The following is a 144,179-nucleotide window of genomic DNA, read 5'->3' on the forward strand; positions in this document are numbered from 1 at the left end:
AATTAAAAGCATGCTTAACGCTAGAGGTCAACGCAATAAATAAAGGGATGTGAAATAATTACTTAGAACTTTTGGTCAAGGAAGTACAACACAAGCTCTAATGAAAAGGGACTGTTTGGGCTCCTAAAAAGTGAATATGTTAATTATATTCAGTGCTTGAGTTGATGCTAGGGAGTCTCTCCCCCATTCTCTGATTAAGAGTCATTAATCATTCCTGTGAGGTCACTATTATTCCCAAGGTTCCACAGTAACAGAATCAAGGATGTTGCTAATAGCATTAGAGATAGGAGTGGGAGGGGGGTGGGAATCAACAGGAGGCCCAGATGGAAATAATTACATTAAAACCACCCCCCAAAATTACAAGACTATTTTTCTCAAGGCCAAGATGTATAATTTTCTTTGTGCACAAACACATAACCAAATAATTTAGCATTCATCATAAGCAAGCCCAGATCCATGCTATTCATTCATTAATTGATAATAAACTAATCAGCTCTGTTCATGGCTTTTTTTTTTTTGTCAGTTGACTGCTAAGTCATTCACAGTCGTCTACTCTTTCAAAGAACACTAATGTATGATCAGAGGCAAAGAATATTCAACCAAATATTGCCAAGCTTACCATACTCAGGCACCTTTTATATCATGGACATGAAATCAGTTGTGATAACGGAAGATGGTAGGCCAATAAACATTTTAGATTTCCAAAGAAGGTTATTTAAGCAACGTTTTACATCCTATCATTTTGATGAGGCTTGAAACTTCTTCAAAGAGTTATAGTTTTAGAAACTCACAGGGGTAATTTTACCCTGTCCTCTAGAGTCACTTTTAGTCAGAATGGACTCAATGGTAGTGTTTGTTTTGGACTTTATTATTTGGAGATTATTAAAATGAATGTTTGAAGGGGGAGAAAATGGCGACCAGATAGGACTCATTCCTTCGGAGCTCCTGCTGCCAGACCAGAGAATCGGGAAGTAAGGCGAAGGAAACAGGGAGGTAGAGTCCTGAAATTAGAACTAGGGTACCAGGGTTTCTCCTGAACCCCTTTTTGTGTGGGATTTCCACTCACAAAACAAACAAAGAATGCTTTAAAGTGCTCTAGCTTTGGCGAGCCCGCAGGCGCCTGCTGTGCCCTTACCTGAAATAGCAATTTCTGCAGGTAGATACCCAAGATGGGACAGAATCCCAGACACGAGGGGAACCCCACTCTGGAGCTCTCCACGAGGTTGGCTGCCTGGAGCCCACGGACAGGGGAGTGGTGGTGGGTAGCCATAATTTAGAGTAAAAGAAAAAATATTGTATTACCTTAGGAAGATCGCAGTGTGGGAGAAAATAAACGGAAAGTTGGGAGTCCAGGGAGTAAATGTAGTTCCAATTGGCTGAGAAGGAAATAACCCTCATAATAAGCTGGATTTCCCCCTCTGGGGGCCAGCCTGACAGCCCCCAAATCGGAGCACATCACAAGCAACAAAAGGGGTGTGTGTGAAATATATATTATTGGTTTAAAACTCAAACCCAAGTCTGGTTGCTCAGCTCCAAGGAGCACATAGGTGGAGGCCCTTAACATAAATCAGCACAAGAAGCAACCTAGCTAAGGAATGCCAGAACTCAGCCAGAGCCCAGCAGCTTTTAGCATAGCAAAGACCCGCTGTAGCAAGAGTCAGCTTTAAAGAGCAAGGAGCTGCAGCCAAGTGACTAGGGGAGACAATTACATTTGAGTATACTCTAGCTGGCCAGGGAGATAAAAAAAAAATAAAATCCTCAGGCTCTATGGGCTTGATTTTTAACTTTTTTGTCTCCTCTTTTCCTCTTTCTTGGTCTCTTACATTCTACTGCTAACCTCCAGACCACTCCCCTTAGCCTAGGGCATTTACGGCTGCACCGCACACAGCTAGGTCAGCTCCACCTTGTCTAGCTAGATAGGCTAGAAAAGCCCTGCTGACTCCCACCAGGGGATACTCTGCTCAATTTCTTACTGGGCAATTCCTACCTGTGTGCCTGGGGGCATAAGGCAGCTGGGACAACACTCCTCAAATCTCCAAGCTGCTGCAGGAACCTCTGCCAAACCTCCGCAACACCAAAGCAGTCAACCCTTCTGGGTCACTCCCCTGAGAGGGAAGCCACAGGAGGATAATGTGGTAGGTTAATTCCATAGTGAAATAAGCTATAGGCAGTTCGAAGAAGCACTCCTACAAGTCTCCCAGAGAGAGCCAGTGCTCTTCAACTCCCAGGAAAATGGCACCTGGCTCATCTAAAACAACACCATGCAAACAGCCATCAGCCCCAATGACCTCAACAGAAAAACGGGAGGAACAAAAGGCAATGCCAGAAGATGTCCTGAACATAATGACATGCATAGAAGAAGCAGACATTGAGCTGCCACAGAAAGAAATTTTCAAAATGCTACTTGGAGTCGTAGAGGATATGAGGGAAACAATGCTGAAAAAGGATGAAATGATAGAAGAGACAAAAGTCATAAATCAAAGAGAAACACAGGAGCTTAGGGAGGAGATAACAAAAACCAGTAGCAGACTCATGGACCTCGAGAAGCAACTTGAGGAATCAGAGAACCACATCAGTGACTTAGAGGACAGCCAAGCAGACTTTAACAAACACAAACAAAAATCTAATAAGATCATCAGAGAAGCTGAAGAAAACTTAAGAGCTATGTCTGATGCTATGAAGCGGAACAGCATTAGAATTATTGGCTTACCGGAGGAAGACACAACAAAGAAGTCATCTGCAACAATAGTGAGAGAATTCTTGGAGGAAAACTTCCCCAGCTTAGTGAATGAAAACCAGACAAACATTCAGGAGGCTGAAAGAACCCAAGCAAGACTGAATCCCAAGAAGAAATCACCAAGGCACATAATAGTTAAATTATCCAACTTTGAGGAAAAGGAGAATATCATTAGAGCAGCTAGGGAAAAACAAGCAATTACATATAAAGGTTCCCAAATAAGAATATGTTCAGACCTATCAGCAGAAACTCTGAAGAAGAGGAGAGAGTGGAGTAACATATTCTAAAAATTTAAGGAAAACAATGCAAACCCAAGAATACTCTACCCAGCCAAATTATCAATTAAGATAGAGAAGTAAGAGACTTCCCAGACAAGGAAAAATTCAAAGAATACGTTAGAAGAAACCCAGTCCTACAAAAGATCCTTCCCGAACCCAGTCTGGGCAGAAGAACAATACTCATACCAAACATAAATGAGAGACCACCACATAGAACAACCTCACCCAGAGGGAAAAAAAGAGAAAACAGACCTAAAGATAGCATTGAATTACATATAGAAAGACTTCAAAGGCTGCTGAGGCAAATGGGGCATAGGGGAAAAGCTACGGTATACAAATACTCCTGGGGTGAGGACCAGACCAAATACAGGGATACACACGGTAGACAACTCAAAAGGAGGCAGGGAAAGGAAAAATAATAATAATAATAATAATAATAATAATAATAATAAAGAAAAGGGTAGTGGGGACACAGGGCACTAACCCACCCAAGGGGAGGGTATTGTTTGTGTCTCCACAGGAAAAGAGGGACCAGACTTGAACCCGATGCTCCAAGATGTGAATGCAACATGCCAACATGGAGTGGGGAACCAGTGGAGAGGACGTGGGACAGAGCAAGATATGACAAAATAATAATTTATAAATTATCAGGGGTTCATGAGGGAGGAGGGAAGGAAGGGAAACAAATGAGAACCTGATGCCAGGGGCTTGGTTGGAGAGCAAAGGTTTTGAGAATGATGAGGGTAATGAATGTACAAATGTGCTTTACACAATTGATGTATGTATGGATTGTGATGGGAGGTGTATGAGTCCCTAATAAAATAATTTAAATGAAATAAAATAAAATGAATGCTTACTGATTTATTCTCTCTGTTTTTCTCTTTCTGAAAGGCATGCTAAGATGTAGTGTAATCATCAAAGAAGGTATTTGAAGAGACGAATAGATACAAGGACAGTTATCCAGAAATTGTTATGAGATCTGAAACTACTTAAGTCAGATATTTCAAAAGTAGTATAATTAAGATATATTTCTATATATTTAAGCAATGTACATATACACATTTATTTATGCTCGTCATTTTTATATTATTTATATGTATAAATTCCAGCAAGCTAAGAAGCTTTGTAGTCTGTATTCATTAGGTAGGTCCACCCAATTCCATCTTCCAAACCTTGCTGATCTTCTGGGTCTCAGCTCCCTTATTGGTAACCTGCAAATAGCAATACCTGTGGAGTTATCAGAAGAGGCCTTGCAAAGACACAGCTTCAACTGTAGCTTGGAACCTGGTAGTTGCCCTTGTCACGTGTTGCTGATTTGGTTCAGATACATGGCAGCCCTGTGTGCTGAGGAGGAGCCTTGTAAGCTGGTGACCTTTCCCAAGCAGCTCATTGTGCTTGTTTTCGGCGGTACCTCCAAGTAGGTTTTACTCACTAATCGTCTCACTCCTAGCAGTTGAGGACCGTGTCACCATTTGTACTCCCCACGAACTCCGGAACGCAGTGAACAAGTGATTGCATGATAGCTATTATTGTTGGGTATAAAACATTTGAGAGAAGTCATTGCCTGGGTTCTGTTCATGTATCACCATGTCTGCTGGGCCTGGACTCCTTCCTGACAGAGGGGTCCTGAACATGCCTCCTCACTTCCATCCATCCCTTTCTGTCATAAAGTGTCCACCACCAAAGCTGCCGCCCGCTGGGAAGCTCTCCCTCTGTCGTCATCTTCAACTGGATATGAACTGCAGAGCCTCTGTTTCCCAGGGGCTGCCAAGGGTGCCCTAGTCTCACACTGGAAAGGTTCTGGGAGCAGACAATGGAAAGCTATGGCGGGTCCTCTCTTCCTGTTAGAAAGGGCTCAGCAGCTATATGCCGCCTCTCAGAAGGCGGCCCTCGAGGCAAGCAGTCAGCTGTGCCACGTGACAAGTTGGGGGAGGCTGGTGATACACCATGTCCTTCTTCTCTCTCTGGTTTGATTTTCCTCTCTCCTGAGTTCTTAGAATAATGTCCTGTCAATAAACCAAAGCGCACTGCCATCCAGTCGACTCTGGCTCATAGGAACCCATAGGACAGAGTAGTAGGACAGAGAACTGCCCCTTTGAGTTTCCAAGACTTCAAATCTCACAGGAGTGGACAGTCTTGTCTTCTCCTGGGGAGAAGGTAATAGGTCTGAACTGCTGATCTTATGGGTAGCAGCTCAATTTGGAGCCCACTATGCCCCGGAACTCTTATCAATTAAGGATTAATAGATAGACCTTTTGCTTCAGCTTCCACACGTGGTAAAACAAGTATTCTCTTTTTTTTCTTTCTCATTTGCCTGCTTTCTCTGTATCTTGTTCCGTGTCGCGCTCTCAGACACACTCATCTACATACACCCACATCTCCCACAAGTAGAGACCCAGAAACCGGCTGCACTGCCTGCCCCCTGCCCTTCTGGGTCTTTCTGCAGATTCTTTCTTATTACAAGTGGTCACATTGCAAACGTGGTTATAAAATGAAGAAGATTTCATGTACTCATCATTGTAGCTATAGGTAGCAGCTATTTCTCTGGAACTTTGCAGTATTTGATAATTTGATTTTCATAGTCTTATCTTAATCATTCCTCTTTTTATACTTTTACTTCTCTTACTGGAAGCCCAAATATAATCCAATGCAGAATCAATTGCACTCTTAAATAGGTTGGGGCTGAGCGTTTGTTAAATAGATGATACTTTAAACATTTCCTTTATTCTCCTATAATTTAGACATTAGCCTAGGCTAAGGCACAGAGTATGGGGAGGAGGGCCCACTTCATACATGCACAGCTTTCTCGGGGGAACTGTGTCTGACTGGTTCTGTGACCAACGGATGGCTGCAGGCAAGTTCGCTCAGTAATCCAACTGTCTGAGTGTCCTCAGGGAGCCTCAGCAGGAGGACCCATCCAAATAGCAGTTTCTGAGGGCACCTGCCAGGCCACTTAGATTCAAGGCAGTGGTCAGTTCAGAAGGTTTTGGTGACAGCTTTTCAGGGATTCAAAGAAGTCAGGTCATGTTGATCGATTTTATTAAAGAACACAGGACTACGCTGGGAGCTTGGTTGGTATAAAGAAGTTTTAGGAAAATATACAACTGCCCTGATGAGAAAGATGCCAGGAAAACTGGGCTGAGAAATCATTTTCCATCCCAATGCGCCTGCTCATTCCTCCAGGGTGACAAAGCCCACCCTGTGAGAATTTCGGTGAGAAACCTTACACCATCCACCCTGCAGCCCTGATTTTGTGCATCCCACCCAGACTTCCTTTTGTCTTCAACTTGTGAAGAATATCGAAAAGAAGTATTATGTGCATTCCTGGAGAACGCAAAAACTGCCATTCTGGCATGGTATAAATCAAAGAGTGAAGAAATTTTTCAAGGCAGGAGCTTGAAAGAAGGTCTAAAGAGATGGAAACATAACCTCCAGAAGGGCTCCGACCCATAGCGCCCCTCCCCAGTCACAGCAGAAGGAAACACTGCGCAGGCCTGTGCCATGCTCACAATTGTTCCTGTGCTGAGCTCACTGATTCAGCCACGGTGTCAGTGCATCGCCTTCAGGGTCCTCCTCTTTTCTCATGCCCCTCCACGTTACCAAACACGGTCCTTTCAGCGGCCCATCGTACTTCCAGAACTCTTCTCCAGCACCTCAATTCACATGTTTTTATTCTTCTGTGGCCGTCCTCATTCAGGGCCCAGTGTCACCACTGTTCTGTCAGTGTGTCGCACTGCGGTGGCTTGTGCGTTGCTGCGATGCCGGAAGCTATGTAACGGTATTTCAAATGCCAGCAGCGTCGCCCAAAGTGACCAGGATTCGATGGAGCTTCCGGGTGAATAACATTCCGGATGAATGCCTCCCTACTTTGGAGGAAGAAGCCACTGAGAACCTTATGCACAGAGTAGGGTGGAAGATATGTTGAGAAACAGAAGCTTCATGTTTTGGTAATAAAGGTTTCTATGTTTAATAAAGGTTTCTATAATTTTAGTAGTGACATTTTCTTACCTCTGCTCATATATTTAGTTGACAGAGTAAATCATGATAATTACAAATATTTATATAGAAATAGAAATGCCAAGCAGAAAGTTGCCTTTGCCGGGTAAATAAATGCAAATACCCTCTTTCTCTCATTACCCTCCCTCCATTGTGTTCAATGAAGATCTGGCCTATGTTAGTCTTCTCAACCAACAAAAATATGCTTCCTATAAACACTAAGCTGACAAAAAAAATTCCTCGTCTCACAAATACACTTTACACAGGAAATTTGCTAGGAAGTCTATGTAGAATTTGGAATGCATGTACTTATGTACATTTTTTATCAGATATTAAATAAGCTGAAGACATATTTAGTTTATGTGTGCCTAGAATAAGATCACAGAATTATAATTTCTGGGGATTGTGGCTGTCATGCACACCATTGTACCCAAAAGTATGAAAAATTCTGCTATTTTAATAACCGTGCAACAATTTGATTAAAAAATGAATATATATACACACCCAGACACAAACTTATGTGTGTATTTTATGTCAATGACCATATTTATAAGCTATTTGTGTCACAGTACTATTCTTAGCTCACAAAATTAAAAATTAGAACGTAATTTCTATAGAAGTAAAAACTAATGCACCAGCTTGGGATACGAGGAAACCATTGCCTCAGATCCAGCCAGCAGAACCAGACAGGCCCTTTTCAAGCCCAGGAGTAGCACTGAAAGTTTGGGCCCGTGAATGAGGTAGAAACTTCCTGACTCTCTGAGGCTGCGTAGTTGTACAAAACAGGTATCTTCTTTGTGAATCATCCATAAGTATATCTATTTCTTTTTCTGATAAAGACATAAAGGTTTTTTTTAAACCTTAAATGTTATATAAAAATATGGAAACAACAACCTTATCCTAGAGGGATTGGAAATAGGTCAAGTGATTATCCTTTTCTACAAAACATTTCTGCAAATGTGTATTAATCTGTACCCAATCTTTGTTCTTAAGATGGTTTAAAGCAAGTCATAGATTTAGTTAACATACAGCAAGATAAGCCATGTCTTTAACAATAAGAAAACTTACAGACAAATATAGTTAGGAAAGCTTAGTAGGACTGGGAATTACTTTAATGTTAATTACCTAATGCCATAAAGACTCTTATCCTTATTAGTGTTAGGCCATGTGTTAGGCCAGGTTGACTAGTGAAAAAAATCCAGTGATATTCATATATGTTTAAGACAAAGTTTTATATCAAGAAGTAATTATATGTCAAGAAAACATCTCAGCATAGTCCAGATCAAGTCAATAGGTACAATACCAGTCCATAAATCCAATACTAGTCCATCAGTTCCTCTTAGGACTCATGCAGCCACATACAATAATGCAGAATGCAGGAAGAGCACTGATGGGTGGATGCAAAGTCATGTGAATCCAATGGCGTTGTTCATCACAGGCTCTGACAGGTCCCAGAATGGCTTACAGCAGGAAGCTGAAGGCAGGAATAGAGGGGAGGTTCCCAGGATCCTCCATATGCGAAGGCTACATCCACAGGGAGGTACCCTCAGGCTGTGACCTGATTGACAAGCTAGACTCCACCCCTACACTTTTATATATCAAGTTGACGTGCAAGTATGTAACTACCACAGGTCACTTTATATATACTTGCTTGCAGCATAAGAAAGATAGCAGATTATTTAAATGATTCATGGTCTTCACAATGAAGGACAATGAGAAGACAACTAACCCTGACATTGAAGACAGAGATAAAATCTTTATCTGATATAGAGAGTGTAGACTTTGTATAATGTAATAATCATTCTCATTTTGTTACAAGGAATTTTAAAAAATCATTTTATTAAGGGATCATACAACCCTTATCACAATCCAGCCATACATACACCAATTGTGTACAGCACATTGTACATTCATTGCCCTCATCATTCTCAAAACATTTGCTCTCCACTTAAGCCCTTGGCATCAGCTCCTCATTTTTTCTCCTTTATCCCTGCTTCCTCTCCCTCATTAAAACCCTTGATAATTTATAAGTTATTATTTGTCATATCTTATACTGTCTGACATCTCCCTTCATCTACTTTTCTGTTGTCCATCCCCCAGGGAGAAGGTTATATGTGGATCCTTGTAATTGGTTCTCCTTTCCCACCCCACTTTCCCTCCACCCTCCCGATATTGCCACTATCAGCATTGGTCCTGAAGGGATCATCTGTCCCAGATTCCCTGTGTTTCCAGTTTCTATCTGTAACCAGTGTACATCCTCTGGTCTAGCCAGATTTGTAAGGTAGAATTGGGATCATGATAGTGAGGTAAGGTGCGGGGAGGAAGCATTTAGGAACTAGAAGAAAGTTGTATGTTTCATCATTGCTACACTGCACCCTGACTGGCTCATCCTTTCCCTCCCTCCCCCCCCACCCGCCACCCATGACCCTTCTGTAAGGGAATGTTCAGTTGCCTACAGATGAGCTTTGGGTCTCCACTCCGCACTCCCCCTCATTCACAAAGATAAGATTGTTTTATTCTTTGATGCCTGATACCTGATCCCTTCGACATCTCTTGATTGCACATGCTGGTGTGCTTCTTCCATGTGGGCTTTGTTGCTTCTGAACTAGATGGCCGCTTGTTTACCTTCAGACTTTTCAGACCCCAGATGCTATATCTTTTGATAGCCGGGCACCATCAGCTTTTGTTTCCTATGATAAGAATAGCTGTCAGAGTCCAATGTAATGTATTCTAGAACACATAATTTCAAATAGTTTGGCTTTACCTAGGAGGAAATTTGAGTTTCTAGATGATAAAAAGTCATAATAAAGTCATTTTGGAATTGATTCTGACTGATGATCACCTTGTGTGTTCTCAGAGTGGAACTGTACCACAGAAGATTTTCAATTGCTGATCTTTAGAGATTTAGGCCTTTCTTCTGAGGTCTGTCTGAGTGGACTCAAAATCCCAATCTTTTGTTTAGCAGCTAAACATATTAGTCATTTACATGACTCAGGGTAATAGAATATGATGGGTTTTTTTGTTGTTATTCGGTGTTATTGAGTTGGTTCTGACTCATAACCACCCTATGTACAAGCAGGGTGTTTTGTAGGAAGTCCTTTGTATAGTATAGAAATATCAAATGGATTATAGTGCCTTGACCAAAGCTAGCCCATACCTATATTCTGTGGTTAAGTTCGGAACTGTGGGTGGAGCTGACATTCTTCTATAAAGACTGAGGAAACAAACCAATCTAATTCCTGACTAGAAGGCGACCACAGAGCCACTTTAAAGTGAGTGAAGGGAGGAAAGGACATCCCGAGGCAGGCAAGATCGCTTTCAGGAAGTCATGGTTGGGCCATTCTGACAGTGACAAATGAGCTAACAAGAATGCATACTTAACACCATAAAGTACTGCTGCAAAACATTTAGTTAAGAAATATGTAAAAATGAGATATTCCCATAAGTTAGTCTTCAAATTTTTATATGTAGACAGTGGGAAGTTGCCTTTGACAGTTCTTCCTAAATTTGTATGAAAATATTTATGGAATGGGCAACACCTGCTAAGATTATTCGATATAATATATAGAATGTATTTTAAATATTTAACTTATCAAGACACTTGTAAAGAAAACTTACAGTGATTAAATTGATCTCAAAGATACTAAGATGCCTTTTCCATCTAACAAGTCAGAAACAAACAACCCTAATATCAAATTTTTTAACCAATATATTTTTACCTCTTCCCGGAAAAGAAAAATCTAGAAATTGTCATGTGTGGTAGAAATTCTCCATCAGAGAGTTAGTTTTCCAGTACAAACCGGCAAATAATCTAGGACTAGGTCGAGGAGTCTGAATGGTGCACTGGTTAAGAGTGTAGCTGCTAAGCCAAATGTCTGCAGTTCAAGCTCACCCACTGCTTCACAGGAAAAAGATCTGGCAGCATGCTTTTATAAACATTGCCACAAATCCCCAAATCATTACCATTGAGCCAGTTCTGACTCATAGAGACCCTATAGGACATGGTGAAGCTACCCTTGCGGGTTTCTGAGACAGTAGCTCGTCAAGAGAGGAGAGAGCCCCATCCTTCTCGTTAGCAGTCCAATGCAGAACCACTCTTTAGCCAGGGCTTTGGGCAGTTCTATGGGGGCAGTTCACGCTTCCTGTATGATCTCTGTGAGTTGGAATCCACTTGAGGGTATTGGGTTTTTGGAGGCCTACATCCATAAGCTTATCCAAAAGCTTATCCAAAAACATGAATAGTGAACTTTAAAACAAAACCATTTGAGGGCAAATGGCAGCATCTCTCCTGGATAATGCTAGCCGCTTAATCCAGGGCTGCTCATGTGGATGGCTGAGAACGAAAGGAGCCTTCAACGGCAATCTGTTTCCAAAAATTCAGCCATTGAGAACACTAGAAAGCAAAGTTCTACTTTCCTGTGCGAGAGGTCATCCTGAGTCGGAATCCACTGGACAACAACTAGACCTGGATGCTCATGTCAGTGCTATTTCAACCAGAAATGCTTACATTCACAAAAGCTAGTTGGTGAATTTGACAGAAGCCTGTAAGTTACATCCATAACAAGAAGACTAACAAATTCCCGTCTTTCATATTTTGAGTATATTAACTCTTAAATAATCTTATTCCTATAAAATGAATTATATTTATTCATACAGATCAACATATAAACTCAGGTGGAGACCCAGTAGCTACTCTACTTGTCTATCTTATTCTCTTATTCAAATAGAGAGGTTGTCAATAGTTGAAAATGTACTGGTTTGTATAATAATGCTATAATATGAACATTTTGGCCTCATTACATCTCTCTTCATTTCAAAACACTCGGGACAGACAAGGAGGCATGGTGATGTAGTGGTTACACGGCAGGCTACTAACAGCAAGGTCAGCAGTTTGAAACCACCAACCACTTCATCTTCAATTAAGGAGCCCTTTTGGTACAGTGGGTAAGTGCTCAACTGCTAACCAAAAGGTTGTGGTTGAAACTCACTCCATGAAAGGAAACATGCCAGTCTGCGTCCTAAAAGATCTGCAGCGCTGGGAATCTTTGGCAGCCCCCTTCCTTCTCCTTTAAGGGTTACTTTGAGTTGGAATCGACTCAACAGCAACTGGTTTGGTTTTGGTCTTTTTAGCCTTCCATGTGGAGGAGAGGGCTGAAAACATCTACTTCAAAAAACTAAGCATGATGCTTCAGTCATCTATATCAACAAAATTGAAGAATTATCCAAATGAGTAAGCTTTTCAGCACAAGTCAATTAACCATCATATACATTCATTGTTTTTTTCTACACTCATGTACTTTATTCTTAACACGTCTAATCATTTCCATAACTAACCATTCATTTGCTTCTGATTTTGTGGAAGAACTTCAGATTCAGCACATTGCGTGTGTTCCTCCTCCCAGCTGCCCTGTATGCAGATGGTATGCTCGTTACAGAGGGAGGGTCAGCACTGTTTGCTCTCCTCACTTCCTACAGCGAGTCAGATTCCACGGCCCGAGAGTCCCATCTCTGAAGTCAATAGCTCCTAAGCTTGCTTAAGAAAATCAAGAAGAGGAGATGCTACTGTTGGTTTGTTTTTTAATGCTTATTCTAGGAAGTAGAGCCTGAAGATTCAGTGGACATTAAGTCTGCATTTTGTTCAACGCTCCCTAGAGAATTTTGATTCACAGTCAAACTTGAAAAGCACTGCCTTACTTCTATGTCCAATTTCTTCATCCTACTGGAATATTAGTGAAAATTCCTACCTTCTTCTAGAGAAGAGTCCATGAGTGGCGTAAACAGATAACGAGACTGCTAAGTAAAAACTTGGAGATCAAGTCCACCCAAAGTCACCTCGGAAAAAAAAGGCCTAGTGACCCACTTCCGAAAACCTTAGGGAGCACAGTCCTCCACAGGAGCTCCTCACGAGTCAAGGTCACCTTCACAGCAGCTGTTGTTGCTGCTGCTGCTTCTGCGGACGATTCCATTAGCTTTCTCCTTTTTCTTCTCCTTCTCCACTACTCTCTTTCATGCGGGTCTGCTCTCTACACTGTACACTGCTCTTTCTACACTTTTGATAGGCCCGGGTTGACTTTTTCATAGGGTCTTCTCTGGAAGGGCCAAGGAGTGCTCTGGAATGGCGGCGATGATCTGTTTCTCTCAGTGTGCTAGCTACAGGACCTCTGCTCTTTCTGAGCTGCCATCCAGACCTACTCTTCGATGTATGTTCTGTTCAACATGTGTCACATTTTAATGAAAAAGTTAAAACCGAGCAAAATTGATAGCTCATTTCCCTTTACCCATTCGTAGTGCAATTATATGCTTTTGAAATTGTTTGTTTTGAACTTCATATTCCAGACTGTAGAATATTTGTTTGCTCATTGTTGTAGCCCCGTGCAGGGACCAACTGCAGACCACGGCAATGGGTATAGAGGATGGGTTCAACAATGCCATTTGATTACAAGAAGTGAATGCTTCCTGTGATGTCATGAAAAGATAGGGAATTAGAGACTCAAGCAGTAGACACGAACCCTTGCTGTAAGAGGTGAGGCTATGATGCTTGATATTTCTAGGTGTTATCTGAGTCACAGAGGCCCCTTGAACATCAGCTCAAACAATGACCGGTCCTACGATAGCCTCATAGTTGTTGCTGTGGTTAAGCCCATTGTTGCAGCCTCTGCATCAATCCATCTCACTGTGGGCCTTCCTCTCTTTTTTTGCTGACTATGCACCGAGAATGGTGTCCTTTTCCAGGGGCTGGCCCCTCTTGAAGCCATGTCCAAAGATCATGAGATAGAATCTCACCATGGTATTCTGGCTGGACTTCTTCCCAACAAAGCAGTTTGCTCTTTCCATGGTGTATTCAATATTCTTTGCCCACTCTGTAATTCAAATGCATCAGTTCTTCCGTATTCAGTGTCCAGCTTTTATATGCACACTGAAGCTACTGAAAATATCATGACCCGGATCAGACACACCTTAACCTTTCAAGTAACAGCTCTGTTTCCAACACTCTAAAGAGGTCTTTTACAACAGATTTGCTGCCTGCAATGTTCCAGGGGGGTTCTGACTGCTACTCCGTGGGTATTGATTATGGAGCCAAGTCAGAGGAAACCCTGGACAAATCAACCTTTTCTCTTTCTAACACGATGGTGTCCTTAGACACAGGTGTTTCTAATTTGGATAACTGCAATTGAAAATAAATAATAAGATATTGCAGGTGACATATGATTATAATAAGAACCTGATGAAGAAACGTCAGGCAAGGAAACAAAATACCAAGGGTGAGCCTCCAGTACCATGGAACTTCAGACAAGTTGCTTCATTTCACATCAAGTCAAGTAATCTAGAAAATCGTTGTTCCGAGATGCCGTCAAGTCAGTGCTGACTCATAGTGACGCTATACACAAGGGAAGGACACACTGCCCAGTCCTGTGCCGTCCTCACAATCATTGTCATGCTTAAACTGAGATCCTGGACAGCAAGCAGCTTGGGTTTTTGTTACTCTTGCCTTCTTTTAGTTTGAGGTCCCTGCTTCTTTAGCACTCACCATTGTGTGTGAATAATCCACAAAGAAAGAAGGCAGCAGTATCTCATAATTCATCATGTGAACTACCAACGAAGAAGATAAGTATGGTTCCTTTGATCCCGGATTCTCCTCATCTTTACTCCACTACAGTTTATCAATCTTAAGATAAAGAAGTTCGATCAATCTGTGTTCAAGGGAGAATGAAAGCCACACCATTAAAAAAAATGGAATGTGTGTTCTTACAGCTAGCTTTCCTAAGACATTTAAAACAGATTATAAAGAGAGAACTCACCTGCCACATAATTCACCCGCTAACGTGCACAATTCACGTCATTTTAGTATGTTCACAGAGTCGTGCAATGATTGCCATATTCAAATTCAGAAAAATGTATCATTCCCCAAAGGAACCCCACTCTTAGCAGTCAACCTCCTTTCCCCCCGCTACACTATTCTCTCCCTACACCCCCACTTCCCTGCTGAGTCAGTAATTCTTAGTCAAAGCAACCTTATAGGAGAGAGTAGAACTATGCTCTCCTGTAGATCTTTACAGGAGCAGAAAGCCTCGTCTTTCTTCCCCAGTGTGCCCTGGGGATTCAAACTGCCGACCTTGTGGCTAGCAGCCCAATGCAAGCTCCACTATGCCACCAGGGCTCCTTTTCCCAGGCCTAGCTGCCCAAGGAAAGAAAGGGGGTTTCTACTCTTGTAAAGGGTTATGATCTCAGAAACCCAAAGAGGAACTTCTCCCCTATCCTATATGGCACTTGGCCTTAATATCAATTTGATGGCAACGAGAGTGACAGGTACCCACTCTCACAACTTAAAAATGAGTTGTTTTTACATTAAGGCTTTTGAAAATCCTTTGATTTTTTTTTCAGGTTAAGGCATCTAAATATTTCATAATGAGAATCACGCAATCGAGAGGAATGACATTACATTCATTGTCAAAAAGAACCTTTCAAAATTCACCTTGAAGTACAAAGCTGTCTGTGATATGTGTATCCATATACAAGGGTTAGGTAATCGTTTAAGAGGAAAGATGAGGGTTAGACACAAGGAAAATTTTGCAATAGCATTCTCTTACTGATGCAAAACTGCATCTGCAGGCAAAGACAGAGTGATATGCTTTTCTTGATAGATGTTTTCGAGCGAGCATTCTTACCGAATAAGGGGTTATTTTTCTCATTAATCTCAAGGGCAGAGACTGGCACCCTGTAGCCAAGACAGCCACCCCCCCAGGGTCCCTATATGCTTTTATCCATATGCGACATCATCCTTACGGCAGTTCTTTCTTCTCCATGCGGATCCCGCATGGTTCCAGGATGAATGCTGTCTCTCTAAGCTCATGTCTGCACCGCAGGGCATTTCAAAGGGAAGGAGTCGGCAGAACAGAACAGCCGGTGTCTGTATAACAAATGACAAAAATTTAGACATCTCCAACCGATTTTGATTACGCTTCCTGGGCCAGAACTGAGTCACGTAGTCACCTCTCAGTATAGAAAGAGGCCTGGAAATATACTTTTTGAAGTTGAACACATTACCCCAGGAAACAAAGAATAAAACTCTATTTGGGAAAATAAAAGAGAGGCAGACTATTAGATAAGCAACTAGCAGTGTCTGCCCCAGCAAAGGTGCACCAAAATGACAATACGAATGCATTATTACTAGAGAGTAGGCTGTACCAATGATATTGTTGAGCAATTTAGCTACAATGCTCAAAGTTGGTGGAGACTAGCTGGGCCAGGGCTGCTAATATGAACAAAGACAAATATGGAAAAAAATCAAGTTCCAGAATTATATAGGGTGTATGATCATTTTAATGTAGACTTTTATTTAAAAGGTGTGAAATTGACTGCACACCTCCATGATAGGATCGCTGAAGACAAATGGGTGCATAAGCAAATGTGGTGAAGAAAGCTGATGGTGCCCGGCTATCAAAAGAGATAGTGTCTGGGGTCTTAAAGGCTTGAAGATAAACAAGCGGCCATCTAGCTCAGAAGCAAATAAGCCCACATAGAAGAAGCACACCAGCCAGTGCGATCACGAGGTGCCAAGGGACCAGGTATAAGGCATCATGCAAAAAAAACGATATAAGTATGTGTATATATATGTGTATATGTATATGTATATATATATACCATATTAAATGAAGGGGGAAGTGCAGAGTGGAGACCCAAGGCCCAAGTGTCGGCCAATGGAGATCCCCTCATAGAGGGGTTTAGGAGAGGAGATGGGTTAATTAGGGTGCGAGGTAGTACCGATGAAGAACACAGCTTTCCCCCAGATCCTGGATGCTTCCTCCCCCCAACTACCATGATCCGAATTCTACCTTGCAGGACTGGATAGGGCAGAGGCTGTACACTGGTACATATGAGGGCTGGAGGTACAGGGAATCCAGGGTGGATGATACCTTCAGGACCAAGGGTGTGAGGGACGATGCTGGGAGAGTGGAGGGTGAGTGGGTTGGAAGGGGGGAACTGATTACAAGGATCCACATGTGACCTCTTCCCTGGGAGAGGGACAGCAGAGAAGGGGGGGAGGGAGACTCTGGATAGGGCAAGATATGACAAAATAACGAGGTATAAATTACCAAGGGCACATGAGGGAGGGGGGAAAGGGGAGGGAGGGGAAAAAAAAAGAGGACCTGATGCAAGGGGCTTAAGTGGAGAGCAAATGCTTTGAGAATGATTGGGGCAGGGAATGTATGGATGTGCTTTATACAATTGATGTATGTATATGTATGGATGGTGATAAGAGTTGTATGGGTCCCTAATAAAATGTAAAAAAAGAAAAGAGGAGAAAAAAATGATTAGGGCAGGGACTGTACAGATGTGCTTTATACAATTGATGTATGTATATGTATGAACTGTGATAAGAATTGTATGAGCCCCTAATAAATTGTTAAAAGTAAAAAAAAAAAAGGTGTGAACAAAGAAAAGACGTTAAAGTGTCATTCGAGTTTCTGGAAAATGACACCAGATATTGCAATTGTTTTAAAAATATATTCTAGAAATTATATCACAAAAATCATTAAAATGAGTTCCATTAAAACGCAGTCTGCCAGAGGAACACCTGTGTGAATCACAAAGAGGCTACACAGTGGGATGACAAGAAAGCCAGCAGACCAAGCTTGCAACTCCCGCTGTGCAATCAGGAGCATCTTCTGCACCACCTTCAGGAATGGTCTGCGCCCAACACAAGATTTCCAGTGGCTAATTCCTCCGAAGTGGACTTCCTTCTAGTCTGTGTTCAGTCTGGCCATTTTGCAGTAACAAGTTCAGCATAGTGACACTGCTGGTGTTTGAAGTACCTGTGGCATACCTTCCAGCATCACAGCAACGCATGAGCCACAGGTGAAAGGCTGGTAGACAAGCGCAGAAAATGTACATAGTAAATGACAGTGAAGTGTTTGAGGTGGGGGGTTCGTGTGATGATCTATTCTGGAACATAACAGATACCACTCCCCAAAGAGAATTTTTTTCATAGCTATGTATTTAATTTTTTTTACAAAGCAACTTATTACTTTCAAAGCACTCTCTATCTCACTTAAGATATTTGTCAAAGCTGCGATTCCGTTCTTGGAAACATTTTTCAAACATATCTGTTTGGATCGCTGACAGCACCTCCCTTGTTTTTTTCTTCACCTCTTCTAGTTGTCAAATTGCTGTCCTTTCCTGTCCCTCTGCATTCACAGAAACAAAAAGAAGTCGCATGGAGCAAGGTCAGGTGAGTAAGGTGCACGAGACAAGAGAGGCATGTGGATTGTTTTTGTTTTTTTGCCAAAACCACACTGCGATGGCTTGATACATTGTCGTGGTGGCAAAACCAGTCCCCCGTCTACCACAAACCATGCCCTTTTGGTAGCACACTGTTATGCAGTCTTTTCAGAACCTCTAAATAGAAAGCTTGATTGACAGTCTGACCTGGTGGAATGGACTCCAAAGGCACTGCGAGTTGACATTTTCATCCATTCGGAAAGATGACATTGAGAACAAGGTTTGTCATCAGTTGATATTTCACCTTTTTTTGAAATGAGACAAACCACTCATACACTTCAGTTTCCCCGTACAACATCCTTGTGAGCTGGGTTCAACATCACAACAGTGTCTGCAAAATTTTTCTGAGCAGGAACCAAAATTTCAAAGGGACACTCTGTTCTGTTAAATAGGCCATCACACACACACACACACACACACACACACACACACACACACACACACACACTAAGAAAGAAGATCACTGTGAGAACCTTCCCAGGTGACTCCACTTGGTGCACTAACTCAGAGTGAGTTGCTCAGTGCTCACCTATCAGGAAAAATGCGCATGCTGGGCAGCGCTTTTTCCCATTTTTCCCAGATGGGTGGGTGGGGGGCACTGGGGAGATGCAACCCCTCACAAACTAGTTTCTCAATGATTGTGTTCTGAATGATGTCATATACAAACAGTGGTGTCATCGGAACTGCTATTGAAAACATTGAGGTTTTTTTTGTTTTGTTTTGTTTTAGCCCAGCTTTTGGGGAGTGGGCAAGGTTTGAATGGAACAAATGAATTTATGAAAGGGAATACTTTAAGAAAGCGATACAAAGGGCCCTTAGCTAGCCTAAGAGGCCTCACCTAGCTTTTCCTGTCACCATCGCCCTAAACACTAGACTCATCCTTGTCAAGGACACATCCAGTGTAAAATAAAACTGAAAGTGAAAACTGAGCAGTTTGTTTAAGAAATTTAAATCCATAGAGCAGTGATTCTGAAGGTATTTTAAAAGCAGTTACGAAGTGGCTGCATTTCCAAGAGAGATAAAATATTAGACATGTTTAAATATCTAGATAGCTTTTATGTATTATGTAGCTCATATGTAGTTTATGGTCATAAAATTATAAAATGTTATGTAAATCTAAGATTATTACTAAGTTACAGGGGAAAAACATGTTCTTATTCTGTATTGTGTAATGTTATTGTGCTTGATAGCTCTTTTAGAAGATGCTAAGAGAAAAGATATGGTGAGAGATCAGTTTATTTTTTAAAGAAATCAAAATGAGGTGCCAATATAAGCACAAGTTGGACAAGGGCCACTTGGACTAAAAGTTCATGTTGACATCTTATCTGTTCCAAAATAAAAGACCCTCTTTTACACCGAATTCCCTTTTAATGTAACAGCATTCTTGTATGCTTACTTTAGGGTCATTCTTTAAACCAAAAGGTTTTACCTTTTGTGAAGACAAAAGAAATATGTATTTGGGGGCATTAATAGATGCAATCAGATAATATATATTTTTAATGGATTTGACTTCTGCTCTAAAAGAAAAAAAAGAGTAAGATTCTAGCGCAGAAGCATCTCCCACATTGATGAGTACATTGTACATATTTTGAGTACACTGCACTTTTAAAGGAGAGGCCAACTTTATCTCCTAAAAGAAAAGATCTTTGGGGACCTGGCGTGTTTGAGCAGTAGGACTAACACATGATGGTCAGAGCAGTCGGTTATCGCCTGAGACAAAGACACGAATTTTTAAATGTCCTGCTGCTTCTTAGTAGATGCTTCTCTTTGCCCTGTGAGAGCGTATCCAGACCTCAGCTCATGTACTTCCTTACGATTAAACAATTTTAATGTGTTATTGCTACCAAGCATCAATAATCTGTCTCCAAGCATTTTATAAATGAATTAGCCTTGGACTTGAGAGAATGACTACTGCCCACCAGCATCTGACGGTATTCAAAGTCCCCAAAAGGTTGTCAGATGGGGACACTTTGGATGAAGGGTGCACAGGAGGGAAGCAAGGCCACAGATAGAAAAAAGCCAGAGCTGGCAACAGACGCGCCTTCTCTTCAGTCACACGGAGGAGGAGGAGTACGAACAGTGGGGAGAACATTGAGAGGCTCTGGAGTGTGCGGGGCCTGGTGTAGGGGCCTCTCAGCCTGAGCGCTGTCTCGGGCCAGTGGGCTGGAGGCCAAAAATGCAAACGCACAGGAAAGAGGAAGAAATGATATTCTTGAGAAGGCTACAAAAGAAAAGATGCCCCCTGAGTGTCCTCATACTGCTGTGATGAAAACACTTTGGTGAGTGGCTTTCAAGAACACAAAGGTATTTTCTCACCGTTCCAGAGGCTGGAAGTGTGAGTTCAAGGCATCTGCTCTTGGGGAAGGCTCTCTCTGTGAGGTCTGGGGAAATTTTTTTTCTTCCAGTGTGCCTTCGATCCTCGGGGATCTTCAAATGGCCTGGCACCTATCTTCTCTGCTTTGGGCCAGCTTGTTCTGTGTTCCTGCTGCTCTTTCTATTAGCAGGAAGTGATTCGCTTTGGGACAACCTACACATTGATATGGCCTCAGTAGCAAAACAGGGAAAACTCTGTTTCAAATAGAATTACATCCACAGATGTTGGAGTCAGAATTCCCAACTATATTTACAGAGACATATTTTAATCCATAATGCCATTTATCCTGTCATCTTATATGGGATCTAAACCTTTTACTAAGGCTCTGAATTTGGTCGGTGCTTTTCAGTAAAAGCATGTAGAGAAGGACCAAATGTAGGAAAGAGAAAGAAATAACTTTAGGAAAGTCAGAAAAAGTTAGAAATGCAGGGGGATGGACAATAGAAGAGTGGGTGAAGGGGCCAGTGGTTGGTGTAAGATATAAAAATAATAAAAGAAGAATTTAGAAATTATCAAGGGTTCATGGGGAAGGGAGAGAGAAAAAATGAGGAGCTGATACCAAGAGCTCAAGTAGAAAGAAAATGTTTTGGAAAACATAATGACAACATTGTACAGATGTGTTTGACACAATGGATATATGTATGGATTGTGCTAAAAGCTGTAAGAGCCCCAAATACAATATTTTTTTTAAGTTAGAAATAGACAGAAGTAAGTTGCAAATCAATCTTTAGTTAACATACTGGAGGAATAATTCACGGGTAGGTTAACAAATTGATTTTCACATCTTTTTGAAGCTCTTTATTCAAACATTTAGAACACTGAAATATCTGCTCAAAACTGGAACTATGCCAAGTAACATGTAAAGACAGTGGAGTCACTTTCCTCTCTTCAACGCATTTGTTTTCAACAAATTTATAAGCAACCCAAGGTGCAATGCCTACTGCTGTTGATCTCTTTTTCTCTAAACCAAAATCTCACCAGGCTGCCATTTTCTTGGTCTGTTTGATAGAATACCCTCCTCATTCTTCCACTCATTCCTCTTAGAATGAGCATCGCGCTGTTGCCATAATCACAAAAATCTAGCATTTAACCACTTTACCTTTCCAGGCAGCGAGGAAGCCTGACACCCTGAATGCCGCTATTCAGTCTCTCTAGAAAGGGAAATGTCTCCACGCCAAAGGCCACGGGCATGTCTAACCACAGACAGAACAGACACCTTCCAAGACAACAGAAGGAGAGACAGGGTTCTCTCTCTCAACTCCGTCTAAAACAGCTCAAATCAAGAGGCATTTTTGATGTATTTCAGAGTGTTTTACCGATTTCCTCCCCCACACCCCCAGCAATCCCAAATCAGAAGATTCCAATGTATTAAATTGATTTTTTTAAAGTACTAGCAAATTTTGGCCACATTTTCTGAGACCATATAGTCATTAAAATTTAAACATTGTTCAATGAAGAGGGAAAAGTCTACTTTAGCCTTAAATAGAGGTTCACTCATTTATTTGGGTACATTCCACTGAACTGTTAAAGGATAAGAAGGATTTGAAGTCTGAGTGAGGTTCAAACCCCATCTCTGTGAGTATTGTTTAAACATGAGCAAACTATTGCACATCGCTGACAATTACTTCTCATCTGTGAAGTGGATCTGTTCGTCTAGGTAGACAAGGGAAATAAAAGCATGGACACGCGTCTGTGTCTAAGAAAGAGCTTCAGATACAAGAGCAGTTGAATACTGAGGAAACATCCCAGCCCAGTCCAGATCAAGTCCATCAGGCCGATATTAGCCCATATGTCCAATACCAATCTATAAAATCATCTTCAGACTCACAAAACACATTCAATGATGCCAAATTCAGGAAGATCACAGGTCAGTGGGTGGGAAGCATCTCAGCGGGGGCAGGGGTCTCCACATGCCTGCTCCAGTTCCCAGGGCTCAGGGTCTATCAGCATAGTGCCATGTGTCTTGTCACTAGAGCATCTCTTAGGGAGTGAGTTGAGAAAGAAAGTGTCTCCCACCTCCAAGGAGGAAAATACAGGAATTCCCAGAATCCTCATGGGAAAGCCATGCCCACAAAGAGGCCTCATTGGCTATACAATGATTGACAGGCTAGGCTCCACCCCTTCACTCATTATCCTCTCAAATTGACAACCGATTATATAACTAGCACAGTGGGGGTCATAAAACTGACTTCGTGCAGTTGTTACATGAGTTAGATTCCAAGGTGCAGCACTGGGTTTAGTTCCTATATATAGCTCATTCATCTGGGGGCTGCTTACTTATGCTCATCGATTTGTGTTGCTTTAGATATTTTTATACTTGGTAAACTATGGATGATTGCTGTACAAAATAATGCCAAATCCCAATGATGAACATTATTTTGTATAGTCAAAAGTTTTTTTCCAACTTTGTGATTGGTTGAAACCTGTGACGTAAAATGCCCTCTGTACAACAGGACAGAACGTGCTAGGGATGGAGAATTATAGCAGGCAGTATTTATTGTGTTACCGCAGGTTAGGTCTGCACTATGTCCCGGTGCCCGAATGATAAATAAGGAGTTTTTCATCTCCTCCTAATCTACTGACTAGAGTCATTAGGAGTAGAGAGTTTATGGGACGTGATAACATACCGGGCCCTACATCACTAGGTCACTGACCTTTTTCCAAGGGTCCCTGGGTGGTAATTTGTGCTCAGCTACTCAAGGTTGACAGTTCAAATGACTCAGTGTCCTGAGGTGCAAAAGGCCAAGTGATCTGCTTCTGAAATATTACAGCCAAGACTATCTTGTGGAGTGGTTTGAATCAGAAGCAACATGTCAGCCAATGAGCTTTTGATTTTATTTTGTTCTCTCTCTTTCTCCAAATCTTGTGGCTATTGAGGTGATTCCAATTTACATCAACCATTATAGGATTGATCAGAATCCCCTTGTTCCTGAGGACTTAAATTGTTACCAGAGCAGAAAACCTCATCTTTCTCCCATGGAGCAAATAAAGAACTCACCCCTGGGGTCTTCTGAGATGTAAATGTTTCAGGAGTAGAAAGCCCTATCATTCTGCTGAGCTTGGCTGGTGGTTTTGCATTGTTGGCCTTGTCGTTAGTAATACAACAAAAAACCCTACACCGCTGAATCTCGCAGGAGAAAGAAGAGGCTTTCTACTCCCATAAAAATTCAGTCTCAGAAATCCAGGGGAGCACATAGACCCTATGCTATAGGGTTGTCATGAATCAGAATAAGAACTAACTGTGACAGTGAGTCTCTCTCCAGCCCTGCCAATCTCTTAGCACTCTTGCCTGACCCTTAATTTCAACACATCAAATGCTTATTTTCTGGGTTTTTGTTCATGTTGATTTTAGTGTCTGGTTAGTTCCTAGTTGTGTTCTTCCAGGTTGTCTAGAGAAATAAACCCAGTGACATGCATCACCCATCTATGAATAAAAAAGATCTTTATATCAAGACATAATTTTATATCAAGAAGGCATCCGAGCCCAGTCCAACTCAGGCCCCATAAGTCTGAAGCTAGCCCATAACTCCTTCTTTAGACTCATGTAGCTGCAGGCCAGGGATGAGAAAGATGAACCTGGATTCAGGAAGATCACAGACCAGTGAGTTCATAGTCAGGTGTCTCCAAGGTCACGAGAATATGACAGGGCACCAGACAGCTCTCAGGATCAGATGGGCCACGTGGGGTAACCTGTGGAAGCAAGCAGAGGCCCAACAAACAGGAAATCCTAAGGAAGAAGGAGGGTCCCAGTTTCTTATTTTACAAAGTCCACATCTCCAAGGAGGCATCATCAGGCTGTGAGCTGATTGAAAGCTTAGCAACCACCCGTACACTTTCATAAAAATTCAAGTTGACATCAAACCATCTAACTACCACACTAGTTATCCTTGAAGATTCCGCACAGGCATGATCATTTCCTCGATTTCTCATCTCAATCCTTTGGGCCCTTACTAAAATGAATTTGGTTCCAATCCTTGGAATTTGCATCGTATTCTTGTATATTCCTATCACTTTATATCCAACTAGTTTGAGAACTATAATCTCTATGGACTATGACTTATTCATCTCTGAATTTCTTATTCATAGCACTGGGCCTGGCAGCTAATATAAACGTTTTAGGAATTGTGTTGTTGTTGTTGTTAAGTGGCATCGAGTTGGTTTCTACTCCAGCAATACGATGCACAACAGAACAAAACCCTGCTCGGTCCTGTGACATTCTCACAATTGCTCTAACGTCTGTACCCATTAATGCAGTCACTTGTCAATACATCTTGTTGAAGGTCTTCCTCTTGTTCACTGCCCCTCCAGTGTAGCCAGTATAATGGCCTTCTCCATGGATTGGTGTCTCCTGACAGCATGTCAATATATGTGAGACTTCATCTCACCCCCCTTCTTCTATGGAGCTTTCTGGCTGTACTTCCCCCAAGCCTGATTTGTTTGTTCTTTTTGAATCCCTAAAATTCAATAATCTTCACCAGCATGATAATTCAAATGCATCAATCTTTCCTTGGTCTCCTTTATTCCATGTTCAATTTTAATATGTATATATGGTGGTTGAAAATACCAAGGATTGGGTCAGGTTACCTTAATCCTCAAAGTAGCATCCTTGCTTTTCTACTCCTTTCAGAGGTCTTGTGCTCAGATTTCCCAATGAGGGCATTCATGACCTCCTATTAGAAAACAATGTAATAGCAGAGGGATGAACACAAGGTCATTAACTTTGGGTTAAGATCTCTATTCCACAGACCACTCACCATTGACCATTCTTCGGACCATTTTGGACATTGATAATCTATTATCTTCATTTTTCAAGGTAAAGGTGTAGGGACACAATGCATTTTTCTACCCCAAGACTTGAATTTGGCCTGAACTATTGTCCTTATTGCTGATTCTGCTACTTGGGCGTCTGCACTATGCATCCTTCCCTAGATTGCCTTTGTAAGTGTTCTTTGGCAGTGTTATTCACTCATAGGAAATGATGACATGATATCTTACAATAAATGACTCCAAATGCACTAGGTTAGTGCGACCTTCCAGGTTTAAGCTGAGCCTGGATGTGCAACACCAACAGCAAGATTCCAACTATTATATTTGACCTTCCAACTACCTTAAGTCTAGTGACATATGTGTCTAGGTTTGACAGGGTAGTTTATAAGTTCATATGATTGTATTGATGGCAGGATGGAAAAAATGTAGTATTGGACTTACTTTGTCATTTGCATTAGTGCATCTGAGAGTTTCTGTTTGATCCGCATTCAAGCTTTTCAGAAACTTGGAAATTGCAGACTGAAATGATTCAAATTTATGCAGAGTTTGACAGTGAGTTAATTACCAGAACTATGCAAACTTGAATTTTGGGGAAACAATTCTGGCATTTTTAAATAGTTGCATGTTATGAATGTACTTTTACATAAGCATATGCAAGCTATCTGTCAACGAACTGGCTCGTTTTGAAGACATGTCCACTTAAGAGAAAATATTATATTTCAAAGAGTCTTATGAAGCATAGAGAAAAGACTACAAGTACTTTGCCCTTTACCCTCGAAATGTATGCGGAATCCCAAACTGGAGTTGAACTCATCACAACTGGACTCCCAGGCACCATACTTGCTAAAACAGATACAGACACTAATCCAAATAGGCAGGGTGGTCTCTTCTCAAAGATTCACATACCACATGTTTTCACTACCTCAAATCAGAGCAAGCCTTAACAGGGAAGCAAAGGACACAATCACTTTGGCAATGCAATTTGTTCAGGTTTCCTCGTCCCCCAAATACGTGCCCTTGTACATGCTGAAATCTCTCTAATTTTGCATCTTAGCATATTGAAAACAGTTACACTATTAATTCTCTGGCATATAGACATAGATAGTGAGAGAGGGAGATAGCTTTAAACGTGTTTTCTCTGTGTACAAATGCATTTAAAGGATGCTTTTCTGAACAGAGAGAGAGATGAGCACATGAATCCCTAAGTAGCAAAAGGCAAAGATAATATGTCTGAGACTGGAAGAAAGCAGAGACTGAGGGAATCAAAAGCAAATGTCTGACTTGGACATCTGTTTCCTATGGGACGTGGGCCCTATAATGTAGAAGGTAAAATATCTAAGTGTGGAAGTTGGTGCAAGGGATGCACCTCTAGTTCTTTAACTTTTCTCTTCAACGAGTCACATTTTTTTTACATCTGAGTTTACTAATTTGTTTTCAAATTCTCAATGTGGCACGAAGAGTGAGCTAGAAATCATCTGGTTGCAGGAAACACACAAACACTTAGACTATATAAATTGTCAAGTTTATTGAAAAGATATTAGCGAATCTGAAGAAGTAAAATGCTGGCAGGGTACCTGGTTTTCAAGTGACCCGAAAGCTATCAGGCAATTGCTTTGTCTCTTTGTAGTCACACCTTAGCTCTGCCTCTCTCTCTGGAGGTCTGTCTTACTTCCCCCTACTTATTAAAGGTTCACGAGTTTTAGGCCTTCATAGAGCTGGCTTTCAGTGGCCTTGCTACAATTCAGACTCCAGCTCTAGGTAACTGTTGGGTTCCATATTATTGACACACTGACTAACCTTCATTCCCTCTTCCTAAGAGAAAGAGCACCGCTCCAAGGAGGTTTGCACTTCAGATGCTACACATGTGGATTACGAAAGGGAGAGAAGGGAAGAAAGTCGATTTAGTTGATATCTGAATATTAGGTGTAAGTTTTTCAACAGAAATTATGTAGTAGAGAAATTACCTTCTAGCAATAGGTAAGGATGGAAGCACTGACTAGGAATTTTTAGTTAATTAATATTGAGGGAAATGTGTAATTATTGTTAGACTTTCAGAAAAGTAAGTAAATGAGAACAGCATTTTTGAACGGTCACACCAAAGAGGAAAGAATGAACTGGGGTTAGGCAAGACCAGTTGGAAACTGTGGCAAACAATCCAATGGCCCAACACTCAAAATTGGCTGAAAAAAAATGCATGAAACCTTAATTAACCTAAAACCAGAAATAATTGATAAAATTGTCAAAGAAGTGCATGCTCCACCTAAAATGACCCAAAGCTCAAATGGCTTCACAGGAATGTTATTTGCAAAAATTCACATACTATCCAAATCACTCCCAAGTATTGTAAAAGGTTTTTAAATGTTTTAGATGATTTTACATGCTTATTGTAACTTTGGTAATGATATATCTGACATTTACTTATACCAAATAAATCCAAATAAATGAACAAGTGTTTTTTTAAAAACACTTAAAAATGTGTATTACAATATTCACAAATTTCCTGTTGGAAACTAATTAACTGAAAATATCAGAAAAGGAAAATATACACAAGTGAGATTTACTCTTGGAATGAAAGAAGAGTTTGGTATTAGAAAAGGTGCTGACAAAGTGTCTCACCTTCATGAATACAAGAAGAAAACAGATGTCTGTAGGGACTCTAATAAAATTCTATATTTGTTCCTAATTTAATAAAAGTTTGCTTCATATAACAAATGTTTAAAATTATCATTAACATTTTAGTCATAATTAATATTTTAAGTACTTACTATAATGTCCTACAAAGAACTGGAATTAAAACATGCTCAACAGTCCTCAAATTCAATGAACTAACAAAATACTTCAAGCCTCAAGTTTGCAATATTGAAGGATTCCATGGTCAAAATATAGGATAAAGCAGGAGGTATCAAAAGAAGATGGAAGGAATGCAGTCCTGGTACCAGAATGGGGTCAACGCGAGACTATTAGCAGTGAAAGGGGCAGAGTTTAGCCTGTCAATCAGGTCACATCTCAGTGACCTCGTTTCGAGGCATGAAGGAGATAAATAGCTCACTAGACGCCAGACTGAGACACTCTCTGCTAGACATTCCTGTCGAAAAGTCACATGGAGCTACACTAATGGCAGCCAAAGTCCTGGAGTTGGAGAAGCCACGTGGAGACCCACACCAGTGCTGAGATGCTTTCACCACCACTGGATCCACAAGACCTTCCACCCACTAGTCTGTGATCTTCCTACATTCAGAATCGTTGCATGGCTGTGTGAGTCTAAACAAGAATTTATAGACCAGCATCCACATAAGGACTAATATTGGACTTAGGGACTTGATCTGGACTGGACTGGAATATTTTCTTAATGTACAATTGCTCATTTATATAAAACTATTGTACATATGTGTGTCTCTGGATTTGTTTCTCTAGACAACTCAGGTTAACACACCCACCACGGCTTAGAATCAACTTCTGGATGGTGTGGTGGCGTAATGAGTGATTCATTTGGCTGCAAACCCTAGGTCAGTAATTTGATTCCATCAGGAATCCATGGAAGACAGATAAAGTTTTCTGTTCCCTAAAAGATATACAGCCTCAGAATCCCTAAGGGGTTGTTATGAGTGGCAATCCACTTGATGGCCATGAGTTTTTGAGAGCCTCTTCTCCACAACTGTGTCTGACCCATGCCACAAGTTATAGTTAGATGACACTGTCTTTGTAGTGATGTGTTTAACGCTTTATCTCACCATATGCTTTAATTTCAGAAATTGTGTCAACTGTTTCACCACTATGTAATCAATGTCAAACACAATGACTGCACATACCAGGAGATCGATCAATATTTGGAAGGTAAGCAAACCTAGTCCAGTCCAGGAGCTATCTCACAAAGGAAAATAGCAAGAAGAAGATGATTTCTCCTACCTTTTTATCATGATTCAGTAATCTTAGCTACGGAGTTGAAGAAGAAAAAGCATGAGAAGCTAACATTTGAGAAGGAGGAATGAATTTGTCTTTATAGAAAAAAGTTTTTGTTGACTTTGTTTTGTTTTAAGCCTGAACTGTTCAATATATTAGGTGAGCAAACTACTAGAAGCAATAAGTTATTTCAGTATGTTCTTGTTAGGTGCCATTGAGTCTGCTCCAGCCGACAAGTTAGAAAATATAACTTCATAGAAAGAAAAATACAAAATAACTAAGAATAAGCTAATGAGAAGTATAGAAATATATATATATATACATAACCTATGCACAAATAGAATGAAACACTGCATGGTCTGTACCATCTTTACCATCATTGCTATATATTGAGGCAGTCATGTAGCAATCTATCTTCATTGAGAGCCTTCCTGTTTTTCAATGCCCTTTCACTTCACCAAACATGATGTCCCTCTCCAGAGACTGGTCTCTCCGGATGATATGCCCAAAGTATGTAAGATGATGTTTTGCCCCCTTGCCTCTAAGGAGCACTCTGGTCTGGCTTCTTCTAAGACAGATTGGTTGGTCCTTCGAGAAGCCCCTGGTGCTTTTGAGATTCGTCTCTAGCGCCACAATTCAAATGCATCTATTCACCTACAGGTTTCCTTACTCAATGTCCAACTTTCACATGCAGAAGATGTAATGGAGAATACCATGACTTGGGCCGGCTCACCTTAGTCCTCAAAGCAACCAACTTGCTCTTCAATATTCTAGAGGGTCTTATACAGCAGGTCTACCTAATGCAATCTTTTGATCTCTTGACTGCAAAAGAAAAACGTGAAATGGATTCATTTTACATCGGCAAAAAATTAGTTAGAAAATATCATTTAAAATTCCTCACAGAAAGAACAATATAAAATAACTAAGACTAAGCTCATGACAGGTATAGAAAGATATACACACCAAGAAGTAAAAGTAGGGAGGAAAGAGGAAGGGGCTACAGTGCTGCACTCAGGCCCTCCACAGTGTCCACAGGCCGTATGCTTTCTTGGGCTAGAGCTCACACAGCTTCCGGTCTATATTTCAGAGGGTCCAGCAGTTCTCAGACCTCTCCTTTCTTCAGCTGATAAGCTTGACTATTACTTCTCTTAGTGAAAATAGAAGCCATCACTTTGGAACTCGCCTAAGTCCCTACCACCTAAAAAATGAACAAAGAGGAGAACGGGGGGAGGGGGAAGTAACTGCTTCTGTGTCTTTTCTTTCTTCTTTCCTATTACAATGAATTAGATGACTATACACTTTCTTTATCTCCTCCCCTTCTGCACGCTTCCTATTTCTAGTTTCTAGTTTCTTCACCAACAGCCCTTTAGCTGCTTCTTCTTCATGCCACAGGGAATATTTGCAGGTATGTTTAGTCTTTGTTTTATTTGACGCTTCAGCAACATTTAACCTCATTATTCTCTTCAACTGGAAATTCTTCCTTTGGTTTTGCTGTTTTGTTATTCGGTGCCTCCCAGTCAGTTCCAAATGCAATGGCTCTTCGTGCAACAGAACAAAACACTGCCCAGTCCCGTGGCATCTCTACAGTTGCTGTACTTGAGCCCATGGTTGAAGGCGCTTGTTGAGGGTGTTCCTGCTTTTCAATGCCTCCCTGCTTTACCAAGCACGATGTCCTTTCCCAGGGACCACTCTCACCTAATAACATGTCCAAACTTTATGGAATGAAGTCTCTAAGGAGCATTCTGACTGTGCTTCCCAGGACAGTTTGTTTGTTCTTTTGGAGGTCTGTGGTGCTTTCACAATGCTATGTCGGCACCTCAATCCAAGTGTGTCTATTGTTCTTTGGTCTTCCTTATTCAATGTCCAACTTTCATATGCATATGAGATCAATGAAAATGCCATGGCTTTGGCCAGGCTCATCTTAGTCCTCGAAGTGCTCTTCAACAATTCAGTTCTTGCTCTTTGGCACCCTAAAGAGGTCTGGGCAGCAGATTTGCCCACTGCAATATGTTCTTTGATTTCTTGATTGTTGCTTCTCCACGAGCACTGACTGTGAATCCAAGCAAAACAAAATCCGTAAACACTTCAATTTTTTTCTCTATTTATCAAGATGACCCAGTCATGAGGATTTTGGCTTTCTTCACATTGAGTTGTGACCCAGACTGAAGGCTGCAATCCTTTATTTTCATCAGCAAGTGCTTCAGGTCCTCCTCACTTTCAGCAAGAAAAGTTGTGTCATCTCTATAAAGCAGGTTATTAATAAGCCTTGCACCACTCCTGATACCTAGTTCTTCATATTTCCACAATTCTCCAATTATTTGCTCAATATACAGATTAAATAAATATTGCAAGAGGATACAATCCTAACACACACCTTTCTTGGCTTTAAACCATGTCCTGTTCAAATGAGGGCTTCTTGGTCCATTGCGCAGGTTCTGCATGAGCACAATGAAGGGCACTGCAACTCCACTCTCCTCAGCGCTTTCCATGGTTTGCTATGATCCACAACATCAAGTGCCTTTGCATAGTCTACAGAACTTCTTACTGACATTCTCTCATCAAAGACCCATCTGATGTCGGAAATGGCATCATGTTCCATGCTCTCTTCTGCCTGTAGGTGGAATTTTCTGGAAGCTCCCTGTCGATGTACTGCGGAAACTATTACTAAATGAGCATCAGCAATATTTTACTTGTGTGTGAAATGAATAACGTTCTTCATTGATTTCTGCTCTCTGTTGCATCACCTTCCTTAGAATGGGTATAAGTGATGATATCTTCTAATCCTTTGGTCAGGTAGATCTTGACATAGGGAGGAGAGTGCTCTTGGTGCTTCATCGGCTTGTTGAAACATTTCAACTGGCATTGGATCAATTCCTGGAGTCCTGTTTTCGGCCTTTCCTAACTTTAAGTCTTCATTGGCTTTTCTTTCTTTTTTTCTTCTCTACATTTAAATTGTTTCTTGGTTGCATAATTCTAGACGTTATTCTCTGCCTATTCTGCATAGATAAAATCTCCAGGGGGAAACTATTAACTTCAATTATTTCAGTTACTAGTTACATGCTAGCAGCTAACACATATACACATTAGACTAGACATATTTACTATGATTCAAACTGAGGATCCAACTTTCTAATAGCATCTCTTTTTTCATTCCTTCTATACCTAACTATAGTTCAACAAAATCAAATTACTCATTTATCTCCTCTGTGTAATCAGTATTTGATTATCTCCATGTCATCTATTCTTCATCCTATTCTCCTTTTGCTAAGAATTATATCACAACCCACCCTATCACTTCAATTCAGTTACTGACTTGGACCCCTGACTCTTAGTCAGCTCTGTTTCTCCTCAATTAACAAATCCCACTGAGGCCGCATTAAATATCTGCAAGTGCCACTTCCCCATGTCACTGACATCATTTTTATCTGGCTTTTTATAGCCAGTTCAAAGCTCATTATCTACAGATATGAAAATAAAAATGTTGAGTGGAAACTTTCAATAGATGCTTAATGGATCTTCAGTGAAGGTTGCCTAAAGATTAGTGGTCAATATGGGAGTATATTTTTGTTTTGTTTTTTTTGCCAATTCTCCCTTCTTCCTTCAGCAGGGAATTGGCCATCTTAACCCATGAATTAATGTCAAGGGTAGAAACCACGAACTAACAATGCAGTGGAAATATAGAATATCAAGTGTTCCTCTTGAAACCCTCTGACTTGACAAAAAGAAGAAATGGAGGTGAAGAGAAAAGCACTAGATAAATTAAGTTACAATAATATAGTGATTAAGCATACGGATCCTGGAGCCAGATCAATCAGCCTGGAATTTTGATCTTTCTCTTGTTAAGTCTGTAAGACTCTGGGGAAATGGGTTCTCTTCACTGTGCCTGTCTTCATGAATGGTTTTGGGAATTGAATGAGTTATTCAGGAATCGTAAGTACTTCATAAATATTCACCAGACTTTTGACTTGGGTTTCTGGTCTTCCAGGCCCATGCTTCTCCACAGCCACCCTGAGCACTAGCCTCCCAGAGTGTGAGTGAGAAGCACAGTTAGAGTGAATGAGCAGCAACATGGAGAAGGCTTGGGGGCTGTAGATTAAAAGTGAGAGTGCTGTTCGAAGAGGAATATCTAGATTTAGTGCACAAGACAGTTGTTTAGAACAATCCAGAAAGGATGCTGAAGCCCTCAGGACTTAGAAGATGGGCACTGGAAGAGACGTGGGGGAGTGTGGTAGACAAATTCCTCCTGCTTCACAGGTTTTCTTAGGAATGATCACCACACCTGGATCATAACAAAAGGAAATAATTTTATTTTGTTTGTTTGTTTTTAATGAGTAATTATAAGATAATGGAAGATTGTATGATTTTCTGAATTCTAAAAGCAAATGAATGTAGGATTTTTTTCCTCAGCATTTTGGAAACAATTTGGAAAACAACATTCAGAAGTCAAGGTATCAAAGGTGAGGAAAGGACCCAAAAGTCTAATACTTTGAGAAGTTAAATATAAATAGAATTTAGGCATGCAAATTGCTTGCAAGGTCCTGAGTCCATGTTTCATGCTGTCCATAAACATCCCATAAGCCATACATAACTAGGACTTTTACATCATTGAGGGTTTGTTTAAAGATTCAGAGCTGCACCTAATCCATTTCCACATAATAACTTTGAGGTGTATGTTTCTTGTTTTTGTGAGGAATTTGCAAGACTGAGAGAGATTTGTATGAGCCCGAATCAGACAAAGGATGACAATGCCATGTTATTGTAGAATGGTAATGCTTAGAACATTCTATTATACTTCTGTCACTCACAATAAGCTGAGGCACCAAGTGCTTTCAGATGTGGATTATCTTTCCATCATCACAGATAAAAGAGTGTTGGTGCTATTACTTTCACTAAACCTTGCACACAGAGGCCTTTCGATCATTCTTGTGGATAAGCAATGCACACAGGACAAAAAGCAGATTGCTGACATGAGAAAACAAATACTCCTTTTCTAAGCTCAGTTTAAAATATGAATACATGAGCATGCAATGACTCAAACGATAGCATTGAAGAACATACTCTTTTATTTAAAATAAAATCCTAAGAGACAATAACATTTGCTACAGTTGAAGCATTACTATGAACTTATTCAGAGAATGTCTATTAAATCCTAAGTAGAAGTGTTCAGCCTTTGTTCACTCCATAAATCAAACAATACATCTATGCCTGATCTTGTCTTCAAATTTAAATTGATTATCATTCTGCTTAGAGAATGTCCTGTAACTTTTCTTTTAAAAAGGGATATATTTTGTTTTGGAGATTATTTTTATCAGAGAGGGGCTTCTCCAATCTTCCTGTAGTATTGGATTCCATCACTAGCTCAGGTGATGTTTGATTAAGAAGAGCAAATAGAAGCATAATGGCAAACTTATAGAGTTTCCAGGGATTCTTCGTGAACAACAGCAACAAAATAACAATAACTGAGCTCTGGTGGTGGAATGTTTAAACATTCAGACATGGTTTGAACCTACAGGTGGCTTCTCAGGTATAATGAGTGGCTCCTCCGCTTCTATGAAGATTACAGCCTCTGGGACAGTTTTATAGGAGGACTATAAATTGGAACTTACTGTAGGGTACACACCACCATTATATGGAAGATCCCTTGTAAGAATGACTACATTTAATTCAATAATAATCCGGAGTCAATATGATTGTCTCTTTTGACACTTGAGATGTCTGCTACTCAACCAATGGTTTTGAGCTCAGATCTGCCCAAAGATCTTAAGGATAAGCATGTCCTGCTAGGTGTTCCACAGACCTCGTCCCATTTTCCTTTTCGTTACTGCCAAGACGCAAGTGACCATGACCTCCCAATCCAATGTCTACTGCTTTCCTTTCCTTTTCACGCAATGCTGTCTACTTCAGAAGACAGAGCAGATTCAATAAACTAGTAACCAGTGGGTACATGTCTCGTGCTTCTTATGTGATTATTAGTTGTCCTTGAGCTGTGTTCCGACTCATCTCACACACTCTTTCACTCCCGTCAGTCGATGCTGGCTCATAGCAATCCTCTGGGACAGAGTAGAACTGCCCCCTGTGAGTTTCCAAGACTGTCTATCTTTACAGGAACAGAAAGCCTCCTTTCTCTCCCCGAGAGAGCAATTGGTGGTTTCAAACTGCTGGTCCAGTGGTCAGCAGGTCAACATGATGCAGTAACCAGCAACCCAGCACGGCTTCACACTCAGGGTGACGCTGTGTGCAGCAGGCCGGGATGCGGTCAGGTTTTGCGCCGTCTTCACAGTCTTCGGTGTCTTTGGGACCACTGTCGAGGTCATTTCATCAGTCCATCTCCTTGAAAGTTTGCTTCTTTTTTGCTGACTCCCTACTTTACCAAATATAACAGTCCCTTTTCCAGGGACTGTCCTGACGGATAATGTGTCCAAAGTATGTGAGACAAAAAGAAATAAGACAATGTCTGGGCTTAGTCTAGTATTCCCATAAAAATGTGGACAGTTCTCAGGAATGTTTCTAGATTTATGGGACACATGTTACTAATTCATGGAAGCATCCACAGCTAAATAATTTGATTTCAAGACTTCTTGACCAAAAGATGAGGGAAAACAAAAAAAATTTAAATGATGATTTAGTACTTGGGTTTTCCCTAAATAACATAACTTCATTAGTAATTAAATATAATAAGTGTCCAGAGAGATTTCCTTAGAGTTAAGAATATGTATGAGGAGAATGTGTATTATAGTAACCAAACTAGATATTATATGTAAAATTACTTAAAATCTTATGCATCTATTACTTTATTAGGAATATCCCCACACTGTTGTTATGGTTGGGGACTATCGAGGTGGCTTTGGGTCATAGTCCCTCTATGTAGAAAAAAAAGAAACACTGCTCAGTCCTACATGCTCATAATCTTTTCAATTAGGATCTCATTAATAGGAAATGACTAAATACTATTCATAGTAGAGGGGAAAATTGGTTGTTCAAATTTGTCGGTTTTATTATTAATTTACTTCCAAAATTACCTTGCAAAGGGATCCCTTTTGTAAAACTCATTTAAACAGAATTCCTGTATGAAAAAGGATGGCAGTAAAACTTGAACAAAAAGGCAGCTACCGAGAAGCCTAGAAGCCTGAGCATCACTGCATTACAGGCATCTGGGAGGGTCTATGGATGGTCTACCTATGAGGCTGCACTACTGGAGCCTGATTTAAAATGTCATCGATAATCCTCAGTCTCACAAATTAGCCTCTCACAAAGGGGCCCAATGGCATCAGACTCTCACTGGTGAAAGCTCTCTTTCCTTATGAAGCTATTTGCTCCCCTGGAAGGCCCCATTTAAATGGACGTTTGCACGGTTGTACATTCCTATGTTTGTCCACTCTTATACATAAACATATCCACATGAATTAGTTTCAAATTGTAGTGAGCTCTTACCTGTTGAGACTAGGCATTCTAAGAGTTATGAGTCACTGAACTAAGGGGAAATAATCAAGCAGGGGTGGAGTCCGGTTGAGTGGTGGAGTGAGAGGTGAAGGTTGGGGTGGGTGGCATTTTAAGCAGTTTTGAATGTGAGACATGCTTTCCAAACAAATGTTCTTTAAGAAGCCAACAATTCTCATACTTGAACTATGAAAAAGATTGCTCTTACAAGGATTGACTCTTCTTTATTAGAGAGTGCAGGCCAATACATAGAACATGGTATGAACGACTGGATGTTGACAGCATGAGAGCAAAGGGGTATTAGGAAAAAACAGTTTAGCACTATAAAAACATCCTCATCATGCCAGACTCCTAGCTCTCTCGCTCTCTCTCTTTTAATCAGGTATTTAAGACACATCCTTAACACTTTATCTTTTAATTGCAGAAGCATTTTGTCCCTTGTACTCTGCCCAGAGGCTGGAAAAAATAGAAGTGGGGCATGAATAAGATAGTCTCCTAACAAGACTTCAATCATAATTGAAATAGATATCTCTATTTTTTTTAATTTCATAAATACCTGGAGCACACATTTATTCAAATTAGAAAAATGCAAGCAAATTCATGAATTTTTAAAAATAATGCTGTCCGGATCCTTTATTTATAACTTAGGTGTGATGTCATTTTCCAGAATCCCAGACACAGTCGTGGCTAATTTCCAGAAGACAATAGCTTATGATGGCTCTGCGTTTCTTTAGCTGCTCAGTCATTTGATTTCTTAGCAAATAGGTTCACATGGGGGGCGGGGGTGGGGGAAGTGGGGCGGGGAGGATGTTGACAGCGCAAGCAACATTTCCAAGTCAGATATGCTAAGTTTACTCTGGCTGAGGAAATGAAATGAAAGATATCTGGGTTTCAGGAACAATAGGGTTGATTGAGTGATGGTGTGCTGTAACGGTTCTAAATGGGTCTGTAATCAATGCTTTTCTTTACAGGGCTTTCACAAGCAGCCACTGTTTTCTTCCGTTTCAGTTCATACTCTCTGCTTAAGCCAGGAAGCCCAGTACTCCTTCACCTGCCTGCCATTTGTGCTTCAAGAAAAGGGAGTTCCCTCCTCACCACAGTCCTTCAGCTCTGGACAGATTCCTTTTCACAGAGCGTTCATAAAACAGACATTTGTCTTTAGACTCGTGCATGGGTTCAGAATAGACTTTAAATGACTTGATGCTGGAAACACTAAGCGATGTCATTGTTGTTTTTAGGTGCCATCAGATTGATTCCAAAGGATGTGAACAACAGCGGGAAACACTGCCCCGTCCTGCGCTGGCCACACAACCGTGATGCCGAAGCCCATTGCTGCAGCCACTGTGCCAACATGTCTCCTTGACAGTCTTCTTCTTTACTAAGCATGATGTCCTTTTCCAGTGACTAATCTCTCCTGATAACATGTCCAAAGCATGTGAGACGAAGGCTGGCCATTCTTGTTTCTTCTTGACTTCTTCCAAGATGTTTGTTCTTCTGCCAACCCACTGTCCTTCCAGTGTTGTACACCCACACTGTAGTATAACTGAATCAGCTTGGGGGTCATAGGCACCTTAGCCCCCACAGAAGCCTTGTGGAGCAGATTTGTCCAATCAATACTTAATTTGATTTATTGATTACTGCTTCCATGATTGTGGATCCAAGCAAGATGAGAGCCTTCACCATTTCAATCATTTCTGTTTTTACTATGATGTTACCCATTAGTCCAGTGACGAGGAGTTTGGTCTTCTTTAAACTGAATGGCACTGCATACTGAAGGCCACAATTCTTGGTCTTCATTAGCAAGTGCTTCAAGTCCTCCTCGCTTTCAGCAGGATTAATTGTGTCATCTGCATATAGAAGGTTGTCAGTAAGCTGTTATCTAATCCTGATGCCATTTCTCCTTCATATAGTCCAGCTTCTTGAATTATTATTCAGCATCCAGATTGTGACTAGATTATTCCAAAGTGACACTTGCCGAGTATAACGTTTATGTTACAGCATTTATTTTTACTTATAGCAGTTATAAAGGAAGAACAATTTTTTTCTGTACGTGTGAAGTAGATTGGGAATGACAGTGGCCTAAGGGCCATGAAGGACCCTAAGCTCAATGCGAGCATTCATTCTTTCCCAAGCTTCATTTTTCTCTAAGCCTACAATTTTCAAGTCTGCACTTCTATCCCAAAACTCTCTTTCAAACTGAACATCCAAATTCCAACACCATGGAGTTGTCTGTAAGCTAACTTCTTAAAACTCAGCTCCTAATGTATTTTAACTACCTCTCATTCCCTAAATATGTACCTCCTCTGATGTTTGTTTCAAGGTGTGCTGGTAGCCTACTGGGTTAAGTGTCGGACTATTAACTGCAAGGTCATTGATTCAAGTCCACCAACTGTTTCACTGGAGAAAGGTGAGCCTGCCTATGCCCGAAGAGATAGATTGCCTCAGAAGCCCAAGGGAGACATTCTACTATGTTCTACCAGGTCACTTTGAGTTGGAATTGACTACAATAGTTGTATGTTTGTTTCATTTTCGCTTCTCTATTGGGGGGGGGGGAGACAATAAGGGTATGCATATTCTATTCTATTGCTCTCACCAATAACCTCCAACTGCTAATCACATTAGAATATTTTTATGCCACAAAATAGTTCTCAAATATAGGACTTCCACTCTTTCCTTGATCTTGTTGAGCCCATTTTGATGGGTAGCAGCCCCATGGGAGAGAGGAGAACAGCCAGCCCTACAGTGTTTGGTAAGATGCCATCTGTACAGCAGCAGACTGCCAGGGTTTTCTGCCATGGAGCTACTGGGTGGGTTTGAACTGCCAACCATCTGCTTTGACTAGTACCAGAGTGTTTCACCATTGTGCATGCAGCATTTAATTCCTCTATTCTTTCAGAACTCCATCATCCCTGAACCACTTCAAATACAGCTGCTCTCTCTACCATTAGGCTCTGCTTATTCCACTACATCTGTGACACCGTTACCAATTATATTACTAAATGCATGCATGCACACACAGAGCCCAAGATCTCTTAAAACCTCATTCTCCTCATCGAAGCCTCCCGGTGTCTCCATCACCTAAAAGGTACACTTGGTCGACATCTCCAGACCTGTCCCCTGTGATTTCTGCCATCCAGTCCTTCCATTAAAGTTGCACCTGGCTTCTCACTGTTTCTTAACCTGATATGTGACAGATTTCCTTGCATTTCAATGCCGCTGCCAATGCTCCTTCATTTTTACAGTGTCCTTCTCCACAATTTCCATCCAGCACGTATCTACCTGTTTCCAATTACACTGTTTAAGCATTACTTCGGACATGAAGTTTGCTAGTCTCTCCAACTAGCTTCAGCTGGACATGTTGTTTATAGTATTTTAAAATTTATAATATTACTTATAATAGTGTATTATAAAAATTATCTTTCCTGTTTATTTTCTTTATTCTTATATCTGCTGATTCCATCAATATGTATAATTATCTGCAACATGTGAAGCTCTGGACAAAATCACCCGCTGCTCTAGTTCAAATTTCACATCTATTTTTTATGTAAATTTGGCCCCACCCTGTAAGATCAGTGAGAATCTCTAGTAGTGTATTGGTCACGTATTGGCTGCTAACTGCAAAGTCAGCAGATCAAAACTATCAGACACTCGTCAAGAGAGAGATGGCTTTCTACTCCGGTTAAGAGAAATCATTGGACTATACAGTGAAAATCTTACTGTCTATAATTTATATTGGCCGTGATATGAAAGGTTGGCAGTTCGAAACCACCAGTGGTTTCACAGGAGAAATGCAAGGCTTTTGAATTCCTTAAACAATCACAGTCTCGAAAACTAACAGGAGCAGTTCTACCCTGTCCTGTAGGGTTGTGATTGATTTTTCAATATTGACTCGGTGATAGTAAATTTTAGAAGCTATATCCCAATAAAATTTGTACAATAAAAAGAATAAACTTTGTTCCATCAGTTAAGATTCACCCAACAGGCCAAAATGAGAAAATATATCTGTCCCTAAAATTAAAGTCGAGAGTACGGTGCCTTCAGAAATGGTTGCAGAGGGGCTCAACAACACCCTCCAAAACCAGGATCTAATGAGACACAGGTCGGCAAGTCTACAGGAACTAGACTAAGGGTTCCCAAGGGGGTGGGGGGTGGCGGGGTATGGCAGGGCAGAGCAGGGGTGTAATTGGAGCTGATATTAAGGAGTACAAAAAGGAAGAAAATGTTTGTGGGAGCAATTGAACAACGCTCCTTTATATGACCAAACTAGTGAATGATATATTTGGATGATGTTCTAATTAAGAAAGAAAAAAAAAGGGCCCCCACAGGGGCAGTTCTTCCCTGTCCTATAGGGTCACTATGCATCTACATTGACTTGATGGCAGTGAGGTTGTTTGTTTTTTAGTATGAGATCAATATCCTTATTTTCAACATAATATTAGAATTTGGAGAAGGTAAGGTGAATCTCACTTGGTAAATGACAAAGCTGAAATTTCAATACAGATCCAGATTTCACAGCCATCAAATGCATTCTGACTCACCTCCAGCCTGTAGGTTAGGGTAGAAACGCTCCATGGGTTTACACAGCTGTTAATCATCCTGGAAGCTAACTGCCACATCTTTCTCCAAACAAGCAGTTGGTTCCATTAAGAGCTGAGTGTTTAACTACTGTACCGCCAAGGCAGAGATCAATAGAGATCTCAATTATGCTAAAGTCCAAACCATTTCCACACTATCCCTCTGGACTACATACTCTTCAAGACAGCCAGCCAAGGGAAGCAAGGTAAGATGTCCACTTTGATATCCCTGGAGATGATCAGAATATGCTGAATATTTGAAAAGATTAATTGAACAATTAAAAATGAGTGTCCTAACCAATAGATAGTATGAACTTTACCTCACTTGACAGCTGTTCTCTGAAAAGCATGCTTATAAGTAGATTTGGGGAGAAAAACACTATTTTAAATACACTACTACATTTTAAATTGTGGTTTAATTCCATTTGAAATACAATGCTTTTCTTAAAGTTCTTAAATGGTAGATCTTCTTGCAAGTCTCTTTGTACTAGAGTCTGATATTTTCACAAAGTAGAATCGTATGAAATGAGCTGTGTTGTTGCTGTCTCTGTGATGCGGGGATTCCCTGTACAACAGACCAAACCACTACCCAGTGTTGTGTCACCACCCCCACTCTGTTGTGGATTGCTTCATTGGAGTCAGCAACCTGATGGATTGGTTTTCCATCACCCACACTCTGGTGTGGATTGCTCCATCAGAGTCAGCAATCTAACGGGTTGGTTTTCAGGAGCAAACACCAGGCATTACTTTTTAACCTACCTTGTTCAGCAAGCACTGCTGAAGCCATCCACAGAAACATCCAAGCCTCCGCTGGCAGATACATGGTGATTGGACATAAATTGTATCACCTGGGAACCGAAACCTAGTCTATTTTAAGGAAGGTAAGAATTCTACCACTTGACCCGTCATGACCTGAAATGAGGTCTAGCCGCATGGAAAGAGTGACGTTAAGCTTGTGCTATGTGTGTGCAATGAAGCAACTTCCTATACTAGTCAGCACTGCTTAGGAATCTGTATCACGCTACTATGACCACTTGGGGCCCACCCAAGGAAAGGGAAGTTGGAGTAGGTCCAAAGAGGTACAATAAAAACAATTAAATGGATGGGAAATTGTCTCTCTGTAGAAAGGATGAAAAACCAAAACCAACTACCAACGTGGCCACTTAGTGTGGAAGGGGGAAAGGACAAACCTATTAGCATGCCTCAAGGCTGTGGAAAGGAACAAACAGAAATAAAAATGTCTTTCTCTGGTTATTTGCGATGGTAAAAGCATAGGACAATGAATTTCAAATGAAGCATCAGAGGTTTCTATTAGTCCTCATAAATCACTTATAAAATAAGAGTTTTATTAAGTATCCCAAAGAGTTATGACACTTCTTTCTTTACACGCTTTAGGAAAAGCGCCAGCTTCGTAGAGGAGAAAACCCTTATTCTCAGACTCCACAAGAAGCAGGGAATGGACATTTAGGACTATGGTTAGAAAGAGGAGGCCTAACTAGAATCCATTTCATCTGACATTTGACCATAAAAGTATATCCAGTAATCATGGCCTATAGAACCTTATCTTTTTTGTTTAATCCTTTATTTTCCCCCTTCTTTGGAAAATGTGAAATCTAAATATCTTAAAGTAATCATTTTGTGAAATACTATTTGGCAAGGAAGATTATGGGGTCATACAATCGGAACAATAGTTTATGAACAATTAACTAAAGGATGACAAAGCAACAACGCACGAGGGGAAGCTATTCAGAGCTTTAAAACGTGTAGAGCCCAACAAATCTGAGTTTCTGCGCTGCTTATCTCTGGACGGCAGCACTGATGTTGATAACAAGATCGCGTGTACCACTCAAAGGCACCCCAGACAGCCTTGTGTGCTGTTTCGCTTTGCTCCCAGACATCAGGTCTGTGAGCTGGCCTTGACAGTAATGGCTTTCCTCCAGCTGAGCCATGTGAAAGTCTGATGGGGTTAGCGATGTTTCTATTGTATCGTGTTACTCTTCCAGTGCTCTAATGTAGGATTAATGCGATACAGATGTATTAATTTATTATGGCATCACAGATAAAGAAAGATATTGGCACACAGAAGTGTGTGGGGAGAGTAATCTAGCTCCGCTATGAATTCTTCAATGATCCAAACGAAGCCGGTTCCCAGAAAGAAGTCATTTACCAGAAAGCAACCACACTGTCTAGACTGTCTAAATTGATGGTATGAGAAAAATTCTGAGAGCAGATAATTGAATCAGAATGGCATATGCCTGCCATTTTGGTGACCAGAAAAAATAAAACTCACGTGAATGGTCAATGCCAGCAACCCAAAGGGTGGCTAATATTTTAACTCTTTTTTTCCCAAAGACTATTTTTTTCAATGTGCTTCTTCAACGGAAAAATAAATGCAAAGAGGTCTTTACCTTACAAGGAATTCTCTGTTCAGCCTGGCTGCTGACATTCCAAACAAACGTGCACTGCAGATAAGGTTGTCCTCTCAGAGAACTCGGCCGCTGAGCTCCTGCCCATCATCAACTTGCCCACATTAAAGGCCGTCTTCACGTTTAGACACAACGTGTTTTATGCGAATGCAGCTTAAAGACTATTATACTCTAAGGGCCAGCCTGGCTGGTCTCGCATTACATCTGATTATGTATGTGCTGTCAGATGCGGGTGGGAGCCACCGAGTCAGGAGCTGTGCTTGGTGACAATTGAAATCTGAGGCTTTAGTATGAAGTATCCAGTAAGAGGCCTGGTGAAACGCAGTGCTCTGAAAGGGAACTGCTGAAAAGTGCGAACTATCTGGACCTTCCACCAAAATAAAGCAAAAGCATTTCTGCTGGACATTTTAAGTCCCGCATTTGGTAATTGCTACTTAAAGTGTGAAACCCAGAGCATCTCTGCCCTGACCTTGAGTCCAAGGCAGGCTCCCACCGAAGGCTCTCTAAACACCGCACTCTCATTAACAGTAGATATTGCATTTAGGCTCATGCCTGAGGGGCCATTTGTGAAACTATTGCATTATTAAAAGCATGTCCTTTTTCATCGAGCCTCAAATTAAGACTTGAATTTGAAGCTGTTTTCACTAAATTGGCTGCAGGAGAAAAAAGAAAAATAAGAGACTTCTTGTAGAAACTACTTCCCAGACAGTTGATTTCTAATGACAGTTTTGGTCAACTCAAACACACAGAGTTCCAAATCTCCAGGAAGAAAAACTTCTCTTGAGCTATCTTTCCTTCAAAGGTTGTCATTCGACTTCCCCCACCTCTTCCCCCGACAAAAGCCTAGATAACTTCACAGTACATTCTGAATAGCCACATCATTCTGTGGGCAAGACTTTGAGGACAGGCTTTGATGAATTCTTTAAATGGATGACATGGAGGTTACTTGCAAAATCAAACGCACTATCATCAAGTCAATTCTGACTCACAGCCACCCCGTAAGACAGGGTAGAACTGCCGCCATGAGTTTACCAGATTGTAAATCTCTACAGGAGTAGGAAGTTAGTCTCCCTCTAAATGGCTGTTGATTTTGAACTGGTGACCTTGCTGTTTTCAGCCCGACGTGTAACCACTACACCATCACGAGGCCACCTACATAGTAGATATTTGGCAATGTCGACATTAAAAAAAAAAAGCCCAAACTCTCTGATTCTTAAAGAGAGAAAAGATTCCACATCTGTCATGTTACGTCTTATCACCTTATGATAGATGCTAGTCACCCGTTACCAAAGACGGCACCCTCGATCCATGGTCCTCTATTTGCCAGTTTTCATAATGTGGTGCCTTGAATGTTGCTCTAACGTTGGAAGTGATTTCCAAGAAACTTGCACAGGATGTGCAGACTCGAAAGAAGGAATAGGCTGTCCATTTTTGGAGAAATAACCCCTGAAAACATTATGACTAGTAGTGTCACGCCATTCTCTGTTTTGCTCACTGCACTGCACTGCTCTCGTTTCTCACCATATCTCATTGATTCAGACTTGTCCTTCCCTCTGGCCTGTAGCATGCACGTTTCCATTCTTTGTGTGGCATGCTATGTTCAGACCTTCAGCTCTGAGCTTGAACATCATCCTTTTGGGGAGTTGGCACTGACCACACAATTGACATTTTAGAATTCTTTCTCCTAACCCCTGCTTTTTGCCTATACAATCCATGTCCAAACTGTTCTTTATAGCATTTGTTTCCTTGTTTGTTGCATGTTTACCCCAACAAACAACAGACTATAAAAGCTGGCGTTGTGTCTGTTTTATTTCCTATATATCTTCATGGAATGAACAAAGACCTCCCATGTAATTTGGTAATTCTGGAAGGTAAAATAAAATAAGGTATGGTAGGAGGTGATGTTCAAAATCTCAAGGGGTGTCAGATCATGAAGAGTCTTTAAGTATGCAAAGAAGCGTATGTTGAGCCAATAAACAATGGCAAACTATGGGCAGGTTACATGCAGAAACGTGACCTGGCCAGATTTGTGCTCTAGACATAGCACACAGTGTGCTTGGTGGGCAATGAAATACAGACGAGCCAGCCATCAATCAGGAGGAGTGGTGATTTGGTTAGTAAACTATGCCAGGTGTGCAATTACGATAAACTGAACAGAGAGTAAAATAAGAGCCTCGGAAATGATCATGAGGTCAAATGGATGGCACTGGCTGGTTTACTGCATGTGGGGGATGAGAGAGAGGAAGTGGTTCAGGATGACTCCAAGCTCCTGGCTCAGGTAGCTGGGTGAATAGCATTGCAATTAGCCGAAATAGGAAATGTCGGAAGGAAGAGTGGGTTGGGAAGAGATGGGAAAGGCAAATCCAATCTGAACATTCTGTATTTGAACCTGATGAGTAAGATTAGATTAGATTTCACGAGAAGATCATCAAATATGGATCTGAGGGTCAAAGGAGGTGCCAGAATTGTACACTTGGTTTATCAATCAACAGGCTATGCAGGCAGTAAAAATAAAGGAAGTGAATGCATTTGCCCGCAGAAAGTGAAGACAGAGAGAGTGGCAGAGGGCCAAAGACAGGATCCAATGGAACAATATTTAAGAGTGAAGGAATCATAGTGGCACATAAAAAAATTAATGAAAACAGGTCAAAGAAGTACAGGAAAAATCAGAAAAGAGTGATCTCATTAACTTATTGATGCCAACTTACCCCAGTGATGTAGCAAGCCTCTAAGACAAAGCAGAACTGCCGCACAGGGTTTTCAAGTTTGTCCTCACAGCAGCTGGTGGATTCCAACACTCTTTAGGTTATGAGCCAAGTTCATAAACATCACTCAAGTCATTTCATAGATTAAAAAAAACAGACAGTTTAAATATCTGATGTCTGGTCAATAGTGTCAATGCTGCAGCACGTTAAGAACTATACAAAGACAGAAATCAGGTTAGTAATTTAGTAGTCACATCTCTGTGACTACCCTCGGAGCCCATGTTGTCTGTCAGTCAGTTAAATGACATTTTCTCCATAGAGTTTCCATGTCACAGTCCCTGCAACTAGATGGCTGCTTTGATCATCAATGTCTACATAGTTTGCTTGACTTTATTTTTATGGTTCCAGGACTCTATCCTTAACAGCAACTGTTAGCTGCATACAATATGCCTTCCATATCTCATGGTGATCCCTTTCATTAAACTTATATTTTCCATACCTCCATACCATGAATTGAGACTTCGATGCCTATAAAGAGCTATATACATTTTCTTTCTCTCCCTGAAGTCCCTTGTACCATGTCTCTAATATTTTGGACCTACTGGTTTGCTATCACCTGAAACACATTAGAAAGGGCCACATCTATTTGGCATAAGCCTTAGGGCATTTCTCCCGATCTTTCTGAGGCTAACTCTAAGCAAAGATTACCTCACTTTCCTCTTGTCCCAGACTTAGGCTGGCCTCTTCATCCCACCTAGAGCTCCTGATAATCCCCAATCAAAAATGTCCCAGATCTATATCCTAGTTGTGGCCATGTGAAATTGAGTGTGATTAGGTATTGAAGTAGAACCATTGGATAAGCCATGTGAAATATGGACCGTGGACCTAGGAAAGCATAGTTCTGATATCACTTGAGGACATGGACATGGGTTGATAGTGAGAAAAATAATTGATTCATTTTCTCTCTGATCGAATGACTAAAAAGAAAATAGTTTAAGGTTCATGATAACCAGTGTAACGTATGTGCCAAGATTCATTTTTCTAACGATACAGATAGAGAGGTCAGCTAAACGAGGGGAGAAGCTTTAAAAAGGAAAATAGATCAGTGAGAGGAGCACAGCTAAAGAAGACACATGGCTGAAGAGGCATAATTTTTCTTCCCACTACAAAAGAAAACACTATCAACAGAGACAAAATATAATCCATAAGAGATGTTTGAAAGAAATATTGGAATAAAAGTAAAGGTGCCAAATCCAGAATCACATTAGAAAGGTGAGCCATCAGAAGGCAAGAAGAGCTCACAGATGACAAGTAGGGAAAGCAGCAAATACTCCCAAGCCTGTGTTTTCTGATTTCCATCTCCTCGTGCCCCAGTACGTGTAGGAGTGCCTATACACAGTAGATATTCAGCAACTATTTTTTCAATGAACTATATTTGTTTGTGCTCCAGGTTTTATTTAAAATATGTCTACAGATGGGACTAAAGCTAAGGTCATGGACATTAGCATATGCATATGTAAAATTTTGTAAATACTTCTAAAGTTTGGAATACTGAAAGAGGCATGGAGTTTAAAAATCAAGCAATATAGCAAAGAATGGTGTGGTGAGATAAAGATAGGGCATGAGAAAATGTGCAAACCTTATGGTCTTTTCTCCCTAAAATAGTAAGGTATCATGATGGAGAGATGAAAGGAAGGCAGTAATGTGAAGCTGGTTGATGGGTTGAATGATGACAAGCATTTTCAAGATTGGGGATCAGTAAGAATGAGAACAGAATGTCTTCAACGGTCAGGCAAGTCTTCAAATTTTTTAATTTTCCTTCTTCCAAAAACATTGCATGACTTAAAATAATAACAGGATATCTAGCTGGTGGACATTACTCAAGGTGAAGATTTGATTTATTGGGCAGAAAGAAGAATTAGAGAGGCCAACTGAAAGAGCTGGCCATAGACACAAGCTGAGGCAGGGAGGAGAGCCAGGTTAACTCATGGAGTATGCCAAGGTGCCAAAAAGGACAGGGAATGGATATAGGATAAATGGGGAGAGATGCAGGTAAAAACTTGCAGTTGAGGAAGTGACGCATTGAATTAAAGATCTCAGAAAGAAAAATACTGTATTGCCTTAAGATGATAAATCCCAAGCTGTGTGGCTCGGGAGAAAATGAGCTGCAAGGAATCTTAAGGGTCAAATGTGTGGCGGTTGAAGTTACCGTGGATGATTCCTGGGGACAGAATGAAAAGGAAAGAGCCATGCCGTGCCATTTATATAACCTGAAATAGTTTCCAGAGGGTGGGAGCCGGTAGCAGTGATGTTTTAAAGAAGGTCACATCAAGGAAGTCATGGTGTTAAAGTGATGAAAGTGGGAGGCTCTGCAGGAGATGAAATGTCTTCCATCTAAATGGTACCCAGGGAAAGCATAAAGTAATGGGGGCGACATGCTGGGCTGCTCACCACAAGGCCAGCAGTTTGAACTGTGAGGCCTGATTTGTGAGACAAACATAAGGCTTTCTTGCTCCTATAAAGACTTACAGCCTCTGAAATCCACGAGCCATTCTACTTTGACCTATAGGACCACTATAGTCAGACTCGAATCAATGGCAATAGATTTGGGTTTTGTCCGTGCCATAACTGCCCACACAGCTAGTTCCCTGATGAAGAAAACCAGCGGTCACTACAATCCCAATGAATCAGGGCCACTGGGAAGCAAGGCTTCCATGGGAAAGGACGAAGTGATCTAGACTCTTTGAGAGCCTTATTTTTATCACATGGAGAATAGATTTGGGAAAAAGATAACTTTTTATGAATAGAGAGCAGGGATTTTTCCCACAGATACAATCTTCCAAGTTAAGAAATGCTGAGTAAGCCCAGATGTACACATGAGAGCACATTGCACAAGGCCAAGCCCAAGCTGCACCCAACCATTGGAACGTCATTGTGTTGAGTTTCCACAAAGGATCTCATTTAGCCAAGGATGTGGACTAAGGTAGTGGTTGCTATTCATCCAGCACTGGCCCCTCTAAAGGCAATGAGGAATGGAGCCTGATGGAAAGAAATGGCTCTCACACAAGTACTTTTTTCAGCTTTGGAAGGTTCGTGTGACTCAAATTATACAAGAGTTAGAATAGCTAGTGTGTTTGGGAGCATCCTGCTATAAGGTATTTAGAAAAACTTCTAATAGCAATCAGAGTTATAAGATCAACTAAAACAACCCGGTAAGATATATTGTGATCTTAGCAGAAATTGTGTTGAATTTAGGTCCTTAATTTGGAAACTGTAAACATGAGCCCCCCAAATAATAATAATAATAATCTATTCCTCTTCAAATATTACTTTTTAATTTCAAACTGATTTATTAGAGAAGTCACACATGAATTTTTCACAAAGTGGTCAGAAAAGTTCTCCTCAGTATGTATTCGTATTCATCATGAACGTGTCACCTTGTTTGCTTGAATTAACCTGAATCATTAAATAGTCTCTTTGAAGAGAATAGAGCAGAGCTTTAACATGTCGCTTCCCCTTGGAGATGTGGCAGAGGTGCGCTTTGTGCGGACTGGGAAGGAAAGGAAATGAATAATGGGGCAGATGGGGACTGGAAGGTTTTCCATTCATGTTTCAAATACAATAGGAAGTGAACTATGAAATTAACCAGCCACAATTCTTTGCACAGGTCAGCTGGTCTCAACTGATTTCATGTTCTTGCCACAAAGCACTCTTGATCTAAAATGGATTATGTGGGAAAATCAGACGCCGCTCTATCCATTATTAATTCGCCCCAAATCTTTCCTTCACTTCCAGGATAATACACATGACCTTGACTGAGTAACTGTGTCCCAGCTGAAATGTATACGCTGGCGATCCGTGCTGGCCTTGTAAACGTGTTGTCTGCATGTTAGTTCATTTCACAAGTGTTCTGCTGGCTTTGTTTTCTTTTTTGTGTTTACATCTTTCAAACTTTGTTGTGCTTTTTCCTTTTTTTGTTTGGTGGAGGGCGGGTCTTTTTTGGGCATTTGATAGTGTTTTCCAGAGCAATGGAAAAAGGAGAGATCCACAATGTTGTGTTAGTGATGATTCTTATTCAGGGATAGGAATACGGAAGAACAGCCAACCTAAGCTAGGCACCACCAGAGGGAGAAGCGGTTGATGCCGACTTCCATTTAGAGAGTCACTAAGCTATCTATTGTCTTTGAAAGACACAATTACCTCATGGATTCAATATATCAACAGTGATTGAAGTATCCTATACATATTTTAGAGTTGCAGAACATAATAATCTGTACAAATGAATGCTCGATAATGGGGGAAATTATTTTCGAGAATTCTCTGATTCGAAGAGAATAAAAGTCATTATTTTGTTCAGACTTAGGAAACTAAATAGATATATGCAGAATGATACGTAGCAAGGTTTGCATACTGGGAGCTCTATGATGACTGATATACTTAATATCCCTTGTAACAAGTATTACGGATATTCAATGATTGGTGAGAGACACAGGACTGGGCTTTGTGACATTTCTGATTCTTTCCTTTGTGTTTGCATCCTCTTGCCTTGGCCAAAGGAGCGGCTCTGGTTCCAGTACAGATGTGGGAGGGCTGAGTTTGCACCTCCACGAGTTCCTCTGCCCATCAGGGTATCATTAAAATGATGGGCTGAGAGGAAAGGGAGGAACAGGCATCTGTCTCCTCTGTAGCTTTTGTTGCTCTTAGCAGGGTGCTACCAGGAGGCCTGGAGATGTACCACTTAAGATTTAAATACTACAGCTCATGCTACCGAGAGCAGTTTAAACACAAAAGCTGAAGTAGATTATGCTCTTTTACGAGGTGACTCATCTCCAATGATAAATATAGTGTGTCTCCCACACACAAAAACAGATGTGGCAAATATGTCGCCTATAGACTTAGGGCTTTGCAAGAGCCCCAAGGCAACAAAGATTTAGTTCCTAAAATAACGCTTTACATTTACGTAGTATTTTGCTCACAACATGGGGTGGGGGCGGAGTGGGGACAAGGAAGGGCATATCTTTCTATGTACATCATGCAAAGCTCAGGAGAAAGAAAAGGCTCTGCCAGTAAGTGTACAGTCAAAACGAACAGAAAGGGCGGTGGAAGAACGTGGGAACTCCTCGGTCTCCTGCAGAGCCGAGGGACTGATCCACCCAGGGTGGCTTCTCTGCAGTCAGCCAACAACCCGCAGGATGTATGCAGTGAGTTCTTGAAGCTCTTTCCATCCATTTGATGAAAGGAGATGTTTATAAGTATCCACAAACTAAACTGTTCACTAAATTTGTTTTACAAATCTTACAAAATCTCTATGTGCAAGAGGAAATAAAAAGTGTATTATCTTTTTCTATTCACATGCATGGACTGGAGTGTGTGTGTGTGTGTGTGTGTGTGTGTGTGTGTGTGATTTCATTGTAACCTGTGATCTGTGAATGTGACTGTGTGAATACAGAGTTTTTGAAGATTGCCTCGGTTAGGTTAATATGAAGTCATATTGGATGAGTCCTAATTCAATATGAGTCATGTCATTTAAAACGTGGAGAAAAAAAATACAAAGATAAGGATGACCCAAAAAGGGACTCATAATCTTGAAGTTCCTTGGAGCTACCAGAATCTCGGCGAAAGATGTGGAACCGACTCTCCGTCAAGATCTCAGATGGAATCAACACGAATCATACTCTGATCGCAGCCTCCATGCTCCAAGAAGCAGGAGGCATTTCTGTCCTTATGAACAGCCAGTTGGCAGTATGTGCTTGCAGCAGCCGCGAGAAAAGCAGCTGATCTGAGGGCTGGAGGCTTTGAGAAGGTGATTCCTCTCCACGTTGATCCGCTAGCCTGCCATATGACAGTAACTGGGTCTACTAGTTGATAAACTGCCATGGTTATGCCTACATACTTCTGGGTATCTAGCGAGGCTCTGGTTCCTAAGCCCACATTGTAAATTGAGGTCTAGGATCTTTGGTTGACCTATTCTATTCTCAAAATTCAGCCTGTACTTCAGTGTATGAAGCTCTCCAACGCAGATTTTACTGCACAACCGAGAGTTCAGAACAATGGCTTCTATTATTTACAAGCTTCTCAGGCATCTTTTCCAGACTACTCCATCCCCCAGCATCAAGTGTGATGCTCATTACCACGCTTTTCAAATAGATTAAGTCTAAACTAAAATGGAAAGAGCGCTTTGTAAATTCCATTTTAAAAGTTGCTTGTTGTGGTAATTACAGAATCTGTTGCCAATTTGAGACTTAGGAGTGAAAGGGTGGAGTTTAGCCTGTCAATCAGGTTGCCACTTGATGACCTCATTTGGAGGCGCTAAGGAGATAAACAGCTCATTGGAGGCAGGACAAAGGCTCACTCCCGGCAAATCATTCCTCCAGACAGGACACATGGAGCTACGCTAGAGCCCTGGACCTGAAGGAGCCACCTAGAGCCCCTTGCCAGTGCTGAGATGGTCCTACCGCCACTGGATTCACAAGACTTTCCAACCACTGGTCTTTGATCTTCCTGCATTTGGAATCATTGCATGGCTATGTGAGTCTAAAGAGGAATTTATGGATTGGTATTGGACGTATGGACTGGGCTGTTTTCTTAATGTATAATTATTCTTTATATAAAGCTCTTTCCTATACACATATAGGTGTCTATGAAGTTGTTTCTCTAGTCTACCTGGACTAACACACCTACAGAACTGCATAGTATAATTCCTACTGAGCAGTACACCAATAGTTGTGATTTTTGGAAATCATTTTAGAGAACAATCTCCAAACTGTTTTGCTTATGAACTTAGCAGATATGTATTAATTTTTTCAAAAAGTTCATGAAAATTTTTCCAAAATTCCTTTGCCTTTTAATTCCATTTACTCGTGAGCCCTTGAAGTCTTCATCTACTCACATGTCATATATAAAACTGGAACGCTTTTACATAGTAAGACAAAAAAGAAAGAAACAACATCACTATTTTGTTCCTGGGCACAGCAAATGGCTCAGATGCCAACCAAGTCCTTGAAGGTTAAGTTCCCCTAGCAATACCTCAGAAGAAAGGCCTGGCAATATACTTCCAAAACGTAAGCCATTGGAACCTTCTGGGCCATGGTTCTTCTCTGGCACACAGGGGTTGTTTTAAGTCGAAATCAACTTAATGTTTTGTTCCTGCTGTAATGTGTTGTCAAGCATGATGACTTAATGCTTAACTATCCCCAGGAAAAATCTATCATTAACAGAAGAGGATCTCGAGCTTTATTTTAAATGTCTTTCCTGATAATTTTACCTTTATTAAATTCACAGGTATCATCAAAATACACAAAATTGTTTTTGTCTACCTGAGGAAGTGCTCTTGTAGAAAAGTTATTACCTTACTGGTTTTCTTATAATTCAAAAGAATTGGAATTTTCTTGCACCTAAATTTGCTTTGCAAGAATATTTTTAACCCATTGGTTCATTTTGTAAAGATTAGTTTGGCTAAAAATGGAATACCTAATCATTAAATCCATTTCATCAGGAACATATTAAACTAGAATACACAGAAATATTTTGAAAACAAAGGGTCAAGTGAGAGCCCCATTTTTAAGGACCTCATCCAGCTTCATCATGCACAGTCCTCCATTGTGGTACAAGACCATCTGACATTCAAGTGGAGTGAGGGTGTCGATATTATAACATTTAAAAACTAGCAAAGTTTCACTCTTAACATCTCACACAATATTAAAAAGGCAAACCACCGAGAGAGAGAAGATATATGTAATTAATACAAGTGTCAGAGAGAAGATGTATGTAATTAATAAAAAGTGTCAGGTATTAAATAATAGAAGATTGGTATCAAAAAATCCTACAAATCCACAGGAAATGAGTGGAAACCTATTAGAAAAGTGCACAAGAGATTTGAACAAGGAGAAGATAGTCAAATTATTCTTAAGTATTGGGGGGGGCAGATTAATGCTACTTGTCATAAAAAGTTGTTTCTTAAACAAAGAAGAACTTACCACAGGTGTCTCTCCATGAGTTAGTGAAAATGTGGATCAACTATTCCCATACAATGACTGTTGTGAATATAAATTGGTACAACTATTTGGAAAACTATTTGTTATTTCTATTAAAATTTTAGACCCAGAAATTCCACCCTAAGGTATCCATCCAACAAAAAGCTCATAAGCGATAATTTTCATAGAAATGCTATTGTAAGAGCCAAATATGCCAATAACCAAACAACTTAAATAATCATCAAAAAGAAAATGGATAAATAGAATAATATACTAAACTAGGATAATATACAAAAATAAAATGAATGAACTACACCTTGATGCCACAATACAAATACATTTCAAAAATGAAAATAATTATTCATCATTATTGATATTTGTGAAATGTATTTGAATTAATAAAAACAGATACTAATAATACATTCAAACGTTCCACTTATATGAACTTATATAAACTACTCAGATAATTATTTATTGTGTCAACCAGGCCAATACACACATGTGGGGTTAATTGAAGGGCAGAGATATGAACGGCTCAGTGCGCCTCATCTTTCTAGTTTTCGGGTCTCTTGCTTTGTGATGGTCAGACGAGGGTGCAGCTGCCTTAGGCAGTTCCTTGCTTCAGCTTGCAAGGCTCATTTCCTGCAAGACGTCCCTTAGGAGAAGCCGAATGGTCCTACCCCGATGCAGCCCCGGGTGCTGGAGCAGCCGTGAGGAGACCCCTGCCCGCAATGAGATGCTTACACATTCACACTGACTCGGCTTTCCTCCTGCAGTCGGCGTCATTGCACGTGTTTGGTGAGATGGAGGAGGACTTTGTGGATTGGTGTCGGACATATAGGTTAATGGTGGACTGGTGGACTTGGGCAGCACTGGGTTGGGATGTGCACTTACCCTTTATATAAAACTCTCTCTTATACATATGAGTTTCTGTGGATTTGTTTCTCTAATGCACCCATAGTAACACAACTACTATGCAGTATCATTGTTGTTAGGGTTGATGAATAAGTTCCAACTCGTAGTGGCTCTGAAGTACAAAGGAAGCAAACACGGGTTTGTTTTGTGCCATCCTCACAATCTGACCTGTGTTTGAACTCAGTGTTCTGGCTGCTATGTGAATCCACTCAGTAAGGACCTATCTTTCCAAAGTCCGCTGGACGCATCCTTCCTGATAACTTGTCCGACATGTGAGAAGAGCCTCACCACCCTCACTTCTAAGGCGCATTCTGACTGTGCTGCCTTCAAGACGGGTCCCAGCCCCACCCCCTTTCTGACACTCCATAGAATTCAATATTTTTCATCAATACCATAATTCAAATTCACCAGTTATTCTCGGATCTTACTTATTCATTGTCCAATATGTACATGAGGCTATTGAGAATACCCTGGCTTGAGTCAGGCACACCACGTCTTCAAAGGGCCATATTTGCCCTTTAACTCGCGAAACAGGGCTTTTGCTGCAAATTTTCCAGGGCAATGCTCTATTTGATTCTTTACTGCTGGTTCCGTACACATTGATTGTGCATACAAGAAAAATGAAAACTTGGACATTTCAGTCTTTCATCCATTTATCACAATGCTGCTTAATGATTCAGTCGTGAGTATTTTTGTTTGTTTTTTACATTGAGTTGCAATCAATACTGAAGTCTGTCGTTTTTTATCTTCATCTGTAAGTCCTTCTTATTCCTTTGACTTTCAGGTCGAAAGGTTGTGTCATGTGGATCGGCAGCTTGCTAATTAGTCTTCCTCCAATCCTTATGCATCTTCTTCTTCATATAGTGCAGCTCCTCATATCATTTGCTCAGCAGCCTCATAGAGTAAATATGGTAACAGGAAACAACCCTGATACACACACACCTTTCATCATTAAAAAAAACAACAACCACTCAAGTAACCCCTTGCCCTGGTTGAATGGCTACCTCTGATCTATATATAGATTTTACAAGTACATAGAATTAGAAGCAGCACAATGATTTTCCTGGAGGGTGGGCATAGGAAGGATATAAAGGAAGAGGTTTCTGTGACAGTGATTTTTTTAAAGCTCTGACTCTTAGTTACACAAGTGTGCTTGCTTTGTGAAATTTTATCAAATTGTATACTTTTGATTTATGTACTTCTCTGTATGTGTGCTATAGTTAACAAATTTACACACACACACACACAAATTCAAACTGAGTTTTATATAAAGGGTAATTGTACATTAAGAAAGCATCCCAACCCGGTCCAGTCCAAGACCCTAAATTTGATATTAGTCCATATGTCCAATACCAATCTATAAAGTCCTCTTCAGACTCACAAAACACATACAATGACATGGAATGCAAGACACTCAGAAGGTAGACCATGTAGACCAATCAGTAGAAATTCTTTGTATCCAGTGGCATTGTAAGCATCTCAGCGCTAGCAGGGGTCTCCGCCATTTCCCAGGGCTGCATCAGGACAGGTCCATGTGGCTTCTCCTCAGGGGTGTCTCACCAGAGGAATACTGGATTTCCCAGAATTCTCAGGAGAGGGCCATGCCCACACAGAGCTTCATTGGCTATTATCTGATTGACAGGCTAGACTCTACCCCTACACTTTTAATCCTCAAATTGACAAATGATTATATAATGACCACACTGGTCCAAAGTGAGAACATGACAAGTAGAACAAACACCCTTCCAGTCAATCGTTCTGTTCTGGATAGTTTCAAAAGTGTAGTGCGGAGGAAAATGAATGCCGATCCAAGTTCAACCAGCTGTTATCCTTTCCCAACAAAAGCCAGAACCGCACTGCGTTGATTTTCTTCTGACTCATAATGATGCTTGAAGACAGAGTAGAACCGCCCCATTGGGTTTCCAAGGCTGTGCATCTGCACAGAAGCAAATTGCTCCCTTTCTCTGCTGATAGGTTCAAATTGCTCACCTCAGTGTCAGCAGCTGAGGGTTCAACCACTGCACCAGGGCTACTTGACCCTTCCCAGGAGACGGAAACTATGCTGGTCAGTTTCACAATCCTTAGAAAAGACAAGGCAGATAATTCTCAGAGTCTCCTCCCAACCATTCTCTAGTCCCAATACGGACTATTTTAATTAAAAACTCTTAATTTAATTAACCTGCTTTGTTCTATTCAACTCCTATCTTCTCTCTGCAATAGGATATATGTATTGAAAAAAATTAATTGAAAAAGAAAATATGTATTGAAAATGAATAATTCTTTCTCTCTCCCTAGGCCCTGCACAATAAATGAAAAGTTGTAAATGCCGCCAGTATGAAAATGACTGTTCCATTCTCCTCTAATTTAGTCTAAACAAAACGTTCTATTATGCGATGATATGGGTCGATAGTGTCATCCATGAATCCACATTCAATATTTCTTCAATTTTTTTATTTGTCCCAGGCATCCTTCTAGGGCCTGATAACCTAGGTAAGTACAAACCCCCATGGCTCCTGGTTTTTGAAAACTGCTTATGTTGCACATGTATGCTCTGTTTCATGTTATAAATGTTTGTTTATAAAACAACAATATAACTTGTCAAGCATAATCTATTAAGGGTCGTGAAGAAAAAAGTTTTCCATTTCACCAGTCAAAATTGATATTGAAGATGATTGGGCTCCCGTTAGATCAACTAATTGGTTAGCTGAATATCGGAGAGGGGAAAAATTTTTAGGAGGTTTTGCTCATGCCAACATGCAGGTCCTTTTTATCCATTGTCAACTATCTCCTTAATGACTCCAGTATAAATGAATGAAATGAAATAATTAAAGTCTTCTATTAATATAACAGCTAAGACCTAGGTAGAATGCATTTTTATTTCCCCCCAAAAGATTAACTTAATATCCAACAGGCCTTGCAGCTACCATTCTATGTCCTCACCACCACCGAGAGCTAATCTTAGTCTTTGAAAAGTGTACCATTTGCCAACCAGTCCACTCAGTCATCAAAATAAGCCCTCTATTTTTTTCTAAGAACAAATTCTAACTATATTTGTCAATATCGTGACGGCAAAATGTTAAACATTTGTGATTAAATTTTATATCACCCTTTAAAAGAAAAGGTAGATTTCAGCTAAACTGTAAAAGCACACATGCCGACTGCAAGACTGCAACTCTGCATAACTGACAACGATTTGAAGGCACTGGCACGTTCATTGCACTACTGCAATTGTTACAGGGAATCGTGCACTGAGGTCAGAAGACTGTGAAGCAGAAAAGATTTTCCAGAAAAGATTACCTGGCATCGAAGAAGTAATTAGATGAATGTTTCTTTTTGCACTCTATGATCTTATTTCCAAAGAAATCAGAGATGACAATACGTTACATTTGTTCACTAATCTTCTTCATCCTGCTCTTCCCTCCCGCCCCCCTCCACCCACCCTCCCTCTGGGCATTTACCATGTGCCAGATACCGCCAGGCTGTGGGTATACCAAGTAAATTAAATAAAACTCTATCTCATCCTTGAAGAGCTCACAGTCTGGAGAGGGAGACAGACATGTAAACAAATAATTACAATGCAATCTGAGAAGTGCTCTAAGACAGGAGGAACACACTGTGAGCAGAGATGTTAGCACGGAGGAAGGAGATGGTAATCCTACTGGAGTGGGAGGAAAAAGGGCAGGTTGAAGGACTGTCTGAAAAAGCTACAGAAAAAAATAATATGTTTGAACCTGAATCTTAGGACTTGAGGGAAGTTGAACCTAACCATTAAAATATCCTAAACAAACTAAAAGTAATACGATATAAGGAAGCAATATGGCATTTGTCTTTTTTGGAAGATGATCTAAAGCTGGGTAGGCAGAAAAGAAGACTAAAGACGAATTGATGCATTTGAATGGTGTTGTTGTTGAACAATATGGAAGGTCCCGTGGACTGCCAGGAGAACAGACAAGTCTTTCTTGGAAGCCCAGCTAGAGTGCCCTGTGGAAATGAGGATGGCGAGAGACTTCGTCTCACATGCTCTGGACATGTTGTCAGGAGATGCCAGTCCCTGGGAAAAGGACATCATGCTGCATAAAGTAGACCAGACTCACTGCCATCGAGTCAATGCTGACTCCCCCCGTGAGTTTCCACGACTACAGTTCTTTCCTGGCATAGAAAGGCCCATCTTTCTCACGGGAAACTGCTGGTGGTTTCAAACTGCTCATCTGGCATTAGCTGTCCAACTCGGAACCTCAAGGGCACTAGGGTTCCTTGGTAAAGCTAAAGGGAAGCCAAAAATAGGAAGACTCTCAAAGACAAGGACTGATACAGTGGCTGCAGCAATGGACTCAACGTAACAATTCTGAGGATGGCACAGAGTCGGGCAGTGTTTCATTCTGTGGTTCCTCTCTGGTTGCTATGAGTCAGAATTGAGTCCACGGCAACTAACAACAACCTGCAGCTGAGGATCCTAGATTATTCATTCCCCCACAGTTATTTCCAAAATAAAAACTGTTGAAATACTGTTATTGAATTAAATGGACTATTTCCAGCTTTTTTTTCTATGACCCAGAAAACTCTCTACTCCCATGTTACAGGCAGATAGAAATATGATTATCTTATAGACAGGAAAAAAACAACAACTGTAAACGCAATCCCAAAAGGGTCAACCCACTTATTTCATGCTAAAGTCTAATTTAGTCATGTAGGCCTGTGTCTGTCTGAGCTTCCTGGGATCTAGAAATCTTTTAGCACAAAACGCAACCAGGGATTACTGTTTTACCAATGCTATAGCATTGTGTAGTTTACAGTTATCACCAAGCAGATATTCTCATACCCTTTTTCTCTTCATGTTTGGAAGATCATTTTTACTTTCTGTATAAATGCTCCTTGGAGTCATCATCTTAAAGAGGTTATCAACCCCTTATTCTGCACCAAAAACACGATACCAAGGAAATCTTGGCAGTTAATCATCATCTAGCAGTTCATACTAAAAGAAACTCATGTGCTTATAATGTAACTTTAAATATGTAGTTAGTAATATATTTCTGTTTATTAAAATGGACTTCTAATAAATTAATCAGTGGGATTTTCTGAGAGTCCGTTGAATGTTGGGAACAATATCCACTACATTAGGGGGTACTTTGAAGTCCTTAAAATGAAATGAGACACTCACAATGCATAATATGCTTAAGAAAAATATTCAATGAAATAAATGTAAGCCCTTAGGATATACATGGCCTAATGATATAAATGCATGGTTCGTCCATTAACTAATTGGAAGAGAAGCTCTATCCAAATCTATCACTTAAATCAAATTTATAGATAACCTTCTGTGAACTGAAACATATTACTATTATCTCCAAGTCCCCCAAACCTTATTCCTGACCGTACCAAGTCAAAACAAACTAGATTTAATTTGCACGGTTTTGCCATTATAATTAAACCAAACTTGATTTAATTTACACGGATTTGCCATTATAATTAAACAAGAGTAGCACTGTGAAACTTTCCGATCAAATATGGGCTGGAGGGCGGTATTGAGAACAGGACTCAAAAACAATGAATAATGTGTTAAAAAAAAAAAAAGTATGACAGGCTCTGTGATGCAGGTGAAGTCTTGTTATAATTGAGCTTGTTAAAGTTCCAATTCCACTTCAATAAAACCTTTTGAGGCTGCAGCTGGCGGCCAGCTGCATTTCAGACCCCTTCCACTCACTGCCCCTCAAAACGCCCACAGGCATAAGGCCCTATACGTTCATTTTAACCACATTTCACTTGTCTCCATAATCCTAACAATGCCAAATATTGAGTTATCTTATTCAGAACTAATGACTTTCATAAGTGAGTGAATATACTTAGAACATTTTAGAAATATCTCACTGTATTCAGATGCACCAATAGGAAGGGGAACAGATGGTATGCTTTTAGACAACTCATTCCTGGAAAACCTGGGCATTATTCAAGGAAGACAACCTTTGAGAAGTGTTCGTTCCTTTGGATTAAAAAATTCTGACCAGAGGGTGCCCAAGCTTGTAAAGCTGCATGTCAGATGAGGAATTTAACAAGGCATTGGGAGAAGATGTTACCGACGTTATGGATGCACGCAGGAACACTCCAGAGAATTTACTTCAGCAAAGATCTGAGATTGCAATATGTTCTGACCAGCAATCCAAATCATTCCACTGCATAATGGAACATGTATTCATGTGAACGTTACTGTTATCTTGACCTATCAGTTAGTTCTCTATAGCTAACAAACGACTCACAGAAAATTTTAGCAAACCTCGATGGGGCGGTAAAAATAGAATTAACTGCAATCCAAGACTGAAGAGTAGATCGCAGAAAAAAAAGTGGAGTCAAAAAGTCACAAAGCAGAATCTTTTGTATAGTCTGTTTTCCTTACTGAAAGGATTGTGTACTTCCCATTGCTCTACAAAAGCCAAAGGATGAGTAAAGAGACCTTATGTGTATACTCCTTTGAAGGACACAGCCTATAGTCAAAGTAACCATTTTTCCCTAAAATATTTGAGAAAACGGTGAGGGCGATTTGGAAATCGGCTGAAAGAAGCAAATTTCAGTAAGAAATACTCATTCATGCATTCATGAAGTCCACCAGTCAATAAGTCAATATGGAACACATACTATGTTCCAGGCCTTATAGATAAAGCAGCTGTGCCCGGCTGCTTCCACACGGCTCTCACCTTGGGGAATGCAATGACAATGCATTCAACGACAATAAGAAAATGGAGATCAAGCAATCACAAGAATGCAACAGGGGGAGGAAAGGTAGGCTTGAGAGGGAGAACTGTCTGGAAAGTTTATTGCAACTGATGGCACTGTTGATGAAATATGAAGGGTGACTAAGAATTAATCCATCCAAATGGTGGCCAGAATGCCAACGGCAAAATTAGGGAACCCAAATAAATACAGATTCTGAGAAATTGTGTCAAAATTGAGGAACGGAAGGATGTTCTAATGTGTAGACGGTGAAGCAGTCAAGTGAGGAGACACAAGACTTTAGAAACGATGAGCATGAAGGGACACATAGGTCAGTGAAGACATAGTGTGACTCGATCGTGAGGTGTACACATAAAGAAATAACCCAAGTCCAAGACTTACACCTTATGAGGAATTCAAAAATTCCTTCCTAAATATTCTGAGCCTTTGTTTCCATGTTCAAACACTGATGATATCAATTCTCTCCTGCCTACTTCCCAGGGCTGTTGTGGAGATGAGATGAGACAATGCATGAGAAATGATACATACACCAATCTATTAGGAATATAGAAGCATGTGTTGGAGAAGATCAAAGGGAAACTAATGACAGAGGGACAAGAGGAGAGAGGGTGACTGATCCGGAGCCTTAAAGAGAGCATTTGATTTGAATGAACTCAATCTTTCCCCTTGCTCGCAATGATGTCAGAATTTATATCCTTCTCTCAATCTCTCCTTACAAACAGGAAATCCTCCCACAAAGATTTCTATACCCTGCTTCCTGAAATTATTGACCCCCGTATCCATGTCCCTTTGTCCCTAGTACTCTGTTCCCCTATGCACAAATATGGTGTGGGGACAGGTACCTGAGGGAGGGTGTAAGGAGTGCATAGTACTTTCCTGACAACCCTCTCTGGGTCACTCTTAAGGCAGACAACTCTGAGGAAACAACCCCTGGTCTATTTTCACTTTTTCCCTAAGACTTAAGTAGATCTCAATTTTCCTCCACCTAATTAGAAACTTAATCCTGAGGGTTAAATTTTTCTAGAGCATTTTAAAGGAAGCAAATTTGTTACTTTAAGTCTTATTCTAACATAACTAACACATGTTCTCACTAGGGACTGTAAAAGTAACATCCGTATGAGAAAAATGTGTTAAAGGATTTAAAATGAATCTGCGGATATGGATGCCCTGAAAAATAGCTATAGAACCTAAAATCTGCCATAAGCAGCCCTAGTGCTTTTTAAAAGAGACAGTTGATAAGCTCTTCAAGGCAATCCAGTGGGCCTTAACTAAAACTGCTGACATTGAGATCCTTGCACAAAGTGGGTGGCTTTGACCTTGGAAGGTATAAATGCATTATAATAATGTGCTCATAACAGGATAAAAATGCATTCACTTTCATTCAATGATTCAATTTAAGTATTTTTACCAACACCTTGGAGGCAGATTAATACATAATTCAATTTCATTAATTCTTACATTAAACAAACCTCTTATATCTTTAACTTTTATTTAATTAATATTTATTTAACTTTTTAATTTGCATTTAAGTTTTACTTAATTAAAAAACTCCATCTGCCAATCACCTCTGCCAACCCTTCTAATTAAGATGATACAATTTTTCAAATAGAGGAGAATAAGGTAGTGGTCTAAATCTAAGTTTATCAAGTGAGTGAGAAAGACGCTCTTTCCTGTGAGAATGACAAGCGAGTGAAGAGGTAGGCACGCATTAAATGATAGGCATCTTTGGCCAGGTAGAAAAGCCAAAGGGAGCTAGAAGTAGCAGGTTAGACGTGGAAGACAGATGTAGAAGAACTCCCTGTTGACTGTTTTATCAAGTCCGACTAGTTATCAAAAAAATAAGACCAAAATCATTGCCATTGAGTCAATGCTGACTCATAGTGAGCCTATAGAACAGGCTAGAACTGCCCTGGCTGTTTCCAAGAGGGTAACTCTACACGGATAGAGAACCCCCATCTTTCGCCCTCAGCACAGTTGGTGGTTTCGAGCGGTTGACCTTGCAGTTAGCAGCCACTTTGTCACTAGTGTCATTACCATAAAAACAAAACAAGATATTAGTAGTTTATCAAAAGAACTTGCTAGTCACACATATCGTCTAAAACCGATGTTGCTGGTCAGGAGCACACCTGAGTATCTTTCCTTGACCTTCTCTTTAGTCATGGAAATGAGAAGGGAGAGAAAAATCCCTGGTGGCCAGGTCTAGAAGTATGTTACCACCTTCTTCAAAGATGCCGTTAGCTTAAGCTTCATGATCCTATCTAGTCGTGTAGACACTGGGAAATGTGTGCCCAGGAAAGAGGAGAGGACTAGCTAGCAGTGAAATTAAATAGCAGTCTTTATCAGGACCGGAATAGGGGAAAGTAGGACCAAAGAGGGACAGAAAAGAAGTGGAACATAGCAACAAAGGCATCCCTGATTTCTTCTTTTCTCTGAGTCGCTTTCTTCGTCAAGTTTGAACATTGTTCCTTACAGTTTAGCAACCAATGAAACTAAAAACAAGTTCTCCACCACCTCATTTCAATGCAATGTTCCTGGCATATTTTGCCTATTAGACTATAAGGTCCAGATAAGATTTATAACTACATCTGCAGGTTACCATAGACTTACTTATGCACTTATCTTCTGGATATATAGCAGGTGCTGAGAAATGTGTATGTGTGTTCATGCTGTAAGAAATCTCCCAGTCCTAAGACTGTTTATTTGCTGAAGCAAATAGAGCTTCCTGGAAAGCCAGAGACTGGTTACACATCTGTCAATCTCTTCCCTGCTCCATAATGTTCTCTTTATATTTTCAGTGAATTTTCTTCCTTGTCCTGCTAGACCATAGATATGGCTATGGTGTCAATTTTGCTTATGAATAAAAATCCTCCCTTAAAAGTTGTTCCCATATAAATCTGTAAATTCAATGTACTTCTGTGTCTGATTTTACCTACTCACTCCATAACTCAAGGTTAAAATATAATATTCCAATGATTTGACCTATAGCCTTAATCTGAAACACAAAGTATGTCCTCATAGTTGTAAAACAGAAGCTAAATCAAACTCCCATTCCCTGAAAAAAAAAAAAAGTAAAACCTACCTACTTGTAGGTGTCCAACACAATTGCTATCATCTTCAGGAATATTAAAAAGACTCATCTTTCCCCCAAATTCATAGTTATTATTTGTGGTATTCTTTTTGTTATGATAACTTCTGATGATTTAACTTTTCACATAAGCAGTGATCATTGGGATGTTTCTTTGGAAGAAGATTTGAACATCACATATTCTCAAAGAAAAGGTGAAATGTGTTGGTGATGGATCAAGTTGGTTCAACAAAAAGGTGTAAGTTCCTAATAACCAAGCAAGCTAACAAAGATATCAGAAGACTTACTGTGTCTTATCTTAGATGAGGGGGGAATCCAGTTTGAGATTCCTTACAGAATTGTCATTAGGAAAAAAAATCAATATAAAAAGAATAAGAAAAAAAATAATAAGAACTGAAAATAATTTACCTACTCATTAATTCTACATATATAATTATACTATATGTTTTCTTTAAAACAAACAAACAAATACAAAGGAGTGGAAAGAATAGAGACAAATAAAAAAAGTTACAACAAACTTTATTATATCATCAAACATAATCACCTCCCCAAAGTTGATTTTGATTTTATGTTACTGTGAATTGCTTTAGAAACTTCAAATAGGAATGAGACTTTCTAAAGTTACCAAGCTAACCTTTAGTTCACTTATTAATACTGTTCACATAAGCACAAAAATCTTAAAAAGAAGAAAGATGATTCCAGTCTTATAGTTTCATCGTCAAAGTTTTGGGAATCAAAAGAATTGGTATAGATATTTCTACTCTGAGGTTAGAACTAGTCTAACCTCAGTCTAACTTGAGAAAAATTAATTTCTAAGCACTGTGCAAATCCAGTGAATAGTAAAATAAAACCAGATTTTTGTTTTAAAAATCTCTTTCTGGATATTGGATAAAGATGTGGAATGGGCTTAGACTTGTTGCTAGTGAGTCAATTAAGAGACTACTGTAAAAATCTAGACTAGTGTGAGATCTTGAAAATAGAAATATGTGTTCAACTTGAGAACAAAGAGAATAAATTTGAGAGGATTTGATGAATGGGTAAATATAGGGGAGTTGTGGTAGTTATACAATTTCATATCAACTTGATAAAAGAATGAAGAGATAGAGCCTAGCCTGCCAATCAGGTCACAGCCTGATTGATTTCTTCTTGTGGGCATGGCCTTCTCTTGAGGATTCTGGGAACTTCTCTGGATTCTGCCATCAAAAGAGGTGGGTCACTTTCTCTCTCTGCTTCCTGTTGACAAGCCACAGGGAGCCACGCTGATGGCAAACAGAGCCCTGAAGATGCTTCCACCACCACTGGATCCACGGGACCTTCCACCCAATGGCCTGTGTTCTTCCTGCATTCAGCATCATTACACATGCTTCGTGAGTTTGAAGAAGAATTTATGGACTAGTATCAGACATATGGGCTAATATCAGACTTATGGACTTGGTCTGGACTGGGGTGGGATGCTTTCTCAATATACTATTGCTCTTTGATATAAAGCTCTTTCTTTCTTGTAGACATATGAGTGTCTCTGGGTTTGTTTCTCTAGTCAACCCGGGCTAACACAGGAGTGAAGCTAAGTGTCAAGGATTAGTCATATTTTGCCTTTATCCAACTTACATTGCTGATACTGTTCAAAAAGACAGGGTAGAATATACAAATCAGATCAGATCTGGGGATGGGAATCAAACTGGTTTATTTCTGCATGCATTAGACTTGAGGTGCCTTTGAGGCTTCTAAGAAGGGATAAAAAGATATAACTGCGGATCTGGAACTCAAAGATGTGTAGACTGGTGGTAGAGAAGACAATAAGACCAGTGGTTGAGGATGAGCTTGCCTGAGGAAGGAACAAGAGGTAAAAGTAGAGGGCCCTTACAACTAAACCATGAGGAGCTCCAGCATTATACAGCCGGGTCAGCAAAGGAGACTACACAATAGCCGCAACCTCTAAAGAAGAGAAAGAGAAAGGACAGTTGACAGGAAAGCAGCGAAGTGAGGATTTCAAGAAGGGTGAAGTGGACAACAGTGTGCCAAACAGCAGGAAAGATGCTAATAGTCGGTTATTTCCGATTGTTCAAAATTACCAATGAGGTTGGATTATACGCATAATTGGGGGGTGGGGGAGGTTGCAAGTCTGTTTCCTTAAGTTAAATCCCCATGATGCATTTTCTGAATCAAAAAGAATAGATGTGTGCTCGTCCTAATTTTAAAAAGAAAAAGAGAACAGAATATCACTCTCTCAATCTCAGAGCAAAGTAAACATCAGTGCATGACAGCTAGTGTGTCGTTCAAAACAAATTATAAGCCCGACAGTTATTTTGTCTAATTTCATTTGTATAATTGTTTTTCCTTTTCCTACCTTCTTTCCTCCCCCCGCCCCTCCCCTTTCTATTCACTTGAGAATTCCTTTTGTTTTAATGTTTTGGAAGTTTCAGAGCATCTAAATAACAGTTTTGACATCTGAGGGTAATTAAAATAGCATTGCTATAAAATCACAAATACTTTTGTGAAACAAAAAGAGGAAAATGCAAAGCGATTGTTTCTGGACATGTCCTCCATTAGGTGGATACATTTCTGACTGTTTCTATCTTTCAATCCCTACCCCAAATATTTAACTCCTCGATTTCATGTCTAAACATCAGTCTGGGCGTCTTCAAGGGATTCATAACATTTTCCTGAAATGTCCTTTGAGGTTTGGGGGTAGGGGGAGGTTGAAGGTGAAATAACAGGGGTGTTGGTTGAGTGGAACTAGGTTACACAACAAAACTCTCAAGGAACAGCCTTTTGTACTATGGAAAAATGAGCTGGTGCATTGCCATGATGAGCGAAAACACCTCAGCACAACCTTCATGGACTTTTCGCACCAAAGGAGATTTCAAATTTCTTATAATTGTTTCATACTAAGTCCCCACAAGAACTCTTTATCCTTGGATAAAATGGATCAAGAATATCCCTTTGGAACACCCCCAAAACAGCCAGGAAAACCATCTGAGCTGACTGCTCTGCCTTACATTACACTGGCCCATCAGATGCCCTCAGAAGTTACTGTTTGGTTGTACCTTGAACTCTGGATCATATTGGTAAATCTAAAATTCACCTCTGGTTACAGTTTGTTCTATAAAATCACCTTAATTTTCTTAGATCTTCTGTAAAAAGTCGATGAAGACATCAGCAACTTGGTTTAGCGATGTTCATGCAGTTACTTCCACACCGATGTGGCTGGACGTTTGCTGAGGACAAATGCTTGCTTCAACATGAAAATGCCACACCACATGAAATCAGCTGTCAGCTGTCAGTAGTTATCTCCTCAATGGTATTTCTATGGTCTTCATCCACCAGTTTTGGGACTTCTGCCTCAGTTTGTTCACTAATCAGGGTTGTTGGCCTTCTCTTTCTTGGCTCATCTTTGTGGTCTTTCCCAGCCTTCCGTAAAAGGTTTGGTTTATTGAAAACCTATTGATTTGTGGGAGACAGCAATCTCATAAACTTGTTATAAAACTTCAGTGGTTTGGGAAGAGGTCCATTTGATTTTCTTAAAATTTTGATATTAGATCTATCTCAAAATTATGTTTCCCATGGAACAAAAGTATTCTTTTGGGTTTTTGTTTGCTTGTTTGTCATTTTTGTCCTTTTGAAGGTTCCCTAATGAGACTAAGACAAGTGTATACCCGAGCAAACTTGCCTACAGTCATCCACTGACTGCAGATACATATCTAAGCTTGTTTTTTTGTTTGTTTGGTTTTTTAAGAGTAAAACTGTGCATGGATGAACTGAAATTAGCAGCAATTTATTTTTTAACTCATACTCAGCTCCCGCATGGCATTTATCTTAGCCTTCATCTCATTAACCACCTTGCTTCAAACTCATAGGTACATATAATTATGGGCAGATGTGCTCAGGGTATAGAAGGTGTTAACTGACTGCCTCTAAACAGTAATTACTAGTCAAGAAACACAGTAAAATCAGTACAGGTCTCTCTTCTGCTTTTATTTAATTTTTTTTAAGAAACAAAGCTGCCTCCATATATTTGCAGTGTTAGAACTGCATCCTAATGCTTCATTGTTTCCACTGGTTCCTTAAGTGATTAGAAGTATGGAGGTAACCTAAGACTCATCAATGTCCAGTGATTTCTCAACAGAAACAATAGTAATAAACCATTTTCTTTGACACTTCTCAATGGCTTTTGACCGGAGTCTTCTCCATGTCATTCTCTTGGACAACTTCCCTTAACTCTGATTCTTATTACCTTGATTAATACTGTACAGGAATGCTAGGTAATTGGCCCAACAAGCAATACAGGAGCCTCGACTGGTGAACATACATAGAGGTCATTGATTTACCTCTACCCTCGGGATAATTAAATTGTGAGTTGGAGTGCCATCACCCAAATGCCACAGGTGTGGGCAAGGGCACCAAGTTAGGCCTGGGAAAAGACACGCATCGTAGGACAATGAGTATGGCTTGTATTGTCTGTGAGGCCAGATTTTAAAATTCAAGGATAGAAAAAAATCCCCACAATGAAATGCAAATAATCAAAGTCTAAAGATGACAAATGGCAATAACTTAATTTAAGCCTTAATTTCCTACTTGACAGCAAATAATGTGTGCTCCTGTTTTCTTCTTTGTCTTCCGGTCACATACCACCTTCTTGTCATGAATGTCATGATCTTCTGGTATGTAATATAAGTTCATACATGAAAGCATGTGTCACACAGTAGCAATTCTGTCTGTTAAGTGTTTTATTGCCTTGTTGCTCCTTATTCATGATCCTGCAGCCACTGGATAGGTATAGAATTGCATTTTCAGAATAGTTGAAATGCCATAGAAACCAACAGCTGACATCTACCATTCATTGTGTTAGTCTACCAGATTCATTCTTGCATTTCTTCTGTCTGCAGATTTTGTGGGCACCACCAATCATAATTTGTGAGCAAAGGTAGTGAGCAAAGGTAGTATGAGTCCTGCCCTTATAGAACTGTCATTTTTGTGAACCAGACCAAAGCTATGTCATTACCCTCGAGTCAATTTTGACTCATCACAACCCTCAGGGACAGGGTAAAACTACCTCTGTGGGTTTCCAAGATTATAGCTCTTTACAGGAGTAGAAAGCCTTATATTTCTCATGCAGAGTGACTGGTGGTTTTGAACTGCTGACTGTGGTTTACAAACAGACAAAGTAAATGAAACAATAGCTAAAGGAAAATGAGAGAAGACTAATTTTCTTAAACCGCTCAATTAAAGCCTTTTTAGGGAGGAGAGTCTTAGTACTACACACCACAGTCCAAACCCAACCCACTGCCATCGAGTCAATTCAGACTCATGACTCCACATAGAGTTTGCAAGGCTATAAATCTTTATGGAAACAAATAGCCTCATCTTTTCCCCTCAGAACTTCTGGTGGGTTTGAACTACCAACCTTGTGGTTAGCAGTCCAACACTTATCCAACTACCCCGCCAAGGCCCCAAACCCAAACCAAGTGCTATTGAGCCCATTCTGACTCACAATAAAGAAAGCCCCAACCCTCTGTCATCGAGCTTGTTCTGTTCATAGTGACCCTGTGGGCAGTGCCGAACTGAGTGCTAGTGTTCCTAAGGCTATACATCTTTGCAGGAGCAAAGTGCCAGCCTTCTCCTACAGAGCCACTGATAAGTCTAAATTACCAGCTTGGCAGTTAGCTGCGCAACACCTACTGCTTGGGGTGACTCGGGCCCCTGTTTTGATGATAATAAGCTGCAAAATAGAAGTGTAAACAAACTTCGTGGAAATTTATATGTAATTCAATCAAAATGGAAACACGGGTTATGCTCTAATTGTATATTAATGCAATTTTAGGGTTTAGTTGGACTAACTTATTGCATCCACAGTATATGAAGAAGAAATAGAAGGACCAGAATATGTCAGTACTGCTTGGTGAACAGTAAAGCATCTCTAATGATATTTGAATTTATAGAAAAACAAAGATTTATGTGTAGGAAAAGATGTGTGGTTGCTAAAAGTATACATGGCTCTAATAATATCAATATAATTTGTACTGATTGATACCACAAAAAATCAAAACAAAGACAATGTAAACACATTCTCTATGTTAGTACTTGAATACTCTAGCTATCGATGTCCATCCAGTACATTTTCCTGTTTGTCTTTCTTTTCTCGTGGTCATATGCCAGTGGTCAGGAGATTAACCTAATGCAAAACACCCTATCAAGATCAAGTAATTAGGTTTCTCTTCTTTGTGATAACAAATAATTTTAAATGTGATCACCTAATGAGAATAGGGAAAAAATGATGCTGAATCTCAATTGATAAATAGCCAAGATTACATCAAAGCACTGAAGATCATCAGCCCTGAATTTTGAGTGACTACGTGTTTTAAACAAATACTTGAATCTAATCAGTTCAGCCCATTTTTATTTATTATTTAAAGAACTCATTTCTACTCTCAGCCTAACCTATTGATTTCAGTTCTGTGAGCACACACTCTGCCAACAATCCAAATACTTTGATTACTTGATGATGTATTAATGTCCTTAGCACTGATCATTGTAATTGTTTTAATGTAGTAAATAACTAATAAGTTGATTCAAAATACATAAGACTGCACTTGATATAATTGATAGATGGGTTGTTATAAGAGCTATAAGATCCCCCAATAAAATGGTTTATTATTTTTTTAAATATACAAGACTAGTTTTAATAAGAACATAACAGAAATAATCCAAAATTTGGAATAGAACTGGAGTCCAGTCTTAGGACTAAAGCTTTTTTGGCCTTGGGAAAGTAACTTTTAAATCAGCTTTCTTTTTTGGAAAATAAGAAATAAACAAACTAACCTTTTAGATTTGTTGGGAGATTGAAATCATGTGATGAAATGTGTAGTTAATAGAAGTACTGGGGGCTTTAAAAAGTTTATGGGCAAATGAAACCAATAGATAATAGAAATTTCTCATGAGGTTTTTGAAGTTCACTTGTATCTCTCTTGATTGACCAGTTCTATCCTGGTATGTAATCTGTTCTGGTTCCGGAAGCCTGCATTAATAATATTGGCAGTTTCATCATTGAGCTTCAGCAGCATTTTGAGAAGAAAATGATTGGTATGACGTGTTCTTTGAGTGTCATTATTTTGTCGCTAGGTGCCATGGGGTTGGTTCCATCATAGCAAAACTAGGTATGACATGATAGAAGCCTGCGAAATCCTTCACTATTGTCAAAATTATTGCTATGCTTGCATCCATTGCTGCAGTCACTGTATCAATCCATTCCTTTGGGGTTTGGTAATCATTTTATCAGGAGCTCTTACAGCTCTTATAACAATCCATATATCAATTGTATCAAGCATATTTGTACATATGTTGCCATCATTGTTTACTAAACATTTACTTTCTATTTGAGCCCTTGGTACCAGCTAGTTTCCCTCCCTCACCCCCTCCCTAGTGACCCTTTGATAAATTATTACTGTTTTCATATCTTACACTGACCATTGTCTCCCTCCACCCACAGTTTATTTTTCCCCCTGGGGTGGGGGTGGGGCTGGGGATGGTTATATGTCAATCATTGTGAGTTTTCCTTCCTCCCCTCCTCTCCCCACCTTCCCCCTATACTCCTGGTATTGCTACTCCCATTTCTGTTCCTGAGGGGTTTATCAGACCTGGGCTCTGTGTATTGTGAGCTCTCATCTGTACCTGTGTACTTGCTCTGGTGTAGTCCAAAGTGAAAGGTAGGACTGGGGTCATGATAATGGGCATGAGGAATCCTCAAGGAACAAGAGGAATATTGTGCATTTCATCAGTCCTCTACTGGGCCCTGGATGCTTCATCCCTTCCTTGTGACCCTTCTGTGAGGAGATGTCCCATTGTATACAAATGGGTTTGGGGTCTCTGCTCCTCCCCACTCCCATTCTCACCAATATGTATTTTTGTTTGTTTGTTTTGGGTCTTCTGATACATGATGCCTGATCCTGTTGACACCTCATGATCACATAGGCTGGTGTGCTTATCCCATGTGGGTTTTGTTGCTTCCCTGCTATATGGCTACTTGTTTAACTTCAAGCCTTTAAGACCTTAGACACTATATCTTTTGATAGCTAGGCACCATCAGTTTTCTTTACCACATTTTCTTGTGTACCCATTTTATCTTCAGGGATTGTGAGCATCACAGAATGCCAGGATGCTAGAAAAAAAGTGCTCTTGTGTTCAGGGAGGCCTTGAGCAGAGACCCAAAATCTGTCCACTTCCTCAATGTATTACCATATAAATATGTGTACATACACCAATACCTTATTTTTATGAGGTATTGTATTTACATGTGCACACATCTATGTTTATACCTCCATCTATAACTTTGCTTCCTAGATCATCCTTCTGGTTCCTTTTACTGTTCTCCTGCCCCAACATCACTCTCACTGTTCTCCTGCCTCTTAGTAATTCCACTCAGTTAGATTGCTGTTGCTCCAACACCCCCAGGATCTCTGTCCTCATTGTTGATTGTAATTCCCTAGTTGTTCCCCTGTCTGTGGTGTTGTTTTCTCACTGCCCCTTCCCCAGCCTCTTCCTCCCCCCAGGTTCCTCGAGAGCCATTGGTCCCATTGCTTTCTCCTTGAGCTTGCATCCCATGCCTATTATATATAGGTTGGCAAACCAACAAAAGCAGAGACAAAACAAAACATTGAAAATAACTAACAACAAAAAAGAAAAATCATACATAATTGCAGGTCTATGTGACCATCTCCCCACTGGTCTTGGAGGATTTCAGGAACTGCCACCCTAGACTAAAGTCTATTTGGGGGGGGGAGGGACTCCTCAGGAGCTTTGTGGCTTGGCTTTGCTCCTATTGTTGATCTGTTATGTTCACTTCTTGGCTTGCCCCACTGCGGGGAGTTCAGACCGGACTAACGCCCCACCGTGTGTCCCCAGTATTGTCCTCTGTCACAGTACACTCCAGCAAGGGGACATTGTGTCTCAAGCTGTTTTTTCCCTACAGTCCTCTCTGTGCCTTAGCAGCTCCCTGCAGGAACGTCATCCTCAGGGCTTGGTGTGCTGATATGGAATCTAGAATCTCACTCTCTCTCTTTTTCCTTCATGGGTTTCTTCATGTGGGTGTGGCAGGCAGGCCCCTCTCCTCAACCTATAGGTTTAGTGTTGTTCTCTGTAGCACAAATATCTAGGGAGGTGATCAGTTTGGCTCTGATTGAGGCCAGCCCTGTAGCCCACCTTTTCATGAGTTGCTCCATGTGGTTACATTGCCTTCAAGGTTCAGTGCACCATGGTGGGGTCTGCTTGCACACTCCCAATATTCTCCCCCTGGGTGGGTTAGTGCCCTGTTCCCCCAGTGCCATTGTCTCTCTCTTTTCTTATTCTCTCCCTTTTCTTCCTTCCCATTCCCCACTTTTCCCTTCTTTGTGTTAGAATAACATGTACATCCTATGTTTTGTCTGTCCCCCACCTGGCGGCCAGTACCTCAACTCCTATAATGTGAGACACGTGGATTTTCTTCTATACCTACTGTGATGATTATACTCACTTCAGGGGACTCATGTTGTACTTGTCATTTTGTGATTGGCTAAATTCACTTAGCATAACTTCCTCCAATGCTTCCCTTGAGATGATATGCTTCATGTGATCATCAGTGCTTTTTAGTGATGCGTAATACTCCATTGTTGTATGTGCCAGAGTTTTCTAATCCATTGTCTATTGATGGAAATTTATGTTGTTTCCAATTCTTTGTGATTGTGAATTGCGCCGCAATAGACATTGGAGCACAAACAACAGGTCGTGGTCTATTTCGTACCTCTTCTGGGTATATGCCCAGTAGAGGGATAGCTGGGTCAAAAGGTAGCTCAATTTCCATTTGCTTTAAATATCACTAGATTGCTTTCTGTACGTATCTATAGGACCACCAGCAGTGGATAAGAGCGCCTATCTCACCACATCCCCTTCAACATTAGTTGCTCTCTAATTTTCTGATTTGGGCTATCCTTAAGGGTGTTAGGTGGTATCTCATGGTTGTTTTAATTTGTATATCTCCGATGGTTAATGATCAGGAGCATTTTCTCATATGTTTATTGGCCATTTGAGTCTCCTCTTTAGTGAAACTTCTTTATAGGTTTTTCCCCACTTCTACAAGGGATTACTGTCTTCCTCTTTTTGAAAGCTAGGAGGGTATTATAGATTTTAGTAATCAGCCCTTTGTCTGTTGTGTCGTTGCTAAAAGTCCTTTCCAAGTCTGTGGGCTCTCTCGTTAATCTCTTATTGAAGTCTTTTGATGCACACAGGTGCTTTATCCTTAGTATATCCCACTTGTCAATTTCAGGTTCACCTGTGGGTGTACCCTTTCCTATTGCAGTTAGCCGATTATTTCCTGAGCCAAGGTTTTTAGATTTGTCCTGACTCCTTCATGTATTATCCTGATAGTTTGGAGGTTTACTTCTAGGTCTGTGGTCCACCTTGAGTTTGTTTTTGTGAATGGGGTGAGGTAAGCATCTTGTTTCATTTTTGTACAGGTGGATATCCATTGTTTCCAGCATCTTTTGTTAAAGAGGGCATCTACCTCCCACTTGATGCTTTTGGGGCCCTTGTCGAAGATCAGTTGTCTATATGCTGATGGTTTTATTTCTTGGTTTTCTGTTCTCTTCCATTGGTCTGTGTATCTGTCATTATTCCAGTACCATGCTGTTTTGACCACTGTGACTGGGTAAGAGGTGTTAATGTCAGGTAAAGTGAGCCCTCTGACTTTGTCATTCTTCTTGAGGAGTTCTCTACTAATCAGATAAATTAACTATTTTGTTAAATTTAACTATTATGTGCCTTGGTGAGTTCTTCCTGGGGTTTAGTCTGATTGGTATCCTCTCTGCTTCCTGTATGAGTGTGTGCTTCTCAGTCATTAAGGGTGGGGGGGGAGTTTGTTTCCAGATTTTCCATTGTTAATTTAGCTGTTGACTTCTTTGCTGTGTCCTGCTATTCAAATTGTTCCTCTTCATAACATTTGTCATTGACCTCATGTTCCCTTCCCTCTTTGTTGATCTTGTTTGACTGTCTTTCCCATTTGTTCAAGTCTGCCCGATTGTCCTTGAGATAGTTGGTACAATTATCTGCCTCTTCTAGTCTGTTGGTGAGTTCCATGATCTTGTATTTCGCTTCTGTTACCTCATCCATTATTTCTTTTATTTCCCTTTGATGTGTGGACTTCATCCCCTCTATCGTGGACCTCATCTCCTCTGTCATTGCATCCTTATTCTGTGTTGCTTCCCTCAGATCTATGACTCCAAGCAGCATTCTGAAGATTTCTTTTGGTGGCAGATCAACGTCTGATTCTTCTATGCCTATCATTAGGTTTATGACTTCCTCCGCTGTTGTATTTTGTTTTTCTTGTTTTCTTGTTGAGGGTGTTGAGGTATGTTGCTGTCTGTGTGTCATTTTGGAAGAACTGGGCACCATGTTTCGAGAACACCAAGGGGCCCTGAGCTCTTTCTCTGTGTGACTGGTAAGAGTATTTTTTAGGACTACCTGTGGCCTATTATGTTCATGGGTCAGACTGCTATGTAGGCAGGGGGCCTCAGTGACGCAGTGATTGGCAATGGTGGGTGGTCTCAGAGTCTAGGCTGAGGCAGCTAATTGAAGGTATCACCCTGGCAGCTTGGGGTGGGACTGCAGCACAGGCATGAGCCTGATCTGGACTGTCTGGATACAATTTGCAGCTTTTTAGAGACTCTCTGTAGAGTTCAAAACTGGTAGAGCCAGTTTTTGGTTTGGGCTGTGGCTATCAGAACATGTTGACTTTTCCCATTTTGTTATGTTAAAATCCTAGGCTGTGCTCTGGAGATTAGAGTTCCGATTATCTTGTTATGTTAATGCTATGCTAATGGACAGCATTCTGGTAGCTTACATTTAAAGTTACACAAAGGACAGCAACCTAGAATTGAAAGCTTTATCAATTTTTTTTTCCTTTTTATAATGGGCTGGTGGGAGCTCTGATATTGGTGCTGTGCCATGACATTCCCCAGGGAAGGGGGATCAGATTAGCTGAGTGGGTGTAGAATTTACTGGATCTGATTTTACCCAAGCTCACTCCTGTGCCACTCCCAGCTCTGTCCTGCCAGCACTGCCTGGGAAACTGCATTCGGTCACAGGTAAATATCCCAGGGCTCCTCAATTACTGCAAATTATTGTGTAAGTATCTATTGTTACCCATGCTGACAGTTGGGGAACTGGAGAGAGGCGGAAAGGGGAAGGCCCATGTAGTCACACATTCCTGGATGTGGAGGAAAGTTGTAAATCCCTAGACTGCATGTGCCGGGAAGGGAACTCCGGTGTGAGGTCTTTTAGCTAGTTATTGAAGGTTCTCTGCAAGCCTGGGATTATGACCATCTTTAGAAAGCAGTCTGGGGAAATTGTTGCTCACTGTGAGTCTCCTGTCTTGTGTGCTGGAAAGGGTGGCAGACACCATCCTGCTTGACCTGGTGAGGGTTTATTGGAGCACTCAGGCAGATGCAGTGGATTTAGAGCATTTCAGCGAGTTCTTGAATCGCTTTCTGGGTGAAACTCACAGTGGGAAGTCTGAACCAGACTCTAGTGCACTGAATCTATTTTTAGCACCCAGTCTCCCAGTATTGGCCTCCTTACCTTTAAGTTTTCTGGTCTAACAGCAGGAGGTTGATTGTACTTGGATGCCATCTTGACTCCTCTAGTGTCAATGCATTTCAATGAGGCTCTCCCTCTTTATTTTGGTGACCCTTTACCACATACAATATTCTTCTCCAGGGACTGGTTCCCCCTGAAAATATATCCATATCCATGTAAGAAGTCTTGCCATTCTTGCTTCTAAAGAGCATTCTGGCTCGACCTCTTCAAACAAATTTTTTTTTCATTCTCTGGCGAAACAAAATGTATTCAATATTCTTTGTCAACGTTATAATTCAAATGCATCAACTCTTCAGTCTTCCTTATTTCTTGTCCAACTTTCACATGCATGTAATGTCATTAAAAATACTTTGACAGGGGTCTGAGGAAAATTAGTCTTCAAAATGATGTCTTTGCTTTGGAAAACTTTAAAGAGGTTTCTTGCAGCAGACTTATCCAATACAATATGCCACTTGATTTCATGATTACTGCTTCTAGGGACAGAGATGCCCTGGTAGTGTAGTGGTTTATGTGTTGAAATGCTAATCATGAGGTCCACAGTTCAGAACCAACAGCCACTCCATGGGAGAAAGAAGAGGCTTTCTACTCCCATAAAGATTCCATCTCATAAACCTACCCTGTCTTATTGGGTCACTGTAACTCAGAATCAACTTAATGGCAATGAGTTTTGAGTTGAATATCTATAGGAATTGATTATAAATCCCAGGAAAATGAAATTATTGACCACTTCAGTGGTTCCTCTATTTCATTTCCTTTATGTTGTGGTGTAATCCATACTTTGAGTTTCATTAAGTAGTAGAAGTCCTCTTTGCTCTCAGGAACCAAGTTTGTGCCATCTCTGCTGAGGAGTCCTCCTCTACTCCTGATGCTACATTCTTCTTCACATAGTCCAGCTGTTTGCTTGGAGTCCAACATAAAACAGCCAAATCAAAAAGAAGGCTATGCCTTTACAACACAGCAAAATAGAAAACTGAAGATTAAATGAGCCAAGTACTAACAGCATATGTTACGCCTGATTTACTGAAGTAATTGCTCCCATCTACCTGTAGTTTGGGTCATGACTATTATATTTGCCTCTAGAACATAAGAATCACAGCACTTCAGTGTGTTCAGTAGGCATAAGCATCATATTTAGGGAAGGTTTCAAAAGATCATTGTGAAAGTTCTGCATGGAGAGCATTTCACTATTCATATATGGCCACCACTAGAACTCTGCAGTTTTTTACACATGAAATTTCTCAGTTTTCAAAGCATAAAAATGCTAAGCAACTAAAAATGCTAAAATACAGCAAAGTAAATTGATACCAACATCAAATTGCAAACATGTAAAGCACCAGGACTTTCTAAGATTGGCCTTTACATTCTATGTTGCATATTCTATAGATTGAGCATAGGGTACAATAAGCAAAACAGCCATCTAAATCTAACTGCAAATACAGCTTTAGTTTTCAACTGTTGATTCATAATGATCATCTCTCCTAGTTTATAATATCATTCAAATTTTATGATAGACATTTACCCTTTCCATATGTTCCCAGCATAAAACATTCCTGAAAACAGAAATTCAGAGAGACATATGATATCCACCAATATAAAACATTTCAAGAGGAACAAAAGGAATTCTCTAATGAAAATACTTGTTGAATTTGGTTTTACTTAAATATTATCCAGGTGTCAATCATTTGATATTCATTGTTTTACTTCTAAGGGTTTGTTGTTTTTTTCCCCAGAGATTCTTTGAATCCTCTTATAATAAGATGTTTTCATAGCAAAGGTTATTATTTTAATTTTATGTAAAATCTTGTCTAACTAAAATATATAACTGAAGTCATTCCTCCAATGAGACTTCTCCACTACTTTCTAAAACATTAACATCAATTAGAATGGTAGAATGAGCTGAAAGCATTAAATTAGATGAGCGCATTAATAATGGTGTCAACAGAAGCCTATGATGTGTCATCTCACAAATGATTAAAACTAATATAAGAGACTGAGATTCATCAAATGATTATTTTTGTCAGTTTACATTTAAATCTTGGGAATTTAAGTGCCTGAGTTTATAAAAAAATCAGACATTGATATTTCTATAGAGTTCCTGGATAGCAACAAATTGGCAGTTCAAATCCACCCAGAGGTGCCTTAGAAAAATGACTTGGTGATCAGCTTCCAAAGGTTACAATCTTCAAAACCTTATGGAGTAAATGGAGTTCTACTCTGTCTACATGGGATCACCATGAGTCAAAATGAACTCAACAGTAACTAACTTGTTATTGTTGTTGTTCTAGTATCTCTAATAAGAATATATAAACATTACCACTAGGGACCTTTCCAGCATCAGTGGATGAGTGATGGAACATAAGATGAATAGTTAGTGTGCACTGAAATTCTGGATCTTATAATGAAAGGGCTTTACAACACGTTAGAAAATAATGCAATTACAAAGCAATCTGTGCATTCATTGAAAACTTTTCATGAGCTATGAATTCTTTATCTTTCTCAATTTCAATTTAAAAAAATTCTAGATACAAGTTGCTTCACTTCATACAGTAGTACTGTTGCCATCTTACTATTAAAAGGAACTTTCTTACCTTTACAAAGAAATTGACTGCAACCTGGTTAAGGAAGGCAAACACATGGTGGAACTTATGCCACTCATCCCTCCTCCAATGGCATTCACTTTAATCGAGCTCCATGAGCTCAGGCATGGCCTCCCAACTCCAGGTTCTCACCACTGGTCAAGTAGAGATAACACACCCAATTAAATCTACTTGCTACTCCTGTAGCAGGAGGCCTTGACATTTAATAAAAGAGCATACAGTTTAATATTACAAATGAAAATCCCTTTTGTAATCTGTTTAACCAACTTTGGTGTTTAGGTACATTTTAATCGCTATTTAATGGATTTGCTTAAATCAAAACATACCTCACAGCATTGTAGGAAAGTTCCCCACAGTTTTCCAATAATAACAGAAAGCACAAAGATTTGTTATACTCAAGGCTTATGTTATAAAACAGACCAGTCAGCAGCCCAATGTCAAACACGCAGTGCCACTAGGGCTTCTTAGTTCATACGTGCACAGTTTTATTAAAAGATACATACATTTAAATAATCCTGCTGTCTACGGGTGGCTGCAGACATGTTCTCAAAATACATTTGAAGTCAAAGCTAAGGTCAAATGTTTAACAAAACTAAAGTGGATGTTGCCCCCAAATTATTGAAGCTATGCAACAAGTATCGCAAATGCTAGCCCACAGAAACCATTGATCATATTTTAAATTGATAAAAATATTTAAAGGAAGACCTTAAAGATAAACAAAACACCTAGGTTCTCTGGGGGGGAGGGGGAATAATCTTAATTTTACCATAGATATCCAGGAAAATTAAATGAAATTATAAATAAGTAAATAGAAAGAATTTTATTTTTTCACTTAGGTGGTCTGAATGATTTATATTGGGTAGCTGTTTAGGTACATAAGTAGGTGGACATGGATGTGTGTGTGTGTGTGTGTGTTTGTAGGTTAATAACATAACAAAAATATATAGGGCTTAAAATTATAATAATGCTGACATATTGTAATATGCTCAGTTAAAATATAATACAATATGGTAGCTTCGATACAGTCACAGGTAGATAAAAGTGTATTGATATATAAAAAGGGAAAATCATATATAAAAAATAATAAAGGTGTGTAGTAGGGTTTGTTATTAGAGGTTTTTATCTTTTCAAAATATCCTCTCTTTTTTTGCATCATTACTTTTTATATAATTATCAAGGACAAACTTCACAATAAAAATCCAACTACAGATAGCAGATACTTTACTACTAACTGTTGTATTTCCTTTGAACAATAGTGTACCTGAAGTCATGGAGCAAGAGATTACTTTAAGCAAAATTGGAAAGAATAGAGTCCTTTCTACAAGATGAAATAGGCAATTTTCTCCATAAATGCTGCCTATTTAGTCTTTGGAGTTTTTATCTATTTACAAAGACAGTACAAGGGAAACAAAATAAAATATGAGGCTAAAGCCTGGATCTCATCACTCAAGACATAAAGATAATAAAATTTTATTTCTTTGAATTAAAAAAATTATTTCCCTGAGTTAGAAGGAAAAGAATGGTGCTTTTCTTTGAAAATTATCCAAAGACTATCAACTTACATTCTTCTTCATTCCTCAATAAACACTACTCCGTGACAGGTACTGTTCTATGTGTCATCCTCCAAAAAGAACAAGAAACCCATTGTCATCCCGTTGATTTTGACACATGGTGACCCTATAGCGACCCTATAGAACAGAATTGAATTATTTTATAGGGTTTCCAAGGCTATAAATTCATATAGAAGCATACTATCTCATATTTCACCCAGAGAGTTGCTGATGTGTTCAAACTACGAACCTTTTGGTTAGCCGCTGAAAACCTTAACCACTGTGAATAATAGGCTCAAAATCTCACAGGGGCAGTTCGACCCTGCCACTTTTTACAGGAGTGGAAAGTTGGTGGTTTTGAACTGCTAGTCTTGAAGTTTGCAGTCCAGTGAGTAACCACCATGGCATCCGGGCTCCAGTATAATGAGTAATTTGAAAAATGGATGTTCTGCGATTCATATTCCATCTGCTAAATGGCAAAAAAAAATTGTTTAGGGATTTGTTTTTTAAATCCAATTTATGCAGGTTAATTTTTGTGTGCATAATTGACTTGTTTTCCTTTTAAATGCCAACACTTTCATTATGCGAGACAATAAATGTTAGTTAACAATCTAAGTAATTTTAATATAATATAGCATCTGCTACAAGGCAATCAGAGCCACCTGTAACAGATCTTCCATATTTTAATTGTAAATACATGCCTTGTAGTAGATGAGCTTTCCCTTATGCAATATAGAAGGATCATGGACATGCCTTGTAGTATGCGAGCTTTCCCTTATACAATATAGAAGGATCATAGAAACCGATGGCCTTTTAACATGGTGTCTGAAATGGACAAAATGAAAGCACATGTGAACTTAGCAGCCATCAACGAATTCCCAGAACACTTCAGCCATGCACATGTGATCAAAATATGTTTATATTGGGGTGAAATATGTAAGAAATTGCACTGCCGAAGTCATGACTTCCTTTTCATCAAGCGTGTTGCATGTGATCGTGCCAAACTGCCAGGGCAAACAACACCGCATGCTCATCAGAATGCCATGCTTCAATTCCACAGAGAACTCCTATTTCATGTGTTTTTCATTTTTAAGTTCTGCCTCCTTGAAGTCTATTTGCTCTCTTTTGGCCTTGACCAAGGTCAAGGATCTCTAGCAAATAAAAATGTGAATGTCCAGTGGTTACTGGAAATCTGTCGACCCAAAGTCTAAACAACCTACCTTTAACTGTAATGAGTTCAGTTAGCCCACTAACAAATCATCATCAAGAATCGAAAGGTCAAGAACAATAATATGTCTTATCAATAACACTGACTGTGAAGACTCTAGTTAATATCTACCCTTTGGTCCTATCCCCCAAGATATCCACAGATGTGTTCATCACAGAAGAGATCAACTTCTAAACAGCATTCTGGCCAAAGAATCTCTAAGTTTCCTCTGTGTAGACTCTGCTCTCCCCTGGCTATCCAGAGTCTCAAAAGAATATTCCTGCAAAGTGGCAGGAAAAATCTGTATAGCAGTGCCTTCTATGTATAGACTTTTCATAAGAAATCTTTTTTCTTTTTTAAATTTTTGCAGTCCTTAAAGGCTCAGACTATGTGAGGGCCAGCAAGCCTGAATATCAGAAGTGGATATTGCTTTGAAGAAGCTTTCAGCAAATTTGTAAAAGCGGTGCCTTGGGAAAGTGGAGCATCCAGTTACTAATTACCAGATAAAGAAATGATCAGGATTCAATTTTCGAAAGAGCTATCCAATTACCCACACTCGTTGTTGCCTCATTATGAATACATGCGTGTAGAACAATTGGAATTTTATCACTAAACAGAAGTTGGACTGACTTTTGTAATTGGAATCCATTAAAGAGCCTCTCTCACCGTGAACTTTTAAGTTGGTTTCAAAGATGTTTAGAAACGTGTCTCTTGCTTCCCTAGCTGCAAAGAGAACATGAACTTTTATGTAGCAATCTTCAATTTATTTACTGCTTGTTCATTTCGGTGTTTACTTACATTAAATGTTTACATATAAAATTTCAGCAAGAGTCTCATATGACTAAATTACTCATTGTATAGCATTGTCCCACATAACATGTGGAAAAACAGTCAGCGGTCTCCTGGAAGTCATTATAAAGACACTTTTTGTAAGTATTTGCTTTTGACATCGATGTTCCAAGAAAAACAATTCAATGTAAGAAATATTGGACTTATTTAGCTAGTTAAGACAAATTATATACTAATAACTTAAGATTTTTACAATGCATATTTTATTTCTTTTACCTCTTAATGATTCTCAACTTCTACAAACTCATTTACTTGTCATTTAAGAAATATATTTTTGTGCTCTTATTGGCACTATGTGAAGGATTGGGGATTTTAAGATCAACCATAAGAGTATGGTGGGATCAGGTTCTGGGGCGATAATAAAGATGGAGAGGTATGAGTTGAAAACACATACATTTACAAAATGTCTATATACTACATCACCAAGAATTGGTGATTGAATGGGGCGAGGAGAGAGAAATCAATGACTTGTGGGTTTTTGAAGTTTGCAGCAAGGCCTCTGGTGACGTTGTTATCAGCGTTAGGGCAATGAGCAGAAGGAACAGGCCCAGGGGAAAGGCCAGGAGGAAAGTGCATTTGGGAACAGTTGCGTTACTGGGAAGGTGCTGGAGCTGTAGACCACAAGGGGGGACACCTGTTGACACAAAATTGATTGTCTGTAGATTTTTTGTGTATTGTTTCAGCAGGAATTATTTTTCTAAAAATATTCCTGTGGTAATAAAAAATTTTTATTAACTCAGCTTGTTGTTGCTGTTAGGAATTATTGAGTCCATTTTGACTCGTACTGACCCCTGTGTGCAACAGAACCCGACACCATCCAGTCCTGTGCCATCCTCACAATGGTTACTATGTTTGTGTAGCAACCACCTTGTCAGTCTATCTCCTTGAAGGTTGTCTTCTTTGATGCGCTTCTACTTTATCAAATATAAGGTCTTTTTCTGGAGACAGTTCCCTCCTGATGACATGAAGTACGTGACACAAAGCCCCACCACCTTCCTTCCCAGGAGCAGCATTCCAGCAACACCTCTCGTCTGTCGCTTTGTCACGCTGTGGTGGTATGAGTGCTGCTTTGATACTGGAAGCTGTGTCACCAGTATTTCCAATGCCAGCAGGGTCCCTCAAAGTGAATAGGTTTCAGCACAACTCCCAGGCTGAACACAGACTGAATAAGGAATAGGCTGTCCACTTCTGAGGAATTAGCCATTGAAAACCTTATAGACAGAATGGAGACATTGTTGATTACTGACAACAGGCATAACATTGTCGAAGAGGGTGCCAAAAGATGAGATCCTCAGGTTGAAAGGCATTCAAAATATGTCTGACGAGGAGCTGCCCTCTCAAATTGGAGTCAAGCAGTCATGTAGATGGAGTGAAGGCTGCAGGAGTATAGACATAGGACTTTAGATGTCAGGACTTTAATTTGTTAGTGGGGCATGAGAAGAACTAGCTGAAAATAGCATTTAACAATAAAATTTGTGATGAATAAAGTATGAATCTAGGATTATTGGAAGTTGTAATGGTACACCCCAAATTGACATTGTAGGCATTAGTGGGTGTAAACAGTGTGTATTGGCTACCTCGAATCATAAAACCATATGGTTTAGTAAACTGGGAATAAAATAGTCCAAATAAATGATGTTGTATTTATTGGAAAAGAGGGGTATTTCAAGAGCTCTCTTGAAGTCCAAGGCTGTCTTTGCTAGGATTATATTATCTCCATTCAAGAAATTAATTCAATACAACTGTTATTCAAATGTATGCACCAACCACAAAGCTATTAATGAAGAAGTTGATGAATTCTACCAAAGTTTGGGTCTGAAATTTGTCAAATATGCAATCGAGATGCTTTGATAATTTGATTATCAAGGTGCGTTGATAATTATTAGAGATTGGAATGTAAAGTTGAAAACAAAGAGGCAGGAACAGTAGTTAGAAAATATGCCCTTGGTGATACAAACCAAGCCAAAGATTACATGTTTGAGTTTTGCAAGACCAATGACATCTTCATGGTCAATAGCACTTTTCAACAACACAAAAGGAAACTATGCACATAGACTTATCAAAATAGAATGCATAAAAATAAAATTGACTATATCTCTGCGAAGAGACGCGGAGAAGCAGCCAAAACAAGGCCAGCAGCTAACTGTAGAATAGACTATCAATTAATCATATATAAATTCAGATTGAGGGTGAAGAAAATTAAAACAAGTCAAAAAGCATCAAAATATAACCTCTAGAACATCTCAAGAACAGATTTGACACAAATAAACACTAATGGCGCAAGACCTGATGAACTGGGAGAGGACATGAAGAACATCATACATGAAGAAAGAAAGAGTCATTAAAAAGACAAGAAAGAAAGAAAACATAAGCATGGATGTCAAAGAGACTGAAACTTTCTCTTAATCATAGATTAGCTGAGGCAAATGGAAGAAATGATGGAGTCAAAGAGGTGAATAGAATATTTCAAAGGGCAGCTCCAGAAGACAAAGTAAAATATCATAATGAAATGTGCAAGCCCTAAAGTTAGAAACGCAAATGGAAGAACACTCTCAGAATTATCTTAAACTGAAAGAACTCAAGAAAAAAACTCAAGTCTTGAGTTACAATATTGGAAGATTATATAAGTAAAATGTTGAATTATGCAGGAGGCATTTAAAGAAGATAGAAGGAATGCACACAGTCATTATACCAAAAGGAATTGTTTGACATTCCGCCACTTCAAGAGGTAGTACATAAGTGAGAATCAATGATACTGAAATAAAAAGTTCAAGCTGCACTGACAGCATTAACCAAAAACAAGGCTTTGGGAATGGATGGAATACCAATGGAAATGTTTCAACACGCTGATGAAGCACCGCAAGTATTCACTCATCTATGCCAGGGAATTTGGAAGACAGCTACTTGGCCAATTGACTGGAAGAGATCCATATTTATGCCCATTCCAAAGAAAGGTGACCCAACAGAATGCTCAAATTATAAAACAATATCATTAATATCACATGCAAGTTAAATTTTGCTGAAGATCATCCAGCAATTGTTGTAGCGGTACATTGAAAGGGAACTGCCAGAGGTTCAGGCTGGACTCAGAAGAGGGCATGGAACAAGAGATATTATTGTTGACATCAGACAGCCCTTGGGTGAAATCAGACAATAGCAGAAAGGTGCTTATTTGTGTCGCATTAATTATGCCAAGGCATTCTAATGTGTGGATCATGACAAACTATGAATAAACTTGAAAAGAATGAGAATTCTAGAACACTGCATTTTCCTCAGGCCAAACCTGTAGCTTTATCAGGAGGCAGTTGTGGAAACAGAACAAGGACATATTACAAGTTTTAAGTCAGGCCAGGTGTGTGTCAGGGTTGTATCCTCTCACAATACGCATTCAATCTGTAGGCTTACCCAATAATCAGAGGAACTATATAATATGAAGAAGAATGTATCAGGGAATGAAAGAAGGCTTTTTAACCACCTGAGATATGCATAGGACACAACGTTGCTTGCTGAAAGTGGGGAGGATGAAGCATTTGCTGATAAACATCAAGAATCAAACCCTTCAATGTCAATTGCAACTCAATGTAAAGAAGACCCAAATCCTCACCTCCGGATCAATAGGGAGCATCATGATGATAGAGAAAAGGCCCACGTTGTCAAGAACTTCACCTTGCTTGAATCCACAATCAAAGCCCATGGAAGCTGCAGTCCAGAGATCCAATGATGCATTGCATTGGGTACATTTGCGATATCAGACCTCTTTAAAGTGTTAAACGGCAAGGATGTAATTTGAGAACTACCGCGCACCTGACCCAAACCTAGTGTTTGCAATCCCCTCACATACACATGAAAGTTGGACATTGAATATGAACGGCCAAAGAAGGATCTATGCATTTGAATTATGGGTCCGGTAAAAACTATTTAAAATCCCATGGACTGGTAAAAGAACAAGCAACTCTGTCTTGGAAGAAGTACAACCAGAATGTTCCTTTGATGCAAGGATGGCGAGACTTTGTCTAATGTACTTTGGACATGTTGTCAGGAGAAGCACACCATGCTTGGCAAAATAACAAGGCAGTGAAAAGGGGAAGACCTTTGACAAGATGAACTGACATATTGGCCGTATTTATGGGATCAAACTTAAGAACAATTGGAAGAATGGGAGAGCATTGGGAAGTGTTTTATCCTGTCGTACTGGTCCTTAGGAGTCGGAACTAGCCCCATGGAACCTAACAACAGTTCCAACTTAGACTTGTTTATTCTCTTTCCAGGCATAGCTCAAAGTCCAAACTCATTGCTATGGAGTCCGTGCTGATCCATAGCAACCCTCCAGGGTCGAAAGCCCTATCCGTGAAAGCCCATAGTTTCAAACCGCTGACCTGACAGTTATCAGTCCAACCCATAATCCCTACCACCAAGGTACTTTCAAATTTTTTTGCCAACATCATAATTCAAATCCATTAATTTTACTATGGTCTCACATGTATCAGTATGCTTACAAAACTAAAGCTCTTTGCTAATTTACTTTCTGAACCTTCTAGTGCCTTCTACTCAGAGTTGTCATTATTAATCAATTACAATGATATTTCCAATCATATGTTTTTTGTCTACATACACACACACACAGAAAGAAAGAATGGACCTTTTTTTTCCACAAAACAACTATTTATTTACTTTAAAAAATCATTTTATTGAGGGCTCATATAGCTCTTATCACAATGCATGCATACATGCATAGTGTCAGGCACATTTGAACATATGTTGCCATTGTCTTTTCAAAACATTTTCTTTCTGCTTGAGCCCCTAGTATCAGCTCCTCATTTTCCCCCCTCCCTCGCCCACCCTCCCTTCCTCACAAACCCTTGATAATTATAAATTATTATTTTTTCATGTCTTACACTAACCGATTTCTTCTTTTACCCACTCTTCTGTTGTCCATCCCCCAGGGAGGGTGTTATATGTACATGATTGTCATCAGTTCCCTCTTTCTCCTTCTACCTTTCCCTTACCCTCCTGTATCACTACTCTCATTATTGGTCCTGAGGGGTTTATTTGTCCTGGATCCCCTGTGTTTCCAGCTCTTATCTGTACATACTCTGGTCTAGCCATATTTGTAAGGTCCAATTGGGATCATGATAGTGGGGGGAGGGAGCATTAAAGAACTAGAGGAAAGCTATTTGTTTCATTGGTGATGTACTGCACCCTGACTGGCTCATCTCTTCCTTGTGACTAATCTGTAAAGGGGTGTCCAATTGTCTACCAATGGGCTTTGGGTCTCCACTCTGCATTTTCCCTATTTCACATTGATATGATTTTTTTGTTCTGGGTCTTTGATGCCTGACACCTGATCCCATCAACACCTCATGATCGCATAGGCTGGTGTGCTTCTTCCATGTGGATGTTGTTGCTTCTCAGCTAGATGGCTGTTTACTCATCTTCAAAGATGGCTGTTTACTTATCTTTAAGACCCACATGCTATCTTTTGATAGCCAGGCACCACATTTGCTATGCATCCATTTTGTCTTCAGTAATCATGTCATGAAGATGAGCATGATGGAATGTCAAGTTATTAGAACAAAGTGCCCTTGCATTGAGGGATTAATTGAGTAAAGGCCCAATGTGTGTCTTACCTTGATACTTGACATATAAATATATGTACATAGATGCATTCATCATTGCTTTTTAGGGATGCATATTACTCCATTGTATGTATGTACTACAGTTTTTTAATCCATTCATCCATTGGTGGAAATTTGATTTGTTTCCAGCTCCTTGGAATTGTGAAATGGTGCACAGATGTCTGGCTATGATTTGTTACTTGCCTCTTCTGGGTATACGCCCAGTAGTTGGTTTGCTGGGTCATATGGTAGCTCGATTTCCATCTGTTTTAGATAACACCAAAATGATTTCCATAATGGTTGTACATACCTACAGGTCCACCAGCAGTGGACAAGAGTTCCTATCTCACTACAGCCTCTCCAAAACTTGTTGCTTTCTGATTTTTTTAAACTAGGCTATCTTTGAGGGTGTTAGGTGGTATCTCATAGTTGTTTTAATTAGCATGTCTCTTATAGCTAATGATGGGAACATTTTGTCATATGTTTTTTGACCATTCAGATTTCTGCCCTTTTGAAACTTCTGTTCAGGTCCTTTGCCTACCTCCTCAATGGAAAATTAGGTTTATTTCTTTTTGGAAGCTAGCAGAGTACTGTAGTGTTTAGTAATAAGGCCTTTGTCTGATGTGTCATTGCTAAAAATATTTTCCCAGTCCATGGGCTCTCTTATTACTCTCTTGGTGAGTTCTTTCGATGTACACAGGTGTTTTATCTTTAGTATATCCCACTTGTCAATTTGTACCTCATCTGTATTTGTGTTCTTCCCTATTTCCGATAGCCTATGTAGTCCCTGTGCCAAAGTACTCAGGTTTGTCCCAATTCCCTCATTAATGACTTAATAGTTTCGGGTTTTACCTCAAGGTCTGTGATCTGCCTTGTTTATTCTTGTGCATTGAGTGAGGTAAGGGTCTTGCTTCATTTTTCTGCAGGTGCATATCCATCTTTTCCTAGCACCACTTGTTGAAGAGGGCATCTGTTTCCCATTTGATATTTTGGGGGCCCTTATCAAAGATCAGTTGTCTGTATGCCGATGGTTTTTTTCCTGGGGTTCCATTTCTTTTCCATTGATCTGAGTATCTGCAATTATACCAATAACACACTGTTTTGACCACTGTGACAGAATAATAGTTGCTAAAGTCAGGTAAAGCAAGGCTCCCCACTCTGTCCTTCTTGAGGAGTTCTCTGCTACTTCTGGACTTATCCCTTCTTCATATGAACTTGGCAATAAGTTTTTCCAATTCCTTGATGATGATGTTTGTATCAGGATAGGATTAAACTTATTCAGTGCCTTGAGCAGAAATGACATCTTTACTATATTGAGTCTTTTTATCCACGAGAATGGCATATTCTTCCATTTGTTGAGGTCACTCTTGGTTTCTTTTAATAGTGTTCTGTAGTTTTCCTCATACAACTCTTTTGTGTTTTCAGTCAGTTATATCCTTAGATATTTCAATTTGTGCTTGGCTATTGGGAAGGGTACTACCTTTTTGATTCCCTCTTCCATGGCCTTGTAAGATGTGTATAGCAGTCTGATAGACTTCTGTTTGTTGATCTCTTATCCTGCCATTCTGCCAGATTCCTCTATTGCTTTAAGTATTCTCCTTGCTGAGCTTTTGGGAGTTTCCATATATAAAATAATATAATCTGCAAATAACAAGAGTTTAACTTCTTCCTTCCCAAGGAAAATACATTTTATATCTTTTCTTTACCATGTGTTGTTAGCTAAGACCTCCAGTACAATGTTAGAGTGAGGACAAGAGGCATCCTTTTCTGGTTCCCTTTCTCAGTAGGATTGTTTTAGTCTTTACTCCATTGACTACCACATTGGTTGTTGGTTTTTCATATATAGCTTATATTATCTTGAGGAATTTTCCTTCCATTTCTATCTTCTTGAGTGTCTTAAACAAGAATTGGTATTGGATGTTGTTTAATGCTTTTTCCACATCTATTAATATTATCATGTGGTTCTTACAATTTTTGGCATCAATGTGGCAAATAATACTAATGGTCTTCCTTATTTTGAACCATCCCTGCATCCCTGGTATGAATCCAACTTGGTCATGTTGAATTGTTTGTTTTATATACTTTTTTATTCTATTGGCTAGTATTTTGTTAAGGATTTTTGCATCAATTTTCATTAGGGCTACTGTGGAATAGCCCTAGTTCTCAATTCTTGTGGGATCCTGGCCCGATTTAGGTATCAGTTATACTAGCTTCAACAACAAAAAAAAGAGTTCAGGAGTTTTGCCATCTTTGTTTGTGTAGGATTTGGTGTCAATGTTTTCCTGAATGCTTGCTAGAATTCTCCTGTAAAGTCATCGAGCCCATGAGGAATTTTTTGTTGGTAATCCCTTGATGACCTTGTCTATTTCTTCTATTGCTATGGGTCTGTTGAGATCCTTTACACCCATCTGAGATAATATAGGGAGGAATTGGTTTTCCAAGTATTTTTGCATATCTTCCAAGTTGTTGAATTCATTGGAGCACAGGTCCTCATAGTACTGTATAATTGTACTTTTGATTTCATTAGGGTCCATTGTAATATCCCATGATTCATCCCTCACCGTACTATTCAAATTTGTTCCTTCCTTTCTTTGGTTAGGTTTGCCAGCAGTCTGTTGATTCTATTTATCCTTTCAAAGAACCAACTTTTAGCAGCATTATTTCCCCCCATAGTTTTCTTATTTCCCATCTCATGAATCTCAGTCCTGATTTTTATTATTTCTTTTCTTTTGCAATTAGTAAGACTGTCCTGTTGACTCTGCTCTAATTGCTGTAAGTTTTGTGTCAGCATATAACTCATAAGTCTGTCTTCCTTTTTCATGTGGGCATGTATTGCTATCAAACTTCCTTTGAAAACTGCCTTTTCAAGACAGAATAAGCTTTATTTTAAATAAATGAGAGTTCTCCTTGTGATTTAGGATGCTGATATTGAGGAATAAAAAGATTAATGGAATATACAAAAAAAAAAACCAAACTGCCTTTGCTGTGTCCCAAAGATTTTGGTATGTTGTATTCTCATTCTCATTGGTTTCTAGAAAATCCTTCATTTCATGTCTGATCTGGGCCAGTACCCACTCCTTTTGCAATAGAGACTTTTTCATCCTCCAATTGTTCGCCTTTGTTTTCTTAATTGTCCTTTTTTATATCCAGCCTTATGACATAGCAGTCAGAGAGAGAAGTTGAATTTACTCAGATTCCAATTGTGTCCCCGCATGTGATATATTTTTGAGTATGCGCCGTGTGAACTTCAAAAGAATGTGAATTTTTTAGCATTTGGGTGGAGAGCTATGAAAATATCTATCTGATCAAGTCATCTAATTATCATGTTTAAATCTGTAGCCTCCTTGATAAGCTTCTTTCCCAGTGATCTATCTTTCTCGGAGAGTGGTATATGAAAGTCACCTACTATAATTGTTGACCCTAAAATTTCTTTTTTCATCTTTTGGAGTGCTTGATTGACAAATTTCACAGTCACTCATGAGTGTGTATATATTTATTATGCTCACTGGTTCTTGGTCTACTTTTCCCTTGAGAATTATATAGTGTCCTTCCTTATCTCTTGTTATGGTTTACACCTTGAGATCAATTTTGTCCGAGATTAAGATCGCAACTTCTGCTTTCTTTGAATTGCCATTTGCTTGATATGTTTTTCTCCATCCTTTGATTCTCAGCCTATTTTTTGTCTGTAATCTTGAGATGTGTCTCCTGTAGGCAGCAGATTGTCAGGTTGTGTTTTCACAAACAGTCTACTAGCCTCTGCCTTTTAATGCCTGCGTTCAGTCCATTGATAATCAGGGTTATTGCATCCATCTGTGGACTGTGTGATGCCATCTTGTGCCTTTAATATTGACTGTTTTCCTACCTCCCTTTCTGTTCAGTGTGTTGTGCATTTGTGTGTGTGTGTGTGTGTTTCATTCTTGCCTTCTTTCCATCCTTGATCCAAGGCTATCTTGGGGTCTGTTTTCTCTTTGTCACCCTCTGGGTGGGGTTGTTCTATGTGGTGGTCTCTTATTTGTACTTGGTGAGTGCTGTTCTTCTGCTAATACTAGGTTGGCAAGAACGTTTTGTAGATTTGGGCTACTTTAAACTTATTCTTTGAGTTTTTCCTTGTCTGGGAAGGCTCTTACTTCTCCAACTATCTTGATAGATAATTTAGATGGATAGAGTATTCTTGGGTTTGCATTATTTTCCTTCAATTTTTGGAATATGTTACTACACTCTCCTCCTCTTCATAGTGTCCGCTGATAGGCATGAACATATTTATATTTGGGTAACTTTATGTTTATGGGATGTAAAAAGACTTTTCCCCAGCTTTGTCTAACCAAAGATATGCCAAGCATTAGAGGCTGCTTGTCAGCACATGGTGGGAGTTCAGATGCTTAGAGATATTCTCCCTGAAGGCATTGAGACATCAGTTTGGTCCACTGTAGGTGGAGCTCACACCTTATTTATAAGTGTAGTAATTGTTTCCATGGAGAGCCAGAGAACAGATCAAACCTGTTCAGTAACATCTAAAGTTAGGCTGCCATCCTGAATCTAGGATCTGCCCATCTTTTCACATGTGTGGCACCAATCCCTCCCTTCCTATTGCTTGTATACCCTTAGATCGTCTCCCTCCCATTACTGTGTTACCTATTATACAACCCCTCCCTGTGATCTATGTCTTTACCTGTAATTATAGGGTTTGCATGCAGCCCAAAGGTATATAAGCCTTCATTGGCAATAAAAGGCTTTCTCCCTTGGTCCTCACTTCCCTGTCCCCATTCTCCTTGTCCTCCTTCCACTCCCCATCTCTCCTGCCCTCTCGCCATGTCTCTCCTGCCCTGTACCACCAAGAGGAGCTCAGGTGAGCATGCTACTATGAAGTGTGTCTGATTCCATTATTTCAATCTCTCTTCTATCTCTCTTATTCTCTATGATTTATTATAATTTTTACTTATCATCACTGTACAATTGTGCCTGCTGGGCCTGTGATGATTTCTTAAGGACTGGCTCCCCTGATATATGTGACTGCTTATTTTTCCCTAAATGTTCTCATGATTTTCTCCTTTTCCTCAAAGTTTGATAGTTTAACTATAATATGCGTTGGTGAATACTTCTTTGCTTTCATATTAGCTGGTGTTCTTTCAGCCTTCTGAATGATTGCATGCTTTTCATTCATTAAACTGGTGAAGTATTCCTCAAAGAATTCCCTTAATATTTTTGCTGTTGATTTATGTGTTGTGTCTTGTTCAGGGAGACCAATTATTCTAATGTTTCTTTGCATAGCATCAGACATGGATCTCAGGTTTTCTTCAGCTTCTCTGATTATATTATTTGACTGTCTTTCCCATTTGTTGAAGGCTGCTTTGTTGTCCTCTAGGTCACTGGTGTGATACTTTGCTTCCTCAAGTCTGTTAATTTGTTGTTGGATTTTAAAATTTCATCCATTAGGTCCTGTATTTCCCTTTGGTGCGTGGCCTTTGTTGCCTTTATCATTTCATCTTTTTACTCTATTGTTTCCCTCATATCCTGTATGACTCCAAGCAGCATTCTGAAGATTTCTTTTGGTGGCAGCTCAATGTCTGCTTCATTTATGCATGTCATTGGATTCAGGACTTCTAACATTACCTTTTTATTCTCCTGTTTGGTTTTGTTTTTCATTGAGTTTGTTGGGGCTGATTGGTGTTTGCATTGTGTTGTTTTAGAGGAACCCAGTTATATTCTCCAGAGAGTCAAAGAGCACCAGGTACTCTCTTTGGGAGACTTGTAGGAATGCTTCTTTGAACTGACTGCAATTAATTTGCACTGTGGGGTTGGGCTTCCACTTATCTTCCTGTGTTTTAATTCTTTCCCTAACCAACCAGTATTCTGTTATTTTGAGGGAAAGTTAGATGGTCCTCTTGGGGGATGCTTGTTGAGTTGTTGTGGACCTACGAGGATGGCACTGCACTCACTGATCTCACAGGAAGCTGTGCTGGTGTGGCCCATGGTGGCTTGGGGAGACCTAGAGGGTGTTTGGGGGTGCCTGCTGCAACTACAGTGCTGTGGAAGGCAGGTGGTGTGCCGCTTTGGTGTATAGCACCACGGATGGTGGGCGGAATTGTGCTCGTCAGCTAGATTGCCACGTAGTTCAGGCAGAGGTTCCCGCAGCAGCATGGATCGCTGAAGAGTGTTGTCATAGCTCTCTTCGACCATGTGAGGCAGTACAGCAGCTGGGAGGAAGTTCCTTCAGCCACATGAGACTATGGAGGATGGACAGAGACCACCCCCCCAGACTCATGGAATGCAGTGAAAGGTGGACAGAGGATCCTCCAGCCAATTGGAGCACCCCAAAGAGTAGTTGGGACTTCCCCCAGCTGCTTAGCGGGTGTTGGGGGATAGAAGTGAGTTATCCTGCAGCAGAAGATGGATTTACCCAGCTGCTTGTTACACCACAGAGTGGGTGGGCAGGATTTCCCCCAGCGCATAAACCTGTAACACCAAGCGTGATGTCTTCATAACATTTAAGTAAAACGTGTCTGGTACAGAAATTATAAAGCTTTTAAAGCTGATGACGACGTTGACAAAAATCATAGCACTTTAGTAGTACGAATGCACACCGCTAGTCAAGCATCTTAGCGACAAAATGCTTGAATAGTGGCGCATGTTTTGACCGATTATGCGTTTGAAGTGGTCGGTGGCATTCAGTGAATTTTACGATAATTTTCAATCTAGCGAAGTTTTAGTGTTGATATTTTTATATATTTTTATAGAAATGTAGTTTTTATGCCAAAGGTGTAATACTCATAAAAACATTATATTTATTATATATTTCTGCTTTTTCAAAATGTAACAACTTAATTACATTCATCTTTTGAATTGATGGTGACAAAAATTATCACAGCATGATTTGTGATGTGTTTTATGGAAAACGGTGAATTTATGACCTAATGGAAGTGGTACAGACTCAGACAAGGAACCAGATGCTAATCTGGGTGAAACTGGTGAATAAAATGTGTATTATACTTAAATTTTTTTATTTTACAATATAAAAGTTTAATTATATTGCTATTCAAACTACTTTGATAACAATATTTATTTTTTCCCATGATAGGAAGTGAATATATGCCTGATTATTCTGATTTGAATGAATTAGAAGATCTTGTAGTTAGTAATGATAATACTAGTGAAGATGAGTTAGAAATCTTCCGTAGTTGCAGAATCAATTCCAATAACTACAAGTTCAAAGACATCTACATCAAGAAATCTAAGAATTCCTCTTTGGCCGCACATTTCTGGAGATGGCATAGCTAGACTTATCCCTGAATGGTTAGGACAAATAGATTCTTCTGGGGTAGTAAACTGTCCTGTTAAAAATTTTAGACATTTTTTCCTGAAGGATATCATTATTCATATTGTCGACCAATCAAATCTACGCAATCCAGCAAAATCCCAATAAACCTCTTGCACTGAGTAGCCAGGAACTTGAGCAATTTTGGAGTGTACTTCTTGATTTGATAGACTTGCTAATTGCACTGTACAGAATTCATATCAGATCGAAAAAATATTATCACAAATTATTTTTTCATTTTATAGATACAACTGTTGTGAACTCTTGGTAACTTTATCGTAGAGACTGTGAGAGCATTCAGTTATAAACAAACAAACAAAACATCCAAAGTCTGCAAGAGTTCCAAATGAGCATCGCCAAAGTGAAGCTCTTCTTCTTGAAGGAAAAAGTAATAGATCAACAAAAAGAGGCAGACCTTCTACTAACTTTACTGATGCTGAGTTTGCTAACAAAAAAAGAAGAGGTTCTGCCTCCAAAAGAATCCCTGGAAGAGATACCTGTTTGGATGGTCTTCATCATTACCCTGAGGTCACAAGAGAGGAAGATGCAAAAATGTAAATTGCAAGAGTGCACCAGTATTTTTCTGCAGCAAATGCAAAGTTCATCGTTGTATCACAAAAGAAAAAAATTGTTTTGTTCAATTTCACTAACTAAAATTATAAACAAATAAATTTTTTATTATATTGTATAAATAAAATAGGTTTTCAGTTTGTTTTTATATAATAACAAAATAAGATGAAAATGTATTTTTTATTATTATATTATAAATCCATGGATGAATGTGACAATTTGGTTGCATTTAAAAAACATTGAAAATTTTATATGTTTTAATATATTTTGGTTGTTATATATATTGATAACTATGAAATTAAAGAATAAAAACAAAAAATATTTTCTTCCTGAAATTAAAAATTCAGGCGTTATAGGGTTATAGTGCCTTAGAATGTAGGTGTGAGTTCCCCTGAGGCGGGAAGGTGGGTGGGAGGAGGTGGAGCTCTCCAAGCTAGGTGGAGGGCAGGCGTAATTGCCCTAGGTGAAGGGGCATGGCCTGGAGGCATTTTTACTGCTAGTATTAGTGGTTGGCAATTTTGTCAATTTTTCTAGCTATAATACTGTTTTACTATGTATGAACTTATATCAACAACTTGTTTTTAAAATGAACTAATAAGTTAAAGGGAAAAAATTCAAATATGGCTTCTACTCACTTAATAATGTAACTAATAATGTGCTTCAAAGTAGAAAGATTGCATAAAACAATTCTGTTGTCCTCAAGTCACTGCCTTGATGGATGCCAGCTCATATCATAGTAGATTTCTGAGCCTGTAACTCTCTAAAGGAGATTTCAAATCCTCCATTTCCTCCTACTAATTTCATTGTTAATATTCAAATAATCTAAGAAAATTTAAGCAATATGTACTATTTATCATATTGTACTTCCATGATTAATATTCATAATAAGCTACTAAAGATCTGTGTGATTTGGTATTGGAAGAGGTCCATGGAAGGACCTCTTGTTAACATCATTAGGGAGGTGATACCAACCAAAGTGACATGTCTCCAAGATATCTAGATGACCGTGACTAGTAGACAACTGAGATCAGGTACTTTATCAGACTTCCAGTAAAAATTAAGAGATGAATGAGAGTACACAAGCTGTGAGGATAATATAAAAGGAGGACCCAGAAAAGCACTAACATTTTAGGGAAGATAGAAGTAGAGGAGCCTGAAAAAGCAGTTAAGAAGGAAGCTTCTTAGGGAAAGAGAATAATGAACATTTCCAGGGGAATCTGTTTTTAGGGACTCCATGAGAATGTCCTATTCTGAGAAAAAGGAAATAAAAGCCGAGAAAGTAAAAAGTTGAAAAGCATTCCTGAGATTTAGTGTGAAAGAAATAATTCTCAATGATGGGATGGAGTTGGACCTGGGAAAGGCTTTTAGCTTTTGAGATAGTTAAGGTTGATTGTGGCAACCTGGCTATTAAACACATGTGGGAGTAACTGAAGGGTGGAGAGATAAATGGCTCAGTGAGCCTCACCTTTCTAGTTCTCAGGTCTCTTGCTTTCTGATGGTCAGGCCAGGGTGCAGCTGCCTTAGCCAGTTCCCTGCTCAGCTGGCAAGGCTCACTGCCTAAAAGATATCCCTGAGAAGCCACATGGACCTAGCCTGATGCAGCCCTGGGTGCTGGAGTAGCCTTGTGGAGACCCCTGCCAGTGCTGAGATGCTTATGCACTCACTGATTCGGCTTTCCTCCTTCAGTCAGCATCATTGCATGTTTTGTGAGATTGAGGAGGACTTTGTAGATCAGTGTCGGACATATGGGCTAATGTTGAATTAATGAGCACTGGGTCGGGATGCTTTCTTAATGTGTACTTACCCTTTATATAAAACTCTCTCATATGGGATTTGTTTCCCAAGTTTACAAAGACTAGCACAGCTTTCTAAAAGGGTGACACTTCTAGCAACAGCAACAAGCAACAAGAATGGAAAACAGTGAAACTCATTGATAGGCTTCCCACTCTCACAAGCCAGAATGGAAACACACACACACACACACACACACACACACACACACACGTTGCTTCCCTTTGTCAGTCACCAGTGTGAGCTTATCAGGGTCCCACCCAAAGTACATTAGGGTGGGGGTGGGGTGTGTGTGTGTTCAGGATTTATATTTGGAATATGATAGTTCTCTTAATCAGAAAATTAAACTAATTGCAATAGAGATGTTTCTTTTAATTGTGATTTGGGTAAAAGTTTACAAAATTTAGAGCAATTTGGCTTTCCATTCAGCAATTAATATGCATTATGCTTTGTGAAATTGATTGCAACTCTCACAATGTAACAATGCTCTTTCCACTTCCTCTCTGTATATTCTTCACCTGGCCTTCTGAGCTTTATCCCTGGGAAAACACTGTTCTTTTGATCTCTCTGATTTTGTTTTTTCCTAATGAGTGATTTCTAATTGTTCATCTTAAAAGTCTGTCAATGATTTGATTAAAAGTTGGGCTTTAGATTTGGTGGTGCACAGGGCACGAGTCTCGGGGTTCCACCAGTCTCTAGCTTTATAATTTTATGATTTTGAGTTTTGGGCCTCAGTTTTCTCCTACTCTGTTCAAAACCACCTACCAGAATCCCTTTAAGAGTGCTCTGCCATGGTAGTGAGGAACCATCATGTTCTTCCGTATCACAAGCTGAGGTTCATGTAGCTCATTAGTGTTTATTTTTCACTTTTGATTTTCTTCAGTCTTCTTGTTCTGGGCAAAGAGAGGCAGATGTTGCACCTTAGATCGTCTCTCACAAGCTTCCAAGACCCAGTTGCTGTTCACAAGAGCGAGCTGCAGAACATTCTCTTTGTGGACTATGTTCTCCTCATTAACTTTGATGTGTCCTGAGAGTGTGGTCCCAGGCCCCACGCTCAGCAACTCATTTCTTCAAGGTGTTTATTTAAGGAGGAAAAGTTTTCCTAAGTTTTCTCCCTGTATGCTCGCCTATACTCATAGGTACATTTGTAGCACATATAAATATATTTGTAGAACTATGCTTTGCAACAGGGAGTTTTCTTAAAGATTCATTTTTATTGAGTAATATGTATACATATACATGCCCAGTTCCAGACATCACAGTGATTTTCAAATTATAATAAAGATTTGTTTTTAAGGTTTTCAAAGATCTCTCACGCAGAATGATTTATAGCCAAATTATTCCTCCCAAGTAGTTTAAAAGTTCCGTTAATCAGACTTTGCCTAAATGTTTTCTAGACAAAGAATTAGCCTAATTTGGTTCCCATAAATTTCAGAATCCATGATTTGTGAACGCCTTAAGTATTTTCATTGTTAATTGTTCATTTCAATTATATCCACTGTACCTTAGAGGGAAAATTATCCTGATTATGGTGGATACATTTTGAAAATTCTATATTTTCTGGGTTGATCTGACGGAGCTTTGTGTTTGAGGACAGACATATTTGTTTACATTTTATTATCAACTCACACTTAAAACATGATTTAGCTTACAAAATTGTAATGGGAAAGAACTCATGTTTAGTTATATTTCAACAACTCATTCTCTTGCCATGAAAATTCATGAAACTGGCATTAAATCAAAGTGATTTGATGTGAGTCCAGAAACACAGCAAGGGCATTTGATGAAATTGTCTGAATTATAGACCCAGAGCTTATTTAAGTGGCTCAGCATTTAGACTAATTAGATTTCTTTTGCATTAGCCTGTGAATGAAAATGCATTGTGATCTAGGCTTTTCCTGTTCTAGTACTCTAAATCCACTGTGAGAAATATTTCAATTAAACTTAAGAGTTTAGTGAACCATTTTAATTTTTATACAAAATCTTTAAAATATTAAAAGCATCAAAATGTTTAATGTTATGCAAATGGATCATCTGAAAATGATCGATTTCTCCTGCATTCATCTAAATATATTGGTATCATCAGGAGGACTAAGAAGTCTAGGTAGTGTAATGGTTCAGCACTTGGTGGTTAATTGAAAACTCTATGATTTGCCCCAGCAGCTGGTGCACAAGAGAAAGATATAGCAGCCTACTTCCATAAAAACTACAGCTTTGGAATCCCTATGTGGTAGTACTGCTATATCCTACAGGATCTTATGAGTTGTATATAGTTCATTTGACAGAATTAGGTTTGCATTGTTGGTTTGAGAGCTGTTAGAGTGTCCTCTACTGCATGTTACATGACCTAGAAGTACATTCTAAAAACTCATAGCCATTGAGTTGAGCTTAACAATTCTATGGGATAGAGTAGAACTGTCTCTGTGAGTTTCTGAAACTGTAAATCTTTACTGACGTTTCTCCTTTGGGGAAGCTAGTTATTTCATATGGCTGATCCAGGCACGACCCCACTATGCCAACAGGGCTCTTCAGAAGGAAACTCTATCAATGTAAAATGTTGGATGAGTCCCACTGTCAATTTGTCTAACACAAGAAAAGCATAACTCAGTAAGAGTACTAAGGAACAAAATGTTAGCATCCCTTTAACCAGTCTACATAAAAAAATGCCCAGCTCAATGCTCTAGAAATAAACAATTCATGAGTCTACTTACTTACAAGTATGAGATCAATAAGCTACAAGTATGATAAATATAGTTAAATAATAGGCCCAACTGACATGAATAGACAGCTCACCAAAGATGACATACAGGCAGGCAACAACTAATATATGAAGAAATGCTCACAATCTCTAGCCATTCTAGAAATGGAAATCAAAACCACGAGGAGATAGCACCTCATGCCAGCACAAATAGCAAAGTTCATAAAACCAGAAAGTAGTAAGTTCTGGATTTAAAGTGGAGAGATTAGAACCCTCCAACACGGCTAGTGCGACTGTCCAGCTGTACAATCACTGTGGCAAGTGGTACGGTGCTTCCTGAAACAAATCGGAAGAGAAATACCATTCTGTCTCAAAATCTCCAGTCTGTACTGCAAAGAAATAAGGAGCAAAACACAGATCTATGTGCTCTCACGTGTACTGCAGCACCGAGGCCTTCTAGCTCCAGAAAGAGTGACAGTCCTGGAAACCCACAGGGGCATTCTGCCCTGGCCTACAGGGTCGCTATGAGTAGTCATCAACTTGGTGGCAATGAGTTTGAGTTATTTTTGATTATTTACTTAAAATGATTTATTAAAATCACTATTCACATTATTTTTAATTAATCAGTTTAAGTTACTTTTAATAAGCATGAATTCAAATGAGAACACACAGTTAATACAAGAAAGATCTCCAGAACCAATTGTTACTCTTTAATTTCTCAAAAGTGGCCAGTGGCCAGTGGCAGAGGGGACATTGTGATTTTGAGAAGAGTTTGTATTTTCAGGTTTGTTACAATTGGTTTGAAAGTTATGGGATATGTTATGGAAAAGTTACTGATTTATCTGAACCTGTTTCTTCTATTAAAATGGAAATAATGACATGTTTTTCAAAGCTATTTTGAGTGGAACTTTCCCTACATATTTTCTTTCCATCCTTTTTTCCCCTATGCATCTTTTTTCAGTTTTTATCTTCAACGTGAGGTACCCTTCCAGCTTTTACTAAGACAAACTAGAAGTCCTCTTGCATTGGTATCAGATTGACTGGACAATTGCCATGTGAAAGACAACTATAGAGACAATGATATTAGCTCCTGCTAACAGACGGGACTCTGGTGGCCCTGTGTGGTGAGCACTGGACCATTTGTCACAAAGTCTTCAGTTCACAGCTCTTCCAAAGGAGAAAGCTGAGGCTTATCTGTTCCCCAAAAGACTTATAACCTCAGAAACCCTACATAGGGTTGCTATGATTCAGGATGACTGATGGCAGTGACCTTGGTTTTCCATTTTTTATTTTAATTCATCAGAAGGAACTGAGAGATTAATAGTACCTTCTCTAGAGGAAAATTTTCCAATAAAAATACAATCCCAGCTACATATCCGATTTTAAATTGTAGAGTAGTACATTAGAAAATGAAAAAACAACAGGTGAGTTGGATGTTAATATTATATATTATTATTGTATATAATATTATATGTTATATGTTATCCACAGAGGAAATAGGAGGCAATCTGTTTCCATAAAGATGTACAACATCGTGAATGAAAATCAATGGAGAGAAGGGCGCAGGATGCCTAGTAGGGCTTAATCAAGGGCAATGTAGCAGCGAGGAATGATTAAACCTGAATGAAGGTAGAACATGATGGTGGGACAAGAGGAAAGTAAAAGGAAATACAGGAAAGAGCCAGGAGGGAAAGGACATTTATAGAGGTCTAAATATAGGCATGTGCATATGTAAATATATTTATATATAACAAGAGGGCAATATATCTATGTACTCATGTCTATAGGTTAAGAATTAAGGTAGCAGATGGACATTGAGCCTCTACTCAAGTACTCCCTCAAGGCAAGAATACTTTGTTCTAATAACCTGGCATTCCATAATGCTCATCTTCCCAACATGATCGCTGAAGACAAAGTGGGTGCATAAGCAAATATGGTGAAGAAAGTTGATGGTGCCTGGCTATAAAAAGATATGGAGTCTGGGACTTAAAGGCTTGAAGGTAAATAAGTGGCCATCTAGCTCAGAAGCAACCAAGCCCACATGGAAGAAGCACAGGCTTTGTGATCATGAGGTATCAAAGGTATCAGGTATCAGGCATTAAAGACCAAGAACAAAAAACCATATCATTGTGAATGAGGTAAGTGTGTAGTGGAGACCTAAAGTCCATCTGTAGGCAACTGGACATCCCCTTACAGAAGGGTTTCAGGGAGGAGATGAGCCAGTCAGGGTGAAGTATAGCACCAATGTAACATATAACTTTCCTCTACTTCTTTAATGCTTCCTCCCCGCTACTATCATGATCCCAATTTGACCTTACAAATCATCTAGACCAGAGCATGTACACTGGTACAGATAAGAGCTCTAAACAAAGGGAATCCAGGACAGATAACTCCCTCAGGACCAATAATAATAGTAGAGATATCAGGAGGGTAAGGGAAAGGTGTGGGGGTGGGGGGAGAAAGGGGTAACTGATCACAATGATTTACATATAACCTCCTCCTTGGGGGGACAAACAATAGAAAAGTGGGTGGAGGGAGACATCAGTTAGTGTAAGATATGAAAAAATAATAATTTATAAATTACCAAGGGTTCGTGAGGTAGGGAGAGCAGGGGAGGGAGGGGAAAAATGAAAAGCTGATACCATGGGCTTAAGTAGAAAGAAAATGTTTTGAAAATGATGATGACCACAACTGTACAAGTGTGCTTGACACAATGGATGGATGTATGGATTGTGATAAGAGTGGTGCGAGCCCCCCAATAAAGTGATTTAAAAAAACAAAAAAAGATGCACACCATTAGCAGCCTTATGGAGCAGTCCTATTGAGTCCCGGGGATATCCATGTGCCAAGATCGACCCAGAGGCGGCGGATTCTTGTGGGAGACCAGGCTCCACAATCGAACAGGTCCAAGGGCGATTGTGTAATTGAGGGGTAGAATTAAAGAGACATCAGAAAATGTAAGGCATGCAATTGCTCACCTCCAGCACAGCCATGATCTCAGCAGCCAGGTCTGAACAGAGAGAATATTATACTTCCAATCACGGTATATATACCCTTTCAGGGACATGCAAGCCTCCCTCTTGATTATATCATAACAGGAAGGGATTGTACAATCGGCAAACATCAATAAGAGGGGGACAAGCTAAGGGTATACAGAAGGAGTCGCACTGGGGTACATATGTGACGAGATGGGCAGACCCTAGATTCGGGATGGCAGCCTAACCTTGGTCCTCCTTGAGCTGGCTTGACCTTGTCTTTGGGCTTTCCTTCAGGGAAACAATCCACTATCCTTATCAGAAGGGAGTAGGCCCTCCTTAGGGTGGGACAGACTATATAGTGTCTGCTTGCTCTAGATGGCTGATACCCTCAGGGACATAACCACTAAGCAGCTGACCTCAGTGTACAATCTTGGAATATGTGTTGCATGCAGCATATTAGATTTGCCATGTATTTGGGAGACAACCTGGAGAAAAACCCTTCTGTAACCCACAGGTTATGATACTTAATACTATATATATCAAATTATAATCAATATAAAATAAGCTGTTTTACTATTCTCCCCCTCCCCTTTTTTATGTGTGATCCTTGCACAGGGGCCCACTAATCTTCTCTGCACTGTTCCACACCCCACACTAAGTCATGGAAAGCCAGTCTGCACTCTACCCTTACAGCACATCTCAGTCCTAGTCATATTTCAAGGAGGCGGCAGCTACTTGTATCCTGTGACTCCTGCGCCTGACCGAAGAGCTACAGACCTCTGTGTTCTGGGCAGGCTTGAGCATGCGTAGCAGGAGCCGCAGGAAGTGGCCAACGCGGTGCTCCAAGGAAAATGGCATCCAACTGAGAACAATTCCGGCTCTCGGTCTCTCTTTTTCGATCCATAAACCATTTTCCTGGGACATAGTCCAAATATCAAATAATTCATTAGGTCAATCATGTCAAGAAGTGTGGTATAATCATTACCACCATCAATTTTAGAACATTTTCTTTTTTCTTGTACTTCTTATTATCAGCTCCCTGTTTCCCTGGAGCCTCCCCTGCTGTATTCCTGAGGACCCACTGATGCAATTACTGTTGCTATAGATTCACCCATCCTGGATTTTATACACTGGAAAACATTTTTTTTAAAAAAGAGGTTAAAAAGCTAACAACAATAGCAAAATAAAATAGAGAGGAAAAACAGCTTGGAAGAAAATATGAAAAATTAGAACAACTTTAAAACGGGTTGAAAAGGAATCAAACGATAAAGTTTTTAACCTAGTTATACCGGCTACATTCTACTTCCCGATGCATTCTGTAGAACGGCAACGCGATTCACCTCCCTGGTCTATGCTCAGAGAAGATTCGCTGGAGGTTATTTCCAGGTCCCTTTTTAGAAAATGGTTAGAACTTTTAGATGAGTCAAAAAGAGAACCAGATCAGACATTACATTTAAATCTTTCAAAGGAGATGTTACATTTTAATCGACGATAATTGACTCTACCATACGGTCCATCTGATGACCAGACTATTCACATCTGTCAACTATGGTCAGAAGGAAATCACTGATATTATTCCCTCCTTTGGAGTCAGATTATATTATTTACAGTCCTTAGGTCACACAAGCTGACCTGCTTCTTCCATGTGGACTTAGTTATGGAACCCAAAGGACCCAGGCCATGTGCTTTACACTCTAGATCTCTTAAGACTTCAGTGTCCTAACTTCCTGGACCACAAAAGAAGTCCTTCAGGGGTAGCCTTGGGGTAGCCTCTGGACAGCTCTTGAGTTGCTCTGTGACTTTGTAGAAGTTTTGGTCATTGACCTGTGAAAGGGAGAGTGGGGGGGGGGGGGAGATCAGATGTTAGTCTTAGGGCTAACAGGATATACTCCCAAACCCCTCAGAGCTCTCTGGGGAACAAAGGAGGCCTAGGGTAGACCTTCTGAGTCGCTAAAGCATTTTATGGCCCAGCTGGGAGGCCTTATCACCTGGAGTTGGCTGGGAACCCTGGGTCTGACCTGAAGCCTGGCTTTAGTAAAGGGCACTTGGGGCGATTTATTGTCTTTCATTTGTTTGCAAAAATCAATGGGGCCTCATTAAGGGCAGGAAGGGGTTGGTCTTTCCACTGGTTGGCTTTGTCTTTGTTGCTGTTTGAACAGGTGCGAAGGCTAGAATTATCTGGTGTATTTAGAGGATTTGGGACTGGAACAAACCATTACAAACTTGGCCATCAAAATTTTAAAGCCAGCCAATAAACGAGGAGGTGCTTTAATTTTTGGACCATTAGAACACACACATTTCACGATTTCTCACTTGTAGAGGCTTTAAAATGTTTGACTCTTAAACATCTCCACCCCTGGAGCCCAGGCAGTCTTCACGGCGCCTCCTGTGAATTCTTGCTATGGCTCTGAACTTGCTGTGTGAACTCCAGCTCGACTCCCGCCTCCCACCTCTCTCCTCACTCCCTTTTTAAGTTCACATCACAATAGCCTTCTAAATTGCACCACTGAACATGCCATTTTTATTAATAATAAGTATAACATTTTAATGTTAATAATTGTTACATTCCAGACATATGCATTGCACTAATTTAAATCCTCATACCAGTTATTTGAATGGCCTGCTTCTTCACTCATTTTACTGTGGAAGAAACTGAGGTTTAATAAAAGTCCGAAATCACACAATTTGTAAGTGGTGCAACTAGGATTTGAACCCTAGCTGACTGAGACTTGACAAATGAACACTTTGTCTCAAAAGCACTCAATAGATAGCTCCCCATTCTTTTATTTCCTCACTTCCACTGTCTTTTCAGTGTCTGTAATGTTTAGGGTCTTTCATGTGTGTCTTCATCTCCCCCCGTGGGACCTGTGGTATTTTTGTACAAATAGCACATGTACTGTATGCATTTTTGTTGTGTTTCTTGTTGTGTGCAAACTGTGCAACCCTTTTGCGTGTTAGCTTCCTCTGTGTGGTATTCACATTATCTACATGAGTACATTGTGAAATATGGTAACCTTTACTTAGGCAAGGTCTTCTTAGAAACTGTGTGGCATTATTAATTCCCTTTAGGCACGCTGCCCTTGAGGTCAGAGATAAAAACACCATTTGGTCCTGGGAGGAGCACTGCACTTGGGAACTTGAGCCCCACTTTTCATGTGCTGTTTGAACTTGAACAAGGCAACTCTCATCTCTCATCTTGTATTCGGTACTGGGTCCAAAAAAGAGCAGATAATGATACCTGTCAGGTCTTCCTCGTGAACTGGTTGAAAAGATCCAACTGAAATAATAAAGTTTGAAGTACATAGTAAACTTCACATGCAGTTGTATCTCCATAGTGCCTATGCCCTACCTCACATGGGATTGTATCTATTGTTTTATTTGGCCCACTTACCTTAATTCAAAAAGCAAAAGCATGACAAAACATTCCATGATTGTTTTTTAATTTTCCTGGCCTAAATTTTCTCTTCACAACAGTTTTTGCCTCATATGTTTCCAGAATAAATATTAAACTACTTCAGAGTGAAATGCAGAAAATCACATCTACCAATTAAATGTAAAATACAGATTAATTATTGCTCAAAGCATTCTCCCTTCTTACAAACATCAGAAGTATGACCACCTTCCCATCTGCATCACAACCCACCAGAACCCAGCCTGTGCCACGGGGTTTCTTAGTGTCAGTAAAACTCACACCCAGCTGGCATTGCTTTGTCTTTTGTTCTCTGTCTGTATACATTCTCATCTATCTCAGGCAACGCCTTTTGGGTGTGAAAAGTTGACAGCAGCTATGACACAATAACAGAATCCCCACCTTGCAGGATGGTTGGGGCCCAATCCCTGACTTTCTTAATGTCTTGTGCTACAACCACACAGGTCTGGCTTTGATGAACAGAACTTAACCTTCATGGTTTAAGAGGCTAGAGGTCTGCAGTCAGAGCACCAGTGATAGTTGAAGTCTTTCTTTGCCCATTTGCTCTGGGAAAATGCTTGTTCAGCCACTCCAGCACGGTAGCCCTGTTTTTTTGCAATCTACCTTATCCCCATTTATACTTGTTTCCCTTTTGCTTCCATGCTGTTTGTTGTATCTGCCAACAGTGATTAGGTTTAAGAAACACCCTACAGTGCTGGGACCTCATTCACACAACAAAGCAGATACCATTTTCAAATTGAATTGCAACCTCAAGTGCAGTGGAGTTTTGTGTATGATGCTCAATGGGGTCAACCAAGCTTCCAGACAAAGACACATTAGGAAGAAAGCCCTGGAGATCTACTTCCAAAATTCAGCCCTTGAACACACCATGGATCCAAATTATATGATCTGATGCTGTAAAGGGATTGTCAGGGGCCCCCTTGAAGGGAGCTAACAATAGCAATAATGCTATTTGTGAGGTGCTGTTTAGTACGTTCCTATTCATAGCAACTCTATATACAAAGTCCAACAATTTTGGGTTCTAGGCCATCCTCACAATTATTACTAAATGTGACTTTCTTGTTGTAGCTACTTTGTTAACTCATCTCCTGGAGAAGCTTCCTCTCTCTTTTTGATGATTCTCTGTTTTACAAAGCATGTCTTTCTTGTCTTTCTGCAGGGTCTGGACCCTCCTGATAACATGTTCATTGTACTAGAGACAAAATATTGCCATCTTCACTTCCAAGAAGAATTCTGGCTCTACTTTTTGTAAGACAGGGCTAATTATGCTTCTGAAAATCCATCGTCTATTCAACATTCTTCACCGATACCATAATTCTAATGCATCAACAGCAATTATAGTACCAGCTATGGAAGCCCCTGGATAGTGAAAACTGTTAATTCACTGAGCTGCTAACTGAAAGCGTGGAGCGTCAAGCCCACCCAGAGGTGCCTTGGAAGAAAAAAAAAACTGCCATTGAAAGCAAAGTGGAGCACAAGTCTATCCCACCACACACACTGGGTGAGCATGAATTGCGGTGGACTTGATGGCAGCTGATGGTGGTTTAAGTGAATCTACATGGCAGTTGGTTCTTTGGTTTATTCATCTCATCTGGTTAATTATTTTCCTCAATCTTGTGATTTTTTTAATCAAATTGAACAATTATTTTATAATCATGGCAAGTTCTGTTGAATAATCCAGCCCGAGAAAAGTAAGCATTAACTTTCTTGTATTAGAAGTTCGGTGTTACCAATGAGAAATTTGTGAACCTCTCAGTGTTATCAAAAACCCAAACCAATTCACTACCTTCTAATCAATGATGACTCTAGCGACCCCGCCGTGAGCTTCCACATCTGTGGTAATCAGCCTCGTCTTTCTCCCGAGGAGCTGCAGGTGGTTTCCAGCTGTCGACCGTGCTAATTGCAGCCCAACAGGCAAACACACACCATCAGCTCTCCTGTCAGTGCCCCAGGGGCCCATACAAGAAAGTATAAAACAAGACAATCACCAAAAGACAAATATTGCATGAGACCACTACCATAAAACTCAAGAAAATATTCCACACCAAATGAACTATTCTTTGAGAGTTATCAAGGTGCCAGGTGAAAAGGGGGATAAATTACTTGCTAGAGGGTAGACCATGCAGTATTGTGTTCATGCTTTAAAAACTGTGTGGTTTAAAATCAACAAAGATGAGCCTCGGGGTTTCCTCCCTCCATCATGCGTATTTGATCTGAGTGCTGAACAAACAACTCGAGAAGTTGGACTGTAAGAAGAACTCAGCATCAAAAATGGAGGAATGCTTCTTAATAACCTGCTATATGCAGATGATACAACCTTGCTAGCTGAACTGAGGAGGGTTTGAAGCAGAGACTACACAGTCGTTAGCATGTATTGCAACTCAAGGTAGAGAAACCCAACAGACAACACAACTGGACCAACAGACAACATGGTACATGAAGAAAACACTGAAGTTGCCAAAGATTTCAGTTTGCTTGGATCCATAATGTTCAAGGAAGTAGCAAGCATTCAAATGATGTATTGCATTGGGCATTCCTGCTGGACAAGACCTCTTTAAAGTGCTGAAGAGCAAGGATGTCCCCTTGGTATCTTCAATTGCATCATACATGTGTAAAAGTTGAACACGAATGAGAAAGACTTCAGAAGACCTGATGCCTTCAAACTAAGGTGCCGGTGAAGAATATTTACTGTAAAATGGATGGACAGAACAAGCAGATCTGTCTTGGAAGAAGTATAGCCAGATTGCTCTTTAGAAGGAAAAATGATGAGACTTAGTTTCACATACTTTGGACATGTTATCAGGAGAGTCCCTTTAAGAGGACATCACACTTGGTACAACAGAGATTCAGAAAAAAAAGAGGAAGACCCTCAGGGGTATGGACTGACACAGAGGAGTCAACAATGGACTCAAAAATAACCACAATTGTGAGTATGGCATAGGACCTGGAAATGGGTTTGTTTTTGTTGTTGTACATGTTATCACTGTAAGTCGGAACTGGTTCAACACTACCTAATAACATCAGTAACAGAGGGTCGACACATGTTAACTTCGGTGAAGGGGAAGGCAATGTACAATAAGAGGGTGATCACTCACAATGGTGGAGGCAGGAGAAGTCCCTGGGAGGAGCGTCTGGTTTCAGGGCAACAGAGGTAAATACTATTACATGCACAACCCTGTAATAACAGTCATCGATGAGTAGTAGATGGATGCATGAACAGACAAGTAGGCTGAATGGGTGTGGTGGTTTATATCCATAAAGAAGTTGGACAGAGGATATTTGTACATGGACATTTTATCATTGATGCAAATATACCAATGAATGTGGTGAAATATACAGGAGCAAAGTTATGGAAACTTCTTAGATGTAACCGAACACCTTGAGGGAGATAGTCACTGGGCCTGGAGGCTTAGAACCATTGTCTAGACGGGGACACCAACGTCAATTGGTATAACATTGACCATCAAGGCTGTGCTCTACACCCTATTTGGGTGAGCAGCAACTTAAAAGCTCCTGAATAGCCATCTAAGGCACACCTAGTGGCTTCCCCTTGTCTAGGCAAAAAAATAAATAAATAAAAAAGAATGAAGAAAATTGAAGACTTGAAATAATTGACAAATTGGCTAATGGAATGTGCAAACACCAGTCTCCATGACCCTGAAACCAGAAAAACCAGATGGTTCCCAGCTGCTTCTACCAATTCTCTGAAAGGATTACCTTAGGTGACCTTGTATAGAGTAGGAGAAAATGTAAACACAAGTCAAATCATCAACGAGACCGGGCTTATTGAAGTGCTAAGGACTGGTGGAAGTCCTGAGACTATGGGCCTCAGTCACCCTTCAGATCTAGAAATGAATTCACCCACATGGTTCAATTTTCAGCCCCTCAATTGACAGGTCTTCAAATAATGTGTCCTTTGTGATGCAAGGGCATCACTTATTGAAGAACAGCTCCGAGGGAAGGGGAAAGAAGGAGGGATGAAGACAAAACGTATGGAGAAAGTGGAAGAAGTGATGCTATACCTTGGGGAAGGCAACCAGTGCAAGGAAACAAAATGCCTCTGAATTGTTGAGTAGAAAACTGATCTACTTTGTAACCCTTCCCCCAATGCACAATAAAAAATCTTTGGGAACTTTTTCCAAAGATGAGATCAGTACACATCTTTTAAAATGAAATACAGTTGTATGATTATATCCCTTCTATACTCTTCTTTAGTTCTTAGGACTTTATAGGATTGTGTTCACAGGGCTTTATAGGATTATGGAAAGGCCAGAGTGCAAATATAAAGCTGACAAAAGAAGCCCAAGTGACCCCAGACCCAGACTTCCGGAAAGAGTCACAAAGGACCTTTGGCACTTGTCCATAACATTGTAAATCTCACTTCTGGTTCCCTGCAGGAAGACAGGATGATGGAACAGTTCTGCCTCAGATTTACAGTGTTCGCTTTCTTCTTTTTTCCTACAGTGCTTTTGTTTCCGTTTTAACATATTTTAAATATAACCTGTAATTGAATTTAAAATAATAACAGTAATAAGAAAAGTTTGCATTTGCCTGGCTTTAATATTCAAACAAGGGGGTACACACTCACACACACACACACACACACACACACACACACAAAACGGGATTTTTTCCCAAAGATGTTTGTTATGTATTTAAATATTTTTATAAAACAAACTCACTACCTTCAGAGTACTCTCCATTATACTTAATACATTTCTCAAATCTGTGATTCCATTCTTTTTTTGTTTTTTAATCATTTTATTGGGGCTCATACAACTCAACACAATCCATCCATCCATCCATTCATTGTGTCAAGCACATTTGTACATCTGTTGCCATCTTAATTCTCTAAACATTTTCTTTCTACTTGAGACCTTGATATCAGATCCTCATTTCCCCTCCTGCCTCCCCCTCCCTCACGAACCCTTGATAATTTATAAATTATTATCATTTTGTCATGTCTTACATGTCCGACATCTCCCTTCACCCGCTTTTCTGTGTCCATCCCCCAGGGAGGTGGTTATATGTAGGTCCTTGTAATCAAATCCACTCTTGGAACAGTTTTGAAACTCATGTTTGGATAGCTGACAGCACCTCCCTCACTTTTTTTTTTCTTCACCTCTTCTATGTCATCAAATCGATGTCCAGTCATGTCCCTCTGTACTCAGGGAAACAAAAGGAAGTTGTAGGGAGTGTGGTCAGGTGAGTCAGGTGTGGGGGGCAAGAAAAGCATGTTGTTGTTTTTTACCAAAAACTGGTGCTTTGAGGTGGCTATGTGAGCAGGTGCATTGTCCTGCTGGCAAAACCATGCAGGTGCCTTGTCCTGCTGTCCCCTGTCTGCCATAACCCAGGCCTTTTTAGTTGCACCTGTTTACACAATGTTTTCCGAGCCTCTAAATAGAAAGCTTGCTTAACAGTCTGACCTGGTGGAATGAACTCAAAATGCACTATTCCCCTCACATCATAAAACCAAATGGGCATTGGCTTGATCTTTCATTTCCTTTGAAGAGTTTTTTGGGGTGAGGTGAGGATGGCCTCTTCTCTTGGCTTGGTTGATGTCTTCCTTCAAGGTTATACGAATAGCACCATGTCTCCTCACCAGTAGTGACCTTCGGGAAAAAAAGTCTGAGTGGCTTCGGAGCTGTTCTTTCAAAGCACGGCATGTTTCCACTCAACACACTTTTTCTTGGTCAGTCAGAACCGAGGCACAAATTCTTCAGCCACCATTCTCATTCCAAATCGTCTGGTAAAATTCACTGAGCCGAGCTCCAACCCGGTCCAGATAGCTCCCCATCTCTTCAGTGGTCTTTCATCGGCCTCCAAGCACAAGTGCATGAATTTTGTCAACATTTTCCTCCATTTTAGAAGTTGATGTCCAAATGCGGTATGTCATCAATCGACATTTCAATTTTTTTGAAAGGAAAACCCACTCGTACACTTGAGCTTTTCCCATAACCTTGTCCTTGTAAGCTGTGTTCAACGTCACAAGTCTCAGTGGCGTTTTCCTGAGCAGGAAACAGAACTTCACAGCCACACACTGTTCTCATAAATTAGCCATCACAGAAAACAAGGTCGGAGAGAAGCTGCTTTTATGAAAAAATCCACTATGACCAGAGAGAACCTTCCCAGGGGACCCCACTGGGTGCACGCAGAGCGAGTTGCTCCATGTGCGCCTAGCAGGAAAAATGCATTCTATGACAGTTCTGCCCAGGGGAGCTTTATTCTGTGTTTGTTTGTTGGGGGGTGCCCCCTCATATATTTGTCATAGCATCTAACTTTGTGGTAGCTGCTACCTCAACAGATAGAGAAATGGATAACAGAGCATATAAGCGATTCTGTTTATCAAGCAGTACAGTCAAATTTTTAACTGAAATCTAGATTCTATATATCTTTGTCTTGTGGGTTTTAAAAACTAATTCTTCTGCTTTCCTTAATTTATTCTATCCTGTTTACTGGGATTCATGGTAAATTCAGTGGCACTAAGTGGAAAGATGTCAGTGAAATAGTGTCTATGAAAAAACTCCAGTCCAAGTCACAATGTACATTATTTCTGTTTATTTACACACTTCTGAAAACAGAAAGTCTGGGCGGGAGGAAAGAGAGAGAAAGAAGTAGAAAGAAAGAGCAAGAAGAAGGACAAGAGGAAAAGGAGGACAGATGGAGGCAGAAAGGATGAGAAAAAGGGCAAAACTAGTCTCTTCTTTATAACCTTGTTTAACCAGTTCATCTGATAAGATTATTTTGTGGCAATTATTTTAATGGATATATACCATCAAGCTAGAGATAATTTTTAAAAGAAAAGTAGAAACAAAATCACAAAACTATAAAACAATTTTAACATCAACCATTGCTTGTATGCGGTTTGTTACGGTGTTCTGATCTACAGAACCATCTGATGAGAACCACCACCCCTCCCCGCATACATTTTCATTTTAGTGCCAAAAATTTCTCTTTAAGTAAATTAATATACTTTGTAAAATCAAATAATAAGAATTATACTGATGGCTTTATAAATCAGTGTTGGTTTTGTTTTAGTTCTTTTTCAGAGCATATCCATTTTTATTCAACAGCTTATCAAACCATCCTAATGACTTGGCTTGTTTCAAAAACCTTTGCCTATCTCCCTCTGGTTCCATGTTAGCTTCCTCTTGAACTGAGTTAACACCTATCTTCCTTCCAGCCTGTCATTTTCCCTTCCCATTCTTCCCCTTTCACCGCCCTGGTGATAATTACCTAGGGGATGGCAGAGAGGATGGGGGAGAAATGGGGAGTTAACAATGATGAGTAAAAGAAGAAAATGTTCTGAAATTGATTGTGTTAATGATGACACGAACTCTTAATATGGTTAAATGATTGAGTTACACGATATGTGAAATATATGCCAATAAAACTATTAAAAAGAATATAACCCCCCAAAAAGAATATATAACACAGTTTTAATTATTACATTTGCAAATAGCCATAATTTTTCAGGAAAAAAAACAACCTTAATAACACAAAGGACTAGAATTAAATGTCATTCTTATGGTCCCAACAGAGCTGTTCGCCCTTGGAACAGTGTTCTTTATGCAAGTAAATATCTAAATGCAAACAATAAGCTTAACAGGAACTCTATATTCTAGATAAAAGTCAGTCATATTAATGGCAATCTTTTGAAAAGTGATTTTAATTTATAAAGAGCTGTTGATAATTAGTAAAGAATTATGACCATACAAAGAAAAGCACAAAGATTACAGACAAGTCAGCACAAACATACAAACATTACTAGTAAATATAGAGAACTACTTCAATTTTCCTAGTAATTTAATCAATTGTGGGGAACATGAGTTCTATGCACACCCTCACTCTTCCCTGATTATTTAAAGAGGATATACATAAGATAATAAAGATGAAAGGGGTGAATAAAATTCTTCAGTGCAAGGTGGAGGGGAGAACAATGTCCTATAGATTATAGATACATGTCTTTCTCAAAAATAGATTTTCCGATAAAAATAAGAAAACTAAAACAAGGAGAGGAAGAAGAAATCGAAGCATTTAACCAGCCTGCACTCGTTCTCAGTAGGAAACATAAGGAGGTACTATCTAAGACAGGAGCAGTGCTCACTCCCACTCTTACCAGGCACTTACCATGGACAATAAACCTTCCAAAGAGCCTTGGCGGTGCTGGGGTTTAGGAGTTGAGCTGCTAAGTACAGACTTGATGGTTCAAACCCACCAGATGTTCCACAGTAGGGAAAAGAGGGTTCCTGCTCCCATAAAGATTTACAGTCTTAGAAACTCTATGCAAGGTTGTTAGGATCAATGGTAGTGGGCATTGCTACTCAAATAAGCTGGGGTGGTACAGTGCTAGATTAGTGGTTAAGTGCTAGGCTGCTAACCCAAAGGTCGGCAGTTCAAATCCACCAACTGTTGTGGGAGACACATGGGGCAATCTGTTTCATAAAGATTACAGCCGTGGAAGTCCAGCAGGGCATTTTTACTCTGCCCTACAGGGTAGCTGTTATTCAGCTCTGACTTGATAGCAATGGTTTTGTTATGTCTCTTGATAGCTCTTCTGCCTTTAACCCTCACTTCACTAGTTTGATTTCCTACCACTCTCACCAGCCCCACACAGCTGAGCATTTTATGAGCACTTTTCAGCTCATAAAACACATCCTGCTAGTTGAAAGTTCATGTCTGGAAATTGCTTTACTCTTTGTGTCATGTCCGTGAATCAATTTTTCAAATCCATTCATTAATTCATTTCACATTTTATTGAGTACCAGAGTGAACACTGTGCTAGGCACTTTGTTTATCTAAATAATTAATATTTAGCTCCTGTTCTCTAGAAGCTTGCACTTGAATGAGGAAGAAAGCTGAGGAAAGCATTGACTTCAGTTCTACAATCGCGGAAGGAATCCCTGCATGACGCACAGTTAACATGCTCAGCTCCTAACAGAACGTGTGGGTTTACCCAGCTGTGCCTCGGAAGGCCTGATGAGCCACATTAAAATAAACCATCCCAAACCAGAGTATTATTCTACACACATGGGTCAGCATGTGTCAGAATTGCCGCAAAGGCAACTAGTTACCTTAGATAAGCCTGGGATGCTAAAACAGATGGGGCCTCCCCCAAGTTTATGACAGCCCGTAGGAGGTCGAGTGGCAGAGAGTGAGGAAGAAAACATTCTAGAATGAGGAATGAACTCATTGTGATGAGGTCAGTTCTAACTCATTGTGATCCTGTAGGAAGGGTAGGATTGCCACTTCACGTTCCCAACACTAACTCTTTTGGGGAGTAGAAAGCCAAATCTTTCTCCTTCAAAATGAGTAATAGGGACATGGAAAGGACCAAAGGTAAACAATAACACATATTACCAAAAATCATGTGCAAAGCAAACTCCTAAACCTTCCTCTCCACACAATTCTCAAATTTCCCCCGATCTCAGTGAAAGGAGACTGGTTTCTCAACTTGCTCAGACCAAGCACCCTGAGAACCTCCCAGAGTCTCTTATTCTCTCACCTTGCATGTCCAATCCATTACCAAATTTTATCCATTTTATCTTTGGTAAATATCTAGAATCCAGTACATCTTGCTGCATTCAAACACAGGAATTTATATATGTTTTTTGTGCTTGCCTGGAATATTTGTCTCCTGATAGTGGAATGATTTTTCCCTCCCTTATTTTGGATTTCCATTCAACTGTCACCTTCTTAAGCAGAACTTCCCTGACCTAAAACAAAAATAGCAACTCATAACTCAACATGGCCTTCCTTATTCCCCTGTACCTGCTTCACGTTTTTCCATAACACCTACCCCAATTTAATAGGTCATATATTTACAATGTTTGTCTCCACATCCCTACAATATCAATTCCTTGAGGATAGGGGCTTTGTATGTTTTATACAGTTTTCTTTTTAATTCTCGTATATCAATAAAGTCCACGGTCTGCTGCTATAATGAGCTGACAGTCTTGGAAGTCCTATATTGGGTCATTATAAGTCAGAATCCACAATGAAAATGGGTTTAGAACAGTAACTGGCATGTCATTCACTACCATCGAGTCAGTTCTGACTCATAGCAACTCTACAGGACAGAATAGAATTGTCCCTGTGGGATTCAGAAGTTTTACTCAAGATAAGAGCCTCATCTTTCCCCTGCAGACCATGTGGTGGGTTTGAACTGCTGGTGTTGTGTTTCTAGCCCATCGCACTACCGGGCTCTGGTAACTAGCATGAAGCATTCAAAATATTTATTGAGAGAGAGAGAGTGGGGAGGAAGAGAGGGAAGAAAGGAGCAAGAAAGAGAGGGAAGATAGAAGGAAAAAGGAAGGGAGGAGGGAAGAAGGAAGTGAGGAGACAGGAAAAATCCACAATATATTCATATAATGGGCTGGAGAATAGTTTCTTTGTAAGGAAGTAGCAATAGAAATATGCAAATGAGAAAGTAAGCATGAGTTATGATTGCCTTGTTGGGAGCTTTTCACTAAATCTCATCCCCCCAAAATAAATAAATAAATAAAAGGTTAGTAGAGGATTTGCTTCCAAACTCACAAGATTCAGCCCCTAGTGAGCTCTTGTAATGAAGACTTCATTTCTTCGCTGGCCGTTGACTGAGGTGGCCTGCCAATCTCCAAAGGGAGGCTCACCACATGGCAGCTGACTCTTCTCAAAGGGAGCCAGCCAGAGAGGCCGACGGAAGTCACAGTCTTTTGGTAACCTAATATCCAGTGTGACACTCTAACACTTTTATTAGTAGAACTGGAATCTGCAAGATATGCTGCGTGCTCTCAGCTAAATGTTTTATGCAATGACAAACCTCGCCCTCCCACCCCAATAAATACACAGATTTAATTCAGCTGCAAACTAAATGAAATCTTTCTGATTATTTTGTAAAAAATAAGTACAGAGCTTATCCCAAATCTTAAACATAATGATTAAATGCATGAAATACTAATTGCTAACACATACATCAATACAAATCAGTGAAACACAATAGGCAGTCCAACAATCAACCTCGGTACATTTGAAAATGGATGATGTAATTAAAAAAATCACAAATTAATAAGCAAGAAAGACATAGTACTCCACTAATGACTTGGTAACATTTCATTTAAAGCATTAGAAAACAAAATACGATGCTCACCTCACTCTGTGTACCAGATTAAATTCCAGATGTACTAAAGGGTTATAATTCAAAATTATCAATATATAAAATCTTTGTGTGTGTGTGTGTTATTGTTTGAAGTGAGCTTGTTTGTCACAAGGCGCCAAGTCCACTTCAGTTTCACTTTCCTCCTTTTTCCTTTAAGCCCCTCAGACCACTGTTTAGGTTTGAGGCCTAAGGAATCTGGAGGGAATATATAAAATCTTAGAAGATAATAAGCAAATAAATATTTGTTCAATGATTGGGAAAGTGTTGCCAGATAAGAAGTATTTTTAAATGTAAGCAAGATAAAATATACACACAAAATAGATATATGGATTTATTAAACATATTTTAAACCTGGAAATCAAATAGGCAAATCTTATTCAAAAAGGGCACTAAATTCACACTCATTAGGAAAGTTAGTTTCCATATTAAATAAAGAGATATAAAAATTAGGACAAAGTCGACTGAATTAATGATCAAAGGAACATGGGGGTTTGGAATCAAAAAAGAAAAACAACAAATAAACATATTTGTGCAAATGTTCAGCTTTCTTAGCACTAAAAGACATGTTTCCAAATCTAATCTATGAAATTAGAGAAATCTGGCAAAATCATAATAGCACAGTGTAGGAAAATATGGCTAAGATGCTCATTTTCATGCACTGCCAGTGGCAGTATAAATCGGTACCAGTTTAAAAAGCATCTTGAGCCACTGAAACAGGATCTATCCATTCTTTTTAAATTGGTACATTCACTCCTGGAAATAAATCTTTTTATTTTATTTTTTATAAATTAAGGAGAACATGTATTAAGTCTTAAAAGAGACAAAGACACGGAAATAAATCTTAAGGAAAGCAGTCTAAATAAAGACAAAGAGAAGTCTATCTCCAAGCTGTTTTTTTGTGTCTTCAATAAGTTTAAATAATTTTCATGCTAACATTTTCATGATACTAATGGAAACCATCTGAAAGCAGAACAGAAAAAGAATAAGTAAGTATTATCTAGCATGTCTACTCAGTGGAATATTAGGCAAAAGACGCTAACAATGTGTTGATTTAAAAAGATATAAAATTATATGACATAAATTAAAATAGATTAAAACCAACTAGGGTTATTAAGTTGATTATGACCCACAATGATCCCCATATGTGTCAGAGTAGAACTGTCCTCCCAGGATACTTGATGACTGATTTTTGTCAGATTGCCAGCCAGACTTCTCTTCTGATTTCCCATATTAAATAAAAATCTCTTCTGATTTGAAGAGAAGCATCAATACATGGATTCAAACCTCTAAACTTTTGGTAAATTGTTAAGGCATTAACTGTTTACACCACCCACCCACACCAAAAGTCTATCAAAAATATAATTTATGAAAAAATTATAGCTTATGAGTTAAAAAAGAAAAAGAAGTGTATCAAACTCTTAAGTGAAGGACGTGATTGATTAGTGAAATGATTTCTCTGCTGTGGAATTTTCCCTTGAATTCTCCATCATCAAAATTTTCCTTCATGACTATGAGTCATTTTTATTTGAGGGTGGGGGAGTCAGCAACGACAATGATTTATGTTGCCTATTACATCAGCAGTTTCCCAAGCCTGGGAGAGATAGGAGACAGCTCCTGAGCAGAAATGAGTTCTTGCCTGTGCCCCCTTCTTCCCAGCATAGCCCCTCCTTTGAGAAGGAAGCAGAACTCTGGGGCCAGAGCCTTGGAAGGAAGGAATTAGGAACAGCTGGGGCAGATTCAGAACCATGACATGCATTCCTCTTCAAAGGCAGCTCAGAAGCAGGCAAGGTGAGCGAGAGTTCAGAGCAGAGTTGGAGCTTACAAATGGATAGATTCAGCTAAAAATGTTCCAGAGGCATCTCGAGGGCACTCCTGGTGCTCGGGAGTGAGCAAAGGGAAGAATGTGGCATGTGACACCTGGGGCCTCACCAGCAGCTGAAACTGAATTAGATGTCCCACCACGTCAAGGCAAAGGCCACACTCAGAAGAAAGAGCTAGCTTTAAGGTGGTTATAAGGTATGCTCTTTGTAACTACACGTGCTTGGTTGTTTTCATTTGGTTTAAATTGTGTGTATTATAATGTTAAATTGAGTGATGTTTTCTAACAAGTGAGTTCCAATTCTACTTCATGCAAGATTTTTTTAACGAGAATAGAAAGGTATTAGAAAAAAAGTATAGCCCTAGTTTGAATTTGTTCTGCCAAACAGTTTAATTGTGAGAAACTTTAATTTCCTCATTATGAGAATTTAGAAAATTCATCCAACAAAGACAACTGATTTGTGTTGCCTCTGAGGACAGTAGTTTCCCAAATGACAAACTCACTGCTATCAGGTCAGAGTCAAGTAGTAGAGACTCTAGAGGACAGGGACAAACCCTCCTTGTAGCTAACTCTTTACTGAGGCAGGAAGCCCCGTCTTTCCTCCCAAAGAGTAGTTGGTGGTTTCAAACTGTTGACCCTGAGGACTACAGTCCAACATGTAACCACTATGATGTTAGGGCTCCAGGGAGGGAGAGGAGACCAATATTTATTGAACCTCTGTATTCCGAGCAGAGTCCCTCGATGATAGAAATGGTTCATGTGCTCAGCTGGTAACCAATGGCTGGAGGTTTGAATGGACCTACAGTGACTTTAAAGGAAGGCTTGAAGTTCTACTTCCAACAACAACAACAATTTTGCAGAGAAAAATTCTATTTTGACACTTAGAGCATTGTCATAAATTAGAATAAACATGATCACAATAATTTTTTTCTTATTCTAGGACCTGGAGTTGGCCCCAGTGATACACAATAAATTAGATGGGTAAAGTCCTCTTCCTTCAGGGGACCAGTTTTCCAAGCAAAGAATTACAATACGAAGCAGGGCTGTTGGAAGGTTTGGGATTTCAAAGACTTCTCAGGGGGGAAAGTCTAATATTGAGCCAGAGAATATTCCGAATATTTGAAAGCATGAGAGTTCTCCATTTGGTCTGAGCACACAGGAACACTGACCCTTGTCAGCCACTCTGGACTTTACCTTACAAGGTTTGGGAAGATATTGCAAGTCTTTAATCAGGAGGATTTTTGCAAACAAATTTGTGAAGAAGCAAAGTGAGGTTGGAAAGCAGCTAGGACACTACTGCATGAAGTGCTGGCAGTAATAGCAGATGGGAGGACTGGAGTTTGGTCTGGAAAGTGGGAAAACCATGGGATTCTAGTTGTGGGAGGAACAGAGAATCAAGCATACTTGGGAGAACGATGGTCCAATGGCCTAGGTTATCCACAAGGGAAGGAGCAGGTTTAAGAGATAAAATGATGCTTTCACACTGATTGTGAGGAGCTCACGGTGTCCTCGCAGGCTCCACTCCTTGTCTGGCAGTCTGTTGTACTTTGGCGGCTTGTGCGTTGCTAGGATGCTGCAGTGATGCCATCTCAAATATCAGTAGGGTTGCCCACAGAGAACCCGTGTCATCAGACCTTCCAGACTGAGACTACAAAGAAGGAAAAAGCTGTCCGCTCAGAGGAATTGGCCACTGAAAACCTTATAAATTGCATTGAGACATTATCAGATACTGAAAACCTGTGACTAGAAGAACATTGTCAGTGTTAGGGCCCAAAGACACGCCCTGCAGGTTGGAAGGCAGTCAATACATGACGGAGGAAGAGCTGCCTTCTCAGAGTAGAGGCGACCATAACAGCATGGATGTATTAAAGCCTGTGGGAATACAGCCTTTGCTATCTTCCTTTGCTGATGGGACATGACTCAAAATGAGAAGAAACAGCTGGAATCATGCATTAATAATTGGAAATTGAAATGTACAAAGTATGATTCTAGGAAAAATTGGAAATTGTCAAAAATCAAATGGAACACAAAAGATCAGTATCCGAGGTGTCAGTGAGTTGAAACAGACTCCTACTGGCTGTTTAGAATCAGAAAATCATAGGATTTATGAAGCCAGCTATGGCAGACTCAATAGGAACAGCATCACATCTATTATTAGAAATGACATTTGAAGATCTAGCTTGATGTACAATGCCATGATAGGACAATACCTATCCACATACGAGAAAATCCTATCAATACAACTATTATTAAAATTTATACAACCACTAAAATTAAACTAAAAATCCTATCAATACAACTATTATTAAAATTTATACATCAACCACTAAAACTAGTGATTTGGTATTTAAAGAATTCTACCAACATTTTCAGTCTGAAATTGATCAAACATACACCCAAGATCCATTGATAATTATCCACTGAGAACAATTGGAATAGGAAAGTTAGAAACAAGAAAGAATAATAGTTGAAAAATGTGGTCTTGGTGATAAAAATGACATTAGAGCTCACATGGTAGAATTCTGCAGAACCAACAGGTTCACAGCCCATACCTTTTTCAACAACACAAAAGGTAACTATACACATGGGCTTCTTCAGAAAGCAAATGGACTACATCTGTAGTCCGAGAAGATGAAGAAGCTCAATGTCAACAGCTACAATCAGGCCAGGGGCCAACTGTGGAACAATCAATCAATTGCTCATATGTAAATTCAGGTTGAAAATGCAGACTATTTAATCAAGTCCATAAGAACTAAGATGTGACCTTGAGTATAAACAAAAAATTCAACCAAACTCACTGCCATTGAGCCAGTTGTTATGCATAGTGACCTTGTAGGCAAAGTAGAACTGTCTCTGTGAGTTTATGAGACTGTAACTCTTTTTTTGAATCATTTTATTGGGGTCTCATATAACTCTCATTACAATCCATACATATATCCATTGTGTCAAGCACATTTGTACATTTGTTGCCCTCATCATTCTCAAAATATTGCTTTTTATTTGAGCCCTTGGTATCAGTTCCTCATTTTCCCCCTCCCTCCCTGATTCCCCTCCCTCGTGAACCCTTGATAATTTATAAATTATTATTATTTTGTCATATCTCACGCTGCCCAATGTCTCCCTCTACCCACTTTTCTGTTGTCCATCCCCCACGGAGGGGGTTATATGTAGATCCTTGTAATCTCTTCCCCCTTTCTACCCCACCTTCCCTCCACCCTCCCAGTATTGCCACTCTCACCACTGGTCCTGAAGGGATTATCTGTCCTAGATTCCCTGTGTTTCCAGTTCCTATTAGTACCAGTGTACATCCTCTGGTCTAGTGGGATTTGTAAGGGAGAATTGGGATCATGATAGTGGGGGGAGGAGGAAGCATTTAGGAACTAGAGGAAAGTTGTATGTTTTATCGTTGCTACACTGCACCCTGACTGGCTCGTCTCCTCCCCATGGCCCTTCTGTAAGGGTTTTTTGTTTCTTTTTAATTCATGGTATTTTCAGTGACCTCATATGCATGTGAAAGTTGGAGATTGAATAAGGAAAACTGAAGAAGAATCAATGCTTTTGAACTACAGTACTGGTGGGGAATGCCTAAAGTACCATAGACTGGCAAAAGAACAAACACATCTGCCTTGAACCAAGTACAACCAGAATGCTTCTTAAAGGTAAGAATGGCAGGAATTCATCTCAAGCACTTTGGAGGCTGATTCCTCGACAGGGCATCATGTTTGGTAAAATAGAGGGGCAGCAAACAAGACCTTGGACAAAATGGATCGATATCGTGGCTGCAACAACGGGCTTCAAAATAAGCAATTGCAAGGATGATGCCAGAGCTGGCAGTGCTTTGTTTCCTTGTCTACTGGCTCACTGTGAATCCGAGCTAACTGGATGTCACCGAACCACATGAAGGAGACAGGACTGGAAAATAACCTGGGAAACAAATGGGGGAGATTGCTTTCATTTGCTTGCTTGCTTATTTGTTTGTTTTTCTCATTTTACACTTGGAAAGGTAATTTATTTGGGTCCTTCATGAAACATACATGATACTAATTTTCAAACCTGTGTTCCCTAAAGATAATTATTTTATGAATGTTTCTCACACAATTTCATGATATTTTACACCAAATCTGAGACTAATAAAGAAAATTGTCCCCAAGGGGTATAAATGGTAATACTATAATAACTTAGCATATTTTCTTGAGAGTTTCAACAACTGTTTTAAATCTTTTGAAATTACAGTAATGTAGAGAAGCCTTCTGGGATAGAATATAAAGGGATTAGAATTTCATTCAGTTTCAGATTTCTCTCTAGGATAGCATGATCTTTGAGTATTCCACCTTCTATGAGAAAAACTGTAGGATTTTTATTAACCAATTACAAATAAAAATTGGTTATCTACACGCTGTATAAATAAATTGGCCAGTTAGGGAGAGTATCAGGAAGTTATAGTTTGTTACCTTTTTATTTGGATTAAAATGATCAACTTTTATGTCTTGTTTCCCCATAGCATGACTAAAACAAACAGAACAAATCAGACCTTTTCCTTGAAGAAAAGAAAAACAGACAATTTCAAGGCCAACTGTACTAAAGCTATTTGAGATGCAGACATGTATTCTTTCTTAATGGAAGTTTTCCCTCAAGTTCTGCTCTAAGAATTAAAATTTGGAATATGAAATACATATTGCAGATAGCTTAGTAAAATAAGTAGAAATTTCAGAAAGGATGGTTCTCATATGTAACATTTTTATCCCAAACTTCATCCTTTATAGATATAACTGAAATCCAGCAACCTATAAATATATACATGATATCCTGTTGCCAATGGAATATGATCATTTTAATTTACCCTTAGTCCTCTTCCACACACCACCTCCCCTGCCCAGGCCAAAAAATAAAAGGAAACACCTGCAAATTCCAACCCTCAATCTTTGACTTTTCTATCACTGTGATTCCAGACTGAAACTGGGGCACTCCGTATGCTTTATTTCAGAGTTGAAGATGCAACAATAGCAAAGTGCTCTTTAAATAATCATCTGATCTTTTCATTTAGTGGCATGGACTCAACCTGCCTCTGGCTACGTGCACAGCACATGCCCATGACTCAGGCTTCCACATGGGCATCCTTCACAGCCAAGAAAGAACAGCCGCTACTTTTCTTAATGGTGGAGCTGGAGATTGATTGCTGCTCATTTAGCCCATATTCCCCATCACCTCCACTTTCATCACCAAGCTTCTTCATCATCCACGGATGATCTTCTGGACCTTAGAAAAGGAACAGCAATGATTAAAAAGCCATGTGGATCCCTAAGTAATACATAAAACACTTTGTTGCAGGTGAAATTATAGACAGGCTGTTGTATAGACATAATGTCTTACTTCATGTGGTATCTTAGTTTAGTGGTACTGTCATAACAAAACGAAACAAAAATACTATTCTTAGCTTTAATTAATTACAATCTGAGAGGCAAGAAGTCTGAAATAGAGCATGTGGTCTAGAACAGGGTGTTCCTGGGGTCTCTGGGCTCGAATGACACTCCCTGGATTTCCTTGGCATCTGTCTTCCCCGTGTGCAGCTCCGCATGTACTCTGCTCTTTATAGGAGTCCAAAGTGATTAGGTTTAGAACCCACTCTACTCCTAAAAATTTAAACAATCACTCTATTTCCAAATAGGAGCCCATATTTAGGTACAGGTTGTAGAACATCAATATATATTACTGGAGGTAACAATTCAATTCATCATATGGGGAAAAGTTATGTTGGTGCATTCCTTAAATAGCCTATGCGTTACAATTTATATATTTTGAAAGACTTAGTCTTTTCCTTTTGCTTGGTCCAAGAACAAAATTAGAAAATATGTTCAAATTACATAACTATTTAAATTAATTAAATAAATATGTTTAATTAGATATTAAGTATCAATAACATATCAGACATAGTGCTCAGCACTAGGTACACAATGGTCAGCATTAAAAAAAAGCTCTTCCCTCAGAGAGTCAAGCAAAGAAGATGTATGGTAAGCAAATAATTTCATAAATAAGATTTTCAAACCCTAATGTGGTCTTCAAAAGAAAAGAAGAGAGATATATGTGATCATATTACATTGCAGACAGCAGGGATATTTCTTTGAGATCGTGGCAGGAGATGAAATTTGATGGGTGAGTAGAAATGAATTAAGGGAAAAGCAGGGTGGAAACACTCCAGGAAGTGGTTCGTATCTATGGCAAGGTATTAAGCAAGGAGAGAACAAGATACATTCAAAGAAATGTGGCAAGGGCAGTATGGCTGAGTCACAGGAAGCCAAAGAAAATGATGCAGAGTGTCCGGGATTTGGATTTTATCCTTTTAAAAAATGGAAAGTCTTTCAAGGATTTTGAGCAAGAGACTGATGGGATTTTACACAATCACGTGAGAGGTTGGCAGCTAAGAGAACAGATTGCAGGGGGCTGAAATAAATGTGTGGGGGCAGATGCATTTGGAGGAAGGTGCATTAGCCCAGGGTCTGACCAGAGTGATGACAAGATGACGAGTGGACACGATGAGATACGGTCAGGAATGGGATCTCGATTTCTGCCGTTGGAATCAGGATTAGTGAGGGTGCCACTTCCCGGGAGAGGGGGCGCTGAAGGAGGCTGTGGCCAAATCGTGAGTTCGATTTTGGATGTGTTTCCTTAGGGTGCTCCTGAGACCTCCAGGAAAAGATACCAAGTAGACCACATATACAAGTCTGAGACTAAGACAATTCAATAAAAACTGAAAAGGTAAACTGGAGAGTCATTGGCATATGTATAGTAATTGCAGCAAGAGGAGGATGAGAAAAAGAAAGGTATCTAAAACAAGCCTCATGAAATTCTAATATTTAAAGATTAAAATAAAAAGCCAAAGCTTCCATCAGCTTTATTCTACCTCCTAGTGACCCTGTCAGAGAAAGCCTCCTTGATCTTCTATGGGGCAGCTGGTGCAGTTACCCGAGTGGTTAACAGCCCAACACACAGCCCCGACACCCCCAGAGCTCCTGGGACCTTGCGTATTCCCCGCCAGAATTGCCTTAGGAAGTGAACCATCCAAAGGAGTCCAAGAAGCACCAGAGGAGGAAAGAAGACCCAAGAGCACAGCATCATTCCCCCAAACAAGGGAGAAGATTGTTTTCATGACGGAATGATCTGCTATTGTGAAATCTGCTAACAAAGTCAAGGAAAATGAGACTGAATAGTGCCCTTTAAATGTGTGGCTCTAAGGATTCTTGGTGACCTTTGAAGCCATTTCAAGAATGATGGAGGTGGAAGCTGGATCGAAGTGGGTTGAAGAATGTGTGGGAAGGGTGTTGTTCAACAAAATGTGCCATTTTCTGAGTCTTTCAAATGTATTTTTTTAACTTTTTTTTCAAATGTGTTTTCATCATCCAACAGGATATGAGTAGGATTAGTAATGTCCATTTGCCTGGGTAGAGTCTAGGTTTGCTGCTCCTTTCAACAGAAAGAAGAAAGAAGAAAGAGAATGACAATAAGTTACTCAACTCCGGAGGACAAAGTGTTGAGCTCCAAGAGATGCTGCCAACTGATGTAAAGCTCAGCATGACTTTCTGTTTGAGTTTGGGGCAACTTTCTCCTGGACCACTGATAACATGAAATATTCTACTGCATTTTAAACAAAGACGTTTATCTGACTCAAGTTCTTTTATGGTTCGTTAAATATTCTGTTAGGTTTCCTGTCTCAGCATGGATCATTAAAGAAAGAAACTGTCTCCTACAATGAAAAGATATGCTTTTTTTCTCTGGGCAGATTAACTTACTAAACATTATAATAAACATATAATATAGTCACTTAGTAAAAGTCTGTTGAAAATCATCTTACATTTTAAAAAAAATCATTTTATTGGGGACTCATACAACTCTTATCACAATCCATCCATCCATCTATTGTGTCAAGCGCACCTGTACATTTGTTGCCCTTGTCAGTCTCAAAGCATTTGCCTTCCACTTGAGCCCTTGATATCAGCTCCTCATTTTTCCTCCCTCCCCGCTCTCCTCTCCCTCATTAACCCAAAATGATTGTTATTATTTTGCCATCTCTTACACTGTCCACCATCTCCCTTCACCCACTCTTCTGTTGTCCATCCCCCAGGGAGGAGGCCACATGTAGATCCTTGTAATTGGTTCCCCTTTCTACCCCACCTTCCCTCACCCTCCCGGTATAGCTACTCTCACCACTGGTCCTGAAGGGACTCTGTCTTGGATATGCATTCTATGATAGCAAGGAATTTAAAACAAAATATCCACATTATTTAAAATTCTATACTTCGTCCATCCTAATTTCCCCTTCAGTTCATTTTCCAAAGTGTTTTTATCTTAGCCCCGCATGACATACGTGATCCCCTTTCATGAACCCAATTCTGTTTTCAACATTACATAGACCTTCAATTACTCTTAAGGTTCATCTAATATCATTTCCTCTGGGGCCCTTTCCAGCTCTCAATGTTCTCCTTTTTCCTGCCTCCTCCTGACTAATACGGATGGAAGAATCATTCACACTTTCCACCGACCCTGCTAGAGAAGAAAGTGGGATTTTTAGTCACGTGTTTTATGGAAGAGGGGCATGGGTATCCATGCCAGGGAAACACAGGAGCAGGCACACTCCTGAGTCTCAGGCATCCACACTAATACTTCCAGATAATTGATCTGAAAATAATAAATAAAATATTTTACTTCATTTCACACTGTGCTAGAAGTTCTCTCTTTTTGTACTTTTTTAATGCTCTCAGAAAGGCTAACTTGAGCAGATGTCAGTAAAGCTAAAAGATAAATGCAAATAACAGCTAAGACATGACATTCCCATGAATCAGGGGCTTATACATTTTGGTCATTTTCAAACTCTCAGAATAAAGGCACAGAATCTCTAGACTTGCCCCCACCCCACCCCCCGGAGCAGGAGTATTCATAAATTGTAGTGATCAGAGAGTGAGGGCAGAGGAGGGAACAGAAAGTGAGAAAGGGTCACTGTAGCTCCAATTCTCTTGTGTCCCTCACACAGCTACCTTGTGAAGCAGAAGAATTAAGGAGGGATGAGAAAACTAGTCTTTTTCTAAAATTTGTAAAAATTATAATAATCTAACCAGAGTTTAAATATTTACTATTCTGTCACATCTCAAAATATAGCTACCGATGTTTTACATTTGCTCACGTACAAAAAATCCCAACCTCTCTTCCCTTTATGGAGTCAACCATGACAAGAGCCTGTGACGCACCACAAGATTTTCATTAGTCTTCCTGAAACCGCAAAGATGCAGTTGCTATAAATAAACTTTGTCCTGATCTTTAGGACCCCCTGCTGCTTAACATTACAACTATGCAGCCTTGACAGTGATGTAGTCTTCATTCTTAACCACTCCATGCCCCAGAACTCAGCCACCCTCTTGTTTTTGCAGACCCAAATCTTACCCCAAAGAAACTCACTTTGCTCAAGTCCGTATTTTTATCCATGCACCCTCGTTCTGGGTATTATTCAGTCCAGATTCATAACATCTTATGTGAGCCTTCCCTCTCACTCTGTTAGCCGTATCTGCTCAGTTATCAAGTCCAGGGAAAGCGACCACCAGTTTTGACTGCATATTCTGTACCAAGCTTCGTGGATATGTAAAATAGAGCCACATCTGTTCATAGCACAGGCTGGTGTTACAAAGTAATTGTCATTTTTGTAGCAGCTAATATGTCTCTGACTTTTTCCTTGTGAGGCCAACTTAGGAGAAGGAAACAGCTGAATATTAGTCCAATCTGGTAAAGATGGGCAATGTCACAATAAGTGAATCCCTTATGTAATGCATTCCCTCTTGGGGTCAACATGTTCAATCACAGAGATGACAGAGAGAGCTGGATAGCTAGGGACGTAGATGTGACGTAGATATAGATATCCCTCTCCCTCCCTTTGCTCCTTTCATATCAATGATCCCTCTTCAAGGGAGAGAAAATCCTGAGCCAGACCGTGTTTTCTGTCTCTTCACTGTCCCTGCCCCCGAGTGGCGTCTGGACTACCTCTTTATCTGGGGACCCTGACGTTGTCACTGGATTCACCTCTGGGAATTCTGGTAGCATCTGCTGCCCAAGTGTGTGATATGGAACTTCGGCCGGGTTATCTTCACGAATCCTTTAGAAACAGCTTTGTTCTTGCCCTGGTGGCATGATGGGTTGTGTGTTGGGCTGCTAACGACGAGGTCAGCAGTTTAAAACCACCAGCGCCTCTGAGGGAGAAAAAGGAGCTTTTCTGCACCTATAAAGATCCACCGTCTCTGAAACCCACAGAGGCAGCTCTCCTCTGTCTCATGGGGTTGCTACGAGTCAGCGCCAACTCAATGGAAGTGGGTTTGCTTTCTTGTGTTTGGCTTGGTTGTTGCCCTTGCTGATGCCGAAGACCCTAAAAGGCTTCCAGTGTATACCTTTTATTTGGGGTGGTGGTGGGGGGGTGGGGGGGGTAGTTGGATGGGTCTGGTCTAAGCCATCACCTGCATTTTCTGCTGTGAGTTGACATGCTGCCTACTATCATAGTGTCACTGGCAGGGCCACCTGTCTCCTGATTTGTCTGTTCTCTGGGGAACCTTGGTGGGCCTCTAGAAAGTCCTGGTTCCAGTTCATAGCAGATATAATCATACAAAGCTCAGAAAATGGAAACTCTAACTCTCCTTCTACAGCAATGGGTTGCTTTGATAGAGGGCTACCTACTCCCTCCAACTGCTGTGGAAAGAGCCTGAATCACACATCATTCCTGAGGAGAAACAGACACTCAAGAATGACTGCCCCTAGCTCTACTGCCTTGATCCGTATTTCTCCTCTTCCCCACAGCCATGGAATAGCAACAGTCAACTCCCCCATCATACATTACCTCTGTCCGTCCCATCCCCGACTGGATTGAACCTCTTTTATATAAAGCTGCAATTCCAACAGGCTTTCCTCTTGACATGCTAAAGTGAGAGATTAAGGAATTTTTTTTAACACTTCATGCCAAAGAGCTGTCTTCTAAATATAAAATTGTACTGTAAAATTCTGTTTGGGACTCCAGATGCATAAGAGCAATGCTTTCTTTTACTTTTCATCTCTGTTGTAAATTTACACCACACACACACACACACACACAACAACATACCACACACACACCACACCACACATACACATTACACACACACAAAACATACCACACACAACATACCACACACAGACACACACACCACACATACACATCACACACCCACATAGATGTGCACACTCGCATGCAGTTGGCTGGCAAGAGCTGACGAGAAAGCCATTCATGCACTAAAAATTGCTAAAGAGACGGCCACATATGTATTTGTTTTGTTTTTCTTCTTCAAAATATCACACCCATTATGCTCATCGTTCAGAATTCTGACAACTTCAAAGCCTATTTAACAAGGAGAAGGTAAGTAATTTACTTACATTCCCTCGGAATGTGAATCTGCCAGGATTCCAAGGCAGAGATGACCACGTTTGAGACTTGTAGTCTTCCTATGACACCATGGAGTCTCGGGAATGACGCTCGCATCCACACGGCCCTGCTCCCTCGGCGACCATTGCACTTGGGGAAGGGAAAGCATTTGCTTGCAAAGCCTAAAATATTGACTGCCTGCTGCTTTACAAAAGAATTGGGTAAAGAATCAACCCATGCTCACAAAAAGCCCATCTGGCAACCACTGTATACATGAATTCGTCCATTCTAGATACTTCACCTGCACTACCAGACAGTATAGAAATCAGTGGATTTAGTTCAAACCAGATGAAGTACTTAAGCAACCCACAGAATGATGAAAATAGCAGGAGTTGGCTGTTTGGTGAGACTACTTAGTTGTTTTACAGGAGAAGCTAACTTTGAAGAAGAAAAAAAGGAAGCTAACTTTGATCAATAAAGAATCCAAGAGGCTCCGTGACCTGGCTTATGACTCTCGATTCCATGTCACTGTCACATCCAAGTCATTTTGCAGACACCTCGAATCCGTTTCTAGTTCTCTGACTCATCCTGTTGGCTTTGTTTTCTTCACATGCGCTTCATTCTTCTTTAGCATGGACCGGTTTTCTCCCACCACTCCATGCTCAGTCTTCCTCCTTCATGGCTCCCTGTTTGGTGACATGTTCTCCAGTCTCCTGGTCATGCTTCACTAGTTCCGCTCTGGTGCCTGGAGCAGTTTTCCCCAGATTATAGCCTTGTCTTGCCCTCGTATGATTAGTCCCATTGAAAGCAGGTCCCATGATTTTCATCTCTGTCCCATACGCTTGGCCATAATATATATTAAATCATATGACTCCACTCTACCTTTGCAACTTCCTCTCGCTTTAGCCTTTACTTGTATAGACTTATCACAGATCATTTATTTAGTTAATATTTTTCTCATGAAAGCTCTTGAAGTTTACTATAATACTTCTTTCCGGTTGGATGACAAGCTAGCCCCCCCCCCCCCCCCAAAAAAAAGTATAGTCTAAGAAGTGAGATCATGGCACAAATACTTTAGGCAAAGGCATGCTCAGCAACTTCATTGACACAACAATGTGTTGGTCTGAGGCTACCCCAGGGAGCCAATTTGAATTGGGCACCTTGCTTGAATAGATCCCCAACATACTTCTTCATCAATGGGTTGAAGAGGCAGCAACTGCTACTGTGGCCCATGCTATTGAGCTCTTTGTGCCATTTCTATCTGGCCCAAAGCCCTCGCTTTTTAACTGTTATCGTTCCTGGCACGCATCTTTCGCTGCTGTAACTTTACTTTTAAATGTGGTTTGCATACAAGATAGCCAGGAATGGCAGAGACTTCCTGTGGAAAAAAATGGACTGTCTGCCTCTCACCTTTGCACCTGACCGCTGTCAACTGCCACCTACTGCCACAACTTCTCTTCTTTGATTGGAGTTTAACAAACCTTCCTTTCCTTGTAATTCTATGTTAGGTCTCAAAGCAAATTAAATTCTCAACGTAAATTATGTCTCAAAGAACAGGATTAAATTCATGTGTGCTTTCCCTCTGTGTGCATTTTTATTTGAGATGGAATGTTTGTAACACAATTATGTCTCTTTTAATAGTAATGACATTGTTTTCATGTAAATCGATTATAACTGAGTGACAAGGTGTTCAGGGGAAAACTATCAGTATGCTTTACTCTCTCATCTTTTCTCCTCCGTCCTTCAGTCTTGCCCTTCGTGATTCCTTTGTTTCTTCCTTTATCTGTGTTTCTTCTTTCATTCTCTTCAGGTGTGACTCATAAATGCATGGGGCTAGGTGACCACGACTCTTCTCACAGGGCTCTCTGTTGCTCTAGGGACAGTACTTCTCAAGGGTGTGGGCAGAGAAATGTGCCCCACCTCCCCCCACCCCCAGAGGACATGTGGCCAGGTCTGGATCAGATTTTGATCACCACCATTCAAAGGGCGGGACAAGGGTGTGTTACTAGCTTCAAGTAGAGGAAATTTGGGGATGCTGCTAGTTATCCGGCAACACGTAAGATGCCCCTCTCCCAAACGAGGAATTATCCCTGCCAAATGTCAGCGAAGCTGAGGTTGAGAAGCCACTACTGTGCATCACATCTTTTCTGCCATATTGTTATCCATTGGGGAATACTTCTCCATTGTTATTTTTCTGGTTGGCTTTTCAATCACTAAAACCGTTGTCTTCCTTTAAAGGCCAGATGGAATGCTGTTTCACCATAATGAATTTTTTATTCCTGCTATTTAATATGATCACTTCTTTCTTTCGAGGGTCATAAAACATAGCAAGCTACCAGTCTCTGGTCAAATTATTTTCTCCATAAATTTACTGACGCGTTGTAACATCGGGCAAGTCATGTACTCTCATGGGGTCTTAATTTTCTCATTATGGTAATAAAGGAAGACAATGTGCTATTTTACAGGACTCTTTCCACTTCCAATCTTCTGGTATTCTCCGTATCAATAGTGTCGGCTTCCTGTCCCCACATACCAGGGTTACATTAAGTGCTCTTCTGAAGGATTCTTGTTCTAACTTGCCACACCTGCACTCACATCATCCATTAAAATTCCTTTCCAGCTTTTGATCGTGTTTTTTTGTGTGTTTGGTTTTGTTTAGGGAATTGAGGAAAATCAAAGAGAGAACTAAGATGTTATTGATAGGCACATAAACATTACAGTGACTTAAATATTAATACCCAAAGTGGTTAAAAATATCAAGAGGACATAGCTACATTTCTACGTTTTTAAATCCTTTAATCCAAGTAGAATTTAAAGCACTGTCCTACCAGTTATCCCTATAATCTATCTGCTCAGTGTAATTTTATGAATCTTGGAAGCAGCCTAAATATTATGTAAATAATGAGGTGTAATATCATAAAAAGTGAGATAATTATATACCATTTTAAAGGCATAACTAAATTGTTTACATTTTTAAAATCAAAGTAGCAACATATTTCAGCTTTATGTTTAGTCAAAATAAAGATTTGAAATAGTGGTTTTTTTAATACCTTGTCAGTCTATTTTTATTTTTTAATAAATCATTCCATGATTAACCATATAGTCCCTTTCAATTAACTGCACCTCACAGTGCTCTTCAGAAACCCTAATTATACTTTAGATTATCCTTCAGAACACCTGCTCTCGTGGGTTTCAGTAATTTCAGCCCTGAATATTTTGACATGAAGAGCTATAATCATTGAGAATTTTATGGTTTTTAAGAAAACTATTCTGTGCCCTGCCTTTCTACCTAACTATAGCTATATTTATATGCCATGACTTTTTGCTTACTAAGCTATTGCCTATCATCTTTCATCTTGGGTGCCTAGTTTCAGAGCATATGGGTATTCAGCCTACAGAAGCTAGATGCCCCGCACTCTCAGTGTAGACGACTTCCGCTAGCTTCATCATTATGTTGAACAATTTAAAAAGCTCTTACCTGAGCATGAGGTTTCTGAGTAAGCTCCGTCTCCTCTCTAAGGACATCCACAGGTAAAATGAGTCAAGCTCTGAACCGGATTAAGAAAACTGTATGCATAATGGGGTTTTTGTTTCAATGTCTACTAATTTAAATACATTTTAATCAACAAGCCGACATGCAAATATCTTATGTCCTTTGTATACACACACTGTGTGTTTATCCCCTCTGATAGTGAGCAGTAACGATTGGAAGGCAGTGGCAAAGAGCATCTCGTATTAACCTCCCAAACTTCTACCTTCAGTCTCATTCTTACCTGCCTTATGTTAACAACAAAATTTCACTTGTAGCTCCTGGCATGTTGCCGATGGGCTAACAGTATCTGGATTTATTACTTCCATTTGGTGACTTTGAACAAGTTCACTGGACATTATTCTTAAGCCATCTCATTTCACCTGGGCAGCTGTTCTTACCATTTATTATCCTAATGCAATAGACCTTTCTCTGAAGAAGTGCATTCAAACTGAGAAATATTCATGGGGATTTCTGGCCTTCTTTGGAATTAATCAAATGTAAATGAATATATTTGATGATTTTACTTCCATCCATTATACTATGACTCCAACGTTCTTGTTCAAATTGTGTATTAAAAAGTTCAATAGTGAACATATCTAGCAATTAAAAATTCCAGCTGATAAACTGGCATATTTTACTGTGCTAGTCTTAAAACCTGGAGTTATGCAATTAGTATAATTAAAGGAAAGCATTTTATATTATATATGCCAGGTGCAACATGAAAAACAGCCAACACTAGAAGTGATATCAGGTGAGAAATTATGCATGTACCGGAGGCCATGTTTCTAAAATTTGGAATTTCTGTTACAGCGACTCCTATATAAGTAGGCTACAACTTGTAAAACTATTTGGTATGGCTTAATAGCACATTAGATGTACGTTGCTGTTTTTACTACTTGACCTAGTTTTTACTACACAGGGTGGAAAATATTAAATGAAAATCCTTCTATCTTCTCTGAAGTCTCTACTCTCCCCAGCTATGGATACAATCAAAACATATTGAGCTTTTATTTTTTTTCTTTCTCTGACTAGTTTCATCTCTTTAACCAATCCTTAAAAATTCACTTTTTTAAAAAAATGGCAAGCTGTATCTTGTCCACAGGAACGAAAACCCAGAGGCCATCTATTTCATCATTATGAGTGACTAAAGCAGAATGAGTGGCATTTGCCACAGTTGAATCCCAATAGTGCACAAGCTCTGAATTAAAGTGTTGCCTTTGACCTTTGGGGAGGTAGTTTGCCATTAGGTTTATTAGAGTAGCTTAGGCGCATGTAGGGCAAGACTTTTTCTTTAATGCAAGATGGATGGGAGCCCATATGTAATCTAGGAGAAGTCCACTTAGCCCAGCTGGACAAGTGAGGGTTTGATGGAAGACTGACATTAGTGTCACAGAATGATCAAATTTAAGAGGCAGAAGGAACACTGAGAGGGGTTTCTCCTCTCTGAAAGAACAAGCAAATAAATCTCCAGAAAGAAGCAGATGTAAGAGTTTCTTGCTGTCAGAAAACATAATGAGATCTAGTCCTCGAACATACCACTGCTCCCTGCTGCCCCTGCTGAACCCTGTCTGAAGGAGAGGGACCAAGGTGTTCAGTGACCATGATCAACAATTTACAATGGGCCACAGGGATGGAAAGAATGCATGAGCTGTATTTTGAACATTTCTGAAGCAGAAAGGCCTGCCTATTCATAATCCATGCTCGAGTCACCGACCCATACATTAAGGTAAACAATAGCAGGTTCTGGAAGTGAGAGTCTCGTGAAAGAAAGGCTTTTGAAGACCAGAGAGAAAATGATACGGATTTTTTTGTGCTATGTTCTCTTTCTAACAAAAGCAATCAATTGTGTCTATAAACAGTTTCTAGGAAAAAGATGTTTCTTTGTTTTCTCTGCATCAAGATCTCTCTGGTATACCCCCATATACCCAACCCATACTGGTTACTTCTTAGAAGGGGGCTGACCAACTAAGGTGAAGTGATTGCTAGGTTTTCACTACTGTAAAACTGGAAAAAGGATTTTTATGATCTAGAAGAAATCAATGAAGTGATCACTAGCTTTTGTAACCTTTGGGGAAGTATACTATGAAATAGGTAAGAATAGAAAAATAACTACACATGACTGTCACTGCTAAGCATATTCTTCACGTCCACTGCTGTTAAAAAAATCTGTATCTTCAAATACAGATACCCTCTGTCCTATCTCCCACCCCACCCCCCTTTCCTTTCCCGGGTGCATCAAAAAGGATGACGCTCGAATGGCTAATAAACATATAAGGAAATGCTCCTGTTCAGTAACCACCTGGGAGATGCAAGTCAAAACAACCATGAGATACCATCTAACTCCCATAACCGTACCCCAGTTTTAAAAAACGGAGAACAACAAATGCTGAAGAGGATGCGATGAGACTGGAATTCTTATCCACTGTAAATACGTACAGCCCTTTGGACGGGGTTATGGCAATGCCTAAAACAGATGGCAATTGAAATATCAGAAGACCCAGAAATACCGTTAATACCCAAAAGAAATACAAAACAGACGTTTGCACCCCCATATTCATCGCAGCACATTTCACAATAGCAAGAAGCTGGAAATAGCCTTAATTCCCACGAATAGAAGATTGGCTAATGTTTTTAAATCTCCGGTATATGCACACAATGGAATACTATACATGCCTAAAAACATCAATGAAACACCTCAAGACATGGAGGGATCTGGAAGACATTATGCTGAATGAAGTTAGTCAATCACAAAAGGACAAAGACTGTGTGAGTTCACTGGGGAGGAATAAGCAGTAGAATGGGCACCAGCTCAGACCGGTAGGACCTCCAGTCTGCTTGATGGTGTGTGTGTGTGTGTGTGTGTGTGTGTGTGTGTGTGTGTGTGTGAACAGCCAAGTGGAGAGCCCGACTGGTGCCAATGAACCATCCACCATCCACACTAGGTAAGTATTTTGAAGGTCACTTGGTCAGAGGGCACCTCACGTGAGCTAGGATCAAATGGTCAAAGGAGGGGAAGGGGATGCTGTCTACTGAGTGGCCGCCATGCAAACCTACGTTAAGGTGCCCCCAGACAAGTAGACAGCCCTCTCAGAAGGATGAGCGATACTGAAGGGGGAAACAACTTAGGAGGGGGGAAGGGAGCAAACACATCTGGGGGAACACAAATGCATGTGTGTTGGGAGTAAAAGAGAGGGACCGACCTCCAGTTGGAGTAAAGAATGACTGAAATGCTTTGGGGGACACTAGAGTGCCTTTGGTGGTCTGCACCGGATGGGTCACCTTGATCCAGGCTTCTCGGTGCACCCTGGGGACCCAGGCCAGGAACCACAGAGCACTGGAACACTGAATCCTGGATCTTCAAGACTCACGGCCTGCTCCAGAGGTAACACCTCCATGGGGTGAACTGGACTCTTACCCCAGACACACTTGTAACGTGAGGAATGAAGTTGGAAACTACACAGTGTCCGAGGAAGCAAAGGACAGCTGCACCAAGACTGTTGAACTCTGGGTTAGCTGACAAACATGGCCTTGCCACATCAATGCCCTTTATGCTGTATTAATATATGCATTATTCTGGCACACCTGTGATGAACATGCTCAGTAATTATTGTTGTAAATTTCCCTGACAATTATCCCCCATTGTTTGTGTAAATAGCACCCACCCACGGAAGGATTGATTTTGTACAAGTAAATATTTCAAGTATGGCGATAGGGAGTTACCCTACATGGGTCCACTATCCCTCCCTCCAAAGGGTTTTAACAAATTAGTACCAGGCGCTAATCATAGACAATATTAAAGAAAGATCATGATGCCCCAGCGGGGATGATTGATAAGATTCTCTGCCACAAATTAACAAGGAGGTTCTGAAAGGGAGCCCAAGGCGGATGAAAAGCAAACAAACTACAACAGCAAAAAACACATATCCAGGAGTGGGCGTGGGGCTCACGCTAAATCCTAGCTCCAAATTAAGAACAATTAGTTCTTATATCATGGGCCTGCTCTCACCCGCAGGAAGAGAACACAGAAGATATGGGTGCTATAGCAAAATGTGGTGGAGAAATTGGATGGTGCCCGGCTATCAAATAAAATAGCATCTGGGGTCTTCAAAGCTTGTCTCCAAATAAGCAGCCATGTGAGTGAGATGTCAACTAAATCCACATGGAAGAAATCCACCATCTCCAGTCACTGAAGGATTGTAAATCATATAATCCAAAGTCAAAGGAGGGATTAATATCAGAGCCTAAATTTTGAGAATCCGGTTTGCAGAAGACTATGGATGACAGTGGGTGTCCAAGATGTATTTGTGGGAACTATGTAGGAAATAAGGCTCTGATGAATTCCTCTACCCACAAATGAGGGAAGGGAGGAAAGTGGTTTCTAAGCAGAGGGCATTGGAGAGAGGAGTGTAGATCATAGGCATAAACCTGACTTGACCAGATAAAACATTGTCAGTTGATCCCTCCTCTGGTGCATGCTGGAACTGATGTGGTTTTCAACATTTTCTGTATTTTTGTTTGTTCCCGTGATGGTGTATCTCAGAGGTCTTATGTCATTGGGGGTCATCCTCTTGAAGATGTGCTATGTTTTTCTGTGTTTCAGTAGATGAACCCCAGGATTGATGAACCTATAGGGACAGCAAGTAGAATGGGTTTCAGGTTGGGGGGTGAGGGGTGGGCTTAAAAGGGAGACCATGTCAAGGAATCCAGGAAGAAAAAGAATATTTATAAACTGATTGTGGTAGCAATTTTACAATTCTGCTAGATGTGATTGAACTATGGAATGGTATGATATATGTATTAACTCTCAATAATAAATTATTTAATTTTTATTTTTCCAGACAGGGAGACTTCCAGTGATGATGTGATAGTTAAGCGAATCTTGGCAGGAAAGAGAAAGAACAATAGATGACGTGCCTCTGAAATCAGCTGCAGGACTGACTCAGGGATCAGGATACAAGAGCTATGAGAGAGCGTTGATTTTGTTACAGGCAACAGAGAAAGTTAGATTCCTACTATCTGTTTGTCATTGCTCCGTGAGGTCAAGTCAGCTCCACCTGTCAGTGACTCGGCATGAGAGAAGGAGACATCGCTGGGGACTGCGCCGTCTGGGTCCGACCCTATTGCTGCAGTCACTACAGCAACCCATCTTGCCCAGAGTCTTCCTCTTTTTTGATGCCCTTCCCCATGACAGAGTATGATGTCCTTCTCAAGGGACCAAAGCACACGAGATCATGAAGTCTCACCATCCTCCCTTCTAGAGAGCCTTCTCGTTACAGTTCTTCTAACACAGGTTGTTTGATTTTTCTTTTTTAGAAATTAATTTAACATCGGCATCTGAATAAAGACTGGACTTGACCTCCAAACACTGATAATTCTTGGAAAGTGATAAAAGAACTTAGTAAGAAAAAGAACTTATTGCATAGTGCTAGAGTTCCTGAGACTCTTAGAATTCCTTCAAAATTTGAAATCTATGTGAGTCTAGTTCAATAAACATTTATTAAGTGCTTCCTGTGGCCAAGGAACAGTGACTCTGGTCAAGGAAGCGAGATGCTGTGGTTTAAAGGGCACAGGACTTGTGATTGGTCGGAGCAGAATTTGAGTACTAGTTGAACTAATTACACGCTATTTATAGGTGAGTAATCACTGAAACCTTTGAGTCTCTCTTTCATCGTCTCTAAAACAAAAAGAATGACCTACATGATGTGATTTTTTAGCAGAAAATCATAGGAATTTGGTGTGTCCATTTTAGTGACAATAATACCTTTTCACCCCTTCAAGAGCAATATTCAATATAATTGAGAAGATGTGTACTAAAATGAGTGAGGATAGTTTATTTCTGAGTCATTTTGGAGAAGTCACTGTGTGAAGGCCTTTGAATGTTTGGCCTCCTTGTCTTTGTTGTCCTTTCTTTAACCTTCTTTTTATAAACAACCAGGATTTCTGTCTGAAATTGTCACCTGAATTATTTTTTACCTGTAAACCAATGCACACTATAAAAGCAAGCAAACAAACAAAACAGCTCAGTATATCTTATTTATGATTTACACTACCAGGGAAAGCATAACTTATTTTTATTTTCTTAGCATATTCAACTTCTCATTGTTCCTCATTATTAATTTTTTCCAGTAGGACCTGGCATTTAGATATGTTCTGCCTCATACTGCGTGATATTGTTGAAAGATTTCCTTCCAACTAAGGCCTAGACCCCTTCCTTTGTTTAATTACATGCTGATGTTATCGCCCAGAGTGAATCACCGGGCCATAAATTGTCCTGCGACCACTGTTGGGAAGTGTGGTTAAGAAAATGGGGCTAAGCTGTGATTACTGGTCCTGAGCACTTCCGTCAGCTTGCCTGTTCTTGTGAAAAACATCATTCTGAACCCAAAGACTTAAGTGGAGGCCTCCTCTCCCTCCCAGCAGCTTTCAAAGGACAGAAGGCAGTGGGCCCAGTACCCTTTTGCTTCCTCTCGGGTGTTTGGCTCAGTTCTGACTCTTAGTTGTTTTCTTCTCTTTGACGGTAGCCGAACAGGAGATTCAGTCGTTTGAAGTGTAATCATTAAATCTTGAAGTAAAAACATATTTTGAGGGAGAAATACAAGTTCTCTGTCTTTGCCAGTTGGGTTTTATCACTTCATTTCCTTTTTGTTTCTGTGGATTCTAAACACGTGATGTGTTCAGTCCTACTCCACAAGGACCCTTGATTTTTTTAAAAGTACTATTTGATTGTCTTCTAGAGGAAAGCTTACCCAGTGAATGAGGTTCTCTTTGAGCCATTTTTATTCAAATTCCTCCATGCCATTTGTTACAATTTCCTCCTTGTGTTAGCAGTCTCCTTAGTTGTATTGTTTCCATTGATCAAGCAATACTGTCCTCCTTGCTTCCCCAACTTGACTTTGAGATAAACGCTGCTCCTTTGATCTCACATGATTCATTGTTTCTGAGAACGCATTCCCACTCAGGCTATTATTTATATAAGTCTATCTATTATTTGGCTAAAAGGTGACCTGCAAAATTAGCTTCAATTGCCTATCCAATGCTTAGAGGGATATTCTCGGGGCTCTACCTGTTGCTATGGCTTCAGTAAATCTGGCCTTTTAAAGGAATATGGTTCTTGGTCGACATTTTATTTCCATTGTATCTGAACCCTTTTGTTCTGTTCCTAATCAGAACTCTCAGTCGTGGTAGCCAGGTACCAAGTAGTTCTGGCTTCAACTTAGGGAAGGTTGTGTGGTTTGTGTGAACTATCAGTACTAGGGATTTCTTTCTTCTTGGAGAATTTGATATCTTTTATTCCCTTTTGCTCCAGATGAGACCAATAGTTATACTTAAATATACTTAGATAGAGGCTCTCAAGCCAAACTAGCATGTGAAACATTTTCCTTATGAACTGTGTCGTGCCAATTAGCTAAGTATCCCTCCCAAGGAAAAGGTCGAGAGATTTTGGAGCCAGTAAATCAATCCAGCAACTTGTTTGAATATTTCTCCTATATTGATTATCACCCCTTGTAGATAAAGGTGAAGAAAAAGGAAGAAGAAATGAAAGAAGAGAGAGAAACCTAGCAGGATGAGGATGGGAAGAAAATAGAAGCTTTTCATCCTAAGGGAAAGATAGACCCTAACAGACTGAATAGAATATACAAGGAAGACATTGAATCTTCGCTGAATAAACACAAAAATTCAATTGTATTAAGAATTGTTACGAAAGAACAAAAAGTAAAACTTAATTATTGTTGTACACAATTTTATTTAAAGGAAGTTGACGGAATGGAACATCAAGCAAACTGGGAAGACCGTCCTTCCATCCTTAAATGAGACTAGTAGCGCAATAGTACTCGTTGTGCGGGAGAAGTGTTAGGGCTGCACACAGTTATCCGGGTCTGC

The sequence above is a fragment of the Tenrec ecaudatus genome, chromosome 6, assembly GCF_050624435.1.
Source record: "Tenrec ecaudatus isolate mTenEca1 chromosome 6, mTenEca1.hap1, whole genome shotgun sequence".
In the NCBI taxonomy this organism is placed as follows: Eukaryota; Metazoa; Chordata; class Mammalia; order Afrosoricida; family Tenrecidae; genus Tenrec; species Tenrec ecaudatus.